Raw genomic sequence first — 121,896 nt, forward strand, 5'->3', positions numbered from 1 at the left:
GGTTTTGTTTAAGCTGTTTAAGTTAAGGCAGCTTAAACTAAACAACGACAAGTAAATAGTCTCAGCTTCCCTTCCCCAACCGCCAATTGAATTTGCAAAAATGAAAATGTTTTATATTTTATCAAGAAGTGGATATTTTATATACGTGAAACCTTCATTAAAAAAAAAAAAATGTTTCTTTGCAATTTAAAAAGTACTAGGATCATTTTTATTGCCTCATCCCCACCTAATGGAACCAATATGAAAAGTTACTGCTGATTTTTCCGGAGGTTTACATTCACAATGGAGGAGCAATCACTTGCATGTTAACGTTAACTTGAATCTAGGCACAAAGTTGTGACACCTGCACAGACCCTCAGGAAGGAAAAGAAAGCCAGACATAAGAGAGGGGAAAGGAGGGGGGGTATTAAATGACAAGGAACATTTCCAGAGCATCGCTTAGCAAACTTGAGTCGAGAGCATTTGAAAGGAAACAAAAGAAGAAAGGATCCAGACATCATTCTTCAATAAACAACACACACTCCAAGAGGCGACCACCCTTCCGTCGTTGATATCTTCTAGCGTTCAGCGATTGTACTTTCGACAGTGGTCATTCGTCTCCGCGGTCAGCCATCCGCATCGGCGTGGCAGTACCGGCGGAGCGCGCGCTAAATGTCTGTAATGGCCAGCAGTGACCCTGGTCAGCAAACCAGGAATCAATATCAGAGTGGGTCGGCCAAGAAATCGATGAACTGCCAAGGAAACACTCGTACAAAGACTGTGACGAGGATACGGTTAAGGGGAGGTAGGGCGAAGTATTACCCCCACCATCTCGACCTTCCGCTGTCTCCGAAAAATTTGGGAATAATTCGCTCGCCGACGCCGTTGGAATAGCTAGTGGGTGGGCAGCACGTTTGGGGGAGAAAGGGGAAATCCCCCCCACACACGGTGGTAGTTATCGGTCCTGTGACGACAATGCAGCCTTCCCTGAACACTCAAGTCGAAGCGGTCAGTGGAAACCTTCATTAGCGGCAAGTGTTTGCCCCCCATCCCTGCCATCTCTGAATGCCAAATGGGAAAATGGACAAATACGAGGGTAGATGAGCGAATACTTTAGCGTCCGTGCGCCCTTATTCCACCTTCATTTAGGCCTCTTCACATTCTGATCCATCTCTGGCCTCAGTTATAAAACTGTATTACGACTTCATGTAGCCTTCTTGGAGATACGAATCTTCACCAGTTATTTATTTATTTCTGGTGGGCTGCCTCGTGACAGCCATCATGCTACCATCACCTCTCCATTTCTCCACCTTCCTCCCTGCAGTTTCCCCTAATGAAAGTGCAAGGGAAATTTATTAGATTTATTTCGATATAGCCTAAGTACGACTTTCTCTCTTTCCAACTTATCCCCCCTCTTCTCCCACCCCTACACCACGCACCCCGACAAATTACTCCGGAGTGCATCGGCTGTTTCGAAAACGAAACGGCCTAACCCCGAGAGCTCGCGCATGGCAGACGTGTTGGTGGAGACTTGGATCCAAAACAGGCAGAGACAGTGAGATCTAAAATCATCTATGGTATTTCCGTGCCACATAAATAGAGATTGATTATTTATATAGATTTGGCCGTTTCACTGCCCTTAGCCCAGCACGATGCGCGAGGAAATATCTTTTCGCGAGAACAGAAGCCTCGCTTAGTCGTAAAAATCTATTGAGGCGATTCTGGTTTCTGAACGGAATGTTTATTTTTTTCCCCGAAAGACAGATCGAGAGAGATGGAATGGATGCATCATTCTTTGAGATTTTTCTCGAACATAATCCTAATGTAAACTGCCACAAATACTTAATGAAGCCATTTGTATTTTCTAATGCATGCCACTGATGCATCAGAATGTGATTCAACATGATTCATTGGGGAAAGGAAATAAAAATCTCCCCCCCCTACTCATCCCCTAATGGTGCAAAGCCTAGTTTTAGCTGGAATAACTGTACTCCACAGTGCGAAAATCGGCAGTACGGTCCAACGATGGAAAACAGAACTGCAGCTGCTCTTTCCTTGTTAGTTAATATCAACAACCACATTCATTTTAGCAGTGCCGTTGCTAGAAATAAAATATTCTGGGGTTTTTAGCCATTGTTAAGTCTGTGTTATGGGTATTTTATGAGATAACACATTCAAAATGTGAAGAGAATATTTTGTTGTTATTAATATTTATTTATGCATTTTATTTTTATTTATCCAGACAATTCGAGAATGCATAGTAGAGAGTGAAAAGTAGGCTGACTCCATAAACTGAGCAGCAAAAATCAGTTTAAATATTTGCATATGGCGTATTTAGCTCCACTTACTTGACTAATGCTCCAAGTGTAACAGTCAATCTTATGAAACAACATTGGTTAACTGTTTGATAAACAGTGTACCTATTAAAAACTATTAATTAAAAATCTTTCTAGCAAAGATCTACACGTTAAACTTCTTTCAAATGCTGCACCGGTAATTTGAAATTTCATATTATACCAAAGGCCTCATCCGAATAAGATTCTGTTGCTTTAGTTTTGCCTAAACAAATAAATACAAATAAATGTATATTTTTTATGGTGCCTCAAACACGAAAGGTACTAGAACCTACAGTACTTTAGTACCGTGTATGGATTGAAAGTTGGGAAGACAGAAGATACTTGTTGATACTGCATTTGAATTTCTATAGATTGTGATTTTCAGGAAATATATGCGAAGGAAGTTTGTTCCAAAGAACAGAAGAAGAAGAAAGGGTAAATGAAGAGGAAAGGTTAAGTCGGTAAGTTTGGAGTTGAACAGTAAAGCATGTTGACTGGTTGAGGTACGAGTTTGGACTGCTTTGGAAGAAAAGGGTAGAATTACAGCTCACAATTCAGGGCAGTGCCTGTGCAAATATTTATAGAGCAGGCACGCAGTAGAAACAGTGTGTGTGTGTGTGTGTGTGAGAGAGAGAGAGAGAGAGAGAGAGAGAGAGAGAGAGAGTGCAAGAGATGGGTCATTAATGTGACTGCCGTCTTTTGGAGAGTATGGGAACAAGAGAGGTTTTTGCGTGAACCAGGCCATTCCATGGTAAGACAGTTTTGAGATTTGTAAAGGACTCAAGTGGCTGTTCAGAAGAAAAATAATTGAAAGTGAGAGAGAAACAGTTTTTTCGATGACGAAGAAGCAATATTTGTGACACGTTTATGCAAAGAAAGGTTCTTCGAAATATTTGCGAAATCTTCACTCTAGATAACGTCATAAATTTCTAGACAAGATCTTACGATCTTATCTAGAAACTTGAGTGATGTTTGTTGAAGGTGAGCAAGTACTATACCTCGCAAAAAATGAAGAATCTTTCTTTGCGAAATACTGTATAACACAGGACTAAATTTTCTTTTACAGCTAGAGACTAGCATTTATGAAATTAGTCATGGATATTTGAGAAGTTTAGCTATTTTTGCAGAGAAGGGTTTCTCAAACTGACAGGTGTAATGTAGAGAATGTAATGTGCTATCACCAGGAAAACTATGGACTGGATTTCCAATCAGTGAAAAAAATTATATATACAGTATATATATTACCACAGTATCAAAAAAAAAAAAAAAAAAAAAAAATGCTTCACATAGTAGATAATTCACTTTTCCGAGTTTTAAACAAGGGTATAGGAAGATATAAAGTATCTGCAATATCCACAAGGCTGAATCGGAACAAATTCACCATTTTTGAATATAGTAAATATATAAACTAAGGCCGCCGTAGCCTAGTGGTCAGGCGCACGGGTGCATAAGTACACGTGCCTTGAGTGACCGGGGTTCAAGCCCGTGACTGCTGAATACGGTGCTGTTTCTTGTATTCTGTCTATCTTGTTAACTCCTCTGACCGTTTGGTCGTCCCGGAGTATAAACAGAAAATTTATTTATTAATACAGCGACCTTGCGGGCATAGCAGATATAGCCCCCTATGCCCTTGTTTAAAAATCGGAAAAGCAAATGAACCAAGAAATTATCACTGCTTCCCTTTTCGCACTGTTATCAATAATCTTTCCGGGATACGTAACATACCCCTATGCCTTTGTATAAAAATCGGAAAAGCGATAATTAGGCAGCGCCTAAAAGGAAAGCTGTAATAATTTCCTGCTTAATTCATTATTCAGAGTTTTAAACATGGGCATGGGAGGATATATCTCTTATCCCAGCAAGCTGATTGATAAATGTATTCACTACATCGGGGGCGCGTAATATACAGTGCTTCAGTCATTATGGACAAGAATTCGCAAATGCGATTATCAATGCGAACTGATATATAGTGTACACCGCTTATTGTAATCACAGATATGTTATGATTCGTTAATGTTATCACGTTTCTTGAAGTCCCGATCAGATGAATATTGATCAGTGGCATAGCTACCATGTAGGCATGCAAGGCAATTGCCTCCGGGCCCGGGTACTTTAGGGGCCCGGCGTCTTTGGCTGTCTTCTGTTTTTGCAATTTTCATTAATTAAGTAGGGGCCCGAACCTGTTCTTTGCCTCCGGCCCCGAAAAAGGGTAGCTACGCCAGTGATATTGATATAGGTAGGTATAGGTATGTTGAGGGTCTGACGGCTCCGGGGATTTCTCCCATCTCCGATATTGATATATGCGAAAACTACGGTTATTGTAATCAGCGCTTCGGTTTAGGTTATCGCTTTTTTGACAATGCACATGCGTAAACCGCAATAATCGCGGTTAATGCATGTGCAGTGGAGGCGATTACATAAAATCCCGATTTGTTCTTGAACTCCGACACGTTGCGTGCCTGTATCGTATGGCTGCCGGTGTCGTCACTCCGTGAAAGAAAGTACTGTACTCCTACTAATCTGAAACACCTGTTTCACAGTAGAGCATCACCCCTTTTCTAATTCTTGATTTTAGCATTAGCATTAGTAGAGGCATTTGATGCAAGAAAGCAAGCTTATGCAGCATCAGCCAAAAAAAAAAAAAAAAAAAAAACCCACTTCCACTTCACCCCTCTGTTCGTTCAAAATACCTGTCCAGCTGAGCCTTAAACTTATTTAGGCTATCAACCTCCACCACAAGGGATGGCAGTCTGTTCCACCAACCAACCACCCGCTGGCTAAAGGCAAATTTCCGCACGTCTATCCTACATCTGTCTTTCCTCAATTTGAATTTATGCCCTCTCAGGTGATTTTTCTGAGCTAGAGGAAGAATCCCATCAGCATTGAGCATGCTTAAACCATTCAAGGCTTTATACACCTCTATCAGATCACCTCGCTGGTGCCTAGTCTCCAGACACTGTAATTTGCAAAACTTAAGCCTTTCTTCGTAAGAGCACCCCTTTGTTCCATTCACTAATCTTGTTGCCCTTCTCTGTACTCGTTCCAGCAGCTCTACATCCTTCTTGAAATGAGGCCTCCAGACCTGTATACAGTACTCTAGGTGTGGCCTGACCATTGCCTTGTACAATGGAATAATCACCTCCTTATCCCTGCTGGAAAAATTCCTGTATATCATTGACAATACTCCATGAGCTACTCTTGCAGCCCGTCTGCACTGCTCAGAGAACTTCATATCTGCCTGCACAATCACCCCCAAGTCCCTTTCATTCTCCACCACTGTCAGTGTAGTACCACAGAGTTGATACGTTGCTCTGGGGTTGCTGTTTCCCATGTGTAGTACTTTACATTTGTCAATGTTAAACTTCATTTGCCACCTCTCAGCCCATCTGCTCAACCTTTCCAGATCCTGTTGCAGCAGTGTAGTGTCAGTAGTGTCCTTGACAACCCTGCCAACCTTTGTATCATCTGCAAACTTGGACATTAAGCTTGATATACCATCATCAATATCATTTATAAATACAGAAAACAATAATGGACCCAACACTGAGCCCTGAGGGACTCCACTAATAACATTAGTCCACGATGAGCAGTGTCCATTGATTACCACTCTCTGTCTTCTCCCACTCAACCATTTTAATACTTTATTTGTTTCTATTAGTTTGTATGGATTTCCAGAAACATGACAATTTCATTTTTATTGACGATTTTCTCGAAGAAATAGTGGGCAGGCAAATTAAGGTATTTTGTATTGACTTACATGTTTTCTTTCTGTCCATTTTTTTAAGAAGACTTTGAGGACAGAGTCGACAAAGTCCACTTTTTAAGTCCACATTTCCGCTCTCCATCGATAAAGAGAGCTGGACAGCTGCATTCCTGTTTCTTCGGCTAATGTACTGAGTAATTACTTCGGAGTCCTTTAACTGAGTCCCGATGTAATCACGATAAGCGGCGTCCACTGTACGCAGTTTACTGTATCGGAGCAGTACAAGTCCAAAATAAAATGAAATGTGTTGATTTTTCGAGTTTATTATATACTATTTCAGTCAGATATGGAAAATATTCCGACGACCAATTCGCTTTGGTAAAAGCCCGAAATTATATAACATATTTATGTTCATTTCTTTTGAATATTGATCCACTCAAGACCCCCGAAGAGTGTGGAGCAGTGTTCGTGTGAATGAATACATATCTTATTTTATTATATTCAAATAAACTGTTCATAGGCAAAGCACAGCGTCTAATTAGCAGTGTTTATAATTTAGCGGTTTTCCCGCTAGTTTTAGCGGAATTGCTTCCTGTTTGGCGGATTAAAATATGTAATAGCGGATAGCGATTTTTTTTAGCGGAATGAGTTTAAATGTAAAAATTTAAAATATGTTTAGCATTTTATATATTTTGGCAATGTAACATTTAAATTAAGAAATATTCATTTAACAATATAAATATTTCATAATTGAAATGTTTTATTGATATACATCGTAAACGTAGTAGGGATATCTTATTTAATAGTTTTTTTTTTATAAAGCGAAGAATCGGTTTTATATTATTCAGGGATCCCCTGAGGGGAACCACAACAATTTCAATACGTAGTTACACTCGCGGTCAAACGATATGACCGTTGGTTCATAGCTTTAAATTATAGAATCACATCTAAAAATGTGGAAAAATTTCTAATGAATTAGCCCCACCTTTTTTTGAAACCGCGAAGGAATGCCATTGGATTATTTTTCTTCGTCGTAATTGTATCATCTGGAGAAACAAAATTATAGCGATGAATAACCTCATCATGGGTATAATTAATGTCTCGGTAAAGATCTTTATATGCAGGCCATCCATCACTGATGGTTCTTGTACCTGACAATATTCTCTTTCTTACAATTGATAATAGAGTTGTTTTTTCTACCGGAACAAAAAAAAAAAAAAAAACACCGTTTGGTAATTCTTTCGAATGCACCAAAAACCCATTGTGTTCCTATTAGTCGTCCTCTATTATTTTATTATTAGCTATACGGTGCAAGGAAGCCTAAGGCTTATGCTGCACAAGCCGAAAAAAAAAAAAAAAAATTCTGAATTATTGAGAGAGAGAGAGAGAGAGAGAGAAGTAGAAGGGAATCACCAAAAAAGAGAAGAACGATGATGATATCCAGCTCAGGACCCTGGGTGCAAGCCCATACTCACCAGATGCGAGTCTCTGGGGTTATTATATATTTTCTTTTGAAAAATGCTGATTCATCAATTTCAACTTTGATAGGTATTCCATTTTCTGAAATCCCCCTAGTTAACTATCTTAATCAATTATTGATATCATGCAGATCTCCTTCAGATCTTTGTATTTTCAAATAAGAGTGTTTTTTTTATTATTGATATTTAAATGAAGAGCAATGCTATCTTGAGACCAATCTTAGGACCAGAAGTATAGAAATAATAAATTTTGAGATAACGCTAATGTACTATCATCAAAAAATGATTTATGTCTAATGCTCTTTGTTTTATGGCAAGGTTTCTTACAACCCCATCTAAACATATCAGTTTTACATTTACTTTTTGTTAGCCGCATTTCAAGTTTGCAAACTTCACCAAAAGCTGTACTTTGCAAAATGTGATTTTTCGACAACCAAGAAATCAAGTGATTAATATTGCCACTGCATAAATTCATTAACTCCGTCAAACGGTAGTTGTTATTTTTGACTTCTTCCTCAGAATAAACTGCATTTGATATGCAATTTGGAGGTTTTTGTCTGGACATAATGTAGGGTCTTAAAATTTTTTATGGCGCCCATTAATAGGATTTAACCCAAATGAAAATTTAAAAAGTTGGCGGGTTAAGTGTTAAAAATAGCGGATTTTGAGCATGCGGCTAGCGGGAAGTATTATTAAGAGTTGGCAACACTGCTAATTAGGCCGACAGTCGATCTGTGTTAGAGTACGAATGGCTATATTGACGTTGCATCGATTAAGCTCCGTTAGAACAAAAAATATAATAATATAATACATTAAACTTAACAGTAAACTCAAATAAAAAAATGAACGGGTAATGTAAAATTGCAAAATGCAATGGCATTAGCGATTCATCAGTTATAAAAATTAAAAAATTATAGTTCACATATTCAGTAATTTGCATTAACTCTTGGTTTAGCAGTAACCCCCCCCCCCCACATTTTTTTTTTATCAACTACTTATAAATTTGTAAATATTGTAAAATATATATATATATATGTTTATGATAAATGCTTAAATTATTTGACCTGTAATACTATAATTATTCTATTCCAAAATATTATTCGTAATGTATTATTCATAAATTTACGTAATGAAATTATATTACGATACAATAGACGTATTCGCAAAATCACACAGCAGAACCTCAAAAACGCGAACCAAAAATCAACCTTATTAAATTAAATATAAACATTATGAGAAATGTAGTAGTTAGGCAAAAACATCTCTGATTATCATGAATAGCGTGTAAAGTGCTAGCTAAGTATACCAATACTGACTAGAACGAAGGTCAACTCAAACGCATTGCAGTACAGTACTGCACTGGTGCCTGACTATTCGGCTATGTTAATATGTATTTTTTTTAAGTTTGCAATATTTATGCCTATTTTACTGTGTACGCTTGTACGATTATCTAAAAACCATGATGTTTATAAACATAAATAGTGCAAAATATGCAATTTTTATCCTGAAACTATTGCAGAAAATTAAAATTTTAAATCTGCATCACAATCAAAACGTTAAATTTAAGCTATGTTCTCAAGTATGACACCAAAAAAAAAAAAAAAAAAAAGCATGTACTGTACACACTTGATAGCATCTTAGAACAGCTTCGCCATCTAGCGGCACATGGAAGAATTTCTAACCGATATTATTCGCTTTTATTTCCGCATCTGCATTGAAATTAATAAATTATCAAAAATAAACGCACAACACAATTCATAATCCTAGTTAGGCTACTTCGGAGTGAAATTATAAGTGAATTCTACTATAAATTAATTACAAATTATAAGCGAATTCTACTATAAATTAATTACAAATTATAAGTGAATTCTGCTATAAATTAATTACAATTACTTTGATAAGTAGGTGTAATTAATTTTTGCAAATATTTCGCTTTTAATTTTGCCAAAAGACAATTTTAATGAGGCTTTTGTTTCACATAAGTTTGTAAACAATAACAAGGGCGAGCTGAAAACAAAACCCACGTGCTATCCTTATTATTATGTGCTGCTCGTATTTAAAACTCGATTTCAGCTCTTAAACAAGTGTCCAACAGCGCGTCCCGTGCATTAGTTTTGACCTAGTCTTAAATGGGGATTCACCTCTGAGAACACTCATTCAGCATCAGTGTAATACGGTTTACACGTTAAAAAATACATATTACTGTACCTCTGTCGGTGTTAGCGTTAAGCACTATAGAGCATTCTGTAACCATTGTTAGTTGAATAAGTCGAACTTGTTATGTAATCATCCCAATCGGAGATATATTCTGTACGCTACTTTCCCGTGTGGTAGCAATTTTTGGATAAATCACAAAGCTGAAAGTTTCAGCCTTCAGCAAACATGGAAGTGTCAACACTAACGACTACATGTTACGCTTGACAGCTATTTTGCAAAAACTTGTCCCCAGGCAGGACCAGAGCGACAATGTAATAGCTGCAGTCTGTAATTAGACCTATGGATTTCAATGCATATCCGTGAGCATTTGGTAGTCCAGAGTTCACACCGTTGCGCGCAGCTAGTCATGTTTCCAACAGTTCGCAGAACAGTAATCGGGTCATTTGCCAACAAAACAAGTTTCTTATCTGAAAAAGAAGAGTGTAGGTTTTTTTTTTTTTTTTTTTTGTCGCTACGACGGAGGAGTGGAAGTTAGACGTTTCTTAGGAACCCTGTTAGGTAAGTCTGCATTCATAAAATAAATCCAATGATCACTAAATATGTAAATATTCGAAATATAAAAGTTGACAACACAAAACAATTACATTAAATCTATATTTAATGCAATGTAAATTGAAGAAGTGTTCAAAATCGACCAGAATACATCGGAACAGCTTGATAAGTTTACTTTTTTAAAAATATATACTGCGTTCCATTTGTTAAACTTGCAGTTTTCTATATGGATTCATAATGTTTACATTTGCATTCGTGCTGCCATCTACTGGGATAAAAGAATACCATGATGTTGCTATTATTTCCCTGATAAAATCTTTTTATGAAAATATCAAAATAATATATAAAATATTTCTATCATGATTAAAACTCTGCGTTACTTATCATTAAATGCACATATAAAATGTTTGATTCAGAATGGATTTTATGTGAAAACTAATTTAACTTTTACCAATTAGAAAAATGTTTCAAAATTACAAATTTTTCCCATGAAATTTAAAAACATCCAAATAATAATAATGATAAATTAATAAAATCATTATTATTGTTATAATATAAGATATTTGATTCAGAATGGATTTTATGTGAAAAATAATTTAATTTTTGCCAATTAGAGTAACATGTCTCAAAATTAAAAAATTTTCACGTTTAATAAAAACTTTTTAATTTAATAAAAACTTTTATGAAACTATCAAAAGAACAACGATATAAAAATGCACATATAAGATATTTGATTCAGAATGGATTTTATGTGAAAAATAATTTAACTTTTTGCCAATTAGAATAACATGTCTCAAATTACAAATTTTTCACGTGAACTTGAAATCAGAGCAGCAGTGATATGAGAAACTAATTGCGGCACCTCAAAGAGAGTGACACGAGAAACTAATTGCGGCATTTCAAAGAAAATTTATGATTATAAAACAACTATTTTAATAATGAATTATCACATATAACATCTTGTATTGATTTACAAAAAATAAGTCTCACGAAACTTACCTGTAATCCATAAAACTATTTAATTAGGCTGCAGATAGCGGTGTTCAACTTCAAAGCTGTCCGTATTATACAATGTAAACAAACACAATTAGGCTTACCTCTTATTTATGCTTTTTGTAAACCTTCTAAGACACTGCTCAATGTGGCAATAAAAACAGATTTTATACTGATTTGCCACATCCATGATTGTGACATATAAAAAACTGATAAAAACTTTTATGAAAATATCAAAATAATAACAATAATGATATAAAATATTTCGATCATGATTAAAACTCTGCGTTACTTATTACTAAATACATTTGATTCAGACTGGATTTTATGTAAAAAATAATTTATCTTTTGCCAATTAGAATAACATATCTTAAAATTACAAATTTTTTAAGTGAAATTTATAAACCTTTTGAAGACACTGCTCAATGTGACAATAAAAACAGATTTTATACTGATTTGCCGCATCCATGATTGTAACAAATAAAATACTGATAAAAACTTTTTGAAAATATCAAAATGATATAAAATGTTTCTATAATTATTAAAACTGGGCGCTAATTATTACTAAATACACATATAAGATATTTGATTCACACTGAATTTTATGTGAAAAATAATTTTTGCCAATTAGAAAAGATACCTTAAAATTACAAATTTAAATCAGAGCAGCAGTAACACGAGAAACTAATTGCAGCACCTCCCCAAAACCTTAAATTTTGTTCCTCTGTTCTAACCTTTTTTTTTTTTTTTTTTCATGAAAATCCACCTTAAACCAGTTCCTAAAAGTTGCGATGGAAGCAGTTGTATCATTTATCGTCTGCTCTGAATTAATCAAATTTCAAAGAAAAATTATGATTATAAAAAAACCGTTTTATTAATGAATTATCATATATAACATCTTGTATCGATTTATAAAAAATAAATCTCATGAAATTTGCCAGTAATTCATCGGGAAGCAGACAGCGACTTTAAAACTCTCCATATTATATAATGTAAACAAACAATAGGCCTACCTTTTTTTACGCTTTTTTTTATAAACTTTTGAAGACACTGCCCAATGTTGCACTAAAACCAGATTTTATACTGATTTGCCACATCCATGATTGTGAGAATTTAATTTCGTTAACTTAATAAGTTTTTTTTTTAAGCGAGTGTCCACTCGTCACTTGTCACCACAAATCCAAATGAAAACTTCTGCGACAATATTATTTTCTCAATCCGGCAGGTGGCTTAACTGTCCATAAAAATGAATAAAACACGACAAATATATTCTGCTAATTAAATTTTAAGTTCAACACAAATTTTATCTTTGAAATGCAGGATTTGAAATGTAGAAGCATAATTATCACCGGGGATGCGGCGAAACCAGAGTCTAAAAGGAGGTCCAAAGCCAAGAAACAGATATTATTTAAAATATTAATTGTTAAAGAAATGTTAGTTAATGTTACCTAACTAAAATAGTAACTGTTAATGATCTCAGCGAAAGGAGTAGGGTTTCCCCATGAGTTTTTCAGCTCGCACAACATGCAAATCGCGCCAGACACAATACACTTGACGCGAGGAACTTTAATAGGTTTTTTTTCATTCCGTGGCTGAGTTAGTCGGTCTCAGGCGTAGAGAGAGAACAAGGTTTTCCCCAGAAACTAGGTTTTTTCGTCCAGCAAAATGACAAATCGACCATAGAACACACACGCAATTAACAGACATAAGACACACAGCACGGCAGATGAATTTAATTATTCGGGTGGCCAAAAAATAATAGTTTTTAGACACAATACACTTATACGAACACAAGTTATGTTTGGGAGCCGTTAACATAACAATACACAAGATTGTCAACATTTCAAGGTTCTCCCGAATCTTGGCGTCAGACCTAGGGAATCTCAAAATATTTGCTAACATTGTATTACGTCTGAGGTGATATTAATTTTATTATAAATATTTTAATATTCCAGGTGGAAGCCTTCCTACGATAACTGTCACCTCCCACACTCATTTACAATAAAAGCTTTCGGAGTCGTCGTGTTTTTTTCTCTCAGGGCCCCGCCGGCAAGCTAAGGCGAAGTCCAGGGTTTACCCCAGCCAGAGACTATCTACATCCTACTCCTGGCCTACTTCCTTGTGTTGATGAACAAGTAATGTGGGGTTTAACTAGGGAGGGGGGCACAGCTAAATGACTGGGAAGAACACCAAAACTGACACCATCTCTGGCTTTTACAGAGTTTGTACTGCGACACAGAGTATACTATGCGGAGGAGGGGACCTCGGTGCCTCTTGACAAGAAACACTATCTTAATCATAAATACATGACAGAAGAGGGTTTTATTTCAAATAGTTTTTAAAAATAACTTTTATGAATATATATTCCAGTGTATGTTGACTTTCACGTTTTGCCTTGAAAATTTCATTGGATAACATATTCGCTATACAAATCAATTTCATTTTTTTTAAATAGCGATCTTTTGCATCTTGCATAGTGGTGTCACTAGCATGTGAAAGATCAACATATTAAAAATCATATGGACTTCTCAAGAAGTCCACACTGTAAGAAAGTGATGGGCTGAATCTGACTTTCTCACTCTCTCACACTGGATATCCTTTGTATATGCAATCACATCCCTGTTTAAAACAATATCATTAGTTTTATCTCCAGACTTTGCTCTTTATTTTAAAAAAGCAAATAAAGAGCATAGTCTCTTTATTTTAAAAGTTTACATCGTGACATTACTCCACTGCATAGTAAACTATAAAGAAAGTAGTAAACACAGTACTCCTTGTGTAGCAGGTTACAAAACCATAACCATAACATGGAGACTTCTATTATAAAACAAAGCTATTCCTTGTTGCCTGTTCAGTGCTGTACAAATTGGTTTCTTTGTAATTAGCTATAAATTAGCTATTTCTTTTGTAATTAATTACAAATTGGTTTCTTTGTAATTAGCTACCATGATGCAATAGCAAAAGAACTGGGTGCAAAAAATAAGTCTGACAAAGACTTCAGTGAAGCTTTTGACACTGTTCCACATGAGATTTTTAGTATATGCAAAGTAGAGCAGTGTGGCATTAGGACAAGTTACTGCTATAGATAAAGGGACAGCAGTGTGACAGAAGATAGTTATAAACTGGTTGCTTTTCTTGGACTAATGTTACTAGTGATATCCCTTGAGATTCAGAGTTCAGCCCTAACTGTTTTCAATATCATACTGATATCGATGAAAGCACATTAAGCTTATTTCAGTGCTTCAAAGTTGATAATACTAAGGTTGGCAAGATGGTTGATGACATATCAGGGCATACCAATAAGACCTAAAAAAATTAGGAAGATGGCTGATACATGGCAATTGAGGATTGACATTGATAAATGCAAGGTACTGTGTATTAGCAGCAGGAATACTTGAATAAAATACCATTTGAGTTGTATCACACTCAAGGTGGTGGACAACGAGACCTAGGGCATAACTGCATAGTCCGACTTGAGGTTCACTGAGCAGTTCCCTGCTAGAAGAGTTCATGGGGTTCTGTCAAATATATAGGAATTTTGTTAGTACTGATGAGATGATTATTCCACTGTATAAAGCAATGGTTAAGCCATAGGCCTTGAGTATTACACCCAGGTCTGGAAGCCCCAATTTAAAAAGGATATGGAACTGCTGGATGGGTGCAGAGAAGAGCAACAAAATTAGTCAAGGAAACAAAAGGGTATTCATATCATGAAAGACTTCAGTTCTCTAAATTGCAATGCTTGGAAATTATGTGATTGCAAGATCTGATTGAGAGGTTTAAGGTTTTAAATGGATTGAGTAAACCAAATAGTGATGGCATCCTTACTCTTTCTTGGACAACACGTGCAAGAGTATGTAAACTTAAATTGAAAAGGGCTGGTTGCAGGCAAAAAGCATGTATAAAAATTTGCTTTCCTTTCAGCCAGGGAGTAATTGATTATTGAAACATATTTCCATCTGGTATTGTGGGTAGAATGAATAAATTTAAGGAAGGCTTTGAGGAATAGTCAGAAAGGTGGATATTTTTTTTTTGCTGGTGCTGGATAAGCATGTATTCTTGCATCATTTGCCACTAAGTTTTAAATATATTACTATTAATTCATGCCTTTCTAATCTTAAGCACTTGCTCTTAAGATTTTATAGTTAATGTTATAATTTTATTAAAACTCTTACTATTAGATGATTTTTTTATGCTTCAAATGTCAACTTATATGCCAGAACTTCCAATCAATATTAGACAGACCACGGCTAGCCTCATTTCTAAATAATTTCAATATTAGACAATATTAGACAGACCACTGCTAGCGTCATTTCTAAATAATTTTGTATGTGAACACAGGTGCAGAATAATTATTCAGTACAGGATCACCAGTTGCATTAGCATTAGTAGAGGTATATGATGCAAGAAAGCAAGCCTATACAGCAAAAAAAAAACAAATAAAAAACTCCACCCATTTCATCCATCCATTCGTTCCAAATATTTTCTAGTTCTGCCTTGAATTTATTTAAGCTGTCAACTTCTACAATGACAGATGGAAGTTTGTTTCGGCAATCAACCATCTAAAGAGGCAAATTTCCACACATCTATTCTACAACTTTCTTCCCTCAATTTGAATTAATATCCCCTCAGGAGATTAATCTGGTCAAGAGGAATCCCATCAGCATTCAGCTTGCTCAAGCCATTTAAGACTTTATACACCTCAATCAGATCCACACAGTTGACATGTTACTCTGGGGTTACTGCTACCATTATGCAGTACTTTACATTTGTCAATGTTAAACTTCAGTTGTCACCTCTCAGCCCATCAACTCAACTTTTCTAGATCCTGTTGCAGTAGCATACTATCATTAGTGTCATTAACAATCCTGCCAACCTTTGTATTGTCTGAAAACTTAGACATTAAGTGCCTGCGCTACAGGGAAGTCCCCGTAGTGCAGTGGATAGCACATTGAACTTCTAATCCAAAGGTCTTGGTAGGGATGAATGTAATTTTTGTGGGTCGAAGAGCTTGGAAACTAGGCACCTTAGAGGAGACTTGATTGAGGTATTTAAGGCTCTAAGAAGCATAAGCAAAATGAATGAAGTTTAAATTTTCACGGTTATAAATTAATCTAGAACTAGGGGCCATAATTTCAAGTTACGGGGTGAGATCTTTAAACTGGATTGCAGGAAGTTATACTTTAGCCAGCAAGTTATAAATTACAGGAATAAGTTAACTACATGGGTGGTAGAGGCTGACAGTTTTGGGAAATTCAAAGGTCAGCTGGATAATTACCTACGGGAGGAGGAAAATTCTTAGGTTGTCCATTTCCTTTTCTCTTATTTTACCAACTTTGAATTCTAAATGGGAAGCCTTCAGGGACTTAATTTTGGAGGCTACTAGGCTTTTCATTCCAACTAAGAAATACTATTCAAAGTTCAGGCCTAAATGGATGTCAGATGAATTAATGAGGCTTGTGGCAAAGAAAAATAACGTATGGGATGCATATAAAGTATCAGGTGACACAGAAGCCTATGGCAGGTATAAACTAGTCTGTAATCAAGTCACAAAGGAGGTTAGGCAGGAGAAGACAGGTTATGAGAAATCTTTGGCAAAAGATGCAAAGAAAAACAGCAGAGGTCTTTACTTATGTAAACTCTAGAAGGAAAGGGATGAATCAGATTGGACCACTTAACATACATGGGTTGACTATTGATCATGCTCAGATAGCTGATAAACTGAATGAGTATTTTGCATCTACATTCACACATGAGGAGTCATTCAATGAGGGGAGTGCCAGAAGTTTATCAAATGCTAACAGGGAGCTAAGTGATTTTGTAATAACTGAGAGCAAAGTGGAGGAGAAATTGTTGAAGTTAAACTTAAGGAAGGCACCTGGGGTGGATGGGATCTATCCAGTTATATTAAAGGAGGCAGCAAAGGAAGTAAGCAAACCCTTAGCCATAATTATGAGAGCTTCCTTGGACTGGAGGTGTGCAAATGTATCACCAATTCAGAAAGGGGGTTCAAAAGGTGACATAAATAACTACAGACCTGTCAGTTTAACTTGTGTTCCAGGGAAAATAATGGAATCACTGGTTAAAGAAACATTGCAGGATCATCTAATTAAGACACAGCATGGGTTTGTTAAAGGGAGGTCTTGTCTGACCAATTTGAATCGATACTGTGATGTGGTCACAAAGGAACTGAATGCCAAAAATAATTTTGATATCATATAGTTGGATTTCAGGAAAGCTTTTGATACTGTTGCACATGGAAGACTGCTGTACAAATGGAGAGGTATGGCATTGAGGGTAAGTTGCTACAATGTATAAAGGGATGGTTGAGTGGGAGACGACAGAGTGGTAATCAATGGACACTGCTCTTCGTGGACAAATGTTGTTAGTGGAGTCCCCCAGGGTTTCATATGTGTTGGGCACATTGTTGTTTTGTACATTTATCAATGATATTGATGAAGGTACATCAGGTTTAATGTCCAAGTTTGCAGATGATATAAATATTGACAGAGTTGTTAAGGACAGTAAAGACAGTATGCTATTCCAACTGGATCTAGATAAGTTGGGAAAATGGACTGAGAACTGAAGTTTAACATTAACAAATGCAAAGTACTGCATATGGGTAGTGATAACCGAAGAGAAACGTACCAACTCTGTGGTACTACACTCAGGGAAGTGGAAAGTGAAAAAGACCTGGGGGTAATTGTGCAGTCAAATATGAAGTTTGCTGAGCAGTACAGATGGGCTGCAAGGACAGGTCTTGTCAATGATATATAGGAATTTTGCTAGCAGGGACAGGGAGGTGATTATCCCATTATACAAGGCAATGGTCAGGCCACATCCTAGAGTAGTGTGTACAGGTCTGGAGGCCTTATTTTAGGAAAGATGTGGAGTTGCTAGAATGCGTACAAAGAAGGGCAACAAGATTGGTGAGGGGGAACAAAGGGGTGCTCTTGCCAAGAAAGGCTTAAGTTCTGCAAATTGCAGCACCTGGAGAGTAGGCACCTGTGAGGTGATCTGATTAAGGTGTATAAGGCCTTGAATGGTTTAAGCAAGCTGAATGCTGATGGGATTCTTCCTCTTGCTCAGACTAAGAACCTGAGGGGGCACAGTTTCAAATTGAGGAAGGATAGTTGTAGAATAGATGTGGGGAAATTTGCCTTTAGCCAGCAGGTAGTTGATTGGTGGAACAGGCTTCCATCCTTTGTTGTGGAAGCTAATAGCCTAAATAAATTTAAGGCTGAGCTGGACAGGCATTTGAAGCGAATGGAGGGGTGAAATCGAAGTGGTTTTTTTTTTTTTTTTTTTTGGCTGATGCTGCATAAGCTTGCTTTCTTCCATTGTATGCCTCTACTAATGCTAATTATTATTATATTTATTTTTTAATTATCTTCTTCTTATTATTATTTTATTCCTATAATTTTATTTTATTCATTTTTTTGTTATTTTATTATTATTATTTATTTTTGTATTTTATTATTATTATTTATTTTTGTATTTTATTATTATTATTTATTTTTGTATTTTATTATTATTATTTTTTTTTGGCTGCAGCATAAGCCATAGGCTTCCTTGCACCATGTAGCCATTGCTAATACTAATATACCTTCATCAATACCATGAATAATAAATACAGAAAACAACAATGGACCCAACACTGAATCCTGAGGGACTCCACTAATAACATTAGTCCATGAAGGGCAGTGTCCATTGATTACCACTCTCTGTCTTCTCCAGCTCAATAATCCCTTTATCCATAGCAGCAATTTGCCCTTAATGCCATACTGCTCCAATTTGTACAGTAGTCTTCCATGTACAATGGTATCAAAAGCTTTCCTAAGATCCAAGTATATGATATCAAAATTATTTTTTTGCATCCAGTTCCATTGTGAACACATCATAGTATCTAATCAAATTGTTCAGACAAGACTTCCCCTTAACAAGATCATGCTGTGTCTGAACTATAATTGAAGTCTTGTCAAGGTGATCCTGCAGTGCTTCTTTAACCAGTGCCTCCATTAATTTGCCTGGAACAGAAGTTAAACTAACAGGTCCGTAATTACTTGTGTCACCCTTTGATCCTCCTTTGTGAACTGGGTCACATTTGCACATTTCCAGTCCATGGGTACCTCCCCTTAGTTTGCTTACTTCCTTTGCTGCCTGCTTTAATATAATTGGATAGATCCCATCCACCCTAGGTGCCTTTCTTATGTTTATCTTCAAAAAAATTATTATTATTATTATTATTATAATAATAATTTCTGCCCCACTTTGCTCTCAGTTATTAAAAAATCATTTAGCTCCCGGCCAGAGTTTGATAAACTGCTGGCACACCCCTCCAAGAATAACTTCTCATGTGTGAATGTAGATGTAAAATACTCATTCAGTTTGTCAGTTACCTGAGCAGGACCCTCCTCAGTCGAACCATTGATATCAAGTGAACCAATCTGATTCATCCCCTTACTTCTAGAGTTTAAAGAACTCTTTGCTGTTTTTCTTTGCATCCTTTGCCAAAGATTTCTCATAATCTGCCTTTGCTTGCCTAATCTCCTTTATGACTTGATTACAGACCAATATATCTACCACAGGCTTCTATGTCAACTGTTAATTTTTATGTATCCCATGCATTTTTCTTCTCTGCCACATCTCATTAGTTCATCTGACATTTGTTTAGGCCTAAACCTAAACCTTGAAAAATATTTCTTAATCGGTATGAAAAGCCTAGTAACTTCCAAACTTAATTCTTTGAATGCTTCCCATTTAGAATTTGTTGTTGGTAACTTCATCAATTGGTCCTACTGTATAGAATTTAAAAACTGTCTCAGACCACCGCAGTCACCTTTACGAAAGCAAAAACCCTTCCCTTTATCCTTGATGGTAGTTATCTCTTTGAGTAAATCCCACATCAGCACACTGTGATCACTGCCACCTAGTGGTTCCTTTATCTGCAGATTCTTAATGCATGAAGAATCACTACTAATAATCAGATCAAGAGTATTACTCCCTCTGGTTGCCTCCTGAACATGCTGCTGTAGAAAACAATCATCCAATAAATCCACAAAAGCCTTGCTGGTATGCGAGTGACCAAGCCACAAGTTCCAGTGAATATCATGGAAATTAATATCTCCCATTATAAGCAATCTAATTTACTGGCCTGCTCTACTTCTTTGTACAATTGTTCATTATACTGAGTCATTAGGCCTACAACACACTTCTACTCTCAAATTTGCTTTCCCAGTGCTTATGTCACCAAACTGACTTAACATTGCACTATCCACCCATGTCAACTAGCTGACTTCCTTAGATTTTATGTTTCTTAACTAATAACATAACCCCTCCTTGCTTCCTATCATATCTATCCTTTCTGTACACATTGTACTTCCCAAATTCCAATTCTGCATTCCTTATATCTGTGTGACACCACATCTGATATCCCAACAATTTGATGTTTTGACCAACACCTCAAATTCATCAAATTTATTTACTAAACTCCTAGTACTGGTGTATACGCAATTATACATGCACCTGTTCTTATTCTTAGCTACCCTAACACAGGACCGAACCAAGGTATTTGCCACCCCGGACAGAGAGATTTTTGGCACCCATTTATTAAGAATATATACACTAATAAGCCAAAACATTATGACCACCTACCTAATATGATGTTGGTCCTCCATGTGCAGCCAAAACAGATCGTACCCAGCAAGGCATGGATACTACAAGATTTCTAAATGTGTCTTGTGGTATCTGGTACCAACACATAACCAGCAGATCCTTTAACTCCTGTAAGGTCCATAGTTGAGACGCTGCAGATCAGAGTTGCTGTTCCAACATAAACCACAGATGCTCGATGGGATTGATGTCTGGGTAATTTGGAGGCCAGGACAATACCTGGAAGTCTTCCTCACGTTCCATGAACCAGTCTCGAACAATCTGGGCAGTGTGGCATAGCGCATTATCCCGCTGAAAGACGGTACTGCCAGGGGGGAAGACCATTGCCACAAAAGAGTGTACCTGGTCAGCAATGATGTCTAGGTAAGGTGTAAGGTGTATTTAGTGTCAGACGGTACCAGGGGTTCCCCCATCTCCACGTAGTTTTCATTGTAGGTGTACCAGTTTGCTGGAAATGCCAGAGATTTAGTGTATGGCTATTGTTATGTGTTGAGTCATGTACCATTGTTCATCTGGTCATTTAGCCACTGGACCCCACATTGCCCCGTGGAGGCAGACCAGGAACCCAGTAGTTTTAGTTTTACTCTGGCAGGTCTCTGCCATCTAATTTCCTGAGATTTCAGTGGCTAGGACCTTAAAAAAAAAAAATTTTTTTTTGGGCAATTGCTGGATAAAATGGAAGCCGAAAGGTTAATATCAATGCAGTTAGATTCGTACTTATGAATGTTGATAGCTGTGTAGAGCGTATGCTGTTCAGGCAGAGTAGGGGAGGGAGACTGAAGTCTGGGGGAAAAGACAGAAATATGGGTCAATAGGGAAGGCGACCCCAGAGTTGGCAGTGGGGGCATGCTCGTGCCCTACCAGAAGGAAAGGAGGGCGGTGAGGGGGAGGGGTGGAGGTCCTCCCCTCCCCCACCGCCAGGGAGTGTGGAAGAAAAGGCACCGCGCTAGGGTGCAGTATAAATCATCATATGGCGCCATTACAGGGTCACTGCATTTGTCTAGTCCGGTGTAGTTGTCTGTTTCTTGATGGCTTCATTCCTGGAGTAGAGCTCAGTCCAGTGGGTGTGACAAGTCTTGTTATGTGACGGCAGTGTCTCTGCTGACTTGTTGGGTCTGGCTTACCACAACATGCACAGGTCCTGGTCCTGTCCAAGTGTGGTTTGTCTCTTCTTCCTTCGTAACATGGCTTTATGGTATCAGTCCGGTGTCCCTTTCTTTTGAGGGGTTTGTCCCATCTTTGGTCATTGAGTTTTCGTGTTGTACTTGGCTGGATATGTCTCTACTATCTGTCATTTTAGCCTGGTGTTTTTCAGTTTGGTCCATCTTGTTAGATGGCTATTAATGTCTTCCTTCTGGAGAAGAGTTCTTGTGCATAGCGGCTGAGGGCTGTGAACTCCTCGGGCTTGTCTAGTAGGTGGTGTTCCTCATTATTTGGTACGTATTGGATCCTTGTGATTAGGAGGCTTCTAAGGTCCTCATACAACTCACACATAATATGCTGCCATGTTTCCTGTTCTCCACAGGTAACAGCCAGAGTCTTCTGCGATGCCCAGTGCGTTCAGTTTAACTTTGAATGGCCCATGGCCCGTGAGTAGGAAGGTTGTGTTTAATCCCGGGGATAGCCCTGCTGGGGCTTTTGTGTATAGTTTAGTGACGTACAGGATGAATTTGCGTGTTATCGCTCCCTTGCTAGTTTTGCCATATCTGTGTCAAGTGATCTACTATTCTTTGTTTTTCTCTCTTCCGATTGTTGGTAATGTCGATGGTAAAGTCATTTATCGTGGTCGGCGTTCCCTTGGATAGATGATACATAAGCCCGCAGCGGGTCACTGCCAGGACCTGCAGTGCACTTGTGCTCACTGTATGACACGCCCTTGTTATTGTGAGCAGAATGTTTCGTTGAATTGTCTCCATTAATCTTCTATTCAGTGCAGTACCTGCTTTCACATACCATACAGGAGACTCATAAGTGATAACCGGTATAAAGATTGCTTTATAGTACAGGGATAGGGTCCTCCTGTTTAGTCCCCAATCCCTGCACGTAACTCTGACCACCAATGCCACATATTTTTTGAGTTTATCTTTTAGGTACATAAGGTGTGGCCTGAAGGATAAATTTCGATCAAGGTTGATTCCAAGGTATTTAATCTGATTTGACAGTTTTGTTTTCCCCCGTTATCTTGATTTGCAGTGGCCTTCTCAAGTTTAAGTTGCCCTTGGGTAGTACTGACATGGGCACTCATTCCATTGCTTAATCATTTGTGCTTAGCATTTGATGTTCAATCATCATTCTTCTCTTTCTTGCCTTCTTGGTGATTTCCTTCTACTTCTGACTCTCTCTCTCTCAGGGTAACATGGGAAATTTTTTTTTTTTGGCTGGTGCAGCATAAGCCTCAGGCTTCCTTGCACCATATGGCTAATAATAATAATAATTTTGTGATGCATCAGTTTTTACCATATTTGTACAGAGCACTACATGTGCATTACATGTTGCCCAAATATCTGAAAGACAGGCACCAAAACTTACAACTGGTGCAAATAGTATTTGGAAATGCAACAGAGAGCCATGCTAGTCTAAGTGGTTCCAACATTTTAACCATGTATTTAGGTTGGTTGGGTTTTATTGGTGCATTAGCAACTAAGGCTATAATGCGCCAAAACCTTGTCATAAAAAAGTAAAACTTTCAGTGACCTAATGAATTAGGTCACTAAGTCAGGGTATAAAAACAAGTATAAACTGTGAAAGATAAATATCAGTAAACAAGTAACAATAATAAGGTAGATTTTTTTAAATGTGAGTAAAAAGGTTTACTGATTTTAGAAAGCTAAAAATAGCAGACACATGGTCATTGTCGGATAAAATCTGACTGAGTGTATACGGCTCAGTCAGATGGTTAAAAGCAGTAAAACGAGCATTTCTAAAACTGGTACAATCACATAAAATATGTTCAACGGATAAAATGGTGTCGCATTGCTCGCACATAGGAGGGTCATCAGCCCTCAGCAAAAAGGAGTGTGTCACATTACAGTGTCCTATGCAGAGCCGAGCAAGAACAACTTCCTCTTTGCAATCCCTGGTTAAGCTGGACTGCCAAGGATGGATCACAGGCTTAATTCGACATAGTTTGTTTGTACTAACCAGGCGATGCCACGAATCTTCCCACTGAGATTGTAGGTTCCTACAGATCACTTGCCTGTAGTCTGTATAGGGGACTTACAGGTCAAGATTATCCGTCAGGGGTGCCGATTTGACTGCAATGTCAGCCAAATCATTTCCTCTAATCCCGATGTGACTGGGGATCCAGCAGAAGCGGATATCGAATTCGCCTAAATAGAGGCAGTATATTATCTGCTGAATTCAGGACAGGGTCAGATGATTAGCGCGTGACACCACTGTAAAGCCTATAGTGCACTCACTGAATCAGCATATATAATACACTGTTGGTATCGGTGTTTTCTTATGTGATCTAGAGCTAACTCTATAGCATGCAGCTCTGCAGTGTAAATGCTGCAATCAAGGGGTATCTGCTCTGATATGGTGTTATCTGGAAAAACAGCAGCAGCAGATCCTATATATGATTCTGATTTCGAGCTGTCTGTGTAAACTGGTAAGAAGTCAAAATGTTCTGCACGGTGTTGTGAATAGAGCTGCAGGTAGACAGAAGACGGAGTATTAGACTTCGTCGCAATCTTGAGTGAGAAGTCACATGCTGGTGTTTGTGCATGCCAGGGTGGAAGGGGCTCCTTTGGTCATCGAGCAACCTTGTCTACCGAGATGTTAAGCTCATTGAGTAGCTCTTGAACACGAATGCCGAATGGCGGTCCGTCGTGTGTTATAAAGATTTTCCCATTGTGGCTCGAAAACGGCCATGTATTTAGACATACAGGGTTGATATAATTAGGTTTAACTTAATTATATGCACATGTTGACTGGCATAACATGAAGAGTTACCGATAGTGAGTTCACTTTACTGCCATGTGCTTTCTTCCAGTTGGTAACACTCTGGTTTTGTGACATCGATGCACTGTCTAGGATCAAACTGTTACGTACAACTTCATATTTCATGCAGCAAGCACTTCTGCTACCGATACACTCTCCTTGAATCAAAGTGTAGGTTGAGGGATGCAGTTTTCAAATTTGCATTCACTCACTGACAGGTCCAAAGGTAGTTTCAATTTTCAAAAATTAATTAAAAATTTGTGCAAGCTTCATGTTTCATGCAGCAAGCATTCCTGTTACAGATACACTCTCCTTGAATCAAATGTAGGTTGAAGAGGGTAGTTTTTAAATTTGCATTTACTCTTCAACAGGTCTAAAGGGAGTTTCAATTTTCAAAAATTAATTAAAAATATGTTTACACATTTTTATATGTTTTTATATAAAAATGTATTTTTTTAAAAATATAATAGTAAAAATCCATATAGAAATATGAATTTTTCCCAATATGCTCAAAAAAAGATTAAAAATATAAGTGGTATCAAAAAATGAACAATTTTAAATTATTTTTTTGCTGAATTTAAAAAAATTTTTTTCCCAATATTTCAAATTTTACAAACAGTAAAATTTCAAATTTTCACACTCAATTCAGGGTTAAAGTGGAACAAATGTCTGTTGAAAGCAACAAGCATTCTGGATACCCTTCAAGAAGTAAGACACCATGAACCAGTAGGTGCAATGCATGCTACTAAATGACATAAGACTAACTACTTTTGAAGCTACTCCATTTCTTATGGTACGTGTCAGGTTATTTTAATTGAAGACTGGGAATGAGACCATGCACACTTCACCCAGCCGACCGGGCTAGCCAGGTGGGTAAAGTGCCTGCCTGGCAACCCAAAGGTCGCGGGTTCGATTCCCGCCTCGGGCTTGGATCAAAGTACTGCAAAAACCTTGGGAGGTGCACTATGGCCACAGAAGCCGATGCGCCAACAACTACCAAACCAAAAAAAAAAAAAAAAAAAAAAAACACTTCACCCAGCTTGTGTATCAATTTTTAGCTTAAAAAAAAAAGTATTCCCTAAGCAAGGTGGTTTCCATACTCAACAATAGCTCTCTGAATTTTTTCTAGTCCTTAAACTTTAAAAAAGATCTGAAGATGCAAAAACGACAAAATGCAAAAGAGCAGCTTTTGGTGTTTTTGAAAACAAAGTTTGAGTGCATCTACTATATCCTTTGCTTTTTTTTTTTTTTTTATGCCTAACAGCACTCCCATCCCTGTCAATACCAATATCTTAGTTTTTACATATTCAATCTTAATAATTTTTTGATCAGCCCTTATATATATTATTAACCATATGGTGCAAGGAAACCCAAGGCTTTTGCTGCACCAGCCAAAAATAAAAAAGTATGAGTTACAGAGAGAGAGAGAGAGAGAGAGAGAGAGAGAGAGGGAGGGAGAGAGAGAAGTAGAAGGGAATCAGCAAGAAAGAGAAGGATGATGATATCCAGTTCAGGACCCTGGGTATGCCAAGCCCATACTCATCAGATGTGAGCCCCTGGGTTATCCTTTAAATGCTGAAAATTTCTTAGTACTTTTATGAACATTCCCAATTTTAGCAATTTTTTTTTAAATGGAGAGTTGGCAAGTGTGCTACACATCTAATGAACAGCTATTTTGGCCACCATTTCTAAAACTGCAGTTTATGTTTCTATGGACAGAACTCTTGGAAGGAGACACGCAGGATTACTGTTCCTCTCTTCATATCCGATGAATACACTTGTTTTTTGCTGCAAGTAACCTAATGTACCAAATTAAGAGCATAAAACTGCTTTTATACTATTTTCTAAAAACTGGGTTCAGCTTAAACCCATCTTTTAAAACCCAGTTTGAGAACCACTGCTGTAGATACACAATGTTAATAGCTAATTGCTGCAATTGTAAACTCTTCTGGCCCTACCATTCTCAAAGAAATTTATCTTTATAACAGTTGAACAGCTAAAATCACAAGTAGTAATGGTGGGCAAACTACATTATGGAATATTTATTTTTGACATTTTCATATATGAAGTATGGGAAGAAAAAAAAAAAAGTGGGATACCTGTGCTTATCTGTTTGTCTGTCCATCATGAACCAGGTAAAACTTGGGCAACTACTGAAGTGTATAACACATTCATGTGAAAACATTTTCTATTCATATCTTGAAATTCTAATACAGTGGTACCTCGATATACGAGTGCCCTAATATACGAGTGTTTTGAGATACGAGCCGCCGAGCGAGCGATATTTTGCTTTGAGATGAGAGCAAGATTTGAGATACGAGGAATTGCACACTACACTGCTGCACACGACCCCAACATGCGGGGCGCATGTTGGGGTCGTGTGCAGCGTCTAACAGTTTCTCCCACCTCAGACTAGACCTCAGTCTGTGTGCTTGTTTCCCTTGTTTTCGTAGCATTTTTGATAAGTTGGGTTCGCGTTTTTTGCTTTTTGTACATTTACAAAACATTATCAAATTTATTTTTATAACCATGGGTCCGAAGAAGAAGATGTCTATTGAATTAAAGCGTGAAATCATAGAAAAACATGAGCAAGGTGTGCGAGTAATTGACTTGGCGAGGATGTACGGGCGTAGCACATCAATGATATGTACTGTGCTTAAACAGAAGAAGTTGATAAAGGGTATAACGCCAGCCAAGGGCGTTACAATAATTTCTAAGCTCCGGACCTCTCTCCATGAGAAAATGGAGAAACTACTGATGGTATGAGTGACAGAGAAGCAGCTTCAAGGAGGATTCTTAACACAAAGTATCATATGTGAGAAGGCACGAGCGATTTACGGTGATTTGCTGAAGCAGATCCCACACACTTCTACAAACGAGGAATCGGAAGACTTGTTTAAAGCCAGTCGGGGCTGGTTTGACAACTTTAGGAAAAGGACCGGCATTCACTCCGTCGTCAGGCATGGTGAGGCAGCAAGTTCAGATGTGAAGGCAGCTGAGGTTTACATCAAAACGTTTTCCGAACTGATAGAAGCCAAAGGATACATCCCTCAGCAAGTCTTCAACTGTGACGAGACAGGGCTTTTCTGGAAAAGGATGCCGAATAGGACTTACATAACGGCAGAGGAGAAGACGATGCCAGGTCACAAACCCATGGAGGATAGATTAACTCTAGCACTTTGCGCCAATGCGAGTGGCGACTGCAAAATCAAGCCTCTGCTAGTATACCATTCGGAAAATCCCAGAGCCTTTAAGTCACATAAGATTTTAAAAGAAAAACTACTAGTTATGTGGAGGGCAAATCCGAAGGCGTGGGTCACCAGGAAATTCTTTGTGGAGTGGATAAACCTGGTGTTTGGCCCTTCTGTTAAAAAATATCTACAGGAAAACAACCTACCCATGCAAGTCCTTCTCGTCCTCGACAATGCCCCTGTCACCCAACAAATCTCGAAGATGATTTACTCGAAGAGTTCAAGTTTATAAAGGTTCTCTACCTACCACCCAACACCACTCCTATCCTGCAGCCCATGGATCAGCAGGTGATTTCTAATTTTAAGAAGTTGTACACCAAGCACATTTTTCGGCGCTGCTTTGAAGTGACGGAGAACACAAACCTTACCCTTCGAGAGTTCTGGAAGGACCACTTTAACATCGTGATATGCCTAAGAATTATTGATCAGGCCTGGCTGGGTGTTACAACGAGGACCTTAATATCTGCATGGAAGAAGCTGTGGCCTGAGGCTGTAGCTGAAAGGGCTTTTGAAGGATTGGAACCCGAAGTGTCAGTGGTAGAGGAGATTGTTTCTCTGGGAAAATCCATGGGTCTGGAGGTGGATGAGAGAGATGTGAATGAACTTGTCGAGGAACAGACTCAGGAGTTGACAACCGAGGAGTTACACGATCTACATTCGCAGCAGCATATGGTGGTTCAACGAAAAATTAGTTTTGAAGAGGAGCCAGAGATGGAGAAGGTTATCTCTACAGGAAATATAAAGGAGATCTTGGGAATGTGGGAGAAAGTTGTAGAGTTCGTGGATAAAAATCACCCCGAAAAAGTTGCAACTGGTCGTGCATCGGAGTTGTTCAACGAAACTTGCCTAACACATTTCCGCAATATCCTGAAAGGGAGGAAGAAACAAACCTCCTTGGACAGTTTTTTTAAACGATCTGCAGGTGAAAATGAGCAAAGCGTGACAAAAAAAGCGAAGACCAATGACGAAAATTATACGCTTCAGTAAGCACTTCACCTTTTCTTTTATTATGTTTCTATAGAATATGTATTTGTTATTTATAAATAAATGTTTCTTCTTGTAAATACAGTACATTTTTCTTATTCAAAAACACTTAACAAAAACAACTGAGGTGGTTTTTTGGGAGCTGGAACGGATTAATGGCATTTCAATTAATTTCAATGGGGAAAATTGCTTTGAGATACGAGCAATTTGACATACGAGCAAGGTTACGGAACGAATTAAACTCGTATGTCGAGGTACCACTGTAGTTGTATTTTGTTGAATTGATTTTTTTTTAATTTTTTATTTTTACTTTTTTTTTTTACCAAACAGAACAAAACAACAATGTAAAATTAATATTTCTGGGTGAAGAGTAATTTAATGTGAAGGCAAATAGACAAAAAAATTAATTTTTGTGTAGAATCTACCTTTTGGATCTAGCAGATCCACAGAAATTACTCCCTATTGAAGAGAATAATTACTGAGGGTTTTGAGGAGATGTAAAATTTAATTATTAGTAATCCATAAAAATTATTTAAAAGCATAGCAGAAAGTATCACCACAGATCAATGAGATATTATAAGCAAGATGTCTTAAGTGTACAGCTTATCCTCCTATGACACATGAAATATATGTTTCAAAAAAAATTTTGGACAGTAAAAAATGCACAACATATGTTCATTTTCATGTAGCAGTCAAGGACAGGCTCCATAAAAGCTATAAATTGTCAATACTTACACCACTTATTTTTATCAACACATGTAAAATAAGTTTTTATATTGATAAAATCCATAAGGTAAGTATTGACAAGTATTTTATAAATACTTTGTCTAATAATTATTTTGTGGATGCCCTTAAGTTCCAGGAATGAATTGACAAGAATTGGAATACCTTATTTTACAGAACTTATCTCCTTACTGTTTGCTTTAGGTTAGAATGAGTTACTTAGAAAAGTTTTTAATACTCACAATCCTATTAAAATGAGATAATGTAGAAGAAAGTGCACTTTTCTCTGGTGTTGACATATAGATTATAACCAACTTGGTTCTGCAATAGTAAATAAATTTGATGAATTTGAGGTATTGCTCAAAACATCAAAGGCAGATATTGTTGGGATATCAGAGACGTGGTGTCACACAGATATAAGGGATGCAGAACTGCAATTTGGGGAGTACAACGTCTACAGAAAGGATAGACAGGATAGGAAGGGGGGAGGGGTTATGCTATTAGTTAAGAAACACATAAAAACCAAGGAAGTGAAGCCAGTCGACATCGCTGGACAGTGCAGTGTTGAGTCAGTTTGGTGTGACATAAGCATTGGGAGATCAAAATTGAGAGTAGGAGTGTGCTATAGGCCTAATGACTCTGATGAGTATAATAAGGAACTGTACAGGGAAATAGAGTGGGCCAGTAAATCAGAGAGTCTTATAATGGGAGATTTTAATTTCCCAGATATTGACTGGAATTTGGGGGCTGGTTACTCACGCACTAGCAGAGCTTTTGTGGATTTATTGGATGATTGTTTTCTACATCAGCATGTTCGGGAGGCAACTAGAGGGAGTAATACTCTTGATTTGATTATCAGCAGTGATTCTTCATGCATTAAGAATCTGCAGATAAATGAACCACTAGGTGGCAGTGATCACAGTGTGCTGAAGTGGGATTTACTCAAAGAGGTAACTACCATTAGGGGTAAAGGGAAGGGTTATTGCTTCCGTAAAGGCGACTACGATGGACTGAGACAGTATTTAAATTCTATACAGTGGGACCAACTGATGATGTTACCAACAGCAAATTCAAAATGGGAAGCATTCAAAGAACTTATCTTGAAAGCTACTAGGCTTTACATACCAACTAAGAAATATTGTTCAAGGTTTAGGCCAAAATGGATGTCAGATGAACTAATGAGGCATATGGCAGAGAAGAAAAATGCATGGGATACTTACAAATTAACACATGACACAGAAGCCTATGATAGATACAAGTTGATATGCAACCAAGTTACAAAGGAGGTTAGGCAGGCGAAGGCAGATTACGAGAAATCCTTGGCAAGGGATGCAAAGAAAAACAGCAAAGAGTTCTTTACTTATGTAAACTCTAGAAGGAAGGGGATGAATCAGATTGGTCCACTTGATATTGATGGGTCAAATGTTGATGATCCTGCTCAGGTAGCTAACAAACTAAATGAATATTTTGCATCGACATTCACACATGAGGAGTTATTCAGCAAAGGGAATACCAGAGGTGTATTCAACTCTAGCAGTAAGCTACAGAATCTTGAAATAACTGGGAGTAAAGTGGAGGAGAAACTGTTGAAGATAAACACAAGAAAGGCACCCGGGGTGGATGGGATCTATCCAGTTATATTAAAGGAGGCAGCAAAGGAAGTAAGCAAACCCTTAGCCATAATTATGAGAGCTTCCTTGGACTCAGGGGAGGTACCCATAGACTGGAAATGTGCAAATGTGACCCCAATTCACAAAGGAGGATCAAAGGCTGACACGAGTAATTATAGACCTGTGAGCTTAACTTCTGTTCCAGGAAAATTAATGGAGGCACTGGTTAAAGAAGCACTGCAGGATCATTTAGACAAGACTTCAGTTATAGCTCAGACACAGCATGGTTTTGTTAAGGGGAAGTCTTGCCTGACCAACTTGATTGGATACTATGATGCAGTCACAAAAGAACTGGATGCAGGGAATAACTTTGATATTATATACTTGGATCTTAGAAAGGCTTTTGATACTGTTGCACATGGAAGACTGCTACACAAATTGGAGCAGTGTGACATTGGAGGCAAATTGCTGCTATGGATAAAGGGGTGGTTGAGGGGGAGAAGACAGAGAGTGGTAATCAATGGACACTGCTCATCGTGGACTAATGTTATTAGTGGAGTCCCTCAGGGCTCAGTGTTGGGTCCATTGTTGTTTTCTGTATTTATAAATGATATTGATGATGGTATATCAAGCTTAATGTCCAAGTTTGCAGATGATACAAAGGTTGGCAGGGTTGTCAAGGACACTACTGACACTATGCTGCTGCAACAGGATCTGGAAAGATTGAGCAGATGGGCTGAGAGGTGGCAAATGAAGTTTAACATTGACAAATGTAAAGTACTACACATGGGAAACAGCAACCCCAGAGCAACGTATCAACTCTGTGGTACTACACTGACAGTGGTAGAGAATGAAAGGGACTTGGGGGTGATTGTGCAGGCAGATATGAAGTTCTCTGAGCAGTGCAGACGGGCTGCAAGAGTAGCTCATGGAGTATTGTCAATGATATACAGGAATTTTTCCAGCAGGGATAAGGAGGTGATTATTCCATTGTATAAGGCAATGGTCAGGCCACACCTAGAGTACTGTATACAGGTCTGGAGGCCTCATTTCAAGAAGGATGTAGAGCTGCTGGAACGAGTACAGAGAAGGGCAACAAGATTAGTGAATGGAACAAAGGGGTGCTCTTACGAAGAAAGGCTTAAGTTTTGCAAATTACAGTGTCTGGAGACTAGGCACCAGCGAGGTGATCTGATAGAGGTGTATAAAGCCTTGAATGGTTTAAGCATGCTCAATGCTGATGGGATTCTTCCTCTAGCTCAGAAAAATCACCTGAGAGGGCATAAATTCAAATTGAGGAAAGACAGATGTAGGATAAACGTGCGGAAATTTGCCTTTAGCCAGCGGGTGGTTGGTAGGTGGAACAGACTTCCATCCCTTGTCGTGGAAGTTGATAGCCTAAATAAGTTTAAGGCTCAGCTGGACAGGTATTTCGAACGAACAGAGGGGTGAAGAGGAAGTGGTTATTTTTATTTATTTATGTTACTTTTTTTTTTTTTTTTTTTTTGGCTGATGCTGCATAAGCTTGCTTTCTTGCATCAAATGCCTCTACTAATGCTAATGCTAATATAATTTTAATCTGAATGATGAACACTAGAGAAAAGTGCACTTTCCTTGATGGGATCTTAATATTCACAGTCCTTTCCAAGTAATCTCATTCTAACCTAATGCAAACAATAAGAAGGTAAGTTCTGTAAAATAAGGTATTCCACTTCTTCTTGTCAAATACTTTGTCTTTAAAACTTCCATTTTTATATTTAACACTTTCCATTTTTTATTTTAGAAGCTTATTTATTACATATATTTTATATCCTTTTATTTATTTATTTATCTATCCCCTTGTGATTAGTTCCCCTTTACAATAACTCCCCACTTGTGCATCTGACTATTAACTTCACAGAAAATTCTAAGTTCAAGGGGAAAAGCTCTTAGGTGTATTTAATTCCCTTCGGATAGGCTTGTGCTCAGAACAACAAAAAAACACACAATGTTGTATATAAAATTCAGTTTATTATACATATTTACATGAGTGTATTAAAACCAAAATAATTAACTCATACATAAGACAACATGATTTAGTCTCACCTACATGTATATATATATACAAATTTGTATCATAATCACACATGAGTTATAATCATTACTAGCTGATATCAATCCCTTCCTTTCTAAGTATATTTAATCCTGCATCATTTAAATACCATTAGTAAGAAATATCAATTCCATTCTATCCCTTTCTACATATGTTTAATACTGCATCATCTACATACATTAATAAGAAACATCAATTCCACCCTATTCCTTCCTACATATATTTAATACCGCGTCAATTAAATACCATTAACAAGAAATATCAATTCCATTCTATTCCCTTCTACATATGTTTAATCCTAGTATATTAAAACCAAAATAACAAATATCGATCCTTTACTATTCCCTTCCAAAATATCATATATATATATATATAATAAATTTCCCCTATAATCTTTTTCCCCCCTCATTTACAGTACTGGAAGTAAGAATATGTATATATATAAATGTGTGTATGTGTGTGTGTATTATTATTAGCAATACATATTACACTATGATTGATAAATAACATTAAAACTTAAAGGTTGTTAAATAAAACAATGAACAGTAGGTGAAGGGCATGCTACTAATTGGGCCCAAACCAACAGGCCTATACACATTAATAACACATCAGAACAAATTATCCAAGTTAAAATCTACTTTAATAACAAATAATATGACTATAAACTTTATTAAATTCCATATGAATGCTGCTATCTGTGCTACTATTACATCAAAACATTAGTCCAAATCCCTCGGGGGAGCCTGTAACCCCTAGAGGGCGCGTCCCCAGGTGGCGGATCGGGGAATGCCTCCCATTGGGTGGTAGAAGGGAAATCAAATACCTTCCGCGGACCAACAGGTAGAAGTCCAACCTCTCTACGGCAATGGCAACCCTTTTTCCATGAGAAGTCAATTCACAGATTTAGACCATGCTACCGCGTACGGGGTAGCCGACGCGTCAAGCTCTGCAGTCCGGGAACTTGATGGGAAATGTGCTACGAGGACAATCAATATCCTACAGCTAAACATTAATGGAACACAGAGGAAAAGAGACGAACTACAGAGTCTTTTACTTGAAAATGATGTTCACATTGCCTGTCTTCAGGAGACATGGCTGAACGACAAAATACAGCTCAACATTAAAGGTTACACTACGATTCGAAAGAATAGAGAGAATAAACGTGGAGGTGGATTAGCGTTCCTAATTAAAGACTCTGCTGTCAAGTATAAAGTTATCACTGCAGGGCAAGATACTGGCAACACAGAAGTCCAGGCTCTGGAGATCATCTCTCCAGAGCGCTCCTTCATCTTGGTCAATGTGTATCATCCTGATAACTCCTCCATCAGCCCCAATTCATTCAATGAAATAAGCAACATCCCAATAGACTCTGTTATTATGGTAGGAGACTTTAATGCAAAAAGTCCCACTTGGGGATCACCTGTCCTGGATGAAAAGGGACAGCAGGTAGAAGATATCCTAATTGATCTAGGTCTGATCATATTAAATAACAAGCAAAATACCTACTTATCAAGAACTACTGGCACGGAATCTGCCCTTGATCTCACAGCAGTCAGCTATCATATCTCAAGCCTTTGCAGCTGGAGAATCTTGAATAGTGCCATGAGTGATCATCGCCCCATTATAACCACACTTAAATTTCAAGCGGAGGAAGTTGACCAGAAAAAGAGATCATGGAACTTCAGAAAAGCAGATTGGACAGGTTTTACACAGTTACTGGACAAACTATGCTTAAATGAGCCTCGAACTGAATGTCTTGAAGAAAAGACTTCAAACTTTTCCTAGGCTAGCAACACACTACTCAACTACTCAACGACAAAGAACATCACAATTGCGGCCAAGAGGTTCATACCCAGAGGTAAAAGGAAAAAACAGTGGGTCCCTTATTGGAAAGATCTCAACACTGATTCTTTGATTAAAGAAAGGGACCATTTAAACGAACTAGTAAAGACCAACAACACAAGCCTAAACAGAAACAGGCTTGCCGAAGCTACAAGAAAGGTAGAGGAAGAGATAGCAAAGGGTAAGAGTGAAAAATGGGCAGAATTTTGCAACAGCTTAGACCCAAGGAAAGATGCAAAGTATTGGAAAGTCGTCGGAGCCCTAAACAAATGCTCTTCTAGTACAACAGATCAGAATTCAAACATCATTAACTCTTCTGGTTCTGATGCAGATACAAACAAAGCGGCAGCAAATATGCTAGCAACACACTACTCCAACATCAGTAAATTATCCTTCAATAGGGAAGACAAGAAATTGAATAGAAGAGTTAGAAGACTCCTGACAGAGGCAAGAGGATACAAAAATGATGATATCTTTACTCAGGCTATAACTTGCCAAGAGCTTAAGACAGCGATCAGGAACATTGATGCAAGAAAATCTCCAGGCAGTGATCTAATTTTTGGGGAGATGGTCAAGCGCTTTGGAGAAACCGCTACAAAATGCTTACTGGAAATAATAAACATAACTTGGCAAAAGGGAAAACTCCCCAAGGCATGGAAAACCTCAATCATTGTCCCCTTACTTAAGCCGGGGAAATCGCCCACCGAGTGTAAACATTACAGACCCATTGCACTCACTAGCATTCTCTGCAAAATCACGGAACGTATAATACATTCTAGAATTATGAATGAACTCATAAAAATGAAAATATTAAATTTCTACCAAACAGCTTACAAGAAACAACATGCCACAGAAGATCAACTCTTTTATCTATGTCAGTCAATCATAGACGGCTTGCAAGAAAACCCTTCAAAAAAGACTATTGCTGTCTTCCTCGACATGACATCGGCCTATGACACAGTCTGGAGAAAGAAATTAATTGAAATAGCATACAAACATGGTATAAAGGGTAACGCCCTAATATGGATTGCAGACTTTCTAAGAGACAGAAAGATCAGAGTAAGATATAATGGGGCCTACTCCAGGGACAGAAGAACATGGCAGGGAGTCCCGCAAGGCTCTGTTCTCAGTCCCCTGCTCTTCCTGCTATACACTAATAACGTCCATCAACATATAGATGAAGACACCAAGATTGCATGCTATGCAGATGACATAGCAATATGGCATACCAGCAGAGACATGGCAAAATCAGAAATATCCATAAACAGATCACTAAAAGGAATTGTGGACTGGGCAAGAGAACTGAAATTACAGATAAATCCCCATAAAACTAACCACACAGTTTTTACCACAGACAGAAGCCGCAGAAAGAACTTTAACCCAGCTATCGCTATAGACGGCGTGCCCACTTCAAAAATGGAAAACCCAAAATATCTGGGTATAACCCTCGACACAGAACTACGTTTCACCAAACACATTGAAAACAGCTCCAACAGAGCACTGAAGAAGTTAAACATCCTAAAAAGCTTATGTGGTACGAACTGGGGAGCAAATCTGAAAACACTTAAAACAACTTATACCTCACTTATCAGGGCTAATTTGGAATATGCAGCACCAATATGGGCACATGCTTCTGAGTCTGCACTTGGAAAACTGGACAGGATCCAAGAAAGAGCAGCCAAAATAATCATCGGGGCTGTTTCGTCTACAAACAACACCAAAGCAGAGCGGGAATGCGGCCTTCAGACACTCAATCAAAGAAGAAGATATCACACAATTAAATTCACTAATAAGGCTAACAGCAGAGACATTGATCATATCTCCTGTAGGACCTTTATAAATTGGAACTGCAGGTCAAGACTCAAAAGGTCATCCACCATGAAATACGATAAGGAAATCAGAGAAAGTCTTGATCTTGAACTCACAAAATATGACATACTTCAAGAGCCTACCTTACCATCTTGCATCCCCCAAAATACCACAATAAATTTGGATCTCGTGGAACACTGTACAAAAAAAGAAATCGAGACCATTGTCAAAGCTATAGGAATCAAAACAATCGAGACTTACTCGAGGCATGACTTAGTACAGATGTATACCGATGGATCCTCTGACGAGACTATCCTCAAGGGCGGAGCAGGCATACACACCACCCTGATGAATACTACAAAAATGCAACAAAGCATAGGTGCAGGCAGCATCGCCTCTAACTTTACATGTGAGCTAAGGGCAATCCTTGAGGCCCTAAATAGTTATATTTCACTAAGAGACATAGACAGAGGGCTTGTAATCTTCTGCGACTCAAGAGCGGCCCTGCTGGCAATAAAACATGGACGCACAGGACTCACACAGGACATTCACCGACACTTGGAGACAGTTCATCAATTGGGAAAGAGCTGCACACTACAGTGGATGCCTGCGCATGTGGGTATAGAAGGAAATGAGGCGGCCGATAAACTGGCAAAAGAGGCAAGAAACTTAAATCACAACACCTCAAAAACCATAACTCTAGATGATGCTAATGCCATCGCCAGACACAGACAGAAACATATAGAAACTGATCACCAAATCTGCGAGATAAATGCAAATAGGAACATCACTAAGACCATTGCCAGACTGAGAACTCGACACATGGCAGGTATGAAAATTAGTGCGGATAGTACCAGAACTTATAAACTTTGCAGAAACTGCCCGAGAGAACAGCTTACTCCGGAACACATCAGCTGTCCTGCAATTCAGGCGACTTTGCAAAGCATGGACGAATCCCCTTTTCAGGGAGAACTTTACAACGAAAAGATCGTGGACTTAGCTAAAGCAGTGATATCAGCGCATGGTTCAATTTGACTTCAAATGGACACGACACCAACCAACCATTAGTCCAAATAGAGTCAATGATGGCAACTAGCACCCCCTCCCCCAAATTAATTTTCACAGATTTATTTGTGCTCTGATAAGTCTCATTGACTGACTGCACTATAACCTGTACAAAAAGAACCCTTATTCCTCTATTAGCACTATTTACATGCACTAATTTTATCAGGAACTCCTTCTGGATTAATAATAAATAATTTAGCTATCCTTGGCTAAATTATTTAGTTGATAGCTTAAATAGATTCAAGGCAGAACTTGACAAACATTTGGAGCGAGTGGATGGGTGAAATAAGGGTTTTTTTTTTTTTTTTTTTTTTGACTGATGCTACATAAAAGTTTGCTTTCTTGCATCATGTGCCTTTGCTAATGCTAACAAGCTTGCTTCCTTGTGTGGATTTGCCACTACTAATACTACAGTCTAACATGAAATAACACAAAAACGATCCAATGATTATTCCTGTAGCATTAATGTCAGCCATCTAATTGCAGAAAGTTTCCACATTTTTACAAGATTTTCAGCAGAGGGCATGAACAACAGCCTTTACAGGTCATTTGATCTAAAATAATATTTAGATAGTCCACAGGTGCTGTTTCACATATCTGAGGTGCTAAAGATTTCCATCTAGCCATCATCCAGGATGATGAAACTGCTGTCATGAGACAGTTGTCCTACCTATACACAAAGGATCCAATGATTGATGCTTCTGACTCATATACAGGTAATCCTCATATAACACGGTAGTTTGGTTCCAACAAGATCTCGTGTAATGCGAAACTGTGTTACACAGGACTAAGAACCAGTACAAAAAGGGGGGTTACATTCCAAAAGCTAACAAAATACACGTTTTTTTTAATAACTATTGGAAACTTAATCTTTATAGTAGTAATAACTTAATATTTTAACTTTATTTTTATAATAGTAGTAACTTAAATAGTAATAACTGAACAAACGTTTTACCTTAAAAACTGTGATACTTATGTCAGATAATTAGATAGTATGAACCAGAGCTGTAATGCTCAATACGTTCTAGGTTGATATCAATATTTGTAAAATAATAATAGAAGTTTACCTTAATATAGTACGTAGAACACTTCCATATGATACTCTCCAGAAATTAAAACGAAAAAATCGAAAAACTGACATTAGAGTAACAGAATTTTTGTGTAATTTAATTTCTACGATTTCTGCAATTAATAGTCGCGTATAATTACGTTGGACACTAAGTATTTTGGCCTCGTTAAATAAAAAAGTATGTTTTTCGTTAACAGCGTGAAAGGCTAATTCTGACGCTGCTGAACGAGAAGCACGAACTGAGGCTGTTGTTTGGTTTTTAGGAGCATTAGCAACTAAGGCCATATTGCTCCGGAATATGCGGTGGTCATTCCCTGACCTTTCCGCATTCTCCGTATTTGGTGGTGACGGGCTTGAACCCTGGTCTAATCAAGAAGCGTGTGGTATGCACTGCTGCTCCTTCCCACCCGGCTACGGAGGCACCACAAACTGAGGCCGCATGTTGATTAACATGAATATTCAAAGGAAAATGCGTCGAACCCTGGTAAGATGAGTCGCAATCACCGCAAGAAATGTTGTATACCAGGTGATTAATTTTTGTTGTGAACAAGGAAAGGACTGAGTGATTGTTCAGTATAGCGTGTAATTTCCATATTGGCCTGGTCACAATTTTAAATTCAGTATCTTTAAAGAATCTGTTAAGCTGTTTGTGCCACTGTTCAACATATGGAACAGAAATAAAGTATTTTTTGAAATACTTATGGGACAGAAATACTTTATGTGGCTCGACACCTATCTGCACGGTACCTGGATGTCCAAAATCCCCCACCAGCAGAGTTATTAACACCAGGAATGTAAATACACAGGTCATCATCACCATACAGATATAATGCATTTCCACTAAATCGAAATTTATTTACAAGCACGGAAACACAGGGTTAATATTCACAATGAAAGAGACTGTATATATTTGTAAATAGTTATCCCAAGGGCACATACAGGGCTGTCATGCCTTAGAAAGGTGTTGCCAGTCCACACCCTACGGATAACACTTTTAATTTTAATAACTATCATCTCATCTTTTCCCATTTTATTTTAATAACCACCATGTCAATTATTACCATTTATTTCTATCATTTTTAGCCTGGTTAGATATCATATTGTATCTGCTTAATAATACACCAAGCTTTAAATTACAATCAACACCAGCCCATGCTCAAGAATACAAAGCATGAGACTTTGCCTACGGCAAGGTTAACTATCACACCACGGATCCACGGATAAAATCTGGTGTCTGCGCAATAAACTGTACCAGACACACACAAAATCTAAAGTTTGGCGGGAAATTGAACATTTCCAGACTGACCACCAATTCAATCGGTTACATACCCGTAAGGCTTTGAATCTCCTATCACAGTTTGCTGTAATATACAAAAACCACCCTATTTATTTAAAATTTAGTACATATATTTAATAAGATTACTCTTATAATTCCAAATTATCCATCAAGTAATTAACCTAGCAAAACTGGTATAGAGATTACAGAAACGGGTATGTATAATACATTCCTCTAGTTTGGCTATATGTCTGCTCAAAGCCCCTGAGCAGTAGCAGAGGTATGACCATGAGGAAGAATGTTAATTTTCACTAACTTTTCCCAATATATCCAGCTTTCTTTAAAATTTCATTAATTTTGTTATTTTTATATGTATCTTATATATAAGGCTATCCATACCAGGGCTAGATTTAAATATAACTAGCGGGTTCGTTGGGGTCACTATAACCAACCCACTAGTTATATTTAATGCTCCCTAGTAGTACCATAAATTAAAAATAATCGTGTATAAATAAGTTAAGTACATATACAACCTATGCAAGTATAATGTCTAATTGTTCACAGACAATAGCATTAACACTGGAGCCAATATTTACAATACTTACACCATTTAATATTTAAAACTAAATGTCATTTGACATAATTCCAATAAATATATATATATATATATATATATTGTGTTCTTACTGAAGACTATAAAAATGGTATTAAGTAAAGTTTACCGTAATAAGTCAAAGTCAGGTGTGCAACGTTAATGCTAATTGTACAAGGAGCAATTAGGCATTATACGTGCATGAAATTATATTAGTCAATTTAATTATATGGCAATCTGTAGGGAATTAGGTGTATATGGACCAAACAATCTCATTTTAAATGCAAGGAAACAAAGTACCTTTCATTATGCACTAATTCAAACTGATTTAAAATAAACGAGTGAAATAAATGCATTACTATGTCAAGATGAATCACTGAACATGTGACAAATTGAAACCACTATGATGCTGCAATTTGAAGATAGTCACTCCCTGAACTTTCTGATCACACTTTGTATACAGTAATGACAACAATGCATTATAAAGATGTTATTTATTTCAAAATAAACATTAAACAATTAACAAGTTAAACAATGCTACCTTTCATTTAAACTCCCCAACCCACAGAATAAACATTTATGACAATCTTTGATAAAAGAACTAATTTAGGAAAAAAAAGTGATCATAAGAAGTAATCTTCCAAAGTTTTCTATTTAACAGAATTTAAACAAATATTTTCCTGATGTAAACAGTACATTAGACAAAGGTAAATTATGTTGCAAAGATGTCTCGTCTGCATAATATATGCCGTGATATTAAAATGCAATCAGCAAATATCACACAATTCTTTAAACATTTATACTATTTTTTATTTGAAATATCTATGTACACTCACTCCTCACTGAATTAAGACCACCTCTAATAACGTTATATCTTCTGGGTTCAAATAATCGCTGTGACATCTGGAAACAGTCATAACTGTAGATTGTAGTAGATCTGTGTCTTGATAGTCCTTTTCAACTTCACTCCAAAAACACTTTAACAGCAGAGGAAGGAGGAAAAAAGTTTCCATGTTTCTCCAAAATTCTGGCTTATTATCATCACCACTGGGGAACAACAGGTACATTTATAGATATGATGTGGAATAATGTTTAGGTAGTCCGCACCTGAAATCCCAAAGATTCCCACCAAAGCACCTTCCATGCCACGAAACTGCTGCCACAAGACAGCTGGCAGCAATCGTGTCAACTGTACACAAAGGATCTATTGATTGTTGCTTCTGACTTATGATACCAAAGGGTAGTACAATTCATTAAGCCAACAATTCATTTGCTATTTGCTTATGGTTCACTCACAGCTTTCTCTAGAACGATGCAGCTTATTAGTTCCTATAGGCAGGTTATTCATAGATATCTAATTATATTCCAGTCAGTGGAAAGCATAATCCCTTTTGATGATGGAAACAGGCACAGTGATATGTTGTATTATATGGAGAATTCCTTAACCCTTTGGCAATCACACAGGACCCAACAGGTGTCCATTGAAATTATGTTGCATTAATCATTAATGATTAAAAATTTTAATTCTTTTTTTACATTCCTAAATATAGTTATACTTTATTCAAGATGTTTTGAAAGTGAAAAATTGTTAAAAATTGGAATTAAAAATGCAAAGAACCTGTCAAGTTCCACATGATTATTTACTGTTTTTGTCTTTTACTTCAACATGCTAGTTTCGCTTTCAGTGCCTCATAAATAACATGTTGCTCACAAGTGTAATTACATGTAATTGCAACAAATTAACTTAAATTTAACTATTTAAAAAGTGTAATCATAAGTTTTGAAATAGGTGCATCAGCTGACATGTGGTGGGGCATCTGCTATGAAAAGTAGTTCCTCTTCTTTTATGTTTAATTGTTGTACAAAACGTGTTTTTGTCTCAATTATTATTATTTATCTCTTTATTCTTAGTTTATTTTTTGTTTGTCAAAACATATTAACATGTTCACAACTGTAAATTTAAAATTTTGCACCCTTAATGGTTCCCTGAAGTGGAAAATTAAGTGACTATTAGTTTAATGTGTATATTTTGTGACTATATCTTTGTTTTCATTTTCAGCAGTATTAATTTTTTTTGTTTTTTTTTCATTCAAAAAGCATGTAAACAAAAAAACTTTTTAAATAGTTAAATTTTTTAAAAATTACATATAATAATTACTGCAATCCATTAAGTATTGGTATTACACACAAAAAAAAAAAAAAAAAAAAAAAAAAAAAACTTTTTTCCAGAAACAAAAAACAAAGTTGGGCACCGGTCAGATTCCATAGTTGTGTTTGTAACAAACAGTGGTGTAACTGATTCCGGGTTAAATCATTCACTTATTGGCCTGAAGCACGTGTTCCAACTTTCTCACTCCATTATGTGACCTTCCATCACATTGCTTGAATCTGGTAAAGGTCTTCTGTTCTTTTTATTGTCCACATTAGTTTAATGTGTATATTTTGTGACTATATCTTTGTTTTCATTTTCAGCAGTACAGTATTAATATTTTTTGTTTTTTTTTTTCATTTAAAAAACATGTAAAACAAAAAACTTTTTAAATAGTTAAATTTTTTTAAAAATTACATATAATAATTACTGCAATCCATTAAATATTGGTATTACACAAAAAAATCCATTGGTATTACACAAAAAAATATTTTTTTCCAGAAACAAAAAACAAAGTTGGGCACCTGTCAGGTTCCATAGATTGTGTTTGTAACAAACAGTGGTAATTTATTGGCCTGAAGCACATGTTCCAACTTTCTCACTCCATTATGTGACCTTCCATCACATTGCTTGAATTTGGTAAAGGCATCTACAGTTATATCTCCTTTCAAAATCCATTAAAATCACAGCACTTATCATGATTGTTATCTGTTATACCAAGCAATGCATACTTACTAATGAATATTGCTTACATTAGACCACTGGTCTTTTACAATGCCAGCACACTGCATTATTCAAGACAGCAGCAGGAATGTTCATATTTCAATGACAGCAGACTATATATATATTAAATAACACGTTACCATCGCAAATATTAAGGCAACAGGCCAATGATTCAAATTAAATGAGGTTTTTGGCCTCTGGTTAAATCAACAGTAACTGCCAATACAGCTGTCACAGAAAAAGAGGACTGTTATGTCAGTTAAAAAAAAGGATATTTTTAAGAAGAAATTCAAAATTTACAACATGCTCCACAATGTCATTTAATCATGTAAAAAGCATGCTTGTCTGGCTTGAAATTTCTTCATAATTTAAATTAAAATTATTTTTAAGCTAAATATAATATATAAGATAATTTCAGATGGAATTATTGCACCTACTGTCAAAACTACTCCAAAGTATAAGTGCAAATGGCAAGGTTTTTAAATTTTAACAAACAATATCTTACATAACTGTAAGTTGAGTAGCATATGGTGTTCCGACTTCAACGAGGGAGGTGACAGAAACATCTCTACTAAGACCATCTGGCGATCATTAGCTGCAATAGGCTATGGGAGCCGCCAACCCACCAGAGTCCCATTGCTAACACCACAACACAGGACTCTACACCTCAACCGGGCAAAAGAGCATCAGCACTGGACCTGGATGATTGGAGACGGGAGGGTGCGTATCTGGTGGAAACAGAATGAAGCTCTGCACTCATCATGTCAACAAGGAACTTCAGGCAGGTGGATGGTGGGTAATGGTCTGGGGTGTGTTCAACCGGCACACGTTGGAACCTCTGGTATGTCTAGACATATTTCTAAATGGTCGAGGTTACGTGTCCATCCTTGCAGACCATCTGCATCCGTTCATGGTCATCGTGCACCCACAGGGCAATGGACTCTTCCAGCAGGACAATGTCTCCCCACAGCCGTGGTGACTAGAACATGGTTTGATGAGCATTCCACAGATTTTACCACCATGGAATGGCCTTCCTGTTCACTGAACACGAACCCTGTGGAGCATCTTTGGGATGCTGCTGAAAGATCCGTTCGAGCTTTGGATCCTCCACCCAGGAATGCGATGGAATTATGGACAGCAGTGCAGCAAGCATGGATGGAAATACCTGTGGAACACTTTCATGAACTAGTGGACTCAATGCCTTGCCATGTGACTAAAAAGATGGAAAGTTTTCACTAACAACAAAAAAGTTTAAAATGAACATAGGTCCAAAAATGTTTCCTTGCTGTGCTGCTGTCAACTGATTTTTATTTCATCTCATTATAGAATCTTGTAGACATGATCATTATTGAAATGGAGTGGATGTATTTAATTTATTGCCATAAGGTAACAGCAAAGAAGCCACTACCAGGAAGCATTCCCAGAACAAGAGTGTTCTAACAGGAAAACTTATTACTGACTACTGTCTTAGAGAAAACAGATCATTTACAACTGTGAATGCCAATGGGAGGAGAGGACCCTCCTTGTCATCTGCAGTGAGAGCAAGTCCCATCATCAAACAGTTTTCTGGCATGCAATGCATTCTGCCAGTGGCTTATAAAATGTTTTTATTTTCACATCATTCACTGGTTATTTTTACAGATGAGGCTCAGTTTTTTCATAGGATTGCTCAATCTTGGCGTCAGCAATAATTTGCCATCAATATTTGGGTAGGTATTATTGGTGACTATTTGACTAGACTGCATGTACTGCCACACAGACCCAATGGCAACGTTCAGAGATTTTCTGGGAAACAATCTGCCTGAACTGTTCAGAGATGTACCATTACAGATGAGAATATGCATGTGGAGCTTCCATACATTTCAGCACTGCTGCTTGCAAGTTACTTAACACCTGATATCCCCACCACTTAGGATCCAAGTGACTGCAACTAAATGACCACCATGCTCACCAGATTTGAGGGGATATCCTTAAATCTGGTTAGTGCAGATATAAAAATTCCATGGATTTTTATATCTGGAATCCTATCCAATTTCAGTCAACAATGAAGAAAGTATTTGTTAGCACAGTGTGGCTAGATGTCACATAATGTGACAACTAGTTGGTCCTTGAGGTTGTCACAGACATTCTCTCAGATATGCCAGACAAGCTGTACTTGCTACCTGGGAGTCTAAAACGCTGATGGAACTGATATTCGGGTGACACTCAAGTCCAGTGGACCCAATTTCGGCGAAGTCCGGATGGTCTATGACAGCCAAATCCTCTGCTTGCACCTTCACGATGGTGGGACTGTTATTAATCCTGGGTATAACCTCCATGCACAAGTACATGGTGGGTGACCACCCAGGTGTGAACCAACCTAAGCAGGGTCGAGGTGTGGCGCCCACATCACATGGAGGAACGCCACCCCGCTATGTTACCAGGCAGTACTAGGTGGTAGATGACTCTCATCAACCGGTGAAATACCACCACTTTGCTTATTGGAGGCTTGAAGTGGTGGAACCCATGTTTAGTCTCTAGAGCTAAGTTCTGGTCAACCCTTCCCTATCTCTTCCATCATGCAGTATGATTGATGACTTTTGAGGTTATGATGAACGTCGTGGCGAGATCCAATATTCCTTACATTTCGAGGGTACAGCTCTAAAACGGTGTTCGCAGGCCGGCCGCTAGTTAGTACACCGGACCGAACCTATTGGTAACTCTCTAGGAGGCTTCCGGATCAGCTAGTGTATAATCTTGCTACCTCTACTCTGCCAGATAGTGACTGGAGGGAGTCCGAGTAGTGTGTATGCGGGGAGCATTGTCGAGGCCACGTTATGTCAAGGATCTAGGTATATTCTTACCACGTGTACACCATATCCAAAAATTTCATTACTTCATACAGTATGTCCCACCCAGTTTTTCTTACTATTGAATACACCATGAATTGTCAAACTAATAGAGCAAGCTTATCTGCGAAAAGATCTAAACCTCCCAAGCACTTCCTAATTCATTTCACAAATATATGTGGTCTCAATTCTAATCTCAACGATGTCCATTTCCACTTGCAGTCTGCCAAACCCCCATGTACTTTTTCTGACAGAATCTCAGTTATCGGTTGATTCAACTACTGCTCATCTCAGATGTCCAAATTATTCGCTGTATGATTCCTTTCGCCTCAAAGGTGGTACTTGTGCATATGTCCGTTCTGATATTCCCTATCAGAGACTTGGCAATTTGGAATCTCCTCTCTTTGATCTTCTCTGGCTTAAAATCTATCTACCTCATTGTGTCAAATTCAACTGTTGCCTCTACCGTTCTCCCAACTCCACTAATCACTTGGAGCTCTTTGACTTCCTCTCTTTGCAACTTGACTTTCTCCAGTCCAACTTTCCTAACAGTGAGGTAATTTTCCTTGGTGATTTTAATGTTCGCAATGCCAGCTGCCTTCCGTTTTCTAGTCACACCGACCCAGCAGGTCGAGATGCTGAGGCTTTTGCAATTACTAATGACCTAGCACAGATTGTTCATTTACCTACAAGAATACCGGACAATCCTAATCACAGAGCCAATACGCTTGATCTTTTTCTCACAAACAACACTTCTAAGTACACGGTCGAAGTGAGAGGTCCTTTAGGCACTTCAGATCACAACTTGGTGATTGTCTCTTCTCCAATGGAACCTTTACCTCATGGCTATTCCCAACCTCGTGTTGTTTGGCACTGCAAGAATGCAAAATGGGATGACCTGCGAGACTTCTTTTCTTCTTTTCCTTGGTCGAATTACTGTTTCAAAACTTCTGATGTCAACGTTTGCTCAGATCGTGTCAGTGAAATTATTCTTGCAGGAATGGAATCCTTTATACCACACTCCACTTTAAAATCTCATCCTTTATCTAAACGTTGGTTTTCCAAAAAATGTGCTAAGGCTGTTCAAGAGAAGAATTTTGCATATTGTAATTGGCTTGTTTCTAATTCTTCAGTTTCATTTTCTGCCTACACCAAAGCTCGCAACAATTGTAAAGCAGTTATTAATCAGTCCAAACTAGAGTTTGAACAGGCTAAGAGTAGAAAACTTGCTTCTTGCCCTAATGGTAGCCGAGCATTCTGGTCTCTTGCCAAAGCTAATGGCCGCAACTTTTGCCCATCTCTGCTCCCACCTCTGTCCAAACCAGATGGTTCTGTTGTCACTTCAGCCAAGGATAAAGCTGACCTGCTAGCATCCCATTTTTCTTCCAGCTCATGTATTAATGATCTTGGTAAAACACCTCCCACCATTCCCAACATGCTCCATTCAATGCCTCCTGTGGTCTTCCGTCAGAAGGATATTAGAAGGATTTTGATGAATCTTGATGCTAAGAAAGCCCCAGGTCCTGATGGCATTTTTCCACTTGTTCTCAAAGCCTGTGCTCCTGAACTTACTCCTATTCTTTGCCGCCTTTTTTCACTTTCTTATTCCAAAGGTGTTTTTCCTTCTGCTTGGAAATTTGCTCATATCCAGCCAGTTCCTAAAAAGGATGACAAATCCCTCCCATCCAATTATCGTCCCACTGCAATTACTTCTACTCTTTCTAAAGTAATGGAGAAATCAATTAACTGCCAACTCTTAAACTACCTAGAAACCTTAAGTCTGATCAACGATCGCCAGTATGGATTCCGTCAGTGTCGATCCACTGGTGATATTCTGGCTTATGTTACCCATTTATGGACTAATTCAATGGAAAGGTTCGGTGAAACACAAGTGGTTGCTTTTGACATCTCAAAGGCTTTTGATCGTGTTTGGCATAAAGGACTTCTAAACAAGCTTCCATCTTATGGTTTGCCAACTGTTTTTAGTAATTGGTTATCCAGTTTTCTCTCTGATCACTCACTGAGGGTGATGGTAGATGGTTCTCTGTCTTCTAACTTCTCCACTAATGCCGGTGTCCCCCAAGGTTCAGTTCTTTCCCCCACTCTTTTCCTCTTGTATATTAATGACCTTCTTCCGTTGAGTGGGAATCCTACCCATAGTTTTGCCGATGATAGCACATTGCACTCCACTTTCCATTTTGAGAAACCTTGTCCTGCTCAATCAGCTTCAACTTCTCGAAAATCTGCTACCAATTCCTTAAATGCCGATCTTCAGGTAATTCTCCAGTGGGGCAAAGACAACTTAGTTGATTTCAACCCTTCTAAAACTCAGTCTTGTCTTATATCTCGCAAAAAGGATTCTTCTGCTCCTATGCTTATCTTTAGTGACACTCCGATTTCTAGGCAAAATGATATATCTCTTTTGGGGATTACCCTGACTTCTAATCTCTCTTGGTACAAGCACATTACAAATATTGCTTCCTCTGCATCTAAAAAACTTGGTTTTCTCTTTTGCTCTCGGCGTTACTTTTCTTCCAAACAGCTGCTCACTCTGTATAAATCGCAAATCCGCCCTGCCATGGAATATTGTTCCCACATCTGGGGTGGTGCCCCCAAAATCTCTCTCAGGCTTCTTGATTCCTTTCAGAAGAGGGCAGTTAGGTTAATTAATGATTCATCTTTAACAAAGTCTCTCCACTCGCTGTCTCATAGACATACTGTTTCTCCTGCATGCCTCTTCCAGATACTTCCATGGGCACTGTTCTTCTGAATTAGCTTCCATAATTCCTGCTCTCTCTTTCAAAACAGTCCGAACACGTGCCGCCACCAGCAACATCCATTTACTGTCCAACTTCAAACTCACAGAACCAACTTTTCATCTTCCTCGTTTATTCATTCAACTGCCGTTTTCTGGAACAACCTTCCTTCATACGTATTTCCTGAAAATTAGTCTACAGAAGTTCAAGTCCAATGTCAACAAATATCTTCTTTCGTCTTCTCAACCTCCAGCCCAAGCACGGTACTAAGTACTATAGGTTCTAATACCTCTCGTGTTTGGGGTTCACATAAAAAAAAAATATATAATAATCCAGAACACTCCTCATATTTTTAATGTGTGTGTGACAAGTCAATAATAAGACATGTTGGTGCCTGCACTGCTGTTTGAGGAAGCCATTTTGTACACCTGCTGCGATGTGGAAATCATTGAATGCCCTCAATATCTTTACAATAGCCCTTTTCATTCTATTGACTATCCAGAACATCAACATGGCTGTATCTCAGAAAGGAAGAATTTCTGGACTTATGTTCACCAGAACGTTTTGTTCATTTTGGTGAGTATAACTTACACCCCAAATTATCATCATGTATATTGGTTAAGTGACATTATATGCAGGTCTCGCACACAGTGACAAAATTAACATCTCACTGAATAAAATGTTTTAGTAACCTTTTTGGTCCTTTCTTGAGAGTCCTCTACAGGGTATTAAATAAAGCAGCTATGTTTAAAGGTAAATTACATATACATAGATTGTAAAACAAAGAGGAACAAATACATGTAAAAAAAGACAGAGTAGAAATGACTGACCAAAGTTTACTATTTACACACAATGTAAGTTTTTCTTTTTGTGCACTTTTCGTGTGTGTGTGTATTAACTTGCCAAGGTAGCTAAATACCTAGAGAGCTCTATATATTGTCAGAATTCAATCACACTTTTTTTTTTTTTACCAGTGCAACAAGAGCTCGTGGCTTCCTTGTACTATATGGCAAATACCATTACTATTAGTGTGAAAAAAAAACTTATAAAAATTACTCCCATCTCAAAAGACCCAGGCCTTTTCCATATAGAATGGATGCTAGTCATGAGGGGGTGGATTACTTTCACTGTAGTGAAACAGCACACATGATTTATTGTGTATTATGTAGTATTAGTAGTGGCATGTGATACAAGAAAGCAAGTGTATGAGCTTATGCAGCATCAGCCAAAAAAAAAAAAAAATTGCACCATTCCCTCCAAATGCCTGTCCAGTTCCTCCTTAAATTTATTCAACCTATCAACTTCCACAACGACAGATGTAAGTTTGTTCCAGCAATTAACCACCCACTGGCTAAAGGAAAATTTCCGCACATCTATTCTACATCTGTCCTTTCTTAATTTGAATTTATGCCCCCTTAGGTTCGTAATCTGAACAAGTGGAAGGATCCCATCAGAATTCAGCATGCTCAACCCATTCAAGGCCTTATACACCTCAATCAGATCACTGCGCAGGTGCCTAATCTCCAGCCACTGCAATTTGCAGAACTTAAGCCTCTCTTGGTAAGAGGATCCCTTCATTCCCCTCACCAATCTTGTTGCCCTCTCTGTACACGCTCAAGTAAATCTACATCCTTCCTAAAATGAGGCCTCCAGTACTGTATGCAGTACTCAAGGCGTGGCCTGACCATTGCCTTATACAGAGGGACAATCATCTTTTCCCTGCTAGCAAAATTCCTCTATATCATTGACAAAACCCCATGACATGCCCTGGCAGTCCGTCTGCATTGCTCAGAAAACTTCATATCTGACTGCACAATTACTCCCAGGTCTTTTTCATTTTCTACCACCTTAAGTGTAGTACCACACAGTTGGTATGTTTCTCTGGGGTTACTTCTACCCATATGCAGTACTTTACATTTGTCAAGGTTAAACTTCAGTTACCACTTCTTCTCTGCCCTAATTTTCTAGATCCTGTTGCAGTAGCACACTGCCATTACTGTCATTAACAACCCTGCCAACCTTTGTATCATCTGCAAACTTCGACATTAAGACTGATATACCATCATCAATATCATTGATATATATACAAAGCAACAGTGGACCCAACACCGAACCCTGTGGGACTCCACTAATAACATTAGTCCACGAAGAGCAGCACCCATTGATTACCACCCTCTGTCTTCTCGCACTTAACCATCCTTTTATCCATTGTAGCAACTTACCCTTAATACCATTCTGCTCCAATTTGTACAATAGTCTTTCATGCGCAACAGTGTCAAAAGCTTTCCTGAAATCCAAATATATGATATCAAAATTATTTTTTGCATCCAGTTCCTTTGTAACCACATCATAATATCCTATCAAATTTGTCAGAAAAGACTTTCCCTTAACAAACCCATGCTGTGTCTGAATTATTGCTGCAGTCTTGTCTAGATGATCCTGCAATGCATCTTTAACCAGTGACTCCATTATTTTACCCGGAACAGAAGTTAAACTAACTGGTCTGTAATTACTCGTGTCACCCTTCAATCCCCTTTTGTGAATTGGGATACATTTGCACATCTCCAGTCCATGGGAACCTCCCCTGAGTCCAAGGATGCTCTCGTAATTATGGCTAAGGGTTTGCTTAGTTGCTTTGCCGCCTCCTTTAATATAACTGGATAGATCCCATCCACCCCAGGTGCTTTTCTTATGTTTAACTTCAACAATTTCTCCTCCACTTTGCTCTCAGTTATTACAAAATCATTACGTATCCTGCTACAATTTGATAACCTTCTTCCATTTTCAAACCTTAATAATTCCCCATGTGTGAATGTAGATGCAAAATACTCATTCAGTTTGTTTGCTATCTGAGCAGGATCATCAACAGTCGAACCATCGATGTCAAGTGGACCAATCAGATTCATCCCCTTCCTTTTAGAGATTATATAAGTTTGTTTGTTTGTTTGTTATTTGGTTTTTAGGAGCATTAGCAACTAAGACCATATTGCTCCGGGATATGCGGTGGTCATTCCCTCGACCTTTCCGCATCCTCCGTATTTGGTGGTGACGGGCTCGAACCCCGGTCTAATCAAGAAGCGTGTGCTACGCACTGCTGCTCCTTCCCACCTGGCTACGGAGGCGCCTGATTATATAAGTAAAGAAATCCTTGCTGTTTTTCTTAGCATCTTTTACCAAGGATTTCTCATAATCAGCCTTCGCCTGCCTAACCTCCTTTGTGACTTGATTACAGACTAGCTTATATTTGCCATAGGCTTCTGAGTCGCTTGATAATTTATATGCATCCCATGCATTTTTCTTCCCTGTTACGAGTCTCATTAGTTCATTAGATAACCATTTAGGCCTAAACCTTGAACAATATTTCTTAATAGGTATGAAACTTTTAGTAGCATCCACAATTAATTCCTTGAATGCTTCCCAAAATGTCTGTGTACAGTGTTTACAACATGTGTACCTGTTATGCCAAATGAGAAACCCAAAATTCATGAAAGAACTCTAGTCCCTCCACCTGAGATTGGCAAAGTACAGCCCTTATTGAAAAGGCCTGTAGGAATTATTCCAGTCTGCGATAGTATTTGAACCCAGCCCTCTTCAAATGAATGACAAATGGCAAACTTACTGCACTATCAGGGAGGACAACATGGAAGGTGGCAACAGCCATGTAATTTTAAAGTCTGTTGCATTTAATAAACTGTAGAGGACTCCATGTTAATGAGAACAGCTGTTTTCCACATGGAGAAAATGTTAGATGAATATAAAATTCAGAATTGAATTAATTCAATTTGTTTTATTTCAGATCGAGCAGAAATAGTAAAAAATATTCCAATGTTTGTTTATCATTTAAACATTATGTCTGAAAACTTGTAGAATCAGTAAACAGTAATTCAGTTTAGTGATTAAATATTTACATAAAGACTAACAAAGTTAAAAAATAAGTTAAAAAAATCACAGTAAGAAAAACAAAAAATTAAGAGGCATATATATATATAAACTATTATACAAATAATTTTCATATAGCAGGATATCTGCCAAAAGTTTAATCAAAAACTAACAAAGCATTACTTAAACATAAATAGAAATATTATGACTAGCAATATTAGCTTGCTCACAAAGTCCAACAGAACACTATCTATAATTGCATTTTTTTTAACCAGCTCTTGCTAATCATATTAAAACACCATTTCCCAAAATCAATGTGAGAATTCCACATGCCTTATTCATTACATCAGGCTTGTCCAACCTGCGGTCCGCATGCGGCCCAATAAAAAATTGTAAACTTACAAACTTTATGAGATTGCGACTAAAAATACCATTAATAATACTACAAATACAATTTTAACATGCTATTAATTTATAAGCAATGAATTTTTGAATTTAACATATTCTTTAGCAATGAGAAATTCATAAAATCATTCTCAAATAATTGTATTTATTCAAAATTACCGCCCATGCAAGTAGTTACTTCTTGACATAATAAATGGTGCGCTAACACTCTTGCTTCCTACTTTTACCACGCAATAGATGTCTCTCTATGTGTGCCATGGGTACGCTGGTACGGCTTTCAATGTGCAATTGTAAACAGTCGAGTTGACACCGAAGAAAGGTGCAGACGTTACGTGTTTTTGTGGCGATTTGGCGAGTAAAATGCAGTGATTATTGATAATATTTCTTCCTACCTACCTTTGTAAACGACAGACATTTTTGGTTATTTAGAAGACGTGTAAGTATTTTTATTTGATTATTAAACCTTGCTTTCTAATTTTCAATCTATTTTTTTTTTTAAATTCCAGCATGGCTTCCACAGCATCTCAAAAGAAAACCGAACCAAAAAAAAAGAAGAAAAATTATAGAAGAAGGAAGATTGTTCAATGAAAAGTGGACAGATGACTACATTTTTGTTGAGGCAAATACTAAGGCAATCTGCTTAATTTGTAGGGAATTTGTGCCAGTTTTCAGACTACAATTTGAAAAGGCATTACACGCAAAAACATGCTGCGAAATTCAGTGCGTATCAAAGGAATGTGTCGTAAAGACAAAATAGCAGAACTGAAAAAAAGTCTATCATCTCAACAAAGTTTTTTTAAAAAAATAACAACTCAAACAGATTCTATTGTAAAAGCTAGTTATGTGGTTGCAAACCTGATGGCAAAAAAATCAAAACCGTATGCCGATGGATGGCGAGTTTATTAAGCAATGTATGGAAAGCGTGTCAGATATAATTTGCACTGATAAAAAAGGGGATTTTTCTAAAATCAGTTTGTCTCACCAGATTATAGCTAGGCGAATTGATGAAATAGGAAAATCTATCGAAAAAGGTTTGGAGAGCAGAGCTGCTAATTTTAAATTTTATGCTTTGGTGATAGACGAAAGTATTGATGCTACTAATACAGCTCAATTGGCAATTTTTATTAAAAGGTATTGATGACGAATATAATATCACTGAAGAAATGGCTTCTTTAGTGCCATTAAAAGACACAACTAAATCAAGAGATTTATACAAAGCAGTGAAAAATACGTTAAAACGATTTTCTTTGTCCATTGTGAACATATCTGGTATAGCTACTGATGGCGCCCCAGTGATGATAGGTAAAAGAGATGGACTTGTAAAATTAATAGAAGATGATGCAATTGCTTCTCAAAATTTACGTATGATGAAATATCACTGCATAGTACACCAAGAAAATTTATGCACAAAAGCTTTAAAGATGGATAACATCATGCAGATTGTCATCAAGGCTGTAAATTTCATAAGGGCCAAGGGATTGAATCATCGCCAATTCCAGGAATTCTTTAAATTTATGGATTCTGACTATGGGGACATCATTTACTTTTCGGAAGTAAGATGGTTAAGTCGAGGTAAAATGTTGAAAATATTTTATGATTTGCAAAATGAAATCAAGTCATTTATGGAATCAAAAACAAAATTTGTGCCAGAACTTGACAATGAAAACTGGCTCACAGATTTGGCATTTTTAGTAGACTCGACCGCTCATTTAAATGAGTTAAACATGCGTCTTCAAGGTGAAAACCAACTGATCAATACAATGTTTCAAACTATAACAGCGTTCGAAATGAAACAAACTATGGCAATCTCAAATTAAGGCAAACAATTTTGTGCATTTTGACACATTGGCTAAACACGGTCCTGTGAACAACGAAAAATATGCAGCCTTGCTTTTCGATTTGATACAGGAATTTGAGAACAGGTTTCGAGATTTCCGGAAAAATCATTAATCTTTTGGTATATTTGCGACTCCATTTTCAGTTGACATAAACATATTACCTGCCAATTTTCAAATGGAATGCATAGAGCTACAATCTGAAATTCAACTTAAACAAAAATTTGATCATGTCTGTTTACTGGACTTCTATAAGATATATCTTCCCAGAGAAAAATATCCCTCGCTTCACAATCATGCCATGTCATCGCTATTTGGAAGCACCTACATTTGTGAGCAGCTATTTTCAAGGATGAAGCACAGGAAGAATAAAACTAGAACCAAAATATCTGATGAGCACCTTGAGAACTCACTGAGAATTGCAACTACTTCCATCAAACCATTTGTTTTTGAGACACTATGTCAAACATCTCACTAATTTCACGTTGCTGTCTTGTCTTTTACTTTTATAATAAAAATTTATGAATTAATGAAGTTTAAATTACTTAAATATGTTAACTATATATTCTGTTTTTTTGCTCATCAGCTATCGTTAGCGTTAGTGTATTTTATGTGTGGCCCAAAACAACTCATCTTCTTCCAATGTGGCCCAGGGAAGCTAAAAGGTTGGATACCCCTGCATTACATTATATAATTAAAACAGTGGTAGCCTTGTTTCCCTCAGGCATTTTATGACTTCAGTTTTATCTATATAGCCAATATTGGAATCCAACTCAATTACAGATCTTCAGAAAATACATTTTATGATAAACTGAAGATAAAATGAAGAACTACATCTTACAAGTGGCCCTTCTCAATTTTATAAATTCAGAAGTATATGCAACAATGATTCTGTAAGTTATTTAGCATGGTATTTAGATATAATGATCATCATAATCATTATTCAAATATTTTAAGCTTACCAAATGTTTAGAGAAAAATGTAAAAACTGAAATTAAATTTCTGCAGTTAAAAATGCATGATTAATAATTACTAAGGGTAAATTTTAACAAGAAATGAAATAACTTAGAGGAAGATTTCTGTAACACAAAAGGGAAGGGGGAGGGTAAGAAGAATAAGCTTGTTTTTAAGTTCAAGCAAGAAAGATGAAATGTGCTGAAAGTCTGTAATGCAATGGTCAGTTCCCTATCACGGGATTAGTGTGTGTGTGAGCACGTAAGAGAGAGAATGGAAATAAAGATGTTAGTAATGCTTCCAATGGGAACATGCAACATTTATTGGAATTAATTATAGAAATAACTGCTTATATGTATAACATTCACTTATGTTTAACTATTATTTGCCCATTTCTTTCTTGTTTATTATTAAAAGATATAAAGTTCATTTATATCTTAATAATGGAAATAATCCAATATGTTACTTTTTTTTTTTTGTAAAATATAAATAATATTAATTTTCATTCCTGAAAATATTTCAGGAGTAAAATAGTTCCTATTTCTTAAATTCTATATCAGTTTTCCAGCAGAAAATTAAGGTTTATCATGGAGCTTTCTAATTAATTCTCATATGAGGAATGGTGTCACTTTTAAAGATATAGCGTTTAAGAAATATAGCACATCTGTCAAGTCCCATGATTTTAAAATGTCAAATCTTTCTCTCTCTTTTTCAGTTTGAAACTGCAAAGCAAAGTTTTGAGTAAAAGCAGTACCCTTTTAGTTATTCTTTCTCACTGAATTCTTTACATACAGAAGCAAAACAATCCATGTCAATTATTAAGAAAATGGATATATAGCTACCACAATATATTATTCATTTTATAATTTATAATTAAAAAAAATTGGACCCTATTCAAAGTAAGTAAAAACCAAATTGTAATACTCACTAATGTATTTTACTTTCAAATTCCATTCCAAAATAAACTCCATAAATATTTTCCTTACAGTTCTGGAGAATTCAGTACGTGGTGTTTCACTGTTCCATCTGGCAAATAACACTTTCACCGAATTTCACTTCAAATGACTCATTACTAACAGAACTTAACATTCTTCATTCGAAAAATTCTTCATTCAAATTATATGTCACTCTTGAAAGACAAGAAGTACAAACAATTTTTTTTTTCATATATCAACAAAAATAAATACATAAATTCCAGCTAGCAAACCAGATAATCCTTCAGTGTTAACTGTACTGGAAACTGCATATGAACCAAAAATATAAAAATAATAATAATAAAATTAAATGTTTAAAAGAACAGATCACAGTGAATAACCTCTTCTTCTATAAATTAATGAATTCATACAAAAATTATCCAGTCATTAAAGCCAAAATAATATCAAACTATAAATCACTACAGAGGTCAATATAAAACATATATACAAAAGCAGCATTACAAATTAAAAACTCCAAATAAATCAAAATATATTTAGGAAATATGTATAGCAAAATGACTGTTATTTCAATTTACACTTTAAAAATCTACTTAACCATAAATGCATTATACGAGAGCCTTTTGTAAAGTTCACCAAATCAGTAACTGAAGAGGGCCATCCAACCCCATATTAAACAAAAACTGCATCTACTATGAAGACATTCTGAGTCCATCATGGCAAGAATCTGTTGTTCCATTAAGAAACAAAATGTTACTGGCATGTTTTTCATATTGCTTTTTCATCTGATCCACATCATGATTGGCATCCAAAACCTAGAACAGAGAGAATAAAATATGATTATAAATAAATCAAGATGCATTCAAGTGAATTATCTAATAATTTTAAATGTAAACTGCACTTATATACAAATACCATTTATGCAAAAATATAAAATATCAAAAACCACGATTCCAATAATGTTATTAGATTCCAAGAATGTTTTTCTCCCCTCCCAATTCTAAGTATTCTGTTTAGCTAGTTACTAAGGAATTCTTATTACAAGTTTATTTTTTGCTGTTTTATTTTTAACTCCTCTCCATCAACTGAAGTTTCTTCAGTTTCTAAATATCTTATCTAGGTGGTTTCAACATATTTACAGGTACCACTGTTACTCGACACATGCTTTTTATAGTTTTATTTCTATTTTCTTTCCCATGCTAACAACCAATTTCAGGGTTAAAATGCAAGCAAGAGGGAACAAACTTTATACCCAGAGTTCATTCTAGATTTTTCAGCCAATACAACATGCAATCAGTCAGTGAACGAACACACACACACACACACACACACGTACAGAAATAATACATTGCTAAAATTTAGCTTACAATGCTGTTACACTGTAAAATCAACTAACTGATCAACCAATCATATACAGCATATATGATTAGTTGATCAGTTTTTTTTTTTTTTTTTTTTGATTTGGTAGTTGTTGGCGCATCGGCTGCTGTGGCCATATTGCACCTCCCAAGGTTTTTGCAGTACTTTGATCCAAGCCCGAGGCAGGAATCGAACCCGCGACCTTTGGGTTGCCGGGCAGGTACTTTACCCACTCGGCTAGCCCGGTCGGCAGTTGATCAGTATACACTTAGAATTCCTGGTGACAGAAATCTGAAACCACTCACATTTATCAATCCTTTTCAGTCACAATGATACTGGTGGCATTGATAGATACAGTTCAGGGACCATTTATTTCAGAATACCACTGATTGCCTTGCTTATGACAGTCTCAGAAATCACTGCATCATAATCTGAAAAATACTTGCTGCACAAAAGGGCACTTTAGGGATGGAAAAAAGAAGAAAATAGCAAATCTAGCATAATTCACAGCTGCTCTACACAATTCTGTCTTTTCATTTCTAGAGCAGTGTTCCGCAACCTTTTTCTCCTCGCAGCACACCTTAAGTTATCCATGACACAATGCGGCACATCAAAATGTTAATCCTCCAAAAAGCATAGTTTACGGCAATGTTAATATAAATATGCTATAAGTCACAATAGAATCAATTTTAATTGTTCCAACAATCCAACAGAAATTGGCTCATGCATATATTAACATTTTATGAACCCTAAATCACTGTACAAAAGCAATGTAAAAAAAAATTTCTATTAGTATTAAACCAAATAAGTACGCATACCTTCAATGTAATACTTGTGCCTGCTTTGCTGAACACAGACAGCTGATGCATCTGAGTCTCTCCCTCTTTGATGTTTTAATTTCAGTCAAGGTCAAAAAGCCCAGTTAAATATGTAGTCAAAAATGATAACACATTTAATTGCCATCTCAGAGCTAGCCGGGTATTCTCTCCTTATTGACAACCAAAATGTGCCCAACTGCACTTCACGATGTTTTAATCGCAATGTTCTGTCCGCCTTCAGATCTGTTAGTTCCTCTTGTACGGAAGAGATTTTGCATCCACAACACATACATCAAGAACCCAGTCAAAATCTTCAACACTCTCTCCAAAATAATCCTTGAACTTCTGCTGCAAGTTATCTAAATGTTCTTTAATAAAGTCCATCACCACTTTATCACCAGCAACAAGCAGCCGTACAGTTGGGAACATCTCAAACAACCCATCTGCAATGCGTTGTATCCACAAATCCAACTTATTCTGAAAGCTAGCTTTGAATCTTAATTATACTTGTAAAAAGATTTTCATTCTTGCCTTGCATTTTTCGGTTCAGCTCATTCAAGTGAATGAAAATATCAGAAAGATATGCCAACTTAGTCACCCATTCATCATCTGCAAATAACTCTGCATACTCATGCCCCTAACTTTTAAAAATGTCTGTACCTCCTCCTTAACTTCAAAATGGCATGTTAACACTTTACTACATGACAACCACCATACTTCTGTATGTAGCAGGAGCATGGTGTGTTTAGATCCCATTTCCTGACACAAAATGGAAAAAAGCTGCAAATTGAGGGGCCACGATTTGATGAAGTTAACGACTTTTACTACTTCGACCAGCACAACTTTCAGAGCTGATGGCAAAGACTTGGCAACAATGGCTTCACGGTGAATAAGATAATGGTCATATCATATGTCAGCATTCAGTTCGCACACTTTACCCACAAAGTCTTTAACTCGAGCTGTCACGAAAGTGGCTCCATCTGTGCAAACACTAACACAATCCTTCCAATTTAATTCATTTTGAAGCATGAAATATTTCTTAACCAGTGGCTCGCTTGGGTAGAACTTTGCAAAAAAATAAATTCATTGCAATTACATCTCCACCAATGAACCAAATGTTGGCAAGAAGTTGAGCATGACCACTAACATCTGTGGGCTCATTGATCTGAAGTGGGAACTTCAACTGCTGTTGGTTTTCTTCTTCATAATGTCTTCAATGTCACTGGACATGTCACTGACTCAGCAACTGATTGTGTCAGGTGTGAGTGGAATTTTTGAAATTTCATTAGCAGCTTCTGAGCCCAGGACTATTTTCACCATTATATGTATGAGATTAAGTAATTTGAATCTAAACCAATTAAAGGTAGTTAAAAAATTTTTAGAATCAAAAGAAAGATAGTATAAATGTAAGCATATATTGAACATCGTTTACCCAACAGAGAATGTAATTTAATAATTAAAATAAGAATAAATGTAAAGTATAAGGCATATCTACCATATCCAGGACATAATGTAACTAGTCGTCATGAAACAATAATCCCTCTAGTGAGTATATATGTGGTGCCCCCTATGTGATGGATAGGTTAAAAAAAATTAATTAATTAATTAATTAAAATTAAGTTAATGCAAAGAGAAACATGCAGATAGTAAGAAGAAGAAAAACTAATAGAGTAGGAATAATAGAACCTGAACTGTCTGGTCAACGATGTTCAATATATGCTTATATTTATACTATCTTTCTTTTGATTCTAAAAAAAATTTTTAACTACCTTTAGTTGGTTTAGATTCAAATTACTTAATCTCTGAATTTTTATATATATTAGCAGATATTGATCATTACAGAAACAGAGAACTCCTTGTCGTTTTTTTGCCTTCAGTCTAGGTGGTTGGCTCCAGTTGAAGTCATCTAGATTGTGGGTAGACAACAATAAGTTTTATGTATATCTATATATATATATTTTTTTTTTATATCTAGCTTTGTATTGTCTGCTTGAATTATCTTCTATATTATTATCTTCAATATTATACAATATATATATATACGGGTCTGGCCCAAAATCCTGACAGCCCAGAATCATGGCAGCATCTACTATATTACAAAAATGTATGAATATAATTCTATATATTTATTAATTTTTTAGTAAATAAAAATTTACCTTATTAGATTAATTTTGTGTAGAAATAATATTAAAAATAAAAATTTTAACAACAAATACCTCTTTCGATTTGAAGATCATGTTTTCTGTTACAAAAACAAAGTTTTAAAATACAATTAGCAAATAAAAACAACATAAATAATTTTACTTTATTATATTGCATTTAACTGGTAATTTTTCAAGTCGAATTTTGGTATTTGTATAGGGCATTTCAGTAACAATTATAGGTATAGCATTGAAATGCCAAAGATAAAATTCTTGAAATAAGAATTCTTTTAGAATATGAAAATTTAGAGTAATGTATTTTAGCAGCTGCGTAACGTTTGTCATAAATATCATTAGCATAACTAAAACTGTAATTATACAGTTATTTATTTATTTGTTATTAGCTGTACTTTCATGAATTTCTTTGACAAGTACATTAGGTATGACCATAGGCACCGGCAGGATATTTTGAAAGGGGTAACAGGAAAAAAAAAATAAATAAAAAAAAAAAAAAAAAAAATATATATATATATATACATCCAGGAAAAAATATCCCATTTTCTTCTTATTATTATAATACTTAAACGTTTGATTATAATTTGAATGAATTTTTGCAAATTTTAATTTGTGATTTTGATATAATTAAACTGTGATTATTGTCAGTAATGTGGTTTTCGTGAAATGGTTGTATACTGTTAGTATATATATATATAAAAGTGTGTGTTGTTTATTCATTATATGACATAAAATATTAAAATTATCATATACTTTTTTGCAAAAAAAAGTATATGATAATTTTATGCAATGTACATGGAACATTGCATAACTGCAATGTACATGTTCCATGTGTTCAAATAATATTTTAATGTTTTTAGTGTCCATTTTGATTACATGAAAAACATTTTTTATTGCAAAAACAGTTTCTGAGATATAGACTAACTTTGTTTTTTAAATACAATTGGTATGTCGGGATTTTGGGCAGATTACAGATTAAAACCACTGCTTGTGTACCATTCTGGAAATCCTTGTGCATTTAAGGGCATCAATAAAACCACCCTATCCCTGCATTTCTGATCGAACCAGAGAGCATGAATAACAATATCTTTCTTTGAGGATTCGTTTAAATGCTGCTTCATTCCAGAGGTTGAAAAATATTGCAAAGACAACGTTTCTTTCAAGATTTTGCTTCTATTAGATAATGCTCCAGGAGCATTATCTAATAGAAGACATCCTACATATCTAGATGATTTCAATTCAAATGTGAGAGTTATATTCCTACCGCCAAACGCAACTTCACTCATCCAACCTATGGATTGGGGTGTTATTTCGAATTTAAAAGCATACTATTTACGCACAATATTTGCTCAGGCATTGTCTGCAGTAGACGATGAGAAAAATTTACGTTAAGAGACTTTTGGAAATCTTACATTTACCACACCATCTTAAACATTAATAAGGACTGGGCGGAAATTACTAAAAGTTGTTTAAATGGCACATGGAAGAAAATATGCCCACTGCACATAAAAGGCTTCGAAGGATTTGAAAAAGACAAATCATATGAAGAGGTTACAGATAAGATTGTAAAGGTTGCAGAGCAACTTCAGTTGCAGGTTGATGCCAAAGACGTAGAGGAGTTAATAGAGGAAGAAGAGAAGGAATTATCTAACAAAGAACTTATTGACTTGCAGGCAGGGATAGTGAAAGAAGAAAATACTGACGAAGCTCAAGATGAACCAAATGAGGAGCTGAGATGCTTCATCACCAGAGAGATGGCAATGGCATTTCGTGAAATTGCATTGGCAATGGCGAGGTTTGAGAAGATGGATCCTGACAGCAAACGATTCTTAAAAGTTAACAGAGGGGCGAATGATATGTTTGCTTGCTACAAAGAAATCTATGATGAAAAGAAAAAAGCCACTGCCCAGTCATCCATTAATATGTTCTTTCGTAAGGTTGAGCGGAAAACCCCTTCTAAATCTCCACAGCAGCAGCATACTTATCAGTTGAAGACGTCGATTGTGGGAACGATGCTCGAGAGGTAAAACTTACTGATGTTATGCCTGTCTCCTCTCTTTTTTTGTAATTTTATAATTTTGAAATTTTTTTAAATTGTACGCTTTTGTAATTTTTCCTGCACATGAGATAAAAAATTGAATAAATGCAATAAATAATTCTATTCACATGTTCGTCGAACATTTCTTTTTTCATTCAATCAATTCAGTGAGCACAGTTGCGAGTGCTGCACAAGGGGGAAAATTCCGACTTACACAGTGTTCCGTGGAATGCAACCCTTACGTAAGTCGGGGAGTTCCTGTATAATAAATATATATATACACTGAGTGATCACTGAATTATGACCATCCCTATTTAAACTGAATGAGACCAGTTGACCACATGAGGTACAAGAGTACAGAGTTAGACCTACGTAGCATAGATAAGGTGAAAGTGGTTCAGTAGGTAATAAAATTCCGAGCATGATGGGTAAAAGGAAGGATTGTGGGTGCTCGACGAGCTGGTGCCTTGATTTCCCAAAAGGCTGAACTGGTAGGGTGTTTGTATTAAATATAAAGTATGCATAAATGGATGTGAAAATTACACAAAGTGCCAGTAACTAGAAGGGTGAGGATAGTAGAAAAGGAAGTGTAGTAGATACGTGAAAGAATGTTAATATCCTAAAAGTTATGACGAATTAAGAAAATTATGGGCTGAATTACAAAGCCAATACAAGGTGGGTGAACTGTAAATTAAAATTAGTACAGTAAAATACAAATAAAAATAATAAAATAAAAAATATTACAGCTGTCATCAGATATGGGGGAAACATATATGATAAAGGTGGAATATAGGTAAGGCAAATGTGCAGAATCTGATGTCAGCCGAAGCAAATATTGATACATGATCAGGTATTTCATCAGGGGACTACACTGACCATGTATCTGACTAGAAGGATGAGGATAGTAGAAAAGGAAGTGTAGTAGATATGTGAAAGAATGTTAATATCCTAAAAGTTATGACGAATTAAGAAAATTATGGGCTGAATTACAAAGCTAATACAAGGTGGGTGAACTGTAAATTAAAATTAGTACAGTAAAATACAAATAAAAATAATAAAATAAAAAATATTACAGCTGTCATCAGATATGGGGGAAACATATATGATAAAGGTGGAATATAGGTAAGGCAAATGTGCAGAATCTGATGTCAGCCGAAGCAAATATTGATACATGATCAGGTATTTCATCAGGGGACTACACTGACCATGTATCTGACTAGAAGGATGAGGATAGTAGAAAAGGAAGTGTAGTAGATATGTGAAAGAATGTTAATATCCTAAAAGTTATGACGAATTAAGAAAATTATGGGCTGAATTACAAAGCTAATACAAGGTGGGTGAACTGTAAATTAAAATTAGTACAGTAAAATACAAATAAAAATAATAAAATAAAAAATATTACAGCTGTCATCAGATATGGGGAAAACATATATGATAAAGGTGGAATATAGGTAAGGCAAATGTGCAGAATCTGATGTCAGCCGAAGCAAATATTGATACATGATCAGGTATTTCATCAGGGGACTACACTGACCATGTATCAGGAACTGCATTTCTATACTTGTCCATAGTAGTAGAAGAAAGGTGAATGGTCAAAAAGCAACAAAAATGTAATTAGCACATTCTAATACAGTATGGACAAGGTAGTCCCAGTGCAGTGCCATTTATTAAGGTAAAAATAAGGATCAAGTTAGAATAAAATAAAATATGTGCCCTTCATTTCCCCACCTTTTTCTTTCAGCTACGTATATTTTTCCCACCAGCTTATTTCTGCTACGCATTACTTGAAAACTCCAGGTATCGTTCACTTTCTTATTATACTTTCGGTTTCGTTTCTCGGCATGTTTCGACTGACATATTTTTACGCATGCCTTTTCCTTACAATACAAGGATTTGGTATTAGGTCCCTTTTATGTAAACACTTACAAAGCCTTTTATAATTAGGTCCCTTTTATGCTAACACTTAACTTTTTCTTTGCTTTTTATCTTTCTGCTATCTATTTCTACTGTTCTTCCCATTCATAAAACTATTAGTGTATACGAGGGTGATACAAACATTCCTACTTCTATTGCTATTTTTTGTCTTTATTTATCTAAATACTCCTTTTTCCCTTCCTTATCCTCAATTTAATACCTCACCCTATACCACGTGCTTGTTCCAAATTATTGAACTCCAATCTAGACAAAATTACAACTTTTAAATCTCTACATATTTATATTAACCATATTTTATTCTAACTTGATCCTTATTTTTACCTTAATAAATGACACTGCATTGGGACTACCTTGTCCACACTGTATTAGAATGTGTTAATTGCATTTTTGTTGCTTTTTGACCTTTAACCTTTCTTCTACTACTATGGACAAATATAGAAATGCAGTTCCTGATACATGGTCAGGTGTAGTCCCCTGATGAAATACCTGATCATGTATCAATATTTGCTTCAGCTGACATCAGATTCTGCACATTTGCTTCACCTATATTCCACCTTTATCTAAATATGTTTCCCCATATCTGATGACAGCTGTGCCACTTTTTATTTTTTTTTTTATTTGTATTTTACTGTACTAATTTTACTTTAAAGTTCACCCACCTTCTATTGGCTTTGTAATTCAACACATAATTTTCTTAATTCATCATAACTTTTAGGATATTAACATTCTTTCACATATCTGCTACACTTCCTTTTCTACTATCTTCACTCTTCTAGTTACTGGCACTTTGTAATTTTCACATCCATTTATGCATACTTTATTCAATATATTAATACAAATTTATACATACTCTTGCATCCTTTAATGCTGCTTTGCGCTTTTAGATGCATCTGTCATACCTGACCTGTTAACCTTTCATTAACTGAAACTATTTCATCAACTGAAAACCTTTTTCATTCACTGTAACTTTTTAAAAAATTACACACACACACACACACACACACGCGCGCGCGCGCACACACACACACACACGCACACACACACACACGCACGCACACGCACACGCACACGCACACCGATGAGCCAAAACATTATGACCAGTGAGTTGTTATGTAAATCGAAGCAACTGCGGCACTTGCACGGGTCGGGACACAGTATAAAAAACACTTGATATTGAGCTCTGTTAATCAGTATTAATCTTATTCTTCAGATGGGAAAAGCAGAGGACTTAAGTGAGTTTGACAAAGGCCAAATTGTAATGGCCAGACGACTGGGTCAGAGCATATCCAAAACGGCACGACAGGTGGGGTGCTCACGGTCAGTCATGGTTAGTACCTACTGAAAGTGGATCGAGGAGGGGGAACCCATGAACCACCGGCGAGGTGTTGGATGACCACGGCTCATCGATGCTCGAGGTGAGCAAAGGCTCTCCCGGATGGTATGTGGCAACAGAAGGGCAACTGTGGCGCAACTCGCTTGCAATTGGAATGCTAGAGACGGGAGTAATGTGTCATAACACACACACAGTACATCGAACCCTGCTGAAAATGGGGTTGCATAGCCGAAGGCCGCTCCGTGTGCCCATGCTAACCAGGGTTCGCTGGCAACAGCACCTACATTCGGCAAGCGAGCATCAAAACTGGGCCTTGAGTGATCGGAAGAAGGTCGTCTGGTATGATGAATCACGTTTCCTGTTGCACCATGTAGACGGCCAGGTACGTGTGCATTGTTTACCTGGGGAAGTGATGGCGCCTGGATGCACCGTGGGACGAAAACGAGCCGTGGTGGCGGTGTCATGTTTTGGGTGACGTTCTGCTGGGATATCCTGGGTCCAGTCATCCATGTGCTGGGCACTCTGACATCTACCACCTACTTAAACATCATTGCTGACCAGGTACACCCTTTCATGGCAATGGTCTTCCTCTCTGGTGGTGCCGTCTTTCAGCAGAATAATGCGCCATGCCACGCTACTCAGATTGTTCGAGACTGGTTCGCGGAACATGAGGAAGACTCCCAGGTATTGGCCTAGCCTCCAATTTCCCCAGACATCAATCCCATCGAGCATCTGTGGTTTGTGTTGGAACAGCCACTCCAATCTGTGGCATCTCAACCACGGGCTTTACAGGAGTTAAAGGATATGCTGGTTATGTGTTGATACCAGATACCACAAGACACATTTAGAAATCTTGTAGTATCCATGCCTCGCCGGGTAAGAGCTGTTTTTGGCTGCATGTGGAGGATCAACATCATTAAGTTATTTACAGGTATACAGCTTCAGCAAAGTTTGCAGCACACTGGTTGCGAAACACTGTTCTAGAGGATAATGACAGTGAGATTCATAGAGCAGAAACTTCATGCATGTGCAAGTGGCTTTGTATGATGTTTTCAAAGGGTCAATACTTAGATGGACCTCATGAGCCAATTCATGAATTACTAAATTGCAATCTTCCATGATCACTTCCTGCGCTTTCTTCATTCTCCTCAACAACAGCTGTTGGGTGACCTGAAATTTCCCACTCATGAACATTGTTTCCACTTGAACTGCCTATACCATAGACTGAAAAATTCTCCCCATATACTGCACTCATCTCCTCAAACTATTAGGATGACCCCCTACTAGAGAATTAAAAAAATATATATGACTGACCTTTACTCTGCTTTGTCTGTGTTCACACCTCCCTCTGCTGTAGGCACCATAAAAATTAATTTATAGCTTTGCCAAAATTTACACTACTATAGAGATTATTAGATATCTGACAAGAATAAGAGCACATTCTAGTTATTCTTTCTATAGATCTTTACTGAACAAGTCTCATAAGCCTCAATGATTTCACACTGATTTAAATTCAATACAGATTTAAATAATTAAGTCCATGAAGAAGAGCACTGGCTATTTATAACTGAGTAATAATACAAATAAGTTGGAATCTTTGTAAAAAGATATCTTTCACATGATTAACAAATGAGTGGTCACAAAAGAAACTTTCTAAGACATCTTTGATTTTTAATTTGTCTAATTTGTTAAAGCTGCTTTTTTATTTTTATTTTTTAAATTATAATGTATATTGCTGAGTATAGCGGGCACAAGAAATATAAGAAACCTCCACCTGAAATAAAGTTAGGCATTCAACTAAATTCCATACATTTCTACATATTTCATATTAGAAATAAAGATAACATGCACATTTACAATACTCACCAAAACAGGGGCTGGAAGGCTGAAACGCTGTTCTGTGACTAGCCAGTCTTCGTGGAGATTGTGCAATTTCTTCAAATAATCCTGAAAGTCATAACATCTGATATTGTATAAGCTTGCTTTCTTGCATAATTTGCTACTAATAAAAGACTTAATACCAGTACAATTTCCTAACTGCACCAATTAATAACTCAACACCAAAATTTTCCATAAACAACTTCACATTAATCTAATACGAGTTTATTGCATTCACAGTCCCATATCGCTGGGCCACTATTTAAATAACATTTAGGCAACCATATTATTCCAATAAAAAATTAATATTATGTATTTTTTTCTCATCCTTCTGGAAAAGATCTGTAGTTCAATTTCCCCTTCCCCAACACCATGTGTAGAAATAATTTATGTTCTTTACCTAGAACTGTAGTTTTTGTTCTGAAGTGACACAGTGCTGACAGTCACACAACTTAGTTGCTTTGCTGCTTACCTTAAAAACCAATGGATTAATATTTATTTATAATGATCTCTTGCATTTATAATGAGAGAGACAACAAATAAGATGAATATCCATTTTTAATGGGCACAAGTAATCCTATAGCCTTTCAAGCAGTTATGTGAGGTCAATATGACAACCAAGCTTTTTAGAACTCCCCTATTATATTTTATAAAAGAGTCTGATCATACGGACACTGCTTACCTTTTGGGTATATTATGCAGTTTTAATTAACAACAATAATTTTTTTTTTTTTTTTTTTTTACATTTGGTTAGCTCCAAGAATCAGAGCCAGGCAACACTGGAAAAGTGTCTTAGAACATCCAGATGGATCAGTTTTATTTTCAATTTACCATCTTGAAATAGGATCGTGGACTGAAATGGATGGTACAAACAAATTTTGTATTCAAGGTAACTATTACTCAAATTATATGTACCACTACATAGCTGAGTGGTCAGGAGCGGGAGTACAGTAGCACATGCTCTTTGAGTAGACCGGGGTTCAAGCCCCTGACTGCTAAATACAGTCGATCTGCCAACCCGCACTGGACCAGTGTGGCAGATTTATGGTCTATTTCCCTCAGCATGAATTGTTGAGGAGGCTTCCACATCCTGCAGTGGGTTTACTAATGGCTGCAGTTTATTTTTTATTTTTTTTATAGGACTTGGGTTTATAGCCAAATCAGAAATGAATTTACAGTAAATGAGAGCCATTCTAGAATATCCGGACTGGGATGCTTTTATTTCAATTTGACATTTTAAAACAAAATGACTATCGTTCATTTATAGGCCCCACTATCCATTCTTGTGTTTACAGGTCAATCTAAAGTAAATTAAAAGTGAAGGTATCTTTCAATATTCAGATATGAGCAGTTTTATTTCAATCCACTATCTTGAAACAAGGTCACCACTCAAATTATAAGTAGAAGCACCACATCCATTTAAGAGCTCTGCATTTACAAATTCTTCCAAACAAAATTCATAATATAAGTGAGAGGGTGGTACTAAAACTACTATAATGATATCATTGGAAAGGACATTAAGTTCTATCTATTCAATAAAATTTATATTATATATATATATATTATATATATATATATATATATATATATATATAATAATGAAATAACACTATTATACCATTTGAAAAGTCATAACAAATAGGTTTTGTTAAACTTGTATATAATGCAAGCTCAATATTACATCAATTTGTTAGCAGGGAACATTTCAGGATTTTTGCCAACCCCATCTTCAGACCATAAATGATACACTTTGGAGGAACTGGGCTTCTTACTTCCTGCACTGTAATAAAACAACAGGCGGAAAATATCTTACCTAATTTGTTTGAAGAATTTAGTTCTGATTTTCAACACTGATGAAAGTGGTGTTTATTTTTGAGCAATACCTGAACTTACTTTATTATTCTGAAATGAGCATTCTGAATGTTCATTTCAGAATAATAAATTTGACAAGTGGGTAAAAATTGAAAATCTTCTGACAACACATGATCTTCAGTAAAGGATATAGTCAATGGAATTATACCAGATAAATCTGACACTGAGGAAAATGAAAATTCTGATAACAAAGCTAGAGGTCCAGAAAGTTATACCAATGACCAGAGAAATTAGGAAATCTTCTGAAGTGTTATAGAGTGCATCAGAACTTAAGGGAGGTAAAAGTGAAGACTACAAATTACTGTACAGGTTACAAAAACATATTGAAAATTTACCTGCTAAGAATTTACGACAAACACTGGAGAAAATGTTTAATAGGTCAGTATATGTTTATGTGTTTTTGTATTCACTGTTTTTTTTTATTTTTTTAATTTCAACTCTAAAATTTGTTAATATGTGTTTATATTGTAGTTATGTACATAGAGTACTATATACTGTACTGGATAATAAATAATAAATAAATTGACAAGATAAACAACTTTTTATATTTCATCAAAAACTCTTCATTTAATTTATCAGCCACTTAATGTCAATTTTTATAAACAAAATATGATCATAATAAGTGGCACCCACTGTTATTTGTAATCTGTTTACGATCTTCCCTGGCTTAAAATCTCTCTACCCCATCACATCAAATTCATCTGTTGCCTCTATTGTTCTCTCAACTCTACTAATAACTTGGAACTCTTTTTGACACCCTTTCTTTGAAATATGACTTTCTCTAGTCCAAAGTTCCTAACAGTGAGGTAATTTTCCATGGTGATTTTAATGTTTACAACTCTAGCTGCCTTCCATTTTCTAGTCATACAGACCCAGTTGGTTGAGATAGTGAAGCTTTTGCAAATTACTAATGACCTCACACAGACTATTCATTTACCTGCCAGAATACCAGACAATACTAACCATACAGCCAACACTCTTGATCTTTTTCCGCATGAAAACTCATCTAAGGCCGAGATGAGTAGTCCTTTAAGCACTTCAGATTACAACTTGGTGATGACCTCTTCTCCAATGGAGCATTCATCTCGTGGCCATTCTCAGCCTCATATTGTTTGGCATTACAAGAATGCAAAATGAGATCTGCAAGAACTCATACTTCTTTTCCTTGGGTTGGATTACTGTTTTTAATCTTCTGATGTCGTCGTTTGCTCAGATCTTATCACTAAAATTATTCTTCTAAAGCTGAAATCCTTTATTTCATTCCACCTTAAAATCTTGTTCTTTATCTAACCTTTGGTTTTACAACAAATGTGTAAGGCAGTTCAAGATAAGAATGTTATATATTGCAACTGGCTTGCATCCAAACCTCCAGGTTCATTTTCAGTCTACACCAAAGCTTGCAACAATTGTAAAGTAGTTGTTAATCAGTCCAAACTAGATTTTGAACAGGATAACAGCAGAAAACTTGCTTCTTGTCCAAACTAAGCATTCTGATCTCTTGCCAAAGCTACTGTCCACAACGTTTGGCATCTATACTCCCAACTTTGTTAAAACCTGATGCTTACATTGTCACCTCAGCAAAAAAAGCCAAATTGCTAACATTCTACTTTTCTTATAGTGAAGAATATAACTCTTGTATTCATAATCTTGGAAAACTGTCTCTTACCATTCCTAGTACACTGCATTTAATGTCTACTGTAGTCTTCCATCAAAATGATGTCAAAAGATTTTTGAACAATATTAATGCAAAGAAAGCTCCAACATCTTCATGGTATTTCTCCACTTGTTCACAAAACCTGTGTTCCTGAGCTTATTCTCATTCTGTGTTGCCTTTTAACACTTTCTTATTCTGCTGGCATTTTTTCTTCTGCTTGGAAATTTGCTCATATCCAGCCAGTTCCCAAAAAAGGGTGACAAATCCCTTGCATCGAATTATCACCCCATTGCACTTACTTCTACTCTATCTAAATCTAATATCTATTAACTGCCAATTCCTAAACTATCTAGAAACCTTCCACCTGATTGTTGACTGCCAATATGGATTCCACCAGTGTCGATCCACTGGTGATATTATGGCTTATGTTACCCATCTATGGACAAATTCAATGGAAAAGTGGTAAAACTCAAGCAGTTGCTCGTGACATCTGAAAGGTATTTGATCATGATTGGCCTTTATATAAAGGTCTTCTTAATAAGCTTCCATCTTGTGGAATGCCAAATTTTTTTGTAATTGGGTGTCCAATTCTTTCTCTGAATCCTCACTGCAGACGATAGTAGACAGCTCTGTCTTTTAACCTCTCCACTAATGTTGGTGTTCCTCAAGGTTCAGTTCTTTCTCCCACTCTTTTTCTCTTGTATATTAATGACCTTCTTCCATTAAATGGAAATCTTATCCATAGTTTTGCTGATGATAGCACAGTACATTCAACTTTGCAATTCAAGAAACCTTGCCCTGCACAAACAACTTAAACTTCTCAAATATCCACTACCAATTCCTTAAATGCTGATCTCCAGGTAATTTTCCAGTCAAAGATAACTTAGTTAATTTCAATCCTTCTAAATCTCAGTCCTGTCATATCTTGCAAAAAGGATTCTTTTGCTCCTATGCTTATCTTCGATGACACTCAAGTTTCTAGGCAAGATCACATATCTCTATTAGGAATTACCCTGACTTCTAATCTGTTGGCATAATAAGAACATCAAAAATATTGCTTCCTCTGCATCTGAAAAACTGGGTTCTCTATTTTGCTCTTAGCATTACTTTTCTTCTAAACACCTACTCATTCTGTACAAATCTCAAATCCGCCCTACCATGGAATATTGTTCCCATATCTTGGACAGCACCTGGCATAACCTCTCTTAGGTTTATAGACTCCATTCAAAAGACGGCAGTTAGGTAAATTAATGACCATCTCCTATAAAGCCTCGCTAGCCTGTCTCATAGACCTTCCGTTTCTGCTGCATGCCTTTTCTATAGATACTTCCAAGGGCACTCTTCTTCTGAATTGGCTTCTGTAATTCCCCCTCTCTCTCTTCCAAACCAGTCAAAACACACACCACAGCCAGTCAGCATCCTTTTACTATCCAACTACAAACTCACAGAAGTAACTTTCTTCTTCTTCTTCATTTATTTCTTCAACTTCCATTTGCTGGAACAATCACCCATTACACATTTTTTTAAAAATTACAATCTACAGAAATTCAAGTATCTTCTTTCATCTTCTCAACCTTCAATCCACAAACAGTACTAAATCTATCGGTTCTAATACGTTTCATGTTTGAGGGTGTCATAAAAAAATGTTTATTTAATGGATATGCATAAATGGATGTTTATTTAATGGATATTTAAAAATGCATAAATTACTGAAATTTATCTACTGTTCATTCTCCTGCACCATCTATGGCCTTTCCTCGATGACTTCTAGTAGCATACTGCTGGATTATGGTGAAGGTTCCTTCTCTTCTGTCGTGAAATCTTGTGGAAGAGGAACCATTTCATATTCTGAAATGGTTCATCTTCCACATTGTTATGGCTGTTTCACATCAAATTTTTCCAACAGTTTAGTAACAGCAAAGTGATGTTGTTGAATTTTTAACTGTCAGCACAAGAGGAAGCTTAATAACATTAGTCCAAGAAGAGCAGTGCCCATTAACCACTGTCTGTCAGACAGTAGAGAAGACAGACAGTAACTACTGTCAGACTTCTTCCATTCAACCATTCCTTTATCCATAGCAGCAACTTGCCCTTAATGGCAAACTGCTTCAATTCATACAGCAGTCTTTTATTTGTAACAGTATCAAAAGCTTTTCTGAAAACTAAGTATATGATGTCAAAATTATTTTTTGCATCCAGTTCCTTTGTCATAGTATCTAATCAGATTAATCAGACAAGATCGCCCCTTAACAAATTCATGATGCAACTGTAGTATAACTGCATTCCTGTCCTGATGATTTTGCATTACTTCTTTAAGCAGTGACTCCATTATTTTCCCTGAAAACAGATGTTATGTTATGTTATTTGGTTTTTAGGAGCATTAGCAACTAAGGCCATATTGCTCTGGGGATATGCAGTGGTCATTCCCTGACCTTTCTGCATCCTCTGTATTTAGTGGTCACAGGCTCGAACCCCGGTCTAATCAAGAAGTGTATGCTACGCTCTGCTGCTCCTGCCCACCTGGCTACAGAGGCACCCTGAAAACAGAAGTCAAGCTAATAAAGTCTATAATTACTCATGTCTCCTTTTAATTCACCCCTTGTGAATTGGAGGTACATTTCCATATCTCCAGTCTATAGGGACCTCCCCTGATTATGATGCTCTCATAATCATGAAAAAAGTTTGCTTACCTCTATTGCTGCCTCCTCAAAGGAGGCAGCAAAACTGGACAGATCTCAAGCCCAGGTGCCCTTTTTATGTTTATCTTCAACAACTTCCCCAATTTCCTCTCAATTATCACAAAATCATTCAGCTTCCCATCAGAATGACTCATTTCTGGTATGCCTATCCCTAAAAACTTCCTCGTGTGTGAATGTAGATATAAAATACCCACTCAGTTTGTATACAACCTGAGCAGGATTATCAACTGTTAATCCATCCATATCTACTGGATCAACAATTCAATCCCTTTCTTATATGTTTACATAAGTAAAAAAGCCTCTGCTACTTTTCTTTGTACATAACTAGTTGACAAGCTACTGTGTGACATGAGGGCAGCAACCATAACATAGCAAAAGCTGACCTCTGCATGAATAAAGGTAATCAAATTTATTATCTTTGTTTCATGAAAATAAAAAAAGAAATTAAAAAAAAAAACACAAAATAATGAAAATAAGAAAGAAAAGAAAAAAAAAAGAAAGAAAGAAAGAAATCTCTTGCTTTGGGTGAAAATAAGAGTAAAATAAAAAACATATTCTTTCTGTAGTGAACACAGACAGCTTACACATTACATTTATTTTATTTAACAGTCTCATTATTTAATAGCCAAACTTCGTATTTATTTTCTACATGTTGTTATTGTTATTTGGTTTTTAGGAGCATTAGCAACTAAGGCCATATTGCTCTGGAGATATGCGGGTAATTCCCTGACCTTTCCGCATCTTCCGTATTTGGTGGTCACGGGCTCGAACCCCGGTCTAATCAAGAAGCATGTGCTACGCACTGCTGCTCCTGCCCACCTGGCTATGGAGGCGCCTTTTCTACATGTGCTAATTTCTCATTTAAGGACCTGAAATCCAGAATCAATAAATTTCCAAAATCCATAAAGCTTCTGGTCTCAAACTTTCTGGATAAGGGGCTCCAGTACTGGAGTTATTTTTCAAAAACTTAGAAAACTTACATAAAAAGTGACCTGTGTCTTCTGGCTAGCAGAGCTTAAGTCCATCTCAGTAGTTAGAAAAAAATTTGACACGTTACACAAAGAAAACACTGCACAGAAATTCAATTTCAAACTGGATGAAGTTTAGAGAGACTGGTTCCATTAATGACAAGCCACAAACTTGAAGGCCCAGAGTAAGCAAGGAGACTGTAGTATCTGTCAAGGAAGCTTTTCACAAAGACCATCAAAATTGCTAAGACAGGCATCTCTGGAACTCAGTGTTCCGAAAAGCAACAGGGCACAATATTCTTAGAGTGAAATTGCACAAGTGACCTTAAAGGATTTGAGTACGTCAAATATTGCTGGAAGACTATTATCATGACAGATTATTTTTCTGTCAAAATCGTTTTTCAAGAGATCAAGACTCCAGATCATCCAAAGATAAAATGACTCAGCAATTTATTTCTTAATAATCTGATTGTGAAGTTTAGCGAAGAACATCATTTCACATTAGTGGCAAAGTTAATCACCATAAATCCCATATTTGGAAGAGAGAGAAATCACACGAAGGCTGGGAATATGAAAGGGATTCCCTAAAGTCAATGTCTGGTGTGCTCCGAGAAAAACACACATTTTTTCCTTTCTTTTTTGAAGAAACAGTGGTTAATGGTGATAGTTATCTTGCAATGCTAAGGGATTTTTTTTAATTCCTGTACAAAGACAATTAAGAATTAAAGCCCATATAGTTTTTCATCAAGATGAAGCACCTTTCCACTTCACTCAGAATGTTCGAAAAATTTTAAACAAAGCCTCTACAAATCCAAACATGTGGACTGGCAGAGGTGAATCAAGCTGCTTGATTGCTTGATGGAATTGCAAAATCTTACTACACTTTTTATCAGTAATGATGAAGGTTATGATGAATCTTAACAATTATACGATTACATATGCTAAAAACTATTCTAGTTTTCAGCATATGTTACCTTAATAAATTATCTTTCCAATATATTTACATATTGTTTTTATCTTGTATAAAAGCTAAATTATTGCAGTTTTGAAGTGCACAAGTACTTTACAGACACACTATATATTCAAGTATATATATAATGTGAGTATATATATATATATATATGGGTACATCTTGCCTCTTCTTCATCTTCACCTTCTTCCTACGTTTATATGGGGTCAGCATTTCCATCCTTAATTCTTTTCCTCCATTCCTCCCTATCCTGGGCTTTCTCTCTCCTCCATCCTCTCTCTTTTAAATCCTCTGCCACCTTGTCTTTCAATCTCAGCTTAGGTCTCCCCCTCTTCCCTATCACCTCTTCCCCACATACTCCTCACTTCTTCGTTCCACATGTCCAAGCCACCTCAATCTAGATTCCTGCATTTTTTTACTCAGAGGCCACACCTTAACCGTACCTCTGATGTAGTCATTTCTTATCCTGTCCTTCCTCGTCACACCACACATCCATCTTAGCATCCTCATCTCCGCCACTTCCATCTTCTTCTCCTGGGCCCTTGTAATCGCCCATGTCTCAGCACCGTACATCAATGCAGGTCTAACCACAGTTTTATACACTCTTCCCTTCATTCTACAATTTACTTTCTTATCACATAGCACCCCACTCATCTTTCTCCAGTTCAACCATCCACATTGCACTCTATGGTGTATTTTTGCACTCGATCCTCCATCCCTCTCAACGTTCGATCCCAGATACTTATATTTTAGAGAATGAAAGGGACCTGGGGGTGGTTGTGCAGGCAGATATGAAGTTCTCTGAGCAGTGCAGACAGGCTGCAAGAGTAGCTTATGGTGTATTGTCAATGATATATAGGAATTTTTCTAGCAGGGATAAGGAGGTGATTATTCCCTTGTATAAGGCAATGGTCAGGCCACACCTTGAGTACTGTATACAGGTCTGGAGGCCTCATTTCAAGAAGGATGTAGAGCTGCTGGAACGAGTACAGAGAAGGGCAACAAGATTAGTGAATGGAACAAAGGGGTGCTCTTACGAAGAAAGGCTTAAGTTTTGCAAATTACAGTGTCTGGAGACTAGGCACCAGCGAGGTGATCTGATAGAGGTGTATAAAGCCTTGAATGGTTTGAGCATGCTCAATGCTGATGGGATTCTTCCTCTTGCTCAGAATAATCACCTGAGAGGGCATAAATTCAAATTGAGGAAAGACAGATGTAGGATAGATGTGCGGAAATTTGCCTTTAGCCAGCGGGTGGTTGGTTGGTGGAACAGACTTCCATCCCTTGTCGTGGAAGTTGATAGCCTAAATAAGTTTAAGGCTCAGCTGGACAGATATTTCGAACGAACAGAGGGGTGAAGCGGAAGTGGTTTTTTTTTTTTTTTTTTTGGCTGATGCTGCATAAGCTTGCTTTCTTGCATCAAATGCCTCTACTAATGCTAATGCCGAAACTGATGGTAGCTTTTCCTCCTGCAGTTTATAGCACTCTCATCTTCTCCATTCAATACCATATATTCTGTCTTTGTTCTACTTATCCTCATGCCTCTCTCTTCCAATGCTTTCCTCCATTCCTTCAATTTCTTCTCTACCTTTCCTTGGGATGGTTTGCACAGTAGGATATCATCCGCGAACAGCATACTCCAAGGTGCTCTACTCTTCACTTCTCTCACCAACACATCCATTACCAGATCAAACAGATATGGGCTGAGAGCTGATCCCTGGTGCAGTCCAACTTCTACAGAGAACCCCTCAGTCATACCTACACTACTCTTAACCTGAGTCACCGCTCCCTCGTACATTTCCTTCACAAGCCTTACATACTTTTCTGATGCACCCTTCTTCCTCATGCATCTCCATACCTCTTGTCTGGGCACTATCATATGCTTTTCTAGGTCTATGAACACCATGTGCAACTCTACTTGCATCTCCCTGTATCTTTCCATCACCTGCCTTAAAGCAAAGACTGCATCTGTTGTTCCTCTTCCCGGCATGAAACCAAATTGTTCTTCTCCTATTTCCATCTCCTGCCTTATCCTTCCTTCCACAATTCTTTCCCAGATCTTCATCGAATGAGACATTAACTTTATTCCCCCTGTAGTTCCCACATTCCTGCACATCACCCTTTCCTTTATAGATTGGCACAAGTATACTTTCTCTCTACTCATCGGGTATCCTCTTCTGCTGCCACAGTTTTTCCATAAAGTCCAATAGGATATCGATCCCTTCCTCTCCCAGACTTCTCCATACCTCTACTGGTATCTGATCAACACCTATTGCTTTCCACCTCTTCATTATTCTGAGTGCACTTTCCACTTCTTTGGCTGTAGAATCTTGCCTGGGAATCAATGAAAAATCTGAGTATCAACAAGCTAGTTATACGACATTCCTCTGCCTAGACAACCAAAAACTTGAGTGCATTGTGAAGGAAATAAAAGATCTAATAATCATCAACTAATGTCTCTGATCAAAGCCAAGTTAATAAAACTGTCTGATTATTACCACCAACAGGGTCCTACTGTGAACACTCATCGGGGAAATGCAGATGCCTCATATCGATCAGGTGTGAGGGGTCAACAAATGGTGACGATACTAAAGACACACACTTCATGGTAAAGTGCCTCAGCCCATTTCTAATTGAACCACTCCAAGCAATTTATAACTCTATCCTTGCTCATCGAGTTTTCCCTGAAAACTGGAATAATTACGCAATAATCCCAATGCCAAAAATTACAAAGCCTACTCTCATGGAGCACTATAGGCCTATATCTACTGCATCCACACTCTGAAAAATACTGGAGAAAGCTCTACTGCCAAAGTTGATGGATCAGATATTGGCCAGTCAGCCTCAACAAATTCATTTTGCTATGACTAATAGATCTACAATGCCAAAAATTACAAAGCCTACTCTCATGGAGCACTATAGGCCTATATCTACTGCATCCACACTCTGAAAAATACTGGAGAAAGCTCTACTGCCAAAGTTGATGGATCAGATACTGGCCAGTCAGTCTCAACAAATTCATTATGCTATGACTAATAGATCTACAATTACAAACCTCCTCAAAGTTCAAACCAAGATACTGAATGCCTTCCAAGCTCAAAATGAAGTTGCTATAACATATACTGATATAAAAGCAGCCTTCGATAGTCTACATGTACGTGCCTACTGCATCTGCTCCAACGAGCCTTCCAAATATAGGGAAACATTGTGAAGTTCCTCCAGTCCCTACTAATCTGTCATTCCATGTATTTCCATACAGAGAATCAGATCCTTCAACGCCCAGTCCATGCAGGAGGAGTGTTATCTGGACTCCTCTTCTCTGCAATGCTGATCCTATTCTGCAAGGGTAGGGATGATGTATGAACTTATGCAGACGACATTAAAATTCTGACGACCATCCAACCATCCATGATTAATAGTGCATTGTGTGACAACATAAATCATAAGCTTCTGGAGTTATGTATTTAGATAGATTTGGCTTGGTCCTAAATCCACAGAAGACTATAATGATGGTGTACTTTCTAAAAAGATCACCTACACTTGTACAACCAAAACTAAATGACATAACTATTCCAATTGTCAAAACTCATAGAGATCTCGGGATAATATTTGACACTAGACTTACATTCACGTCACATACTGATATTAGCATTAACAAGGGCACATGCTTATATAGCATCAGCCAAAAAAAAACAAAAAAACACACACACACCACCTTCTCATTTCACCCATCCACTCGTCCCAAATGTTTGTCTAGTTCTGTCTTGAATCTGTTTAAGCTATCAACTTCTACAATGACAGATGGAAGTCTGTTCCAGCAATCAACCACCCGCTGGCTAAAGGCAAACTTCCACACATCTATCCTATAACTGTCTTTCCTCAATTTGAATTTATGCCCTCTCAGGCGATTATTCTCAGCAAGAGGAAGAATCCCATCAGCAATGAGCATGCTCAAACCATTCAAGGCTTTATTAGCATTAGCATTAGTAGAGGCATTTGATGCAAGAAAGCAAGCTTATGCAGCATCAGCCAAAAAAAAAAAAAAAAAAAACCCCCACTTCCACTTCACCCCTCTGTTCGTTCAAAATACCTGTCCAGCTGAACCTTAAACTTATTTAGGCTATCAACCTCCACCACAAGGGATGGGAGTCTGTTCCACCAACCAACCACCCACTGGCTAAAGGCAAATTTCCGCACATCAATCCTACATCTGTCTTTCCTCAATTTGAATTTATGCCCTCTTAGGTGATTTTTCTGAGCTAGAGGAAGAATCCCATCAGCATTGAGCATGCTTAAACCATTCAAGGCTTTATACACCTCTATCAGATCACCTCGCTGGTGCCTAGTCTCCAGACACTGTAATTTGCAAAACTTAAGCCTTTCTTACGTGCATTCGTAAGAGCACCCCTTTGTTCCATTCACTAATCTTGTTGCCCTTCTCTCAATCAGATCACCTTGCAGGTGCCTAGTCTCAGGACACTGTAATTTGCAAAATTTAAGCCTTTCTTCATAAGAGCAACCCTTTGTTCCATTCACTAATCTTGTTTCCCCTCTCTGTACTTGTTCCAACAGCTCTACATCCTTCTTAAAATGAGGACTCCAGACCTGTATACAGTACTCAAGGTGTGGCCTGACCATTGCCTTATACAAGGGAGTAATCCTCCCTATCCCTGCTAGAAAAATTCCTGTATATCATTGACGACACCATGAGCTACTCTTGCAGACCGTCTGCACTGCTCAGAAAACTTCATATCTGCCTAAACAATTACCCCCAGGTCCTTTTCACTCTCTACCACTGTCAGTGTAGTACCACACAGTTGATACGTTACTCTAGGGTTACCACTTCCCATAGGCAGTACATGATTGTAAACAGAATGAACTTCTTACATTGGACAGCCAAACAGCACCTCTTGCATGTGAAGCAAACTACAACAACTGCACGACATATAAAAACCACAGTGTATGGTGGTGAATTGTGAATGTCAAGCCACCCATACCCACATTAGGAGAATATATGCGACTGAATTCTGGATGCTGAAGTGGGCCAACAATAAACACAGTCTCCTCCATCAGTTAAGGACCATGCAGCTTGCTGAACAGCTTAAACTACAGCATTTACCAGACATCATTGCCTGGAAACAATTGTTAACCACAATAAAGATGACTGACATGATCTCTTCACCTTGCTTCTGGCAGCTATGTGAGTGGCACATCCCACCATCTGCCTTAAGAGTCACAAAATCTGTGAGGACAACAGCCAACAGACTGAAGATGGCTGACAGGTTCTTACCAGCCTGAGCGTTGCAGTCGATTCACATCTTATCACATATGGGAATTGACTTGGATAAGCTTGTAGAAGATCAGAACTATGGAAGACAAACTGTGGTATGGTTCGCTGAGGCCACTGTTGCCTAGCAGTTTTGTGTCAACGATTGTGTGTAATTACGTGTATTTGAACAAGTGTATATCTCGCATAGGTTGTTTCAGTAGATGTCATGTTAAGCTGAACTTTTTACTACAACTGACAGGACTCTAGACAGAAATGTAGTGATGAGACTTTCATTTTATATTTTAGCTTTTCTGTTATATTTTGGCTATTCTGTTATATTTTAGTTATTCTTTTATATTTCATTTTATGTTAATCCTCTGGCATTCTCTGCCATGAAGGGAATTTGTCTCATACCAATGTATTACTATATTTATATTTGGTAGAACAAAATAATAAAGTATAACACAGAGATGCAATTTCAGTTTCTGGGAAACTGCACAAACATCTGAGATGGAACATAAGTTTTATAGTATACATTTTTGGGCCCTTCCACACTGCAAAGTTCTGCAGTAAAAAATGATTGTACCACTGTTATAACATGACTGTGAATAGATTTCTCACTGAATTTTTATTTATTTTATTTTATTCTTTTTTAATATGCCTACTGAATTAAACCCACTGCAAAAAAAAATATTCATAATAGTCAGTTATTTAGCCAGCGGGTGGGTGATTGCTGGAACAAACTTCTATCTGTCATTGTGGAGGTTGACAGCTTAAATAAATACAAGACAGAACTAGACAAGCATTTGGAGTGAATGAATGGGTGAAATGGGAAGGGTGGTTTTTTTTTTGGCTGATGCTGTATAAGCTTGCTTTCTTGCATCATATGCCATTACTAATGCTAATATCCTGAAAAACGTAAATTTCATACATTTTTAATCCAAACTTTTAGAATATTTCACTCCTACAAAAACCTCCCCTAAGGTACAGACTCCTTAAAATTTTGGAATAAGAACAAATATTCAGACTTTTCCCAAAAGTTGTAAGTTTTTCTGAACAAATGGTCCTCAGTTAATGCAAAATTATGCTTCCCTAAAAGAAACTATTACTAAAAGCTATAAAAGAACCATTACAACTTTTGACCCCAACTGTGTGCACACAAAGATCTTATCACTATTGACAACCAAATTTTATACTGCATCTTAAAGAAAAGCCATGGTTTTAATGGGATTAGATACTAAATTTATGCACGGAAAAGTTTAAAACACAAACACAAGGAGAAAATAATTTTTTGACACCAGACACTTAATGAAAAAAAAAAAAAAAAAACAAACTTGAAATTGAAATAGTTATCAAAATTTACATGCTATCAAAACAAAAGAGCATTTAACTTACTAAAGTAAGTCCAGCCTCTTCCTTGCGATTTCTTTTCTGTGCACGTTCATATACTACTTCAGGTCTTGTTCTTAGATAAACTAGAATAAAGTGCAAAATATTTTAACTGAAATTAAAATTAATTAAATCAAATAAAAGAAATAAAAATGTTACAATTAAGAAATGACCCCAGTAACCTCAGCAGAAGACTTCAGTTAACAGCTAGATTAATTAAAATATTCTATTAATTTTTTATTAAAGATCTAGCAAATCTTAAGTAATGAAATTTCCATATTTTGGAACATTTTGATGTAAACACTATGAATACAATTTTTTTTTATATATATTTAATTTGAAATGTCCATAGTTTAATATTTAAAAAGTAACAAGAGAAAATCTTCCCAGTTATCTTTGTTATCTTATAAAACAAATGTTTTGTTATAACACATATTCCAAACTAGAATTTATTTTTTTCTAGTGTGTGATGGTAAAAGTTGCAACTGCACAAGAGGTGTGAAATTAGGGTTGGCAGCATGCAAACTTTTATTTTCTCAAAGTTCCAAAATTATGTGTAATGTTATGCACCAAGATGAAGATGTGGGATATTATATTATTTTAAGCAACTCATATTTGACAAATCAGCATGGTGATGAGTGCAAAATATAAGCCATCTTTAACGTACTTGTCTAAAGCACATCTTTGGTTAGTGCAGAAACTAAACCAAACTCTGACATGGTGCTATCAACTAGAAAGCTGATATTTACTGAGACAACAACACTGTAGTGACAGGTTTCCTGCTCTTTTAATAGCCAGAAGCAAATAGCATGGATTGCTATCCATGGGGTAGTTTGTACCACAAATAATTCACTATTCAAAGCCTCATATGCAACAGCAATCAGGGACTTACCTATGAAAATTATACCTTATTGCAAGCAATTATCAAATGTCAGATTGTAGAAAGTGGCATTTAATGGAACCTATTTTTACACTAACTAGCAGGTACTACATGCAGTACAAAAGCGATTCAGTGACCAATCAAAAAAAAAATTTTTTTTGAATAACTGGAAATGCAATACTGAGGTAATAGTGGTAACAGCAAATGATGCAAAAAAAAAAAAAAAAGCAAGCAAGCTTATATAGCATCAGTCAAAAAAAAAAAAAAAACAGTTCACCCATCCGTACTCTCCAAGAATTTGTCTAGTTCTCACTTGCATTCATTCAGCCCATCCACTTCAACAACAACAGATGAAAGCCTGTTCCAACAATCAACCACTGGCTGGCTGAAGGCCAACTTCTGTACATCTATCTTGCGACTATCCTTCAACTTGAATTTATACCCCCTCATGTGAGTAGTCTCAGCAAGTGGAAAAATACCATTAACATTCAGCTTACTCAATCGATTCAAGGCCTCAAACACCCCAATCAGATTACCATGCAAGGTTATGGGATGCTTGAGGTTATGTGAAAGAAGCCCTCAACTCTGCACCAGCTTTGCCAAAAGTCTGGGCAGGGCAGGAGGTAGAAAATGTTCTACTGATTGGTGAAGCTCTACATTTCTTGTGTGAATTCCAACCAAGCCTGTAAGTGGGATGGTAAGAGGGCTTTTTCTAATTTGGAATAGAGATAAGCCAGGCATGATGAGCGGTTCCTGTGCCAATGTTTCTATTGATGGTATTGATGTAATCCTTTTGCATATGGATTATATCCATCTGTAAAATCACATCGTTTTTGGTATATTATACAGAGTGTCCATAAATGATGTTTCCGATTTTGATATATTTTTTTTTATTCAGAATTACTTGACAAGCTAGAACTGCACAAGAGGTGTGAAAGCTACACTCGTTAAACATATGCCAGCTGAAAGATCAATTCAATAAGTTTTATGAAGGTACATAAAGTCATTGGTAAAGTCGAAGGTACATAAAGTAAAGTTCAATGTGGACACCATGAGTAACTCAAATGATATCATAGCAATATTCAATCTCCTGCCACACACTGTGCTTCATTTCGTGATCAATTTTACCAAAGGCCTCTGTGATCCATGCCTTCAGCTCCTGCGGTGTTGTTGGTAGTGGAGGGATGTACACATTGTCCTTCACATAACCCCACAAAAAGAAATCCAGATTTTGTTACTCCAGCCCAGTCGCCATTTTGCCATTCTGGCAAATGTAGCACTGCATAGCAGGTAGAATACAAAACTGGCAGTTGAGTGACAATTAAAAAAAAACTTATTGAATTGATCTTTCAGCTGGTATGTGTTTCATGAGTGTAGCTTGAAGTAATACTGAATAAAAAAATATCAAAATTAGAAAAATCATTTACGGACACCCTGTATTTAAGATCTTGGTTTTTTTATTACTGTACAAAGGGTACTAGGAAAGTTTTGCAATACAGCTTTGTTTATTTAATTTTTTCAAAGTAATTTCCTCTACATTCAATACACCTCTCCATCCTCCGAAACCAATCTTTAAACCAGTTCTGCCAAGTTTCACTAGGGAGTAAAGCACACTCGTTGTCCCAAGCCTGTAGAAGGTCCTCATCACTGGAAAACCGCCTCCCTTTTAGCTTCATTTTCACATGCGGGAACAGTGCAAAGCCACAGGGAGCAAGGTCTGGACTGTAGGGAGGGTGCTGAAGAAGTTTCAGTCCTGTTGTGATCAAATATTCGGTGCAGGCTTTGGCGCGGTGAGCTGGAGCATTTTCGTGATGGAGGTACCAGGTGTCCATTCTTGACTTTGGCCGCAGGTTCTTCATAGATCCAATGACTTTAGGCAGGCATTGTTCAGTATACCACTTAGCTGTGACTGTCTTCTGCGTGTCCAAAACTACACGTTCCACAATTCCACTCGATTTGAAAAATACAGCTATCATTTTCTTCTTTACAGATCGGGATTTTCTGACAATTACGGGTGTGTCGTCATCATCAAAGACCCAAACTTTGTTTTGAGCCTTGGTCGGCAGATCGCAATAGTACAGCCAAGTCTCGTCACCTGTCACGATGTTGTTCACATACCGAGATTGTCCCTTATTAAACTTTTTTAACATCTCCCGGCACCAAGTCACACGTCGTGTCATCTGCTCTTCAGTCAGTTGATGCGGCACCCAGAGAGAACAAAGTTTCTTCACGTGCAAATGATCTTGCAGAATCGAACGAATTGCTGGTGCATTTAGGCCCAAAGTATCCTCTATCTGTTGGTAGGTCACTCGCCTGTTTTCGTCAAGCATTTTCCTCACAGCAGTAACGTTTTCCTCCGTAACTGACGTTCGTGGCCTTCCCAGCCTCTCAGAATCCTCCAGAGTGAAATTTCCCCTTTGGAATTCTCTATACCACCTGAATATCGTTGTACGATGTGGACAATCATCATCTAGTGCAAGAGTCATTTCTTCTAAGCACTGGTCTATGGTTAAACCACGCACGAAATTATACCGCAAAACTGTCCTTATCTCATTTCGTGACCACGATGCCATCGCAAGCACTTTACACTCTCACTACTAATGAATAACTGAGCCCATCGACTTGGGGCGGCGGCTACTATGCACGTATGAACATGTCTCAACATGCAGCAACAAGCAGCTTCCTGTGATTCATTGTTGCGTCATATTGCAAAACTTTCCTAGTACCCTTTGTATTATGCTCCCCGCTTATCATAAAAAGTGAAATTATAAAGTACATAGCTCTCAGGGCCCTCAGAATAAATCCCCCCATAACCCCAATCAGGAAACAGTCACCATCAAAAATATCTCGATTTACAACAAATATTCTGGGAAAATCATTAACAGTGTTATTAAGAACACAGCCAGGAACTTTTAAATGCCTACCCCTCTTTCTAATAATAACCTTAATCATTCACAATACATACTTCTCTTTGGGGATAAGAAACACTGTTACAGGATTGTCAAGAGGCATAATACACAAGTGAGTGAGATTCACTGGCAACAAGAACCTGAAAAAACTCCTCCATTTCTCCAACCCGCCCCAAAGAAATTAGAGATGTAATGCATATATTGTATGGATTGCAAGTTCCAAAATTTTTACTTAAGATAGACCCTCCAAAAGCTACTAAAGAGGATAGATGAGCATGTGCACCACATCAACAGAAAGAATAAGGTTTGAATTTATATTACTGAACACTATTAACGAGAAACACAAATTCAAAACAGAACAGAACCCAAGATCTTAAATATAACACATAATCAAAAATAACATGACTTTCTGAAAGCCATCCATATACAAAAGGATTATAGCAATGCCATCAACAGAAACATTGGCAGGATAAACATGGCTTATGGCTTATGCTGTTCAAGTTAGAAGAAAACTAGATATTCCCCAGCAAAATATTTGGTTTTTCATGCTACATGACATGCACTTGTATAGACATAATACACATAATAAAAAGATCACATATAAAACCATGTGAATTTAGAGCACCATTAACTAGAGTGATTGATGCATTACGAACCCGCAAACCAACCATTACCCCTTTGAGTTTGTTAGAGAGAAAGAGAGATTAAAAGATTGTGTAGTCTACAATTTTTTAGCAAATATAGACATCTGCACTGAAATAAGAGAAATACATTAAGAGATGGAAGTTGTCTTATCAGTTATAATAAAATTTAAATGAATTAATGAAAACATATGCGCGTGCACACACACACACACACACATGCACATTGTATCTTTGGTCCCTTAAACTCTCTGAAAGGTAAGTGAACAATTATCTGAAAATTACAGTAAGGGGTGATTAATATGTTAACTGTGTCATGATGCACATGTGAATCATGGAGTTTTTAATCCACTTGGAGGGAAACCACTTGACTTTAGAATCATTTTCATCCAATTCGACAGAAGAAATACCATATTTTTTTATCAAGCAACCTTCTCCAATGGCTAATTCAAGCATAGTGAGAAAAAAAGCACAATGTCTCTGCTCTCTCCAATCCAGATTGATTCAATCTGGTAGTTTTCAACTCTTGGTCAAAAAGGTCATCGGAAAAGCATGCAATAAAAGTATTAAAAAGCACTTGAATACTGTGGTATCGTATGATAGAGTATCCTATGAATTCTATGGTAGTGAATTTGTGCATTATTGAGACAAATATTTAAACACTAAGGTGAAATTGTATAACGTTTTATTATGCAAAGTAAAATATACACATTTCATTTGACTAGCGAATTTTCAGAAAACAATATTTAGAAAAAAAATCAGTTAATCAGAATAGTGAAAATATAAATAAACTACAATAAACCTGGCATTAATTACAATATCATGCAACCATATATCATGCTCACCAATGAGATCCAGATGAATATTTTCATTAGCTACAAGCCAGTTAAACCATTCGGTTAATACCAAATATTCTGGATTTGGCATACTACCACTAAAATAAAAATAAAATAATATTAACTTAAAAATTAACATTCAATATAAGAAATATAGGTTTTTTTCATCATTGAACAATTTTATTGATTATATTTTTCTAATCCCTGAAACCACGGAACCGCAAATTTAAAAGACTGAGTACATACAGCAGACTCTCGATTTTCCGGGATAGATGGTAAAAAAAAATATTCCCGGATAACCGATTTCCTGGTTAATCCAAAAATACAGTAAATCCCCGACATATGTAAAAGATACATTCCAGGACTTCTTACGCAAGTCGAGATTTGCATTACCCGGAAATGACTAATAAAATATTGCTGCTATATCCCTGATATGCCAAAATTACAAAAACCACATAATATCCTCAGAAGAATGAAGGTAAATAGTTATATACTTTGTATTTTTAATAAGTTCAATTAAAAACTTTATCTGGGGACAGCAGTGAAGTAGCCGGAGTGGCACATAAGAAAAGAAAACACATTATTGTACTGTAAAAACTGGTATGTATTTCGTAGCCTTGGTTATTATTATAGTTGACCTTCATTGGTGCCGACTGCTTCTCATATTCTGTCTTTCTCCTTTATTGTGTTTACTGTTGCCACTGACAAATCTGAATTCCGTACAATACTTGTTAATGTTTGGCCATTTTCACACATCCTTATTATTTTAATTTTCTGATCCAAATCGATTGCTTTCCTTTTCTTGATAGACTTATTGGTACTACTTATTCTCTTAGTCGGCACCATGATAACGGTCAAAATGAAATTTTCTGAAAAGAACTTCACAGGGTTAAGACAAAAACTCACCATTATCACTCCATGCAAGCTCACATTTTATTAAAGCACATTTCTGGAGGTCACTACCATAAAACAATAAAAACAATTTGCACTTTCCAGATTACTGGGTTTTTCTGTTAGTGCAATTAATTATAAATGGGTAGTAAACTTGATCTTATTGCATTTGCGATAATACCGATTACTGGAATTCTGTGAGTTGTTACATTATGGTGAAATGTGTGTCCCCTTCACTTGAAATCTTCAGTCATATAAAAAAATTATAAATAACGTAATGTAAGTTCAAAGCTACGTAAGTTGAGACTTGCTGTATCGAAAAATGTTCGGCAACCTACGTAAAAAGTATGGCGATAGATAAAGAACTTACCATGCACTACTTGCGTGTCCAATACAATGCTTCCTTTTATTTTTTACAATGTACGTATGGTGTGGTCACCAACATTATAATGGTTCTTTAGCGATTTAATGGATGCACAGTTTTTAAACTTTTGAATAATTTCAAGATTTTGTTAAAATGAAAGCACAACTCTTGCGTTTGCCCATCATTTTGGCGATTTCTAAACAATAAAAAAAGTTACTATAAAAAAAAATTCCAACATCCCTGACATGCATAACGAAACAAAATTTGTCCTTTTGCGGTGCAATGGAGCACAACAACGACACAACACACTAAAACAAACTAAACATTTGGTCTTTTTTTTTTTTTTTGAGCGGCATGTGTGAAGACAGTGGGGGTTGCAAGATAATAAGGCACACTAATCTCCTAATGATGACTTATAACGCCGCTTCTTGTTGCTTATTTAAGACTTGCAAAATATCTATTTATACTTATTCTATTTATTACTTGAATTTTATGATTTCTGGTTGATTTTTTATTTATTTATAATTTGGAATCTTGAAGTGTCCCGGTAAATCGAGAGTCTGCTGTACTTGTAACTTATGTTGCATTTACACTATTTGAATGAAAATCATCATAGTAGCCAACAAGTACATAGCAGGAAGATTTCATTGTGAAAAAACTATTAAAAAAAACAAAAAAAAAAAGATTCTTTGATTAAATTATAGACAATAATTCTATAGAGTTTGGTTTCAATATTACAGATGTCAAACATTACTAAAGAAGGAAAACTATATGAACATCAAACTTTCAGTCCATGTTTCACTGGTTGCTGATAGGCCCAATTGTGATTTGATCTTTACCCTCCCCACCCCAACAGAAATCTATATACTGTGCCTATAAATTTATATAAATTAATACGTTTGGTGTTACAATACATTTCAACAAATTTTCATTTCATGCTCTTTTATATGAAATTTTCATTTCATGCTCTATATACTGTGCCTATAAATTTATATAAATTAATACGTTTGGTGTTACAATACATTTCAACAAATTTTCATTTCATGCTCTTTTTAAAACCCAGGGAGGTTTTAAATCAATGTAAGCTCTCCAACTTCGCAACAGATTTTTTTTTTTGCGCCATTTACCATAATACAGAATTATTGCTGTTAACTTTTAAGATATGCCACTAAGGGTGCTGCAGTCTAACTTATAAAACAGCTCAAGTTTTTTTTCCTATGCACACCCATCATTCATACCATGGTAACATCACAAATTCAGGGCAGTGCAGGCATGCTGCCAGAACAGCTCATGGGGTTTTGTCAGCGATATACAGAAACTTTGCTAGCAGAGATAAAGAGGTGACTATCTCTTTGTACGAGGCCAAAGATGTGGCCTAACCAAATCTCTTTGGTTAGGCCACATCTTAAGCACTATATACAGGTCTGAAAACCTCACTTTAAGAAGGATGTAGATCTGCTGGAACGGGTGCAGAGGAGCGCAATAAGACTGATGAAGGGAACAAAAGGGTGCTCTAACCTAGAAAGGCTTCAGTTCTGCAAATTGCAGTGTCTGCAGACTAGGCACCTGCATGGTAATCTGATCGGGATATTTAAGGCCTTAAATGGATTGAGTAAGCTGAATGTGAATGGCATTCTCTCTTCCTGAGACTACACACATGAGGGGGCATAAATTTAAGTTGAGGAAGGATGGTGGAGATGTGCAGAAGTTTGTTAGCCAGCAGGTGGCTGATTGTTGGAACAGGCTGTCATCTATTGTTGTGGAAGTGGATGGGTTGAATAAATTCAAGAACTAGACAAATTCTTGGAGGGTATGGATGGGTGAACCGTGTAGGTTTTTTTTTTTTTTTTTTGGCTGATGCTATATAAGCTGGCTTTCTTGCATCATTTGCCATTACCACTACATGAATTTTCACCCACCAGTTGCTTCATTCATCTCACTGGTGTAAAAATTGTGATTCAGTGCCTCCTTTCATTTGGTCTATACACAAATGCTATAAACAATTTAACTGTGACAGTGGCTGCAGTTGACTAAAGTATTATGGACTTACCACTAACTGCATGTTTATTTTCTCCACAACTGGCCTTTTTGCTGCCTCTGTTACATGTGATCTGAACTGATCAGACATTAAGATCTAATGTTTTCATAAGGCCTTAACGATTTGATCATATTTATTCTAGTCCCAGCTAGAGATAAATAAGTAGAGTAATTTTTTATATTCAGATGTTCTAAACTCCACTAAGTTAGTCACAGGCCTGTGTGATAAGGTGAGAGTAAATTCAATTACAAATGAACCAAAGTTAGTATTAATGAACCTCTTCACTAAGGAATAATTATCTTAGAAGAACATGGCACTAGTTCCAATATTGAATAGCTTACATGTATTTGATTTAATGGAATTTTACTACATTTATTCACTTTATTGGAATTTTCAGCCAACTACAGTAACTGCAATAAGAAGTATAGAAGCTGAAATAGAGGGATTTATTCCTGAACAATATAAATTAATTACAGCACTGATCTAGTTCTAATCATGAAATTTTTAAAAATGAAAACCACTTGGCATCTCTCGTCTTGCAAATTAATTTGACAGTCGTGTGTGTGTGTGTGTGTGTGTGTGTGTGTGTGTGTGTGTGTGTGTGTGTGTGTGTGTGTGTGTGTGTGTGTGTGTGTGTGTGTGTGTGTGTATTATGGAGGTTTAATGGTGCATAAGCTGCTGAGGCTATAGTGCACCTTGACAGTCTGGTAACTACTTAAGACAATACCTGGGTGCATGGTCATCCACTAATGATATGGTAATAACCAATGAAATGGCTCCCTTAGTGGTGACAATACACTATAAATAAATATCACTATACTTCTTTGTATAGGGAATGTCGTTTATATGTAACACAGCACTAAGGCAACCTGTTGCAATGGCCTCACAATGTAAAATGGCTGTCTTTTCCATTGCGATATTTGAAAATGGCCTATTACAATGAATGCAAATCCTGCTACTGAAATCAGTGAAAAACTTATCAAAATTTCTTAAAACTTCAAAAAAACTTACTTCTGAAATAAATTCTCAACAAAGCAATACTTTGCACTATACAAAGACCGTTCCATTAATTTCACACGAGCAGCATGTTCTTTCTTGTGGAGATCTGTCATTGTTAACTGTATATATGTTTGAAATGTAAGACTCCACCTGGATGGATCCTGATACATCAAATTCTGTAAAGAGAAGAGGGGGAGAATCAGTAATCTCAACTTTGATTCAGTGAATAATCTTTTATACACCAATAAAATAATCTGGAAATAGAATAGTCTGTGTAAAGTTGTAAAAAAAAAAAAAAACTTCAGTAACTTGATCACTCAAACTTGTCACTGATTCCTCCAAGATAAGCTTGGTTTTGGCATTTGGATTTTAGGAGCATTAGCAACTAAGGCCATATTGCTCCGGGATATGCGGTGGTCATTCCCTGACCTTTCCACATCCTCCGTATTTGGTGGTGACGGGTGCGAACCCCGGTCTAATCAAGAAGTGTAAGAAGTGTGTGCTACGCACTGCTGCTCCTTCCCACCTGGCTACGGAGGCGCCGGCCCAAGATAAGCACAGCAATATACAATCTAAACTCTATTCTAAATACATTTGTGATCATATCACACAAAAAACTTTTGGAACCTATTCTCAAGTTTGCATATAATCACAATGGAATGCATAAGCTTCTATTGATTTATATTTATTGAAAGCTAAATGAAATATTTCAATAAACATTTGTCTTTTTTGTCTTCATATACTACTGCATTTCACAACCAACAATTAATGGAACCTTTCTTCAAAACTGTATTATGCTATATTTAGCTTGTATTTCTACTGGATGCCCTCTGATCTCTCGCTCTCTCTAGCCCCATGAAACAGCGAAACCAAATGTATATGAGAGCTGGCAATTAAATAACAAGATTGCGCATGCAGTCACTAGCCACCAAGCACCACCTGCATAACAAAGGCACAACAGTTGACCTTGAACTTTTCCCTAGTTGTCTTACAAGTCACATTCCAACATGCTCATTCACTTTGCAGTGAGACAGGTCTGACAAGGCTGTGTGAAAAAATTCAAAGGAAGAAACCTGAATTGTGGAAGGATGATTGAATGCTCCATCAAGACAATGCACCTGCATGCAATGTGCTCTCTGTTCACCAGTTTCTGGTCAAAAAAAAAAAAACAACACTATGTGTGAACCTGTTCCCTACTCCCCTTGTAACTTTTTTCTCTTCCCTAAACTGAAAGTGTACTCAAGGAAACCCACTTTCAGTCCATTCAGAAAAAAAACACATTCAGAAAAAAAAGACAGTGTTAAAAGGCCTTACAAGAAGACTTCCAGAAATGTTTCTCTGCTTGGAAGAAATGTATGGAACAGTGTGTACAAGCCCAAGACAATTATTTTGAATGGAATAACTTCTAAATTTTGTAAATCATTTTAGAGGTGAAAGATATGAATTATCAAAAAAAAAAAAGACATGCTATTTGTAATGGTCAGTCACTGAATATCTGTTCAAAATCAGTAACTGTTCTTCCACTTTGCTCCACAGAAAACTATTTCAAGTTTATGAGCAGGGAAATTCACAATAAACACAATGCTAATTTTTGTAGGCTAATGACGTAAGACAAACATCATTATGTATCATTGAAAATAAAAAAGGTTTCATAGCAAAATGACCAGATCTAACAGATTCATAACTACCCCTCACAAAATGAATACATTTGAATATCAAAAGAAAGAAGTCTATTAAAGATAACACTCATGCCAGGCTAAAAAAGAAACTCTGTTTTCAGTGGATCCCAAAGCTTCTCGCGTGTGTAATTAAAACAGAGGATGGAGATATGTTCTGGTCTTCTTGAGACCTTTCAACAAACAGGTGAAGACCATTTTAAAGGGGTCATAACTGGTGATGAAACATGGATATATCAAAATGATCCTAAACCAAGAATCAACAATGTAAAGTTGTACTTTACAAAACTTAGTGATAACTAGTTACAGAATACGGACCTAAACACCTCATCAACAAAGAATAAACAGAGATTTCCAACTATTCTAAAAAAAATCAGCTACTGTCTTTTGGGACCAATATGAGGAAATTTTTGTTCATTTATTCTTAAAAGAACTACAAATAGCCATAAAAATCACACAAGATACTTCTTAGAGGGGTATCTAAATACTTTGTATCAGGATAATGCAAGACCACATACAGTGCAAGAGTTGGCAAGAATTGTGAGGGTTTGGTGGACTCTGATGTCATATCTCGAGATTATAGCTTGGAACTTGCTCCTTCAAAAAAAATATAATAAAAAAACTTTTTTTTTTTTTTTGTTTGGTATATTAAAGTCTAATCTGTGTGGTAATACCTTTGAAATGGATGAGCTTATGCTAGTAAAAATGTACTGATTGTGTGAGAGGCTATACTGAATGAATGAAACTTATTTTTCTTCAATTTAAATTTAAAAAAATATAATATATACATATATATAGCCCACTGAGTGTTATTTATTGGCTGACACTCGTAGAATTAGTACTGTTTTATTTTATTTTGACTAGAATATGATAATACAGTTTTGAAGCACTGTCTTGATTTATGAATTTATCATAAAAATTGGCCAATAAAATTTAAGAAAATTTAAAAGCTGTAGAAGTATGGCCAGAGAAAAAGCAGGCAAAGTATTCTCTCATTTTTGACATACTCAATAGTTAACACATCTAGTTATGCAAATTCAATCCACAGACAGAAAAATATTTATATCAATCCATACGAAATGCATGATGCATCTGCTTACACAGAATTTTTTTGACACCTGCTTGAAAGGGTTTATCTCAAGCATCTACACGACACAAAAAGTGAACCTGCAAGTGTACATATTTCAAATTTTGAAAATATATTCGCAATGAAAAAGGTTATTCATAGTTTTCCTTTTTTACTTTATTAATTCCATTTGTATTTAGTAATTCCATGAAAGGTGGCAAATGAAGTTTAACATTGACAAATGAAAAGCACTGCATATGGGTAGTAGCAACCCAAAAGTAACATACTAAGTGTGCGGTACTACACTCAGGGTAGTGGAGAATAAAAAAGACCTGGGGTTAATTGTGCAGTCAGATATGAAGTTTTCTGAGCAGTGCAGACAGGCTGCCAGAGCAGCTCATGGGGTTTTGCCAATGATATACAGGAATTTTGTTAGCAGGCATAAGGAGGTGATTAACACAAGGTGTGGTCAGGCCACACCGTAAGTACTGTATACAGGTCTGGGGGCCTCATTTTAGGAAGGATGTAGAGTAGCTGAAACAAATACAGAGAAGGTAACAAGATTGGTGAGGGGAACAAAGGGTTGCTCTTACCAAGAAAAGCTTAAGTTCTGCAAATTGCAGTGTCTGGAGACTAGGCACCTGTGTGGTGACCTGACTGAGGTGTATAAGGCCTTGAATGGTTTGAGCAAGCTCAGTGCTGATGGGGATTCTTCCTCTCACTCAGATTACACACCTGAGGAGGCATAAATTCAAACAGTTGTAGAATAGATGTATGGAAATTTGCCTTTAACCAGTGGGTTTGATAGAACAAACTTCCATTGGTCATTGTGGAAGTTGATAGCTTAAATAACTTCAAGGAAGAATTGGACAAACTTTTGGAGCAAATGGATGTGTGAAATGTGATGGTTTTTTTTTTTTTGGCTGGTGCTGTATTAGCTTTCTTTCTTGCATCATATGCCTCTACTAATGCTAATGTTTCGCCCCCCTTTTTAGAATGGCAATTCCAATAATAATTCCAAACTTTATCAAAGTACTGTTAGTGAAAATTAATGGCATATTTAAGTACAGGATATAAGTATATATAAAATATAGAGGCATAAAAATATTAAGTTATATTCATTTAGAAATGAAAGAATTCTGCATATGATCAATGTTGATCTGTTGCATATCTGATGGTTTCAGTCAACATCCATAATCTGTTTTAATGATATGCAGCAATGGCTAGAGATTTGCACAGAATTATAAAATAACAATAATTTCATTAGGAAGGCAAATTTATATTTCTGTCAGTTTCACAAAAATACACAGCAACTTTCTTTTATCCTAATAGGGTCTGTCTGTATTTTGTGTTTTTTTTTGTATTTTTATGATTTGTATTTTTTATGCTTTTGTGCATAACTGTTTTTGAAACAAAAAAAATCTTTTATTTTTGATGGTTAAGTTGCTGTTTTTGGTACATAAACTACTTCTTTCACAGTGTACCATCATGTGATATTTATCATGTACTTATGTCCATATAAGTGTACATTCATAAATTTCAGCCACATGTATACACGTGGCTGAAAAAAACATGAATACAAGCAGTTCTCGCTTTACGAGTTTTTTTTTTTTCCCAAGTATCAACAAAATCGAATATAAACATTAATTGCAAAAAATGAATGTTAAACATTCATAAATACAGTCAGTCCTCATACAGCACGTTAGTTGTGGTCCTAGAAACCTTCGTGCAATGCAAAAATCGTGCAATATAAATAACAGGCCCTATGGGGAAAATAGGGTTAGGTGCCAACCACCCAAGATTGAACACACATTTGTAACCAAATCATTACCAACCACAATAAATAATCATAATAAAATACATATTTTATTACGACTATTATGTAATAAAATATTGCTAATGCTTTTGCTTCTAACGTAAGCAAACTTGTTTTTTGTTTGATTTTCTATCCAAACAGATGACAGCCGTTCCATCTCTTCCAATTCTTTGTGTCTTAATCTAATGATTTTAATTACACTTTGAGTTGTTCCTGCTATGAAAGTTGTTTTTATTTTCTCTGCATTCTTTGTAATTCTCGGCGTTGCCTCATTTAGGTCTGTAGCAAGGCCTCCGTAGCCGAGTGGGCAGGAGCGGGTGTGCAGTAGCACACGCTCTTTGAGTAGACCGGGGTTCAAGCCCCTGACTGCTGAATACGGTTGATCTGCCAACCCGCACTGGACCAGCGTGGCAGATTATGGTCCATTTCCCTCAGCATGAATTGTTGAGGAGGCTTCCATCCTGCAGTGGGTTGATAATGGCTGCACTTTACTTTTTTTTTACATGTGCAATATCACATGGTCTTTCATTTCGCTCAAAGCGTTTCACAATTTCATATTTTTTCTCTATCGACAGAGGCGGACCGGCCATAAGCCTTACCAGGGAAACCTAAGAGGCCGGTGTGATTTTGGCCATAAACCATAGTATGAGGCCACTATAAATTTTCAGGGGTAAGAATTTTTGACCCAGTCCACCTCTGTTTATCGATATTGCTTTTCTTTTTCTCTCTGAATCTGCAGTGTCTTCACCAGGACGCTTCCTCTTAAGTATTTTACTCATTTTTAGGGAATAAAGCACAATTACAAAACAAGGAGACACACCTGATACACATAAACAAAGCTGCGTGCGTGTAGCAACTGAATAAACAACACCGTAAAGGCAGAGATACACTATTAACACCTCACATTTTACTAAAGCACATTTCTAGGGGGTTACTACCATAAAACAATAAAAACAATTTCCAGTTGCATTTCTGCTAGTGGAATCTGTTATAAACTGGTAGTAAACTCGATCTAATTGAATTTGCGATTATACCGATAGCTGAAATTGTGTTGGTTTTTACGTTATTATGATGAAATGTGTTTCCCCTTCACTGATATAAAAAACATAAATACATTTTCAGAATCTTCTCTTCATTCCTATCGTGTTGCGTTCGGTTGGGGTGATTCTGCATTTGACTGCCGTTTCTTGTAAACACAAAGGCGAATCGTGCATAAGCGAATTTGGTTCGTGTTATATAAGATATCGTTCCCCTATTTATAAATAGTGTATGATCGAATTCGTGTAGTGTAAACACGTGTTATATGAGGTCTGACTGTAATAAGATATTTTGTGTTTTATAAACCAACCAGTACAGCTACTATGTGCTTAAATAAACGTTACTTTTAATACAGTCAATTCCGGTTATTTGGGACACACCAGGACTAGTGCATTTTGGCCCGATTAAGCAGCTGCCCCAATTATCCGAAGTTTCACGTAAAAAAAGTTAAAAATACAATGGACCCCCACTTTACAATTGGTTCACTGTACAATCAAATCACGTTACGATGGAGTCACCATAGTAAAGTACCATTCACTACATGACGTGTAGTAAGTGCCGGTCATAGTGATTATGTTTGTGAATTTAATTTTAATTCTATTAAACAGCGATTCTAATTGGTGAAAATAGGAAGAGTATTATCCATAGGCTATAAAAGTAAAGATATACTAAGCACAAATTTACCCTTTATTACCGTACCAATTAAAAAATTAAATGATACGGAAAATCGGAAGAATATATGTGATAATTGGAATAATTAATACGTAATGTATGTAATACGTACATACTAACTTGTTGACATTTCTGTTCACTGACATTTGTGGGTGGGGGTTAAAATTTAAAACAGTAAAAAGATGAGCAATCAATAACAAGGCACACACAAATTGCAAGTAACACGATACTCGCAAATGAGAACGGAGTAACAAGTTACGAAGCTTTAAAAATAGGAATGAAGAGAAGATTTTGAAAATTAATTTTTTAATATGATTGAAAATTTCATGGAAGTGTAAACACATTTCACCATAATAATCCACAGAATTCCAGCTGTTAGTATTATCGCAAATTCAATAAGATCGCGTTTACTATCCGTTTATGATAGATTGCACTAACAGAAAAGCCCAATAAACAGGTGACTGCTAATTGTTTTTGTTTTATGGTTGTGACCTCCAAAATTCCGACTGAACCACTTGGTACGGTCGGAGACAATCGTAGGGTAATCTCCAGTGCTTCGGTCTCCTGCCCTGATTAAACGGCATGTTGTCCCAATTAAGTGAAGTGAAGTAAACCCTGACTATTTTCTCGATTGGGTTCTGTTTTTTTAAGATTTTCCCCAAATAAACGGCTGCCCTGATTAACCAGTGGCCCAAATAACAGGAAACCACAGTATTTCGATCTAGGTACGTTTAATTTACATTTATTATTTCAATACATAAAATAACAGAAGGAAAAAATAAATTAATTAATCTTACCAGTAGGTTGTATCCATGCACATTCTGCCATTTTTCTACAGGTTCTTCCAATATCTAACAAACAAATAAAAAATAAATGTATACAACTTAATCCAAAAGTTAGACACATCTTGAACAGAATCTCTGAAATACCAATCTAAGTGCATTACAGACAAATAGCAGTGCTGTTTATTTTAAGTGTAGATCAAGCTTTCCTCCCAACAGAGTGGTTTCACTATTTATCCACTCAGGAAGTCCCTAGCTGTAGTCAGCCAATCCTTGGGTGGAGGGAATAGATTTTGTCAACCCACACAGCATGCATACGAGCCTGTGAACATGCTTGTATAGATACAATACACTAATGCAATATGATCTAAGATGCTGATGCACCGTGAAACCAAGAATAAGAAATATGCCTGTTATGGTGATTTCTTCACAATATAAGACTGATACATCTCATAGTGCACATTATGACCAAAACAGTCAATTCAAGATAGTGCAATATCAGGAAACACATATTGTGAATGCCTTCACAATATGAGTTGCCTGATATTGCACTACATCAAATAAGCAATGCTTCACCAGTGGAGAAGACCAATGTTACTTATTATTGGCAGATACCACCACCTAAACGGCACTGTTACAAGGCTTCTTGGCCTCTCGTCGGTGGGCAGGTAGGTACCCCAGTGATACAATAATTGACAACCCAGTTATGAAGTATAATTCCACAATATGTGAGATGACAGATGGTGTGCAACAGTATAAGACTAAAAAGGTTTTATGGCTGAAAGCCCCAGACTATGGAAAATTCACTAATCGAACAAGTTAGTACATAGCATCATTTTAGTTAGTAGTAAATCACCGAAGCAGGTGAAATGGCATCGTTTTTGTTGAATCTCATATTATGAATACCTTCACAATGAATTGCCCTGATATTGCACTACCTCGAGAATGAATATTGTACTAAGAAAATGATGTGGAGTTGGGGAAACTCCCGGAACAGCATTACAATTAACACTATACAAAGAGAATGATACTAAACTGAATGTCCTGCACTAAGCAACAGTTACCACATTATGTACCACTATAAGTTAAACTCAAGATGTCATCTGCTAGAAACTGAGAAAGGGATAACAGAAAAGCCAGCAAGGATAGCAAAGTGCAAAGACTGCACCGATATCAAGAATTTTAATAATATTACTCATCCTAACTGCTGCACTCAATAAGAATGAAAAAAATATACCTTGCCAACTAGGCTATTTGCAGAGGACCTTCATTAAAACAGAGATAGTAAATGAATTACAAGAGAGAGAGAGAGAGAGAGAGAGAGAGAGAGAGAGAGAGAGAGAGAGAGAAAGAGAGAGAGAAAGTCTGTTCAGTGTAAGGGAAGAACTACAGATAATATGTACTGAAAGACAGATAACAAAGGCAAAAAGGTAGTGGAACAGTTTAAATAAGTATCTAAACTGTCTTACTAGCTTTATCTTTTATTCATTTTATATAAGAGCTCACTACAGAGGAAATGTTTATTTATGTGAGGTCAACAATAAACATAAAATTTCAACTGAGCTGTTGAAACCACTGGCTGACACATGAGAATGGAAACTATCTTCATGGTTTCAGGAGCTTTCTTCCAAAAAAATAAAATAAAAAAATAAGTGCAATCTTGCTTAAACTTTTATTGCCTTTCAGTTAAATTATTATCTTTTGGTATCAAAATCTGGTTACCTGCAGTTACAATGAAGGGAAAAAAAAAAAAGGCATAATGTAGTTACCTCCATTGTTACATTATTTTGCTTTAACAACAGACAAATGCAGTAAACCCCCGCTATTTGCAGGGGTTACATTCCTGAGAAATGCCGCGAATACTGAGTTATGGCTCCCATAGTAATAAAGGGGTTCCGTTCCAAAGTATGAAATATATAAGAAAAACTAGTCTAAAATTTTGTCTATATATGTATTATATGTACCTTCATAATATGACTATGTACATAGACAGTACATAGTGAAATGCAAGCATATGGCATCGAAATGAAGATAAGAAACAATTTAATATTAAATGTAATATTTATAGAAATTTCAAACAAATCTTTCAAACCAGTGCCTTTGTTGGCTAAAAAACTTATTCCGCCAGTGTTATTACCAGTTTCGCTAAAGTGTGGATAAAGGAGTTTCGCCTTTTCACAAATGATGAGTGAACTTAACGGAATTTTATTTTGAGTTCGGTCTTCTATCCACAGATTTAAAGCTTTTTCCATTTTCTTCTAATTTAACATCACGAGTTACAGAGCAAATTTTTGAAGCAATTAGCATGTTTTCACGGACACTACGGTGGATTTTTCTTCCGATTTCTTCATTGATTTTATAATGTTTTGCCACTGAGGAGACACTTTCACCATTAGAAATTTTATCTAATAACTCAATTTTATTCGCTAATGTCATCACCTTCTTTGATCTTTTCACATTTCCCTTGTTATTTGTAGCCATATTTTTGTACGGGTTAGAAAGAATTTGTCCACAATAAAGTCACTTTCTTCTATTAATACACTAGAAAAAGTCTGTTTTACACTGCAAAATGGTAGATTTATCACTTTTAAGCATATTGATTTATAAATTGATAAGTTTATTCAATTTATAAGCATATAAATTAAAAGCAAACGACGAAACCTTCCATGACAAGCACATACCGAACAAGGATTAGTGAGAAACATCCACGCTCGCGATTTTGTCACCCCCCCCCCCACTGAGCACTTTTTTACCGGGAAAGATAATTTTAGCCATGCCCGTGTTTTTTTATGGCAGAAAATGTTCACGGCGCTTTAAATTCACATTTTTTTTTTAGGTTTCATTTTATATTAAATCAGCGACCGCGAATACGCATACCACGAATAGTGGGGGTTTACTGTAATCGTGTAAAGAAACGGTCAGAAACCTTGTTCAGAAAGCCATTCATTTATTTATTACCATACTAGTTTGACCTTACATGAAAAAATCTCAAGGAGGCGGTCACTGTTGTTTGTGATATCCCCGTGCTATTGATTATAAAAATTTCATATTTTTGTCTGCTAGACTGTCAGCTACTGACAATATGAAAATGGTATCTTATCTCTTGACCTGTAAGGGGAAAAATATAATATTCATAAATGTGAGTCACTCAAAAGGGAAGGCCTAAGAAATTATTCAGGATTCCCCCACAAGCTTTGCTTCCAATGCTAATACCAAATATTCTTAGATAATCACCTCCAACATATACCAGCGGGTGGTGAAGCACTCTCTTGCATGAGGGCAGAAACACTACTATCACTTCACGGGACTTCACGTGTAAACATGTCTAACATCAAATGTGAGGAGCTATATTTCCCATTTAGTTTATTGCTCGGAGACACACTGTTATCATTGGCTGTATTCACTATATAACACGTCGGGCTTCAAGGCTGAATCATGTTTTCAGGAGCTCAGATATTTCTGTTCGAATAGAAATTTTGTTAGGCGTGACTGCATGACAAGAGGAAAATAGAGGAAATGCTAATAGAAAATTAAATTACAAGTAAATAATGCTGTTTTGAGTGCATAAGTAAGAATATCCAAAAACAAATAACAACAACATCAAGGACGTTGCTCCTGTGCCTATTCCGAAGCACCCTCCACTTCGACCAGCTACTTGGCATACTCACTGCAAATGTCCAGTCACATATACGCTCAAAAATGGCCAAAAGGAGGAAAATAGAGCAGCAGTATTACAATTAACAAATTTCAAGAACGAATAAGTCGATCATTTCAATTGTACAACTCATAACAATTTCTTACAAGTTCAATTTTTACCATTGAGAAGTAGTTTTTTGTTGTTATTAAATTTAATTAAAAATTTTTGTTTTGCATTTTGACAGAATAAATCCTTATTCAAAATTAAACTTACAGTATTTCAACTTTCCTTAAACATACAACTAATTTTTCCTTAGTGCTGATAATTTCGAAATTGCGTATTTTGTCCTTGAATGTCATCCTCAATTAGATTAGACTGGAAATTAAATTCTTCTTTATTCATCTGTAAGTAAATGAATTTAAAACGATTTTTATCTTCTTCTTCTAAGTCCTGCAGTAAATGATGGAATTCACCTTTTTCTGTTCTCTTTCAGTTTATGTTGTGTGTCCATTGCTTAATCTCTTATTTTCTCAGCTATAAGAAAAGCACATGCATTTTCTAAATCTTCTTCAAAATCTGAAGAGGATGAACTGTGGAAATTCAATTCGCTTCAGCTTTCCTCAAAGAGAATAACAAATATACAATGTTAGAGTAGGGTTGCCAGATGTACCCCTTTTTTAAAATTTTAAATGGGGTATTTGAAAAAAGCAGAAATCAAAACACTCTGTTTAGATGATTATTTAGGAAGAAAGAATTAACTAACGATAAAGTTGTTGTTGAAATGCACCCTTAAAGACTCAAAAACCGACATTCTATCCTATTTACAAAGAGGGTTATAGAATATTTATATTATGCTTACTTTGTAACCTTTTACATTCTACTTGACTTCTTTTTTATTTCATTGTAATGTTTTAAGGCTCAGGCAACAAAAACTTTTTTTTTTATTTAAAATTCCCAATATCAATATCGATTTGCTGTATGAAGAATATGTTTTGTTGAAATCATTCCATAAAAATATTGAGACAAAAGACCTTAAAAATACCACAGATATTTGGATAAAATTTTAAAATGCATACGAAGTATGTAATACAGAAAAAATTATTAATTTTGTTTCTGCTTTGCCCCACTCAAATTCAATGAGTGAACGAGTATTTAGCTTAATATTTAATGCATGGAAAAAGGACAGAAATAAATAATTTTATACATAAGCACTAAAAAATGAAAAACTGTTAAAGAAAATCTGCTCAAATGAAAAGTATTGCTAGGTAAATATTTTCTTTTTGATAAAATAAATCAGTTTTATTGAATATGTATAGTAAACAATTATGTAAAACATTTGATGTTAGTATTTATAAAAGTTTCCTTTAATGTATAACTCTTGCAATAAAATTTTCTGAAATTTGAATTCTAAAGCACAAGCTATAATTCAGTAAATAAAATTTGACTAATGTTGCATTTCTTGAACTTGTAAAATTAACAAAATATAGAAATAAAATATTTTTTATAAAAGTTATTTATTTATTTTTTAAAGATATAATGTGCTTGTTTGTTATTTGGTTTTTAGGAGCGTTAGCAACTAAGGCCATATTGCTCCGGGAATGTGTGGTGGTCATGCCCTACCTTTCTGCATCCTCCGTATTTGGTGTTGACGGGCTCAAACCCCGGTCTAATCAAGAAGCGTGTGTTATGCACTGCTGCTCCTTCCCACATAGCTACGGAGAAGATATAATGTGAGTACCCAAAAACGAGGAATGAATACTCCAAACATAAGCACGAGTACCCCGAGATCAAATTGTTAATCTGGTCACCATACGTTACAGTGATGCTTCTTCTACGAACAACTTCACAGTTTACACTAAACAATGACCTGACAAGAGTCCCGTGACATGATAATAGTGTGTTTCCATCTTAAGGGTTCTGTTCAAGATCCTACCAGCTATTCCGAAAGTCCAGGTTATGTGTCCATCCTTGCAGACCATCTGTATCCCTTCATGGTCATTGTGCACCCACAGGACAATGGACTCTTCCAGCAGGACAATGCATCTCCCCACAAAGCCATGGTGACTAGAACATGGTTTGAAGAGCATTCCACAGATTTTACCACCATAGAATGTACTCCCCGTTCACCGGACATGAACCCTGTGGAGCACCTTTGGGATGCTGTGGAAAGGTTTGTTCAAGCTTTGGATCCTCCATCCAGATTTATTTAGATAGTCCACAGATATCCTGAAATCAAATTGTTAATCTGGTCACCCTACGTTACAGTGATGCTTTTTCTGCGAACAACTTCACAGTTTACACTAAAAAGTGACAACAGTGACATGGCAAGAGTCCTGTGACATGATAGTGTGTTTCCGCCTTAAGGGTTCTGTTCAAGATCCTACTAGCTATTCCTCATACAGTTGGGAAAATATCTAGCTAACCCAATGCTACTTGTGCTGAAACTTAATGACATGGGAATCATTTTTCTTAACCCCATTAGGGAAATTTTAAGTTTTTAATACAGAAATCATGGTGGGGAAAACGTTTCTTGAAAGGTAATGCAAGCTAAAGCTGGGTGAACACAGTGCTTTTATAGTAAAAAAAAAAAAATTGCAAAATGTGTGGGTAGCAATGAATTAACATTCCATATCATTCTGCCATGATAGTGTCCACAACCAATCAGGCTGCCATGCACGGAAACTGAACTTGGCCTGTTATAACGTACGATCACTCATTGGTGAAGACAGGATATTAGAGCTGGAAAAGGAATTAGAAAATGTGAATTAGAATATCATCGGTTTGGCTGAAACAAGAAGAAGAAATGAATCACTTATAAGTTTATCAAGTGGAAATCTGCTGTACACCAATGGAAATAGTGAAAGGAGTGAAGGTGGAGTTGGGTTTCTGGTCCATAAAGATTTTAAAAACAACATTTTGGAATTCAAAAGTACATCACCAAGGTGTCAAAAGACTAATACTCAAGATTTTTAAGAGGTACAAGCTAAAGATTATAATGATTTATGCACCAACATCGAGCGATGATGATGAAGAGGTTGAAGAAATGTACACCGAAACTGAGAGTCTTCTGATGAGCAGAAAACCCACTACACTATTATTATGGGGGACTTCAATGCTAAGGTTGGAAAACGGCAAAACAGCACAGAAAGAGGAACTATAGGAAATTTTGGAATTGGTGAAAGAAATAAAAGAGGTGAAACACTTGTGGAATTTGCAGAATCTCAAAGACTGTCAGTAATGAACACTTTTTTCAAGAAAAGGGTGAACAGAAAGTGGACATGGAAGAGTCCAAATGGATTAACAACTAATGAAATCGACTTCATCCTCACTAACAGAAGATATATTGTGAATGATGTTACCGTCCTGAATAAGGTAAATGTTGGAAGTGATCACAGAATGGTAAGATGTACACTTGATATAGAAGTAGGAAAGGAAAAAACTGACTCGAGTAAATAATACAAAGGTCTTTGAGATAACAGAGGAGGAGAAAAAGCAGTATGTACTGGAACTTAAGAACAAGTTTGAGCTTCTGCAGACTGCTCAGGACCAAGATATCGATGAGGAATATTACAACTTTCTGAAAGTGATAAAGCCCAAGAAACCTATAGGGAAATAGAAATCCAAAGAAGAAAAAATTAGTCAAGAAACACTTGTCATGATGAACCGAAGACGACAAATGAAGAGCAAGAAAAACACTGAGAGGGAGAAAATTGAGTATACTGATTTATGCAAAGCCATTAAAAAGAGACTCAGAGAGGACATAAGAAGATTTAACACAAGAAAAGTAGAACAAGCATTAAGGGAAAACAAAGGATTTAAATCAGCAGCCATGAGCAGTAATACAGAAAGACAAATGATACTGAAACTGAAGAATAGTGATGGTGTACTTATAAACAGCAGAGAAGGCATAATTCAAATAGCAGAAGACTACTATAGAGAATTATACAAGGAGCGAGGGAATGATACAAGCAGTGGGGAGGATGGATTGCAAAGTAGCAACACATACAACATACCCGATATTCTTCCTGATGAGGTAGAACATGCATTGAAGAAAATGAAGAATCAGAAAGCCCCGGGGGAAGATGAAGTTACTGTAGAGTTGTTAAAATTGGGAGGAAGAGACATAACACAAAAACTGGCAAGGCTCTTCACAAAGTGCATTAGAAAAGGTGTGACACCTAAGCAGTGGAATAATGCAATCATAGTTTTGCTGCATAAGAAAGGAGATAAATCAGAAATTGGAAATTATAGACCAATTAGCTTGTTATCCCATATCTACAAGTTGTTCACAAGGGTCATTACTAACAGATTAGAAAGAATACTTGATGAGAATCAACCGAAAGAGCAAGCTGGCTTTAGGACAGGATTCTCAACTATGGATCTCCTTCACGTAATATCACAGCTAATGGAGAAAGCAAATGAATATAAAACACCATTATGCCTGGCATTTGTGGATTATGAAAAGGCATTTGACTCCATACAGCATAAGGCAATGTTTCGGGCACTGGAAAGACAAGGCATAGATACTCCATATTGTTGAAAGGTAATGAAGAAAATTTTGAAGAAAATATATGAGAGTGCTACCTCCTTTATTAGACTAGACAAAGACAGTAGGAAATTTAAAATTGAGAAATGAGTTCGACAAGGAGACACAATATCTCCGAAGCTGTTTACTGCTGCCCTTGAGGAAGCTTTCAGAAGATTAGACTGGTCGCAGAAAGGAGTCAATGTGAACGGAGAGTACCTAAACCATTTACGATTTGCAGATGACATTGTGGTCATAAGCCACGATCCCAAAGAATTAGAGGAAAATCTTAATCAGTTATGCACAGTTAGTAAGGATTTTGGACTAAAGATGAATATGGCTAAAACAAAAGTAATGATGAACAAGTATGCCACAGAAAGGGAAATAATGATTGAAGGAGCAGTAATTGAAAAGGTGGAGTCATATACTTATCTGGGACAAGTTATTAGCTGTAATAATGATAAAGTTATTAGCATAGATATTAATAATGATACAAGTTATTAGCTGTAATAATGATATTAGCTGTAATAATGATAAATGGCTAGAAGTGAAGAGAAGAATAAATTTTGGATGGATAGCATTCAGGAAATATAGTCACATACTGATGAGCAATATCCCAGTTTGTCTGAAACGTAAAATAATGAATCAATGTATACTCCCCACCATGACTTATGGAAGTGAAACTTGGGCACTCACCAAAAGAATGTAAGAGAAACTGAGAACTACACAGCGAAGAATGGAACGAATTATATTGGGAATCAAACTGTTAGATAAGAAGAGAAACACATGGATTAGGCAGCAAACTCAAGTAAAGGACATTCTTATCAAAACTAAAGAACTAAAATGGTCTTGGGCAGGACACACAGCTCGAAGACATGATGACAGATGGACTAAGAAAATAACAGAATGGTACCCAAGAGGAGCTAGAAGAAAACCTGGAAGACAAAGGCGGAGATGGATAGATGAAATTCATGAGTTTTTCGGTAGTAAATGGATGGCCAGTGCTCAAAACAGAAGGAACTGGAAAGTTGCTGGAGAGGCCTTCATCCTGCAGTGGATTGAAAATGGCTGATGATGATGATGACCATAGGGGAAAACAGTTTTTGGTTCTGCATTAATAGATCTTTTCAAATATTTCAAACAGATGTAGAACAGTGTCCTGCACAATATCTAAGAAACCAGTTGCTTCAAATTTATTTATCAAATCACCACATTCTTGACTTGAGTGTAATCCATGGGCGGATATACATAACTTAAATTCACCCATGTATTGCCAATAATGCTTTACTAATTCACACATTGCATTCCTGCCAATATCAACATGGTTATTGTTGGAAAAATACAAAGAGCAGTACGAAAGTAATGCCTCCTATGTTTTTCCTCAGAAAATTTAATTCCTACAACTATGCCTTTTACATCAGTTAATCCTCAATCATTAATAAACACCCTGTTATTTCTCCACAAAGTCACCATAATTTTCTATGCACTTCTGCCATCTGAGTCAGCTGCTGTATTCCAATCCTGTAAAAGAGTCCTTACTCTTGCTCCGGAGGTTTTCACAAATACTGTGCTTGAGCTGGCCATCATCTGCAAAATGGGTTCCACAGAGTGCATCCTTCAGTAGCTGAAGAGGTGATAGTCGGAAGGTGCAAGATCCAGGCTATGAGAGGGGTGAGGAATAACAGTGCACCCCAGTTTTGCAATGGCCTCCATTGTGTGCAGACTGGTGTGGGGTCATGCATTGTCACGGAGAAGAACCTCATTACGGTTTTTGTACAGTTGAACTCTACGGATGTGGGCTTTCAACTTTTTCAACATTTCCACATATCAATATGAGTTGATTATGGTGCCACGCTCCAAGAAATTCACAAGCAAGACCCCATTTTTGTCCTAAAACACTGTTACCATGACTTTACAGACAGAAGGCTGTCTTTTGAATTGTAAATTTTGATGGTGCCACTCCATCAACTGTCTCTTCATTTCAGGGTCATAATGGTGGACCCAGGTTTCGTCACCTGTGACTATGCATGAAAGAAAAACCTCTCCTTCACTCTCGTAGCGCTGGAGAAGTTCCATACAGATGACTTACCAGACTTCTTTGTGCTCGCATGTCAGCATTTTCAGAACCCGGGCCCAAACCTTGTTGTAGCCTAGTTCCTTTATGATGATTATTACAGTAGGTTTCCCGCCTCTCAGAAACTAGAGTGGCGGGAAACCACTAGGTGAAACTAGAGACCTCTAGTCACCACTCAGTGACATGCAAAATGATCTCCGGTGCCATATTTGAAAGCAAATAATTAGGAGGAATTCTTTTGTACCAGTCCTCATAAGAAAATGCATACAGTCGGCCCTCGTATAGCACGTGTTTGCATTACACAAATTCGATCATACACGATTTATAAATAGGGGAACGTTATCTTATATAACACGAACCGAATTCGCTTATACACGATTCGCCTTTGTGTTTACAAGAAATGGCAGTCGAACGCGGAATCACCCCAACTGAACGCAACACGATAACAATGAAGAAGAGTCCGAAAATGTATTTATGTGTTTTATATCAGTGAAGGGGAAACACATTTCACCATAATAACGTAAAAACCAACACAATTCCAGCTATCGGTATAATCGCAAATGCAATTAGATGGAGTTTACTACCAGTTTATAACAGATTCCACTAGCAGAAACGCAACTGGAAATTGTTTTTATTGTTTTATGGTAGTAACCCCAGAAATGTGCTTTAGTAAAATGTGGGGTGTTAATAGTGTATCTCGGCCTTTATGGTGTTGTTTATTCAGTTGCTATACGCGTGCAGCTTTGTTTATGTGTATTAAGCGTGCCTCCTCGTTTTGTAATTGCGCTTTATTCCCTAAAAATTAGTAAAATACTTAAAAGGTGTGAAAAGGAAGCGTCCTGGCTAAGACACTGCAGATTCAGAGAGAAAAAAAAAAAAGCAATATCGATAAACAGAGGCGGACTGGGTCAAAAATTCTTACCCGGGAAAATTTATAGTGGCCTCATACTACGGTTTATGGCCAAAATCACACCGGCCTCCGGCCCACCGTGGTTTCCCCCCTAAGGCTTATGGCCAGTCCTCTTCTGTCGATAGAGAAAAAATACAAAATTGTGAAACGCTTTGAGCGAAATTAAAGACCATGTGATATTGCACATGCTACAGACCTAAATGAGGGAACGCCGGGAATTACAAAGAATGCAGCGAAAATAAAAACAACTTTCATAGTGGGAACAACTCAAAGTGTAATTAATATCCATTAGATTAAGACACAAAGAATTGGAAGAGATGGAACGGCTGTTATCTGTTTGGATAGAAAAATCAAACAAAAAGCAAGTTTGCTTACGATAGAAGCAAAAGCATTAGCAATATTTTATTACGACTTACGTATTATTATTTATACTTACGTATTATAAAATACGTAAGTATTTTATTACGACTATTTTATTTAATATAATAAATTTTTTACGAATAAAATACGTATTTTATTCGTAAAAAATACTTTTTTAGTATTAAAAATACTTTATTATAATATAATATTTTTATTACGTATTTTAATCGTTATAAAATACTTACGTATTTTATAACGATTAAAATTACCCGATTATTTATTGTGTTTGGTAATGTTTTGGTTCCAAATGTGTGTTCAATCTTGGGTGGTCGGCACCTAACCCTACTTTTCCCATAGGGCCTGTTGTTTATATTGCACGATTTTGCATTGCACGAGGGTTTCTAGGAACGCAACTATCGTGCTATACGACGACAGACTGTATTCATGCAAATGTTGATTTTGGTCAAAATAATGGTAACAGATAATGTATACAAGATTCTCTGGCTATGAATATTACTAGCCTTCACCGCCTTTTAACTAGTAAAGAAAGAGTCATATAGTAACACTGAATTAACCTAGTCCCAATCTAATCTAATATAAATGCACTTTATATATGTTATTCGTGTCAAGATATTCACCTAACTTACTAGAAATAGACAAGTATGAAATATCAAAGCCATAATTTATATAAATTCATATGTTTAAATTATTATTTATTCTAGTAACTACAACTGTTATATGAATTTGCCATTTCCATATGATTCTTTGTGAAAAAAAGAACGGTGGAAATGAGGGCTAGTAACTATTAAGGAAGAATTACTTCACAATTCTTGAAAATTAAAAGATGTTGGTTCTTCAGCTCAACTTATAAACATTACACCACATCTCTTATAAAATATACTTACCATGGTGTCTGGAAACTTGGAAAAATATTTCAACAACATAGACTTCCCGCATCCAATATTACCTTCAATTGCAACCTGGATGAGATAAGCATTACTTCATTAACTAGTGCAATATTTTTAGTTAACTTTAAATGCTCAATTTAGTAAAACACTAATAATTACTTAATATGTATGACTGTAGCATAATCAATGTTTATATTCATGAAAACATCTTACTGAATATTTTTCTGCTGCAGTACTGAGGCTCTGAAACCACATTCTGGGAAAACCTAAAACTGAAACAAACACAAAAGACAGTATCAGTTACATATTAATGAATTAAAAAAACATGTGCTGATCGTGTAAAAGAAGACTTTTTTAATGTAGTAGTAGTAGTGGCATGTGATGCAAAAAAGCAAGTGTATGAACTTATGCAGCATCAGCCAAAAAAAAAAAAAAAAATCATACCATTCCCTCCAAATGCCTGTCCAGTTCCTCCTTAAATTTATTCAACCTATCAACTTCCATGACAGATGGAAGTTTGTTCCAGCAACCAACCACCTGCTGGCCAAAGGCAAATTTCTGCACATCTATTCTACATCTGTCTTTTCTTAATTTGAATGATTATGATGATCATGTAGAGATGATTATGATGTATCATAATCATCTACAATTTACAAATAAACAATTGGTCATCAGCTCAACATTTGCATATATACAAAAGCAGAGCAAGAGAGAGAAACCTATCCTGAATGACACATGGTCAAAGGGTCTTACATCAAGATAAAAATATAAATGGGAATTAAATATAATAAAAGACACTTCTATATTCAACAGCTTACAATCAGTAGGTAACGAGACAAAAGTTTAAATAATACATATACAAAATAAAGCATTAGCATAGGCACATGATGCAAGAAAGCAAGCTTATATAGCATCAGCCAAAAAAAACCCCTTATTTCACCCATTCACTCGCTCCAAATGTTTGTCAAGTTCTGCCTTGAATCTATTTAAGCTATCAACTTCTACAACGACAGATGGAAGTTTGTTCCAGCAATCAACCACCTGCTGGCTAAAGGTAAACTTCCGCATATATAGTACAGTTCAACCGCAGTAATCTGCAGTATCCAACAACCATCTTTCCTCAATTTGAATTTATGCCCTTTCAGGTGATTATTCTGAGCAAGCGGAAGAATCCCATCAGCACTGAGCATGCTCAAACCATTCAAGGCTTTATACACCTCAATCAGATCATCTTGCAGGTGCCTAGTCTCCATGCACTGTAATTTGCAAAACCTAAGCCTTTCTTTGTAAGAGCAACCCTTTGTTCCATTCACTAATCTTGTTGCCCTTCTCTATACTCATTCCAACAGCTCTACATCCCTCTTAAAATGAGTCCTCCAGACCTGTATACAATACTCAAGGTGTAGCCTGACCATTGCCTTATACAAGGGGATAATCACCTCCTTATCCCTGCTAGAAAAATTCCTGTATATCATGACAAGACACCATGGGCTACTCTTTCAGCCCATCTGCACTACTCAGAAAATTTCATATCTGCGTGCACAATTACCTCCAGGTCCTTTTCATTCTCTACCACTGTCAGTGTAGTACTACAGAGTTGATACATTACTCTAGGGTTACTGTTTCTCATATGTAGTACTTTACATTTGTCAATGTTAAACTTCATTTGCCACCTCTCAGCCCATCTGCTCAACTTTTCTAGATCCTGTTGCAGCAGTGTACTGTCATTAGTGTCATTAACAGCCCTGCCAACCTTCGTATCGTCTGCAAACTTGGACATTAAGCCTGATATACCATCATCAATATCATTTATAAATACAGAAAACAACAATGGACCCAACACTGAACTCTGAGGGACTCCACTAATAACATTAGTCCACGAAGAGCAGTGTCCATTGATTACCACTCTTTGTCTTCTCCCACTCAACCAACCCTTTATCCATAGCAACAATTTGCCTCCAATGCCACACTGCTCCAATTTGTGCAGCAGTCTTCCATGTGCAACAGTATCAAAGGCTTTTCTAAAGCATTTATATCCACATATATAAAACAGATAGACAGCAGACTCTTCAAATCCTACACCTGTTTAGCAGACAATTCACTAGAAGTAATCTCAGAATTCATTTTAAACCCAGCTCCAAACTTCTAAGCAGAATTAATGAAGTAGACTTTATACTTTTTTCAACATGATGAGCAATGAAGGATATTTCAACTATTTCAGTATTTCAGGATGGCAGATCAAAATAAAAATACCCGTGGGAAATCCTGGGATCCCCACTCCCTTATATATTGTAAATTTCATTTGCATGTAAAACTAAATACATCAACCAAAGTTTTAAATTGGGTGGTATTGGGGGAGGGGGGGGGATCTTATATATAATCTGAGTGACTGTCACCTTGTTTCAAGAGAGCAAATTGCAAATATGCATCCCCATCAATGTTAAAGGAGAAGGCACCACTGTTGACTGATTAAAAAGCTTCTGGAATCCTGAACCTACATAATTGTCATTCCCGGGAAAGGAAAAATTCACATAACATATTACAGAAAAAGGAACACTAAATATATTACAACTGTGGCAAATTAATGCTACAGTTATGGTTTTACAAAGCAACACTCATCCTCGGCAGTGCAAATACCTGACTCCCTGCCAAAGGAGAGAGATACCATCACACCCACCAAGGTATTTATTATTAGAGTATTGCTTTAATAATAAATATGAAATGAGTCTAGGAAGCTCAAGTACTAAATTTTCATGGAGACATCAACACTTGTGAACTCGTTGACCACTATCCAACCGAATATCAATACAATCTGAACACACAAAGAAAACAACAAACTAAACTCAGAACTATAAAGCACGCCATAACCACAGTTGTCTATGGGTTAAATAAGAAAACAAAATGAAAATTTGAATGTCAATCCAGCCAATTGGTAGGTCTCAACCAAATGCAAATATGTAAATTAATTTTGAAAACTAAATCACAATAAACAGAATCAACATAAGTTATAATAAAGTAATTAAAACAAATCAAATGACAGAATAAGTCAAAACACAGTGAAGAAAGCAAAGGATGATCATGAGAATTCAAAATTAAGAGGAAAGGATGCAACAGAAGAAAAATACAAATGAAAGCGGGAAGAACATTAATTCCTGCATTAGTTTCATGGTATATTTGGTGTTTCCTTTTCTATAATAGTTTTGGAGACAAAAACATGTTTGTTTTTATACACACACTGGCCAAAAAAAATACAAACCTTTGAATTACCACAGAAGACATGCAAATAGATGCAAAAAAAAACTGTGACGTGGGGTGATGACATGTTGCGTTGAGTATAAGGGCTGCACAAGCTGTTCGACAGCAGTAATCTGAAGCCAAAATGGGGAAAATGCATGATCTATCAGACTTTGAAAAGGTCTTATCATGGGTGCATGTTTAGCTAGAGCCACAATTCAAGAAACAAAACACGACTAGTTTTTCAAAAGTATCCATTGCAAATGTTTTTAATGACTGGAAAGCAAGTTGGTTTTTTAACATCTCAAAGGCATAAATGTGGCAGAAAAACAATACTTCATGGGCAAAGCCGTTATTCTCTAAGGAAGATTATGTAGAAAAACAGTACATCCAGTAAGCAGCAAATAACATCTGTATTCAACCAAGAGCTTGTGACCACCCCATTCTCTTCATTATGTTTTAACTTATTCTGTTATGACATTAATTAGAGCATTTTCACCATTACTGCACAGTTGAATTTTTTTAAGGCAAACAGAAGTTTGTCCATTGGCATCATTATTGTACTACTTCATACTGTGAAATCCTTCAGTTTGTCCTCCTAATACTTTAAATAAGTAACACTTTCCCATTAGAAAAGTCTTGTTACTTATTTCAGTTGAGTAAAACTTCAGTTTATCTAAAAAATTCAACTATGCAGTAGTAATGTAAATACACTAATGTCATAGTTCGAATTTTACATAGTTGGAGACTTTCTGCCCTAAAATATTATGTCTTATTCTGACATTTGATTTTCTTTAATATTACAATTGACTTATGTTAATTCAGTTTATTATAATCAGTTTGTCAGCTACCAGAGCAGGATCGTTAACAGTCAAACCATTGTTATCAAGTGGACCAACCTGATCAATCCCCTTCCTTCTTGAGTTTATATAAGTAAATAATATAGGTAATAACATTTGTCTATGAAGAGCAATGTCCACTGTTTATCACTCTGTCTTCTCCCACTCAACCATCCCTTGATCCATAGCAGCAGCAACATAAAAAAAAAAAAAGAAAAAAAAGAAATGTAGTTTTAACAAAAATACAAATAATTTCCAAGCATCCTCAGTTTCGATCTATTTTCTCTACTTTACTCAAATGAATACTGGAAATATTATTATTATTAGCTATATGGTGCAAGGAAGCCTGCTGCACCAGCCAAAAAAAAATTACAGAGTTACCCTAAGAGACAGAGAAAAGTAGATTTGTTTGTTTGTTTTAGGATTTTATGGCGCATTAGCATCTGAGGCTAGAGAAGTAGAAGGGAATCACCAAGAAACAGAAGAATGATGATATCCAGCTCAAGTCACTGGGTGACATGCATCGGGTAAATTTTCCGGAGGTAAAATTTACTGTGTAACTTTTATCTCAATGCATGTGGTCTCAGTTAATAATAAAATGTACGTATTGTATTGTAATAACACTTTCGTCCAAATGCTGTGAAACTTAAGTTCGCAGAATGAACCTCTACAAACTTATTTGCAAGATTTGTTCCCAAATATATATAAAAGAAATGAAACAAGAAAGTCAATAATAAAATGACACTGAGAAATTAAACAGTACTGTAATCTTCAATGAGAACTTAATCCAACTGTACCACATACTAGCGTTACCACTTTTTCAGGTTTCACCAGGAGACTTCGATTTTGTTTTGTCATTTTTGCTGGTCCTAACAGTGATAGACGAAAAAATAAAACCGGCTAAGAGGCCCTAAGCCAGAAATTAGAAACGGTATAAGTAAAAAATTAACAAAAAATTAATGTAGTAATTTTTTTAATAAGTAACGTTCAATGAATTACATTTTTTTCGCTAAAAAGTAATGTAAAAAATTGTGCATTTTCAATTAAAAAGTTTCACGACTACCTTCACTTCCAGGTCAGAGATTAATACAACCCTTTCAAAAATCAATATAAAAGAAACTAGTACTATATATTACCGGCGAGTAGCTTTGAGACACCACTATTCAAAGTACCTGAAGCGATTTAAAAAAAAAAAAAAATACAAAATGCCGCTCCTATACAAAAAATCAAATTACACGTCGGTAAAGTTTTAACGCATCATCATCTATCTAGCATGTAAAGTTTTAACTGTATGACATATATATCAGCATATCTCTGTAAGCCAATAGCTTGATATCAAGCTGATTTCGGAAGTAGCTACTAAGCTAAATATCTAATGACAACAATCGAAATGTTATATAATACTTCGAACACAGTCTAGCACTCGCATTGTTAGTTTTTCTCAGACACTTGAAATTTTCTACGAATGAAGCTATGTAAATATTGAGACAATCAGGTGATTACATCATTTCTAAACACCAGCTACCACTCAGAAAATTTGAAACGCCTACCTGCATTAGGTAACTTCCGAATGTCATTTATCTTACGTTTTGGCAATAGCACAAACTGTCTTAAAAAATACATATCGTCGAAAAACAATACATTGGTCAATTGGAATTGAAAGCAGTAAAATACACCAGCAGATTTCCAATAACCATGCTCCCTACATTCGAAATTCGGCGATTCAGAAAACCCGAAATGATAGAGGTACGGACAACCGTAAAATGCCGAAGGCTTCTCGCAGTTGTGGGAAGTGTTGAGGGAAATATAGTGACATTCAACAGAAGACCATATGGAATGAGAAATAATAAAAACAAGAGATTTCAATGCCTCCAAATGAACCAACAGTTATTCCCCACAAGTGATTTTAATATTAGTATTAGTATATGATGATGCGATTGGAAAAGCTGTTCAAATTACAGAGGAATATGCGTCCTGAACCCGCTGTTAAAGGTTCTTGGAAAATGGACCAGGAACCATTTAGAAGCCCGAATCGAGATATCAGAAGAACAAAGTGGTTTTTCAGCAGGGAGGTCATGTATAGACCATATCTCAACAGTACGACATATCGACGCGATTCGAACCCGGGCATTTTCCACCAGGGGAGGGGAGGACGGTGACAATACCACTGTGCTACTCGCGCAGACCAATCAGAGCATATGCGAAACGGCATGGCTGGTAGGGTGTTCACAGTCAGCTGTGGGTAGTACCTACCGAAAGTGGTCCGAGGAGGGAAAACCCACGAACCGCCGGCGAGTTGGACGACCACGGCTCATCGGTGCTCGAGGTAGGCGAAGGCTCTCCCGGATGGTATTTGGCAACAGAAGGGCGACTGTGGTGCAACTCGCTGGTAATTGGAATGTTGGTGACGGGAGTAATGTGTCACAACACACAGTACATCGAATCCTGCTGAAAATGGAGTTGTGTAGCCGCCGGCCACTCCGAGTGCCCATGCTAACCGCGGTTCACCGGCGAGAGCACCTACAATGGGCACGGGAGCATCGAACCTGGACCTTGAGTGATTGGAAAGTGGTCTGGTCCGATGAATCACGTTTCCTGGTGCACCATGTGGACCGCCGGGTATGTGTGCGTCGTTTACCTGGGGAAATGATGGCGCCTGGATGCTATCGTGGGGTTAAAACAGGCCGATGGCGGCAGTGTCATGCCTTGGGCGATGTTCTGCTGGGAAACCCTGGGTCCAGTCATCCATGTTCCATGCACTCTGACAATTGCCGAATTGTGGGCTCAAAAAGTGCACCCTAGCATTGCTCTATAAAGCCGTATTCACACCGGCCATCACTTACGCTTCTGGCATATGGTTCATCAAAGCCTCCACTGTGGTAGTACGAAGAAAGTTGAACATCATTCAGCTGCCAATTCTCCTTACGATAACCAGAGCATACTGCACGCACGCTGTACAGGTCCTCGCCGGTGTACTGCCCCTGGGCCTTGAGGTGGCCCATATGGGGATGCTGTATCAGCTCAGCAGAGGAAATCTGCCACCTTCATTTATTTTACCATGGATCCTGCAAACACCTATTCCAGGGAAAAAATCCGACTCCTAACCTACTTACAACGGACCTGGCAAGCTACATGGTCTGAATCCAACAAAAGGTCATTCACCCACAAATTTTACCGGACATATGCAAAGTATATCACCATCCTGGTTCTCTCCAGGCCTTCTAACTACGTAACTCCTAACAGGGCATGGTGCCTTTTACAGCAAACGTGACAAGAGCATTTGGACTCGCCGACAGTCCCTTTGCACCTGTGCTGCCAGGAGACCTGGGACTACTTGATGCATGACTGCCTACTATATAGTGACCTTAGATCTTCTCTCATCACCCAAATCCATTTCATCCCGAGAGACCAGGAGCAACATCTCCTGGAAGGCCACCACACCTATAGCCTTTTCTAACTTTGCTCAGGGCTTCTACACGAGGCGGAAAACCCTGCCAGAACCTCAGAATTAGATAACGATACAGCCTAACCAGCCATGTGTCAATACCACTACTTGCTTCAACGTACTGCAATCCCCGTGAAGACTTTCGATCTGCACAATAAATGTACCTTTACAATGCAGCCTCAACACCACACAGCGTTGACAACTCAGCGTTGTTATGTGCCTATATGAGAGCTTGAAGGACAGGGTGAATACCCTCGAAGGATCTAAATTGAGGGGCTCATCAAGCTCTCAGCTGCCCACATCAACACCAGGGCTTGCACTTGGTCATCACGCAACACAGCGGCAGCTCCCAAGGCAGAATGCGCTGGTCCCAAAGGAACTAGTAGTTGTTGGTGACTCTATTGACAGGGAAACGGGGAACATGGTATGTAAAAAGGATAGGTGGAACAAGACCAGGGTATGTCTGTCAGGGGCAAAGGTTCATGATGTTGTAGAGCGGATATCATCTTAAGTAAGGGAACAAAAGGTAATATAGTTGTACCCGTTGGCACTAATGATATTAAGAGTAGAAGACCGGCGGAATTACTTAACAAGTACAGGTCATTGCTGAAAAAAAGCCGTGAATTAGGGTTAAATTTGAAAGTGTCTGCAATTCTGCCCGGACACGATAGGAGGGAGTATATGATGAGAGCCTTGTGGATCAATTCGGCCCTGGAAAGATTGTGCTAGGCTCAAGGAGTAGAATTTTTTTAAGCCTAAGCTGTACTTGTTAACAGGAGAGACTACTTCTACAAGGATGGGATACACTTAAATAGAAAGGATGCAAGAATATTTGCAGATGCTATCGAGGCAGTGTCAGGTGGGTCGGAAAACAAGGACTAATAGATTAACAGTAGCCACTGGCAGAGGTGAAAGTGATTTTTGCACTGCTTCTATTGAAATGAGCAGCAGTCTGTAAAACAAGATGCAGGGGATTTCAGAGACTGCTGGGAGTCATTGCGGTACAAGTAAACCGATGGGCTCTGCTGGATGTGGCTGGAGCCAGGTCTCGGTGAGACAGATAGCATCAGTAGACCGTGACAAGCGCATTTGTTCCAATGTGTCCAACTTGTTTCGTATGATCCTAACGTTCTGATAAAAAATCTTCCCTATGGATAATGGTTTTATCTGTGTCCTAGTAGGTCTTCTATGGGGTACAGTCTTACTTTGTATCATGTGTCGGGGAGTGACTATTATAGAAATTCGATTAACATCTCACTGGCGATCCGGTAGAGGTTTATTATCCTGTGTAACTGACGGGGGGGTGCGTATATTCTGCGATGGCCTGGTTTCCTTCCTTTCGCGTCATACTTGTGAGTTTGTGATTGGCTTACTGGGACATACCTAGCTAGGTTGTTTTAATCTCGGCTGCCCGTTGTGATAAAAAGGCCTG

At 36.8% G+C, this 121,896-nt stretch overlaps 2 protein-coding genes across 2 annotated transcripts; one reads left to right on the plus strand and one right to left on the minus strand.

The window, feature by feature from the left end:
- Positions 1 to 54,956: 54,956 nt before the first annotated feature.
- LOC150078823 (general transcription factor II-I repeat domain-containing protein 2-like) lies at positions 54,957 to 55,682 on the plus strand. Its single transcript, XM_090382393.1, has one exon. It carries the CDS (start codon positions 54,957 to 54,959, stop codon positions 55,680 to 55,682), a length of 726 nt encoding a protein of 241 aa, XP_090238519.1.
- Positions 55,683 to 58,258: 2,576 nt separating this feature from the next.
- On the minus strand, positions 58,259 to 118,695 carry dnk (deoxynucleoside kinase). The gene is made up of 9 exons (XM_090383615.1): positions 118,570 to 118,695; positions 113,160 to 113,218; positions 112,944 to 113,018; positions 100,548 to 100,601; positions 93,495 to 93,658; positions 89,200 to 89,288; positions 83,931 to 84,010; positions 69,092 to 69,172; positions 58,259 to 58,401 (listed from the first exon to the last, which is right to left on the minus strand). The coding sequence occupies exons 1-9, from the start codon at positions 118,640 to 118,642 to the stop codon at positions 58,279 to 58,281; spliced, it is 798 nt and encodes a 265-aa protein (XP_090239741.1). The 5' UTR covers positions 118,643 to 118,695; the 3' UTR covers positions 58,259 to 58,278.
- Positions 118,696 to 121,896: the final 3,201 nt, after the last annotated feature.

This window comes from Mastigoproctus giganteus, chromosome 10 (assembly GCF_048544385.1).
Source record: "Mastigoproctus giganteus isolate SK-2022 chromosome 10, ASM4854438v1, whole genome shotgun sequence".
In the NCBI taxonomy this organism is placed as follows: domain Eukaryota; kingdom Metazoa; phylum Arthropoda; class Arachnida; order Uropygi; family Thelyphonidae; genus Mastigoproctus; species Mastigoproctus giganteus.

Excerpts from the sequence above, each read along its gene's own strand:
- LOC150078823 (XM_090382393.1), top strand. The coding sequence starts at position 54,957 with ATGCTACTAATACAGCTCAATTGGCAATTTTTATTAAAAGGTATTGAT.
- dnk (XM_090383615.1), bottom strand. The coding sequence starts at position 118,642 with ATGTATTTTTTAAGACAGTTTGTGCTATTGCCAAAACGTAAGATAAAT. Across the intron at positions 89,289-93,494 it reads GTTGAGAATTTATTTCAGAA|TGGTAGTATGCCAAATCCAG; the intron begins GTAAGTTTTTTT and ends TTTTTATTTTAG. Across the intron at positions 69,173-83,930 it reads AAGAGGCTGGACTTACTTTA|GATTATTTGAAGAAATTGCA; the intron begins GTAAGTTAAATG and ends TATGACTTTCAG.